The sequence below is a fragment of the Thamnophis elegans genome, chromosome 5, assembly GCF_009769535.1.
Source record: "Thamnophis elegans isolate rThaEle1 chromosome 5, rThaEle1.pri, whole genome shotgun sequence".
NCBI lineage: Eukaryota > Metazoa > Chordata > Lepidosauria > Squamata > Colubridae > Thamnophis > Thamnophis elegans.
The window spans coordinates 62,570,473-62,692,630 of record NC_045545.1 but is presented as its reverse complement, the minus strand read 5'-3'; the positions used below and the strand labels follow the sequence as shown (position 1 = coordinate 62,692,630).

Below are 122,158 nucleotides of genomic sequence, written 5' to 3'. Positions count from 1 at the left end.
ATTTACAATTGTTGTAATCAGTTCATTTCACCGGTTATCTTTTTCTTTTAACTTTTCCAAACACTGTGGACTTCTTAAGGGAACTGGGTCTTCACATGATGCCCAAGATATAACTGATCATTAATCTTGATCATTAGAGATTTGAATGAGAGTTCCAGATTAATTTGTTCTATGATGCATTTTCCTGGGTGCCTAGGAAAATAATTTTATGTAGATGGTATTATTTAGAGAACATTTTTGAATTGGTGAGATCAAGCTGCTGAGAAAGTGGATGCTATCTTAAAGGTAAGGGGCAAGGGCCCACAAAGCTTGAGGTGTTCTAGTGGACCACCATTTAAGTATGAGCCAGCAGTGTGTTGCAGCTGTCAAAAAAGTCAATGCAGTCCTAGGATGCATCAACAAAAGGATAGCGTCAAGATCAAAAAATGATTATACTGCTCTATACTGCATTAGTGAGGCCATGCTTGGAATATTGCATCTAGTTCTGCTCACTATGATACAAAAAAGATGCTGAGACTGTAGAAAGAATGCCAAGAAGAGCAACAAAAATAATTTGGGGATTGGAGGCTAAATCATGGAATGAACTGTTAAGGGAACTAGGTATGTCTAGCCTAACAAAGAGAAAGATTATGACAACTGTCTTCCAGTACTTGAGGAGTGGTCACGGAGAAGAGGGCATAGGTTATTCTCTTTGGTTATTGTCCAAGGCTCATGAGGGCAGAACAAGAAGCAATGGGTGGAAGCTCATTAAAGAGCAATTTAAAGAGAAACTTTGTGACAGTGAGAATAATTAAACAATGGAACAGCTTGCCTACTGGAGCTGTGGGTGCTCAATCACTGGAAGTTTTCAAAACAAGGACTGGACATAATATGTCCAGAATGGTATAAGATCTCCTGCCTTGAGGATGGGGTTTGATTAGGAGAATTCCATGGTCTCTTTGGTCGCATTGACTGATGATCTCTGGAGAGCTAGGGATGGAGGCCATGCTTCCATCCTAGTTCTCCTGGACCTCTCAGCGGCTTTCGATACCATCGACCATGGTATCCTTCTGCGACGACTGCGGGAGATAGGGGTGGGCGGCACTGTCTTGCAGTGGTTCTCCTCCTATCTCTCGGACAGGTCGCAGTCGGTGTTAGTGGGGGGGCAGAGATCGTCCCTGAGGCCCCTAACCTATGGGGTGCCGCAGGGGTCGGTCCTATCCCCCCTACTATTTAACATTTACATGAAACCGCTGGGCGAGATCATCCGAAGGCACGGGATAAAATACCACCAATATGCGGACGATACACAGTTGTATCTGTCCGCCCCGTGCCAACTCAATGAAGCGGTGGACGTGATGAACCGGGGACTGGAAGCCGTTAAAGACTGGATGAGAGCAAACAAGCTGATACTCAACCCAGACAAGACCGAGTGGCTGTTGTGTTTCCCTCCCAAAAATTTGACCAACATACCATCACTCAGGCTGGGGGGGCAAAATTTATACCCCTCAGAAAGGGCCCGCAACTTGGGAGTCCTCCTGGATTCACAGCTAACTTTTGACCACCATCTCTCAGCTGTGACCAGGGGGGCATTTGCCCAGGTTCGCCTGGTGCGCCAGTTGCGGCCCTACCTGAATCGGGAGGCCTTCACAACAGTCACTCGAGCCCTTGTGATCTCTAGGCTGGAATACTGTAATGTGCTCTACATGGGGCTGCCCTTGAAGAGCATCCGAAGACTTCAGCTAGTCCAGAATGCGGCCGCGCGAGTGATCGTGGGCGCACCACGGTTCGCCCACATAACACCGATCCTCCGTGAGCTGCACTGGCTACCTGTTGGTCTCCGGGTGCACTTCAAGGTCTTACTCACCACCTATAAAGCGCTCCATGGTAGTGGATCTGGCTATTTGAGAGACCGCCTTCTGCCAATTACCTCCCTGCGTCCCATCAGATCGCATAGAGTTGGCCTCCTCCGTATCCCATCCGCCAGTCAGTGCCGACTGGCGACTACTCGGAGGAGAGCCTTCTCTGTTGCAGCTCCGACACTATGGAACAATCTCCCCGTGGAGATTCGTACCCTCACCACCGTCCAGGCCTTCCGCACAGCCCTCAAGAACTGGCTAGCCCGTCAGGCCTGGGGATAATCTTATTTTCGCCCCTCCCGAATGCTGAGTGAATGTTGAGTTTTACTGTCTAATTTACTTTGTGCACATCTCTTTTTGGTATTGTCCTACACTCCCCTTCCCTTTTTTGATTGTAAGCCGCCCTGAGTCCCCTCAGGGAAAAGGGCGGCCTATAAATAAACAAATCAAATCAAATCAAATTAAATCAAATCTTCTAGCCCTATGATTCTACATTTCTGTTTCAGTGAGAACCATCTTATTGGCTTTGTTGTGACTTGTGTTTAGAAGCATTGGTACATCCTGATTATTAACTATTTTGAAACTTCTGCTTTTGAAGGACTAGTATAATATATGATTCTCAGAATCAGTTATTGCCTTATTAACACCCCTTATTCCCTTGCCCCATAACAAATCAGAAAAAAGTAACTCACTTAACTAATGCCAAGTGCCATGTAAAGGAAAGGCTGCATTGAAACCATTTAAAGTCAAAAGATTAGTTTTTGAGTCATGTACTTTCATGTTGCCTCTTGCCTCTGTTTTATGAAACTCTACAAAATGCAAGAAGTGCAGTTTTTGTGCCTAGCTCAGGCATCTCTGAAAAAGACAGCTCAAGGTTTATTACCTATATGAAAACTCCCCATTTATCCATATGTAGGCTTTAGATGCAGCAACAGTAATTTTATTATTATTATTATTTTATTTTTCTGCATAACAATGTATAAAAACTGTGAGAGTGGGAATGAAATACTATTTTTCTAGGCCTTACAAGATGATATTATTGAATACATTTGATATGTTCAAACACATTGGTTTCTCTTACAATTTATGGTCAAACATACATGTACCCTCTGATGCTGAGGTCTTCCATATTTTCAGTTGGTATATATTTGGACTGTAAATAGTCCTTACTTAACAACAATAATTGGCACTGTTTACAAGACCCATTTGTGATTTAAAAACCTAAACACTATTTAAAATTCCTTTCCTTCTTCTTAAAGATATACACATATCAATACAAGGAGGAACAAAACTGCTTTCAGAAATAATAAAACCAATTAAGGAGTGGAAACCTGTATATTGAATGACAATTTCCTGAAGTTCTAGCTAATAAGGAAATGAGTTGGTCAGCAACATCGAGAGGGTCAAAATATCCTTTATTCAGGTTATATATAACTCACATTTCCTCCTAGAATTCATGAAAACTATTAGGTCATTGCCTGCTTTAGGATCAAGCCTGAACATGAAGTGCTGGGTGTGTGAGTTTTGATTGGCACAATCTGGAAAGAGCTGAAAATTCCTACAGAAGGAGGTGATATCTTGATTCCACTTGTACGCAATAGAGGATTGAAAATATAGCTGTCATAAAATTGTTGAGAAGGACTTCCTAGTCAAAAGGCTTTTTCTTGATTAGTGACAAATATAAGTAAAGCTCACAATTCTCTCAGTATCTAGGAGAGATTATTACACATTAAAAAGCATAAGCCAAAATCATAAAAGATTCTCTACCCTAAATCATTGTCAAGGAACATAAATGTCCAAGGGGGGGGGGGTGGCAAAAGGTGGAATACATCAAATGACATTATTGTGTCAGTGTTGTGACATGTACTTGTACTAGATGGCAATAAACAAGGGCATAATTATGGATTTTACATAAAGTCATTCCTGCATTTGGTATTATTTTGACATAGTTGTAGTTTGCTTGAACACCATTGCTATGTGTATGTTTATATGTATTCACTCACGGAGAAAAATAATCTTTCATTGGCAAAATCAGGACACATTTGTTGTTAGCAGAGGAGAAAAGATTATAGACTCACTGGTTGTGGAATCCATCCATGTCAAATAGTTATGATCAGATCCAGAATTAATGCCAGTACATGGCATATTTGTTGATGGTATACTTACACATTGGAAATAGATAACTCTGCCATAAACAACTTGCAAAAACTTCAGCCCAAACTAAAATCCAAACAATATAGTCAAATAATAAAAGTATTCTAAAAAGAAAAGAAAACACATGAAAAATACTATTGCAATAGATTCATATTACTATTACAATACATATAACAGAGAAAAACTATTCTACATTAATGCTAATATAAATGGTCTGAGGATTATGCTTAGAACTGAGCATGTGTCAGTACACTGCATATATCTCTCAGTTACAGGGATGCAAGCAATAGTGCAAAATATTCTCTTGGGATTGGACTTGGATTGCTATTTATCGACTCCAGGCTGATTCCTCTCTTGACTCTGCCCCAGGCTCTGCCTCTTCTTCTCCTACACTACCTTGAATAAATTAGCAGAATGGTGGGATAAAATTGGGTTTTGGTTCTGCCTTTGCCATTTTAGCCAAACTGTGCTCATCAGACCAGTACACTCTTTACTATTAACAAGAAATGCATAGGTATGATTAAGACTGCTAATGTAGTGTACATTTTCTTTATTTTACCGGTAGTAAAAACTGCCATTTGAAGGCCTCAGTCATGGATCATGGAATGGTTGCGTGATCTGTTTACCATCTGTGTAAAGGCAGAATCTGTCTGATAGAATGGAAGAATATAAATTATAGTTATTCCTTTCAAGAGTAAATGTAGAACTATAGTGGGACTAATTTATTAAATGTGTTTATTATGCTGTTTAGCAGAATTTTCATTGTAAACCTATGAGGACTGTCCAGAAGCAAAATGTGGAACATAGGGGTTACACAGCTAAGTGTTCTGATTGTGAGAACTATAGTAAGGTTTATTATACTGCATGGTTAGTAGTTTTAGAGCAAACATAATAAAGTAAATAGACCCAACGTCTGATTTATTTTTCACAGATATGAAGATTGGTTACTAGATGAAATAAATGTGTTAGAAAAAGGAAGTAAAGCATTTGCTGAGAATGGAATTCTCAACCCTGAGCAGGGAGTAAGTAAAGAATGTGTGATGTCCTATTGCTTGTTTTATATGTACAAATAGATAAGGAATGCTCTAGGTGATATTGTGGGATTGTGAATGTATACAAATAGAATCATGCCTGAGTCATTGGCTGAGTATCTGAATGAATTTCAGTGAATATTAGATAAACCATATAAGGAATATGAGTCTGAAAATTAATGTGACAAAGATCAAGGCAATTGTATTGAATAAGAAAATGAGGTGAATGAAAATGGTAATAACTGAGCAAATAAACGAATTAGTAGAACTTGATAGAAAATTTACAAAAGATAGAGAAATTAATGGATGACTTTTTAACATGGGCAAGTATTAATAATATTATATGGTTCTGCAGTTCTGTGCGCTTTATGGAAATTAGTTTGTATGAAGAGTACAAAGGCACTGGAGTGAAAATAGGTGTGGATGATAAAACAAACAGAGGTTGGATCCATGTTGCTGAAAAATAATAACTTTTGGTACACATATTGGCAGGCATTGACTTGGGTAACAAGCTTCTATTTGGAATTTGGAAAAGAAACAATGGAACCAAATGAATGAAACAATGAAACCAAAGAGAGAATCAACCTAGAACTAAGGACAAAATTCCTAACAGTGAGATCAATCAAGCAGTAGAACAGCTTGCCTTCCAAAGTTGTGGGTGAGCCATCCCTGGAAGCTTTCAAAAAGAGACTGGACAATCATTTGTCTGAAATTCTCCTGCTTGAGCAGAGGGTTGGACTAGAAGATCTCCAAGGTCCTTTCCATCTTTATTATTCTATGTTCTATAAATATATGGTCTTAAAAATAACCAGGACCACCAAACTGCAGAGACTTTAAAGATTACAACTATTGACTGAAACTGCATCAGTTATAGAGAATGTTGTTTCTGCAAGCCAGATTTAATTTCATTATGTTAATATCTTTTCTTTTTCATCTCATGTCTTTATTTGGCTTAATGTTTGTTACTCCCTTGCTTTCCTCAAAGGAAATAGTGTAGAGCAGGGGTGTCAAACTCGATTTCATTAAGGGCCACATCAGGGTTGTGTTTGACCTTGGGGGGTTGGATGGGTTTGACCAGGGTGGACGTGGCCAGTTCAATATCATTCGTGTCGAGGGCACTTTTGGTGACCTGGATGGGGCGGGAGGGGATCAATTATCTCCAGCTCCATTTTTGGCTGCAACAACCTCCTGCAGCCCTCTGCCAGTAAAAATGGAGCTCCATTTTTGCTGGCAGAAACACCGCGGGCCAGTCCTTTGCTGTTTCCAGGGCGGCCCTGCAAGCTAGATCTAAGTACCCTGTCAGCCGGATCTGGCCCATAGGCCTTGAGTTTGATACCCCTACTGTAGACTGATGGATCTATATGGTTGCTTGACATAACAGGACTTATGCAGGGAATCAGCCACAAAAACATCTCCTACAAGACAGTATAAGAGACAAGTAAGAACCTGTGTGAAATCAGTGAAATTGGTGGTTTCTTTATTATGAATGCAAGCCAAGTTTTGCTTGTTCCTGAGCTGCATGAAACAAAACTTTCTTATATAATGATTTCTTCTTCTTCTAGGGTGTTTCTGAATCATCTCTGCCTTCCCATAAGGAGCTGTTGCTGATGACAAAAATGGCCAGGGATTTTCTAGGAGAAGGTGTGGCATGAACTCATAGACAGACTTAAGGAGAAATCTCAGAGTAAGTGGCTGGGCCAAATTACTGCCAAACTTTTCCTAAAACTCACTAGTTTTCTACTGTAATTCTTTAATATCACCAGTAAGACCCTGAATCTAACCTTAATTCAGGAAAAGCTCTACAGACAAATGCTGTTTTATTGTTGGAACGGAAATTTGATGTGTGTGAATATAGGCATCAAAGTAAACCAAGCAAGTTCCCACAAATCAGGAACAGAAAAAAAACAGCAGTATTATTTCATTTTATACATATACAGGCTCAAAGAATGGCAATATACATTTAAAATAAGAGGCATAACAAAGGAATAAACAGCACATAAAAAAACAACTTTACCCACTTTTTTTTCCTTTCAGCAAATGATGGGTTGGCTGGTTTTTTATCCACTCATCAGTGGCATCATTACATTTTTCACAATGTACTACTAACACCTATGTAACATTGTACATATGGCAGCAAGAAAGTGCTGAAGAATTGCATTTGACTGCAGACTGCAGTAACAGTAGAACACTTCTCTAATTATTAACTTCACAAGTGAAAGCCACGCTTATCAATGCTGAAATTCAGCCAGCCTGAAGGTATTTCTATATTACAGCCATACAGCCATACAAATCAAGTATTGTTCTTGTTTATCTTATAATAATGCATTTAAGTACAGTAATATCTTAGGCAAAATGTAACACAGGCTTAATTACAGGCATCAAGGTCTATAAGTTGTCCATTTTAACTATTCATTTCTTCTCTTTTGTACATATAGAATTCTCAGTAGATATGTTTGTGATGCTTCCTGAAATTATTATTTTTCACATCCATATCAATCAGGAAAGAATAATGGTGTAATAATTATCTTCATTTTAGGAATGGTGTTAAAACTAATAGATGTTCTTCCTGAAGAAGCAGTAAGCACTACATTAAGTAATTTCTTGGAATTTATTTCTGGAGTTGGAACACAGGGGGCACACGCATTGCATTATAGATGTGGGCGTGCCATGCATGCATGTTTTTGGCACACAATGACAAAAAGGTTAGCCATCACTGGTATAGGAAATGACTAACACAGTGTTTCTCAACCTTGGCAACTTGAAGATGTCCGGACTTCAACTCCCAGAATTCCCCAGCCAGCATTCGCTGGCTGGGGAATTCTGGGAGTTGAAGTCCAAACATCTTCAAGTTGCCAAGGTTGAGAAACACTGGACTAACATAAGACGTTTTGGGTCAAAATTGGTGCTATATAATATTTAAAATGCATAGCAAATGATTTGTCTATCATGGTTTTCAATTGGTAAAAGTTGTGGTTTTTTTTCTAGGACAACCTCATATAAAATATGCTATAGTAGTTTAGGCAAGATATTACTAAGTCATGCATTATAACAGCTCCGTTGACTTTTCCCAGGAAGGTGCAGTAGCCAAAGCAGATAAGGACACCTCCTACTTGTTTCCTTCTGGATTGAAGCCACAAACCTAATATTTCAATGTAAGAGCCCTCAGGAATAGTTGCGCTGCTTATCTCTTAATTAAAATGAATGTTAATTCAAGTTACCCCACACTTCCAAGATCAAGCTTGCATTTCAAACATTCTCAGTATATTAGTGCAAATAAGCATAGGGTATGCATGCAATTTTTTCCATAATGAGGAAAAAATAAAAGTTATGTCACTTGTGATACTGCTGAATATTGAAGTCTCTTGGTATGTTTGGGAGAGCTGAAGGACATATCCTGTTTCCCTGAAAATAACACCTCCCTGGATAATAAGCCCTATTGGGCTTTTGAGCACATGCACTAAAATAAGCCCTCCCCTGAAAAGAAGCCCTCCCCTAAAATATTTAAAAACATGCTCAGCCGGTCCCTGCCATTTCCTGGGGGGGGGGGAATTGTCCCATGTGCCCTACATGCACCTGCCATCCATGCAGAACAACTTTGGGGAGGCTGCTCCTGCAAATTCTAGCTACCATGCCCTTTCTCTTAGTGGTGGCCGCATAAAGAGCAGCAGGCCCAGAATGCTAGGGCTGGCAAGAGTGTGCCAGAAACAGGGACAGAACTTCCAGCCCTCTTGATCAATTATTCCGTGGGCCATGGGCCGAGGTTAAGGGGCCTCCTGCACATAAAAATAATAAGACCTCCCTGAAAATAAGGGCAAGCACTTATTTGGGAGTTCAAAAGAAAGTCTTATTTTCAGGGACACACTGTAGTTTGATCATATCTTCTGATGTACTGTATTTTTCAGAGTATAAGATGCACCAGAGTATAAGATGCACCAAGATTTTGAAGAGGCAAATTAAAAAAAAGTGTTTGCACTCTGCAGACCTCCCCCAAATGACCAGTTTTTAATGAATACAGGCCCATTTTTTGTAAAAAAAAAAAAAAAGGGTGGGGAGCATGAAGAGCCTTTAGTAGACATATAGAGTACTCTTGGGGGCTGTGGGGAGCAAAATTGAGCAAAAAATGGCCCATTTTTCTACCCTTCCCAACCCCCAGGAGCACTGTATAAGCTTCCTAAAGGCTCTGCATGGCCATTTTGGTGAAGGGGGTGGGGAGACAAAAATGCTGTATTCAGTGTATAAGACGCACACAGATTTTCAGCCTCTTTTTTGAGGGAAAAAAGTGCATTTTATATTCCAAAAAATACGGTGTTTCCTATGATACTCTTTCATCAGGGTACAGGATTAAATTTCTTATGGTTTAATCCTGTATAAACAAGCACACATCTACGGAAATGAATAAATGCTGACTTAACTATTGCTAAAGCCCTCCATCTTTCACTCGCCTTGCTTTCCCACATTTTGTGTGATTGAAGCCTAGTTTATGAGTCACTCCAGATCTATATCTGTGCCAAGACCTAAGCAAATCCCTGGTTTTTTTTCTCTTTCTCTCCTTTTCCCATGCCAGGTAACCACAATAAGATCATTAAACCTTCTGTAGGGTTCTACAGAATAGTTTCAGGGACATTTTAAAAAAACCACAGGTGTGTCTTTTGTTTGACAATATCCCGCCCCATGATGTCATCACTTTGGGGAGCGTAGTAGCAATTATCTGTCCCACCCATATAATTCTTTAACCCCTTTCCCCCTTTTGGTTTCCACTGTGCTTAGAAATTATTTGAAGCATTTTGCTGTCACACAAATTTAGATCATATTTTCTACTTTGAAAAACCCAAACATATTCATAATTGTGCAAACGATGCAGCATTAATTCAGAGCAAAAGCAAGGTAGTGTTTTGGGACTTGAGGTTAAAAAATATTTTTCCATATAAGAAAGACAATAAATAGCTGTAGTCACAGTGACCTAGATTTCATTGAAGAAGGGGGCTTAACATGAGATATGTCAGCAATCACACAAAGTTTTTCTAAAATTTGGTATTTTGGAGAAATTATACAGAAGAGGTACAGAACTCTCACTGTTGTTGGCATAATATACAGAAATAAAGCATTTCTATGCAGCTCTTTTGATGTCTGTTTATGATCTCCAGAAAATTCCCTTCCATTGTTAGAGCATGCCTTATCTTAGTTAAGCTTATAAATGTGTATTAAAATCTTGTTATAGCTTGTTAATAATTCAGATCAAAATGGAAAGCCCACAGAGTAATTTCTAATTCTTGTCCCTTGTAAAAACATAGTTGTATTGATTTTTGGTCAGCATCTCTAAAGAATACTCATAGACTTACCTTTTCTTATTGTTTACATTGTCAGAAATATACTAAGCATATATTTTTGTGTTGCTGTAATTAACACTGTTTTGCAAATACTGAGCCATATGATGTCACTGATGTGCAGTTTTGTCACTTTTTAATTACAGACTTCACCATACCTACATTCTTACAACTAATTCTTCTCAAGGTCTTAGACAACCACCAACATCGAACCCAAAACCCAAAATGTTGCATTTCATACATGTTTTCTCCCTGAATAAGACATCACTTCAGTGTAAATATGGATGTTATAAATCTATTTATTGGAATTTATTCCCAATATATTTGAAGTTTAAAAACTATCGTGATGGATAGTCACTAACGCTAACACATTACATATTAGAGACCTTTAACATTTTCCAGGATTGCTGGCAATAATTTTTTTATACATTTCCTGGTTTGTGACTGACAGTTGTAGCTTGTATGTCATACCCTCAAATCACCACACCTTTGCTTTCATAGCTGACCCTTTATATATAATAAAGGATGCCATGTAATTCAGCAGTTCCTAACCTTTCCAGCTATGCAGACCAGTAGTTGCAGTGGAGATGGATGGGATGATTTTGTGCACACATGCACAAGTGGAACTTTGTGTGCTTGCCTGCCGCTTGCACATCCCAACAGACTGTGGCCCTGTACTGAACCACAGACCAGGGATTAGGGGATCCTGATATAGGTGCCCAGTTAGATATTGCAATATGTCAACTAAGATGTATGACTTTATTCCTAGTACTATATTATCAGTGTACTATTTCAATCTTACTGAATTTCCTTGAACTGCATAGCTGAATGAACAGATCAAAGTTTAGAGAACTCTTTACAGACTGTGTGTAACAATATCTCTAAGTAATGAGATAGATGTTGAGGGAAGTTGAAACTAAAATGAAATTAATCCCATTGAGATATTAAAAAATCATGGCTGAGAAAAATATAAATCAAACATATCCATTATTTTCCTTACATTCACTTAAATAAAATGTGGTTTAAACTGCAGTTTAAAAAGCTTTAAAATGTTATTACATTATTATTATATTATTATTAAGGGACACGGTGACTCAGTGGCTAAGACGCTGAGCTTGTTGATCAGAAGCTTGGCAGTTTGGTGGTTTGAATTCCTAGTGCCGTAATGGAGTGAGTTCCCATTACTTGTCCCAGCTTCTGCCAACCTACCAGTTCAAAAGCATGTAAAAATGCAAGTAGAAAAATAGGAATCACCTTTGGTGGGAAGGTAACAATATTCTGTACACTTTCAGCGTTTAGTCATGCTGGCCACATGACCATGGCAAGTTGTCCCATTTTGCTCTCTCTCACACATACACAATGAAGTGAGCAAACAAATCTCACTGCTAAATTATAGGGCTAACTTACCTTGTAATGTCTTCTTAAAAACAATAGCTATAGTTGTATATGAAGTGTGTGGGGGGGGTGGGGGTGGATGATATAATCTGTGACAGCAAAGAGGATGAAAATAAATTCTGTTTTACTTTATTTCCCGCAGGGCAATGAACTAATTTGCTAAGACGTCTATTGTATTCTATTAGTACAGGACTCTCATATGAAATCGTATATATATATATATATGTGTGTGTGTGTGTGTATGTGTATGTTGTATTTGTGCTGATAAATAAATAAAGGGAGACAAATACAACACAAATGTAACAAAGACAACAGTAAAAATATTTGGTTTCTGTCTGGATGGCCTCTTATGACGAGCCGATGGACAGAGAATGGAAGCAGTGAACTTCCTACCATATTTGGGCATACCAGGGGTTATGACTTTATATATATATATATGTTTGATTTGTATAGATGCCCATCTCAACAAGTGACTCTGTGCCGTGTCCCTCATAGAGTATAAAAACAAATTAAAAACAATTAATATGGAACTAAGTACAATTGTAACCATGGATGTTTATAGGGCCAGGAAACAGGCCTCTTAACACATACAAAAATGCCTGACACTCTTTCTTACATTCCCATACACTAAAATTCTGACTATCTCCTGGGATTTGCATTGTCACAAAATGCATGCAGCTACAGGTTCCAAGCTTTGGTGTAGCATCAATCCAATTATCCCCTCCTGTTCTTGGAGTGAAACCAGATGCAATTTAGAGCAAATGCAGGGCAACTGATAAGAATGGTAAACTCTTCATGTCATGCAATAATGTATATTTACATATATATCTATGTTCCTTGTCATGTCTCCACAAGTAACTGGTGTCTGTAAGCCAGTTTGGTAAGAAAAATAAAAAAGTGCTAACACAGCACTTTCTTATCACTGTATATCTGAAGTCCTGATACCACTCCCTATCCAAATGTATGTGCACAATTAATATTTACAATTCTCTCAACCCAGGGCATTCTCCTTTTCCAAGTTGTACTGAGTCAAACAAGAAACTGCTTCGGATAATATTTGAATATATCTAAAAGAACAGACAAAGTTGGATTTAAGCCTTTAGTCCATGGAAAATGAATACCTTCTGGTGAGAAGTAGATCCAACATACAATCAGAATTAGATTCTTGAAACAAAAAGCAGTGGTAAGGAGCTCACACAGGAACTCATTAAATTTGCAGATGACAGCATATGGGTGGAATTGCTAACCCTTTGGAAGATAGGCTCAATATTCAGAAGGATCTTAACATTGGGCCCCAACCAATAAGATGCACTTCAGTGTTGAGAGAAGTAAGTTCCTATACTTAACGCAGGAAAAAATCAAATGCATAGGTATAGAGTAGGAGGTACCTGGCTCAACAGTACTAACTGTGAGAGGGATCTAGGTGTCCTAGTGGATCACCATTTAAATTTGAGTCAGCAGTGTGTTGCACTTGCCAAAAAAGAAATCACAGTTCTAGGGTTAACCCTAACCCTAACATCAACATCATGTGAGTGATAGTACTGCTCTATGCTGCACTAGTAAGTCCATATTTGGAATAGTGTATCCATTTCTGATTACCATGATGTAAAATGATGGTGAGGCCCTAGAAAGAATGTAGAGAAGAACAATAATGATGATAAGAAGTCTGGAGACTAAATCATACAAAGAACAGCTAAAGCAAATAGCCCAATAAAAAGAAGGCTCGGGAGACATGATTGTGATCTTGAGGGCTGTCACAGGGAAGAGGGCATCAATTTATTCTCCATAGCACTTGACAGTAAGATAAGAAGCAATGGGTGGGAGATCCTTGGAAGGGGGAGAGATTCAACCTGGAAAGGGGAAATTTCCTGACAGTGAGAACAATGGAACAGTTTGCCTTCCAGTGTTGTGGATGCTCCATCACTGGATGTTTCAAGAACAGTTTGGACAATGCTTTTTCTGAGATGGTATAACAATGCCTGCCTTGGGCAGGGATTTGAACTAGAAGACCATCCTCCTTCCAGTTCTATGATGATTCTATGATTCTAGGCCCATTTCTTAACTCGGATATTTTGGGGTAATGCATTGTGCTAAGCCATGATTGGTTTAGCCATACTTTAAAACATAGATGGGCATATGAATCCTTTCCTAGGATTCAACCCCAAAGTATCTGCAAAAGTTACTGTACAATTTATCTGTAATATTTAAATTAATTAAAGGGGAAAACATGCTATTCTAAAGCCAAAAGTGGACCTTGGTTTGAAAAGTGCTGTGAACCAGCATTATTGGATAAACATTTAACTGGCTGTATTTGCAGAACATGCTCATCCATAAACCATGGTTTGCAGTCCATATGGTTAGTTGCATGTAATGTGCTAAGTCAAAAACAAATGATATGCTATATTATAGCAAGAAATATAAGCAATTAAACCAGCAATTAAATCATATATTTCAAGGTGAACTCTCATTTTCTGGGCAGGAACTTGACAATCGTTAATAAAAGTCCTCCATAAACTAAAATAATGAGTCAGGATGCAATGTGTCATCTATCTTCTTCATACCATCCTTTAAACTTTTAACAGAATCAACAGTATGAACATCACTGATTTAGTCCAGGTCAAGTCCACAACCTTTAGAGAATGGATTATATGTTTTTGAAACACTTTGACATGGTTACTAATGAGAAATTTCTATTAAAAAAAAATAAAACTCTAGCAAGTGGAAAAGTGGCAACTTCTATAACATGGGTACAAAAAGATTTAGGTGTCACAAACGGTCATAGAAAATTACTAAGGGGAGATGACAGTAGCCCAGCATTTTGCTTGGGAGATAACTCACTTAGGTTAGATAGTCAGGAGCATCCTGGCTAGGACAGAAAAAAAGATGTGGATAGAAGGATTTTGCTGTTAATTAATGTTTTATGACTATGTAGGCATTTGGTAACTATAGAAACCTCCCTACAATACTACAGAATTTCATGAAAAAGCTTAGGATTTATTTCCAAATTCAAAATATGGAAGTATCCTGCTGTAGAGATTTAGTTAAAATTTTACAGAATATTAGTTAAGGCAAACCTGCTGAACAAATTACTTTGATAAACCTGAACTAGATTGATTTAATATAATAAATTAGGGTAATGGGTAATGATAGAAGAAAATTATGTGGAGATTTCTTGTAAAATGCTCTTCTGATGAAAGGACCAATATTTGTTTCTCATTTTCTCATTGACTTTGCAGACATATATTTTTGGAGATTACATTGGATTTTAATAAATATTGGACGCTGTTCATGTTAAAATGAATTTTTAACAAAATATTACATACTCAAAGTGTTTTATTTATCTATATATTTCATAGCAGAAGTAAGAAACAGTCAGAGACTTTCAGTACTTTATTAACTTTAGATGTTCCAATGAAGCAAATACACATATAGTACAGGAAAAACAACAACGGTAGTATGGGATTGTTGCACATATATTTTACAGCTTTGCACAGATGTTAGAAAAATGACTTCTAATATTACAACTAAAAATAATGCTAGCAAAATTTTTGCCTTCTGAAATGATGCACTGGACATTCAATGCATCATTTTATTGGCTTTCTACAAGGCTTAAAACAAAGGAAAATAGGTGCCTTTTCTATGTTGAAACTATAACAGCAAGTAATTTATTTACAATTAGTCAAATCCTATGCCATTACTGTTTCTTACATTTGGCTTTTATGCAGCCAGGCCAAAGGTTATGCTTGGTCTGTCTCCATAAACAATTTTGGCCAGTCACAAATTACATATACAGCAGATTTACGTTTTTAACTGCATACAGAAGTGGGAAAAAGACTCAGTGGTATTAACAAAATAAATCTGATATAATTGTTTCCATGTATGAAGCCCCTTCCTCATACTCTTCAAATTCTTTTCATTATAAGTTACAGAATTAATTAAGTCATCATAGAAGGTTGCCCAAAATATTGCAGTTAGTGATGTAACACGCCTTATCATATGAATTAAACAACTATAACATTTGTTCTAAACGTAGCAATGGATACTTGATAGTTTTTTTGCTAATTTCATTATTTGACTAAAAGAATCAAATGCTGCTATTAATTCAAAGTTGCAATTTTAGATCCCTATATTATTCTTAATATGGTTAGGGTTTCTGAATAATGTTATTTATAACCTTGTTGAGCAATCTGATGTGTGGATATCTAATTGTATGTTCATATATAAGAAAGTGACAGGTGGCCTATTATCAGTTCATTGGCATGAAGTGCTGTCATTCCTTACCAAAACCAGCATTGCCACAAACATGCTCCAGGACTCCTCACTGTGCTTTGAGACAACCTTCAGCACCACTATTTAAATTTCCTAGGATGTGCTAAAACAACATTATACGTGACATTTGGGTAGTTCTTATTTCAAGAATTGTTGTTGTAATCATAGTTACTCCATGGCCCTAAGGAACAATTTTGTTCTGGGTCTCTAAATTTGGCGCTGGTTATTTATATCAATGTAACTAATTACTGTTGATTGAGCTCAATAAAACTGAATACAGTCAACACAGATATCTGCTATCAAAAGATTTAATTGGTTATTTCAAACCGACATGTAAATTTCCTCATCCTTCACCTTTGTAGTTCCAAGACACCATTATTTCTCCAGTTTTATACCTATCTCAGTCTCCTTCCTCTCAATTTAGCAGCCTTCTCCTCACCTGATCTTCCTTTCCCAAATGTCTTCACTGTGTGCTTTGCTCCAGCTTTCTATTCAGGATACATTTCTGAATGTATTCAGAACATTCAGGACAAAGTTCGCTTTTCTAATAACTCTCGGGTCCATCCTGTATTGCTCAGAACTGCTTTTCTAGAAGTGACTTAGCAAAAGGTGCTCTGATTATATTTAACTCATTTTCCTCAGATGAAGTTCACTGAATTCCAATATCCTTTTCAGTTTTTTTAAGTTGCTTTGATAAGGAAAATTATTGTATGCTGAATTGTAGAAATTCCCAAGAAATAAAAGAAAGCAGAATGCAGAGAAAATACAGAATCTACTATCTTTAAGACCCAGTGTTGATGACTCTGAGTTCAATAGTTTTGAAAAGAAATAAATCAGTTCATGGATATAACATATAAAAGGCTATGAACAACAGCTAGTCATAAAGCTTATGTGTTATTTTAAGTATCACAATACTTTTATATATCAACTGTTGAAGAAGATTTATAAAATGACAATCTTGGGTTTATGTTCCGATTGTAGGGTTCCAATCAATATCTGAAAGGCCAGTATGAAAATATCAAACTAAGCTAGGGCTCTAGTAATGTTCCCACATTCATTTCTAAATAAAGATTTTCAACAACAAGGCATAGAACAATAACATCATATCACTGGATTATGCATTATCTCTTTATCTCTTATGGAATGTCTTCATGAGGACGAAAGTCTGAAATATTATTTGGAAAACATAGAACATTCTTAATGGTTGGGTTATTAAAAACTAAAACAAATGCAACCATTTTCCTTCCAAATCCACTGTTCATTGGTCAAGATGAACTAATGGAAATATTGCAATTTAACAAAATCTTGTCCATTTGTCTAATAACTTATAAAATGTAATTTCATTAGGCTTCCATTTAAGACACTGAAGGGATAAGATTACCTATTTTATCTTCTTTCTGAGTTTATAATCTTGGCAGGAACATTCAGCTGATAAATTTATTTTGCAAAAAGCGAAGATACATTTTTGTGAGACACACTACCTGAGAGTCATACAGAAGTCTGTAGTTATGGATAAATGTAGTAAAGTATGATCTTGAGAGTTCCAGGTTTTTTCCTTCCAAAACGGTAGAAGGAACTCTTGTTCATATATACACAAAAACAAAGATTAAGTAGCACTTCAGGAAAAACTTCGCTTATGTGAATTTGCTTCTTGACATCTAAATGATCTACAGGGGAAAAAGCCTAGCAATAATCGGGAAATACGAAAGCAAAGCAGAAAAATGAATGAATGCAGAAGGGAACCCATAAAAAAACATTTTGGACAGGCTTCCTCGATATGGTATTCTCTAGTTTGGGGATCATACTTCTTGGAATTATGAGGGTTGTAATGACAATACTAGTGGAGGGTTCCCTTATTGAGGCCTTGGGGGAATGTAAATTCAGCAATAAAAAGAAATACCATCTCACTAAATATATGTATAATGGCTATTGAAAATGAAATAAACATGTTAGGTGTTATTAATTTTACAGAAATTAGTTGAAATGGGAATGAATAAAAATGCTATCTGATGTTCACCAGTAAGATATACTGCCAAACTTATGGCTGTACAAAAATGGCCTTAGGATGCCATTCTATAGGCATTTATATTGCAGTAAATCCCACTGAACTCTGGAAAATATTCCCAAATAGCCCAAAGGCCCCCATCATTCAAAGTAGCCTTAATAGCTAGAGATCCAAAATTAGGAGTAGTCTGTCTACATAAACGGTATCTAAAAATATACATACTTATTTTTAAAAAAATCCATGCTTTTTTAATGAATTAAGCTGCAGTTAGGCACTATTTCCCTAGCATTTCCTAATATATTGACTTGACATTGGTTAGGGAAGTAGATGTCTCAGTTGTTATGCATATCATTCAAAATGACACATCCCAATTTTTGGCAAATTGGCCTCCCAATTTAACAAAAGAGAAAAAAATATATTTAAAATATTCATTAAAACATTTTAAGATACTTATATCAGACAATGCAATTTTCATCCCTAATTTTACAACTTAGTTGAACTTTCAAAATACTGTAAGTCTTTTAACATCCTAACTAATTCCTTGAGGATTGAAGACTCCAGACAGGAACCAGTTACATGCTCTGGAAAAAAAAAGGAAAATCTTTTCAAATATAACCATTTTAAAGCTCCTCCCACTCCAACACTGATTGCTTATGATCTATTATCTCCTTTTAATACATCCCAGAACACCTTGGAGGTAAGGATCAATGGAACAGTTTCCATTTTATCCTCTAGCTCTTGCCTTAGACATTGGGGCTGTAAATAAGCATTGATTATTTTATGTTATTATGTTATTTTCATCATTCTTTTGCCCATTAGGGCAATGGGTGGCATCTTGATTAGGTAGGATTTTTGGCTTCCTCCTCCCCTTCTTTTGATGTTGGGATGGATGGGAAATTATTTAAGCATTTTAATAAAGGGGATGATTACTGGATGCTTAAATCACATATTCTGCTCCATTTTCCATTGCAGGAAATTTCATTCAGTATAATTTTGGGGGTGCTAATGACTAAAAAGGAAATTGGAACTTATCCAGTTGAAGGCCTTATCTGATATCTACCACCCTTTCAAGCTGCTCATGCCAAATTATCTCCAGCCAATTATCCAGTTATTCTCCTCCTTTTATGCTTTCAATCAGCTTCTTACCACTACTTCCATCCCATTAAGAATAGATTTGTATTCAATACTGATCTTCTATATAATCAATTCATTTTTTTCTGGGCAGATCAAGCCCTGTATTGTTAAGATGTGCTACTTGCACTTTTACAATCTTTGACACCATATGCTAGTAATGGTGTTTTATTATCTATCTCCTGTTTGAAACTGAGTTTTGTATAGAGTTGCTTCTTATGATATGTTTTATAGTTAGAGATTGGAATTATGAAAACTCTGCCAATAGAAACTGAAGTAGTTTTTGTCTGCTAACAAGGCTGTATCCTATTCTGCTTATTCCTTATAGTTTGAGAAGATCTAAAACCATCCATTTATACACCTTTTGTACATATGCAGTATATAAATATTGGATATATATATATATATATATATATATATATATATATATATATATATATATATATATATATATATATATATATATATATATATATATATACTTTAAAGTCACAACCCCTGGTATGCCCAAGTATGGGAGGAAGGTCACACTTCCACTCTCTGTCATTAGGCTCGTCACAAGAGACCATCCAGACAGAAACCCAATATTTTTTACTGTTGCCTTTTTTGTTACATTTGTTATATTTATGCTGATAAATAAATAAAGGGAGACTAGTATAGATCTATTTCAAGCTATTTAGCTCTCATCAGCTAGCCATAAAAATTCCCCCCAAAAAAACCTTGGGTATGGCTAGCTGATGAGAGCTAAATAGCTTGAAATAGATCTATACTAGTCTCCCTTTATTTATTTATCAGCATAAATATAACATATATATATATATATATATATATATATATATATATATATATATATATATATATATATATATATATATATATGGTTTTAAATTGAACATGTATGTAAAGTATTGACACAATTTTTCTGAAAGATGCTATATCACTGTTAATAAACAATAATGAAATATTATAGCCTATGTCTTATTACAAGGTTTGAGAAAAAAGTAATGTGGAAATCACTCAAACAAGAGAAACAAAAAGTCCTTTTGGAGGCTTTAGAAAGAAAGTGTCAGACTTTTAGTGTTACTCTCCCATGAGAGAGTCCTCGTCCTACATTGCCACCAATTCTTAAGACCAAGAAGATCGCCTTAAAAGCGGTTACAGAGACAGGAGTGTGTGGGCTCAGGTAGCCATTAAATTATTCCAGAAGAAAATCATATTGGGTTTTATAGGGAAAATATGTTAATTAGATTTAGAAACAATGTGGGAGTTAATGCACTTGATACAAAATTAGTCTACAGTAGGGGTGTGCAACTTCTAATGGCTTAAGGGCTGCATCAGGTTTTGCCTGGCATGCCAGGAGTTGTCAGGGAGAATTTGAGAAAGCAGTGTCAGAATTTTTTAGGGATTATATGGGCGCCTTAAGCAATTGAAAGGCTTAAAGTATCTATTTTGCCCTTTAAATCTTTCTACTTTGGGCCTACTCACTAGAAGAATTCTGAGAGTTACAAAAAAAATGCAACTAAGTACAGGTAGTTCTCAAGTTATGACCATAATGGAGTCTTCCCATCATGGTCGTAACTCATGACATTGTACATCAACTCACAGACAAGATTGATCAATTTTATGCCTTTTTTGTGACAGTCATAATGTAACTTCAGTAATTATTAAGTGAACACCATAGTCGTTAAGCAAACCAATGATTTGTTAAGGGGTGTGGTTTCTACAACTCTGGTATACATAGTCCATTTCTTCTGTACTATTGTAGTGACCAAATTTAAAATCAGTTGCTTTTCAGAGAAAGCCTAGCCCCATGTCTAACACTTGAAATTGTTCGTAAGTTAATGGTTCTCCTGCACATGCATGCCAGTTGTTCCCAACTCTAGGGGGCAGTTCTCATCTCTGTTTCTAAGCCAAAGAGCCAGCATTGTCTGAAGACGTCTCCATGTTCTTGTCTTCAGCATGACTGAACGCCAAAGGCACATGGAACGCTGTTACCTTCTCACCAAAGTAGTCTTTATTTTTGTATTGCATTTTAAATGCTTTTGAACTGATAGGTTGGCATAAGCTGGGACAAGTAACAGGATCTCATCCTGTTGGGTGAGCTAATGATTCAATCCGCTGAACTGCTGACCTGATCGGCAAGCTCAGCGTCTTAGCCTCTGAGCCACCACGGTCTTGAAACTGTTCTATAATTATGATTTGAACTGAAGGAAATGTGATTTTTTTCTAACTTTGAAAAAGAAGACATCATCATTTACCTGCAATCCAAACATGCAAAGTCTCTTAGAATCTGGAAGACAAAGTCCTGAGAGTGCTTCCTGTTAAAGATCCCATCATGTTCTTATCATATCCTTGCTGCAGATTGAGCCATGGAAGGGAAAGAACAGATAAAATCAAGAGAATAAGACTTTTTAAAAACATAATTAAAATAAGAGAAATACTTAGATGTATCTGGTGTGGTACATTGAAAAGGATTCTCTACAAACGCTTTTTCCAAGTCACTTGTTACATTCAAAGGAAACTTGAGGTTGAACATAAAACTTTACAGGCACTGTGCTATAAAGAATCATACATAAATATTCAAGCAGCTTGTGAAATTTCAAAATACATCAAAGAACTGTACCTCTTCAATTATTTTTTTTAATTTATTATATTATACTTTTGTATCTATAGTTTTTTTAAAAAAAATGTTTATTTTATTTTTTCCCATGGAGATAAGACTACTTGTGTTTCTGAAGCAGTCATTTATCCATGGACCCATAAATAAAACCTACTGTCAGCCCTGGGGGGGGGGGCACCTTTTTCTTTGGGTCTTCAGGGCTCCCACATTTAGTACTGTGGGAAAGTGGGAGGGGTTTATTTTACTTGGAACCCTGACACTACTACTTACTTACCTTTCTTCTTCTGCTCCCTCCCTCCCATTACATCTCCAGAGAAACTCTTCGCTCTCTAGAAAATTACACTTACTACAATCCAACATATTGTACATATGAATGGTGAATTTTGGGTTCCATCACAAAACCGCGTTCGACTAAAGCGCGCCCAACGAAACCGCGTAGCTGACGTCATCACAGCGCGACAACAGCACGGAGAAAAAAGCACGCTGTAAACGCTAAAGCTAAAATTAACCCCTAAACCTAAACCTAACCCCCCTAAACCTAATCCTAAACCTAACCCTTAACCTAACCCTTAACCTAACGCTAAACCTAATCCTAACCCTTAACCTAACCCTAAACCTAACCCTAACCCTTAACCTAACCCTAAACCTAACCCTAACCCTAACCCTAAACCTAACCCTAAACCTAACCCTAAACCTAACCCTTACCTTAACTTGAATTGGCTTGCTTTCAAAGCGCTATTTAAAGCGCCCTTTTTTCTCCGCAGTCGCTGTTGTCGCCCTGCTGATGACATCAGCGACACGGTTTAATCAGGCGCGCTTTAGTGAAGCGCGGTTTTGTCGTGGCATGGAATTTTGAGGCTGCATTAAATCTTGACATGCTGAATTTTAAAAATCCCAGTTCCCCTGCCTTATAATTTATCTTTTACTATTTCTCACAGTGCACACCCACATAGTAACTTTACTTATTGAAGTGCATGGTATGCTGGATTCTTTTATAAGAAGTGGGAAAAGACGCCATCTTGATACTTTACCTGTTTTAGTACAGATTGGAGTTCCCTGTTTGACCAAATATCAGATAGCAGCATTCGAGCTGCTTCAGCTGCTTTGGGGTAAGATCTGTAATTTAAAAAAATTAATACACACCTATAATACACACCCACAAACAGACACCTGTCTCCCCCTCTCCCTCCCTCTCTTCCATCTAAAAGATACCATGCATTTTCGGGATTTAATGTTTTTAGAATCATTTAGGTATGTGTAATTAGCTGACATATGAATTCCCCTACACAAAGACCTGAACGGAGTAGGTATGAGAAGGGGATATTTTTAAAATGTTGATGGAATCATCTTCTGTCAATGAAGCCTAGATTATGAGAGATTGGTGCTTTGTTTCATGCAGTTTTTGAGAAAAATTCTCTTAATCATACATATCAATTCTCTTTATAACTATATCTCAAACCTATGGACAGTGCATTGTCCATGCAGTCATGTAATTGTAAGTCAGGTGCTTAGCAACTCTCATACATTTACAACTGTTGCAGCATCCTGGGGTTGCATGATTGCCATTTGCAACCTCCTCTCCCCCCCCCCCCCCGGCTTTTGACAAGCAAAGTCAAGAGGAAGCTGGCAAGGAAGATTGTTAAATTGTGTTATTCCACTGAATGACCACAACAATTTTCTGTGACAGCCACAGCAATATAGGTCATGGTTCAGTGATGTGAGGCCTCACTTAACAAATGCACCACTGATACATTTTCTGGTCTATCTTGTGGTTGGAGGTTGCGTAGCTATAGTCAACCTCATTATTCAATCCTAGAGGAATATTGTGGGAAGACGGTACAGATAAGGCTATTCAATCAGTCCTGTAGTATGTAGAATATATAGTATTTATTGATTAAAATGGCCTTAAAATGGATATGTTATCTAGACAAAAATCATACAGTAAGTGTAAAATACTTCTAAGTCACACCACATGTCAACATTGCATAGTATCATTGTCATGTGCCCCCAGTTGCATATTATTACTCACCCATTTCGGCACAGGCCTACTACATTATTTATCAAACTGCCAGTCAAGTAAGGTTTGGCCATCTGTGGGTTGTACATGATTAAGTTCCTCAGGGCATAGCAAGCTGATGTCATTATGTCTCCATAGTTGCTAGAACCTGGAGCCTGGAGGGCTAGAAGGCGAGTCACATCTGGAAGCACCTGGTGAGCTAAAGCGGTAGAAAGAGACCATCTTTAAATAAAGAATGGAATAAAACTCCTTCAAAATATCTACTCAGGCTAAGATTAGGAGAAAAATCAACTACTCAGATATTGATTAAGAGAGTCTAGTTTTTATGAATGTAAAATTATAATGTAAAAAGGACTGCAGCATATCAGCATCGGGTAGTGATGAAATTTGTGTAGATTTCCTGATAAATATATATTTGGCCCATAAAAATGAAGCAACATCATTTCAGGTGAAAAGTAGCACAGCCCAGAAATATCAGTCAGTCAGTCTTCCCTCATTTGTATTTCCATTTCACACCTCATTTAATCTTGAACCCCATAATACTGATGAATAAATGATTTGTTGTTGTTGTTACTAGTTACGAAGTCATGTCCGACCCATTGCAACCCCATGGACAATGTTCTTCCAGGCCATCCTGTTCTCTACCATCTTCTGGAGTCTATTTAAGCTCATGCCTACAGCTTCAGTGACTCCATCCAGACATCTCATTCTCTCTCATCGCCTTCTTAGAGCAAGTATTAATATGGACAACTAGGAAAGCTACCAGAGGAGTCAATCCTTTTATGTTGCTCACCATATGTGTCAAATTTGCAACACCCAACATTCCCAGCCAGTGTGATTGAGGAACTCTGGGAATTGTAACCCAATAACAAGATTACAGGTTGAGGAAAGTTAACAGGTTGAGGAAAGTTAACAGGTTGAGGGAAATTTCAACTATTAAAGCATTATTATAAAACAGGAAATGTGATACCTATTTAATTAGAGTTGATAATTTTTTAAAAATAAAAAACTCCACAGAAAGATATATTTATAAAAGTTCAACATCTTAATTATCTGTAACATGAGGGTTTTTGCATTGTGGAAGGAAAAGGTGATGGGGATGATATATCAAGAGTCCCATGGAGTACAAAATAATGCCTACCCATGGTTTTGTGGAGAATAGAATGTCGAGACATGTTGCTCAGTAAAGATGTTCCAGATCGGACAACTTCTGCATTGTTGGATTGCAGGAGCCGTGCTATGCGGGGCAGCCCTTTCTCCTTTAAGGCAATTATTTGGCTCATTGCATTCGACATCTAGAGGACAAAACAAAAATACATCTGAAACAAGGAGCCTTCAGGATTCCTTATTGCCAGAAAATCATATTAAAAAACAACAACTCATTAGCCATTTTATTTTTGCTGATTTCTAGGAAAAGCTAAGCTAGACCAGGTCTGTTTCTGCATATCACTCACAAGTATCTAAGTTTGGGTGTTGCCGTTTATAGTTTGTTACCAAAGAAGAAACAAATGTGTTCTTTGATAACAAACTGTAAATGACAAACTTAGATATGATATACAAAAGGGAATCCTCCTTAAGAAAAAGTTAAAGCATAAATCCTTAAAAATATGGCTTTGCTTAGTCCTGGAGTTCCAAGGGCTGGAATACACACCCTGGGCAAGTCCTCTTTTTTGTACTGTGCCCCAAACAGGGGTGGGATTTACTTACCTTCCCTACCAATTCACAAATGTGAGCGCACATCTCATCTACGCATGCGCACCACTTTCTGTGTATGCGCAATGCTTGTGCATTATGTGGGGATGGGTGGGCGGAGCCCAAGAGAACCAGCTGAATACCACTTCAACCCCAAAAATAGTTTTGAGGGCACTTTTGTACAAATGCCCTCTAATAGTTGTCCACAGTTTTCTCTGCAAACAGATCTTATGAGGAGTTATTTTTCAGTAAACACATATGAGCCACTTATTCACACACAGCCACCAAACAGGGAGAATAGAATAGGCCCACACAGAGAGCACATGGCATCTTTGTCAGTTTATTCCTTCAACCCGCAGTTGGGTTTAAAGTAGGTAAGATTACAGGTATTGCACAATTAATGATCACTCGCTCAATGACTTTTAAAATTATAATGCCACTGAATGAAGGTGGTATTACCAATCCTCCCACGTCCTGGCCATGCCTATGCCCCTAGGGTCACATGATAGCAATCTGGGGCCTTAGCAACCATTTTGCACTTACAAGAACTGAAGCATCCAATGACCATAATCACAATTTAAAGCCTTCTCTGCCAGTTTCTCACAAGCAAAGTAAATGGGAAACTGTCAGGGAAAGTCACAAGTTACTCAGGCAAGATTGCCTCCCCTCCAATGGATTTTCTCCCAGCCCTCTATACTCAAACCATGCCTCATCAGCCCATGTACATTCTCATGCATCCTTCCCCACAGAGCATTAGAAGCCACCTAAAATACTTGCTTAATGACTCACAATCCTCCCTTAACAATGGCCCATGGCGATTGTTCAGATTGTCATTGTTAAACTAAGTTTGCAACTGCATTGCTTAATGACAGAAATTCTGGTCCCGGAAAGACGTTGGTACGATACGACATGCAATCTTGGGGCTCCAGGATTGCTGTCAATATCTCTGTTGCTGGACGATCCTTTTTGGATCTAAACTGTTCTGAAGGAACGGTGATAGAGAAGGCATGTCCTGCTGATCTCAGGGGCATTGCAAAGCCTCTGATTGATCCAGGGAAAGCTCTTTTTGCTGGCTACAAGAGAAGCAGCCATGGCTGCAGAAGGTTGGGATAGGCTCCTGAAACGATAGCAGAACAGGAGAGACAGTGTGTCGAAATGGTGAGAAAAATCTTTATTATTAGAGAAGAGAAAACCCAAAAGACTTAGAGTTAAAATAAAATTGAAGATAGAAGAAAGTAAGCAGTGAATTAACCCTGGTTTAAAACTATCGTGTTATGTTTTCCACTTTAATTTTGTTTGTTTTCTATGGATGGACTTTCTACAAATGCCTCTTACTTTTAAACTGGACTGGTCTTTTTTTCCCCTTCTTCCTCTATACTTTCCCCCCTTTTTTTTGTATTCGTGGATTAAAAGTCTCTTTCTTCACAAGGCTCGGCCGGATCATAATCTTTAAACATTTTTTTTTCTCTTCCAGAGTTCGGAGCTTAGAAAGAGGGGCAAAAACAGAGGAAAAAGATGTAACACTGCCATCTAGAAGCTAGAGGCTTGGCAACATCTGATATTACAAAGCTATTGGCTTTGTTTACTGAAAGGGTCAGTGGAAAACATTTTGTTTATACAGGTGTTCCTTTGAAGGAAAGAGTAAGCTTTGACCTGAAAAACTTCACTGAATTTGTTTGAAACCTAGCAAAAGCCTTGGATGTTTTAGTGGCAATGTTTATAACCTGGAAAAATGGTGCAATATGAATAAGAAAAGGAACTAACATTGCAAAGAATTATTCTAGAAATTTAAAAAGTCTTAATAATCACATAGAGAATTGAAAAGAGACTTGAAATTATAGATCAAAATACAGAAAGTACGGAGGGAAGAGTTGAGAATACTTATAAAACAATGATGAAATTTGAGGACAGAGTTCAAAAAACCACAGAGACATATGAAAGTGATAACAAAATTGTTGACACTGACAGCAAATCGAGTGTGGAGGGAAATTATAAGTGCGAAATATGGAAAGGAGAGATTAATGAACTGGAACGCTACATCAGATGTCAAAACATAGATGAAGAAAGAGGAGAAAATTTGACAGAAACAATGAGAGTAATCTCTGCAGAAGCACCAGTGATAACAAAAGTGAAGCTGATGAAAGGAACAGATGGAGGGTTTCGAATCTTTATAAGATATGCAATGAACAACAAGTTGTCAAGAGAAGTCCACATAAGACTTATCAAGAAAACACTTAGAATACAGATTCTACAAATGGCAAGAGATATTGGACTGCACTATTTCTGGAAGGATATAGGATGATGAAATGAAATGTTACAATAAAATGTAGTTAAATATAGTTAAACTTTGAGTACTATGTATAAGACAAAGTAATAATAGCTATAGTCAAATAAATGATCAATAATGATAATAAAGCATTTATATATACTAGATTGATAATATGAAATTTTATACAAACTGTAAGTGAGGATGATGGAGATAATGTTGAAAAACCTTTTTAAAAAAGATAAATAATTCCCTATAGAAGAGAATATAAAGATGTAATATCATTGGATGATTTCAGGATGATGTAATGAAACGCCATAATACAAATTTACTTCAAATTTAATATGCCATATAAAAAGGATGTAATAATAGTTATGCTTAATGGATGTTTAACAATTATAACAATTTGTATACATGTATATTAGATTGATGATACTAATAATGGAAAAAACATGGAATTGAAAATTATTAGAGAATGTTATCAATGCTAAAATAATAGAATGATTTAGAATAGGATATTAAAAAATTCTTTATTATTGGATATATTGAAGATGATATAATGAATCATTATAATATAAATGGATACATCTTTAGAATCCCTTGTTTAAAATGGAGAAACAATAGTGATAATAAAAAAATGAAGTATAATAATAATGGATACAAAGATTGACAATATGTGATTTTTGATAAAGCTCAAGTGATGACTATGGAAAGGATGCAGAAAGACTTTGTGACCAATCAACACACTGTATTCAGTTGAAGAGGTTTTTATGTTGTATGTTTTGTGTGTTTGTGTTTGTTTCAAAATAAAAATTTTATTAAAAAAAAATTCTAGTCCAAATTGGCATTGTAACTTGAGTACTACTTGCATGCATACATTGGTGTAGAATTTAAGGCTTAGAATTTAAAAATTAGTATGTATCATGAACGCTTCTAATTTCTATATAAGTCATTATTTCCTTATTTTACTCTCTTAGAGTACTTATTCTTTTAAAGATTTTGTTAATAGAAGAGAAAAGAAGTTGTTTTTGTTTTGTGGTGAACTTTGTTTTATAACTTCTTTGCGTGCACATTAACTATTCCATACATTGAAGCAAGTAAAACTCATTAAGTCCAAGTAACATATCACAAGTGGACGACTATATCACAAAATTAATTGAAGAAAAGGTGAATTTGACCACTTTGGTCTGAGAAAAAATGCAGTCTTTTTTTAAAGACTGGAATCCTTAAATGGAATTTTTGCTGAAGGAAGAAAACACTGACATAATTTTGGGATTAAACGAGATTAAGAGGTTAGGGAAAAATATAAGTGGATAATTATTCATTAGAAAGAAGACCAGATGATATGTGTATATTTTTTACCAGATGATATGTGTATATTTTTTCTTTTTTTCTTTTTTCAATTTATTTGTTTCTCTATTTTTTTTATTTTCTATCGTTGGTCTTGTTTGTTTGGTATATTTTATTACACTGAAATTTTTTAAAGGATTTATCTTCCTAATTAATATTTGGCTAATACCAAATGTTTTCTCTGATGGAAGAAGTTTGATCATATCTGAAGTGTTAATTTTTATCAGTAGAATAGAGTAGAATTCTTTATTGGCCAAATTCACCAAATTCACCAAAGCCAAAGTCTTTCGTGCATATGCTCTCAGTGTACATAAAGAAAAATAAAATAGAATACATTCATCAAGAATCACAAGGTACAACACTTAATGATAGTCATAGGTTACTAATAAGCAATCAAATTATACTAGGAAACAAATAAAAATATAATTGTAAAGATACAAGCAACATGGTTATAGACATAAGTGGGAAGAGATAGGTACTAGGAAGAAAGAGAAGAATAATAGTAATACTGTTTTAGTAGATAATTGACAGTGTAGATTGACTAAACAGAAAAATGGGCACATCCTTCAGATTCCAGTGGATTTGGATTATCCTCTAAATAAATGTATTTTTCAATAGAAGATAATATTGTAGTTCAGGGTAGAACTGAATGCCACAGATGCTCTCTAAGGTTGAATGTTTGCTTCAGTGGTGGGATTCAAATAATTTAACAACTGGTTCTCTGCCCTAATGATTTCTTCCGACAATCAGTTCACCAAACTGCTCAGAAAGTTAACAACCGCTTCTCCCGAACTGGTGCGAACTGGCTCAATCCCACCACTGGTTTGCTTGTAGGTATTTCATTACCTGACTAGGTAACATCATCAGTGCAAGGGCTAATGAATAGTAATAAAGAATAACCAAATGTCTTCAAGCAAACACCTAAGCTCAGAGAGCACTAAGGACTCACAATTTCATTTTTCTGACAGTTTTATTTTCTTCACAAGAAGGAAATAGAGTGTTTTCTCTAAAACCCAACTAAGCATGTAGGGGAAAAGTATAATAGTTACCATTCCTCTGCTTGCAGTCAGATTTTGCAGAGCTCCAGCGCATGCTTCCAGGGTGGCATCCTTTTTGCTCTTTTCCATTAAAGACAGGTAGGTACGGATGGCATCAGAATGGTACAGCCAGCTGGAACCTTTAGGTTTATAGTCCTCTTCAGGAAGTGGTAGATTATATTCATCATACTAAGGATAAATCAAAAGGAAAATCTAAAACATTCAGATTGTGAAAAAGGGCCACATTTTATCACCCTAATTTATCATTTTACCTTGCTAATTAAATAAGGTACAAATCAATAGATTTGTGCCATCATGGCACAAGCTTACAGAATCTTATACAATTGGCACACTTGGATAAAATACTGAAAACATATAGAGATATTGTTTGACAGATATCTGTTTTTCTAAAACACCATTTATACTCTTTTACAATCATCAGAACTGAATTTGTTCAGTGGGTCAGGTTCAAATTTAAAAATAAACATTCAGTAATTTTGAAAATTGCCCAAATTAATGCATTTGACAATCTTGCCGCAGGAATTGATGGAATCTAGTTGAGATAATCAATCTTTCATCAGGTTTCAGTGACTTCTTTAAGGTTTTGACATTTTTATATGAATTTTCATGAAATTGAGGACATCTTGGGTGAGATTTCATAAAGAATGCCAAAGGTGCATGGCATGTGGTAATATCATTAAGCTTCAACAATTCATTAAAAATATTTTGAGGGGAAAACAAAGATATGAGAATTGAACAATTGCTCTGACACCTGCAACTGCTAGTGAAGGTGGTTTTCCCATTCTAGAGAAGGGATGTAGGATACCTATCTTTATTTCAAAGAAAAGGGCATTCACTTGAATGGCACCCTCTGTAAATGAATGCCTCACATCTTACCTCTAGCTTTCCTCTGTTGTTGAAGCAGCCTGTCAAACTTTTGTCCGTGTGAGTGTTCCTGGCCAAGTGGTTAAGATGAGTGTATTTATTCGGCACTTCAGCATCCAGGCGGTAGGACAAATTATGAAGAATACAGATACAGTTCTCCACAGACTATAAGAATAAAAATAATTAATTATTTATTAGGGCAACACATTTGTAATTACATTACAATACAATATAATTGCATTACATTTGCCATCATTGTTTTGAATATAGACAGGGTTACATATTATTGTGCTATCTCGCTTTAGTAAGATAGCACTAATTTGTAATTGCATTACAATACAATATAATTGCATTACAATACAATGTAATTGCATTACATTTGCCATCATTGTTTTGAATATAGACAGGGTTACATATTATTGTGCTATCTTGCTTTAGAAATTAAACTTTTTCCTCAGTTTTAAATTCTATTATCCCTACAAAAGGTCTCCCAGTGAATTGCCATAAAGATTCTTCCAGAAAGATGATGAGAAAAATTTTACAGAAACCATGTGTTTCTGGAAATGCTTAACACAAAAGGAATTTGTAACAGTTGTCTGAATTGTTTATATAAGGACAGAAATGGGAAGGTAATGAAAGCAAAATGATTCTAAGATTATGAAGAAATTAAGTTTTGGAAATAATAAATCAACAAAGGCTTAAAAAGTAATGAGACTAGTACTGAATGTGTTTTTAGAGCAAAACCTAATGGTACAGATAGTCCTTGACTTGTGACTGTAATTGAGCCTGGCAATTACAGTAAAATGGATAATCTCATGACCAACCTGATTTTATGACCTTTTTTGCAACCATGTTTAAGAGAACACCAAAGCAAGCACTACAATCATTAAGCAACACTGTATTAATTAAGCCAAGTCATTGCTTGCCATGGGCAGTTTTTGGGAGAAACTGAAGTAAATGCTAACATCTGGCAAAAACATTGTAAATTGCAATCACATGGCCGCAGAACTCTGCAAATAGTTGCTGAGTACTCAAAAGACAGTCATGTGACAACGGGGACAGCCATCAGAACTACGGGATGTGTCAAAAATACCATATCGGGGATCCATCACAACTTCAAACAGTCAATAGATGATTAATCATAGGTTGACAACTACCTGTATTCCAAATGTATAATATATAGAATTTGGAATTTGGTAAAAATGAACATTTCTTTTTTTTCCTATTTACATTGTTACCCAACAGGGTTTTGTGCTTTCAATGATTAAGCTACCATCTTACAAGAAATTTGGAAAATGAAGAAAGCCCTCTGAAATTGAACAAGGATCTTGCTAAAGTGCAACTCCAAAAGTGAAAGACACCTTGACTAGATCCAAAGTAATTTTCCCTTTACACTGTGATTATGAGCATTATAGCTCACAATATTTTGATGTAGTTTTTACAGGAAGGGGCACTAAGTGAGGAAAAATAAAAAAAGCTATTCTATATTTATATATTTACTGGAATTCAGTCCAAGGCTAATTTTTCATGGAACCAAGAACTCTATCAATTCATAAAGCATACAAAAAGATCTTATTGCCTTATCATCTGGCTGGTTAGCTGCCACACAATTCTGGGTATATGTCATCACAGAGTCAATCAATCCTGGGTAGTTTCTCATGGTTTGACGTCCAGCATCTGCAGAACTCAAGTTCCTACAAAATTGATTTTATAAAGACTTCAGTTGACATATGACATAGAGAAAATCATTAAACATCTAAGAAAATCTTTTTTTTTAAGGGGGAGAAGATTTAGATCAGTGTTTCTCAACCTTGGCGACTTTAAGTCCACGGGACTTAAAGTCACCAAGGTTGAGAAACACTGATTTAGATAATGAATTTTTAGAGGTGCTTTCAAAATGTAAGCTGATTAAACCTCAGTTGTATTCTACAGATTTGAAAGAATAATCACAAAACAATCACATATCAGCTAACCCAGTGGTGTTAAACTCACCACTCGCAGGCCGGTTGCATCATGTGCTGGCTGCGCCACACCCGGCTTAATGAAGGGGAAAAAATTCCATAGAGCACTCGCCTAGCACATTACTTTATGTGCAAAAGGACTGCATCTGTTGTACAGATGTGTTGTAGGTAGAGCTAGGAAAATCTCTACTAAAAAGTATCAGACAGCTGTTTCTTTTCCATATACAAACCTTTCTTGACCTGTAACTTTCCAGGTGTGTTGTCTATTATACCCAGCCAGTATTGAAAACTTGTATGAATCATGGAAATCATGGACATTGAAGTCCAACACATCTGGGAAGCATCAGGGAAAGGAATGGTATAGATAATGAGTGAGCAAGTTTATCACAGCCAGGGAAGGAACAACTAGAAATCATGGAAGAATTATAAAAAATAGGTTATAGTTCATCAAACATGTCAACAGGAGCAGGTTTTGCTAAGATTTCCCTATCTTCCCCTCTACCTTGATTTTTGTAAGTACAGACTAAAGATTTGCATTTGGTTTAAAAGGAGTTAAGCAAGTTTATATTTTCTGTTTTCCAAATCATGATCGTTGGAAACCAAACCTCCAATATTGGGCAATTGAGGGCACAGAACAACACTCAAATGCATTCCTTTCTACTCAGCTACTTTATAGTTAAATCTATGTTTCATAACAGAATAAATAACTTCAATGAAAATCTCTGCGGGCAAATGGTAATAAATTATTTGATTAGACATTTGGATAAAATAGACAACTGTTTAGACAGGATTACACTACATCTTAATAAAGCTGCCCATGGTTGGGTTTTAGAAAGCATTTAAAAAAGGAGTAGCAGCAACACATAGGTGTAGAAATCAGTTGCACATACAATAGCAATAGCAATAGCAGTAGACTTATATACCGCTTCATAGGGCTTTCAGCCCTCTCTAAGCGGTTTACAGAGAGTCAGCATATTGCCCCCAACAATCTGGGTCCTCATTTTACCCACCTCGGAAGGATGGAAGGCTGAGTCAACCCTGAGCCGGTGAGATTTGAACCGCTGAACTGCTGATCTAGCAGTAGCCTGCAGTGCTGCATTTAACCACTGCGCCACCTTGGCTCATACAGTATGGTCTTAACTATTGTAGAGGTAAATTTACTCCAGAAAGGAGCAAAAAGGGAAGATACAAGTAACTGAAGACAGAGTATGTCATACCATATCTTCAATGGGTACGGATGTGATATGTTCGAGTTATTTATAACAATTTACTTAATATGAACACATGGTATGAATGTTACATTGAAACCAAACCACAAAATATGGAAGAAATCTCACTTTTGCAAGATCCCTGGTTTTTCCCAAACACTGTTTTTCAGCAGTTTAGTTTAAGGAAGAAATATATTCAATACTTGCTATTGTTATTCAATTAAGAGTCAAACATTCTTCTTAATCTTCTGCAGATTTCCCAAAATTGTACCAGTAGCTTCTGATCTATCGACTGCCTATCCCTGTCCTAAGGCATTGCTTCAGTTGATTAAATTTTCTAATTGCAAATATGTTTCATCTGCCCATCCAATAGTTTCTAGTTGCTGGCAGCTAGGAGACTGGTAGTTGAAAGCTACAAGTCAGAGCTCATATCTGCATGCCAAGGTTGGTTTGATTTTCGCAAGCATGAACAAAACTTTCTCAGCCCACAAACTGCCTCGTATAATGTAAATTGGAGTGACTGAGAAGAGCTCAAGGTATTTTAGATAGGAAAGTCAATACAATAGGACTTTTTATGGGAAATCAGTAGCCAGAGGCTATTGTTTAAATTCTCAAAAAAGTAAGCAGGAAGGATTGCATTTTAACAATATAGTTGGACATTTGTCTGTGACATAACATAGATCTTGCACCTACTTATCATTTAATTAAGCAACAGCAACATCCAAATATATTTATTTACATGGATGATTGCATTATGTAATTCAGAAGTTTGATTACAGCAATTGAAGAGTTTAGATGGACATTCTTTCCTTGACCAGGTTTGTTAAAGAAGCTTAGTGACTACCTATTTCCTTCCAAGCCATTTCAAGGTATTGCTGCTTTTCTTCAAAGACGTAAATGGCTTGGAAATAAACACTGAAGAAATGCCTCCTTACACCAGTCTGCTAGCATGCAAGATCCAATTCTCTAAGGTCCCAGAAACCATTCTTCATATCACCAACTCCACTGAAGGTAAGGCTTAAATAGCAACCTTTTAAAACAACAGAATTCCAGTTATATGCAAAAGGATGCAGATTTCTTCCATCTTTTTAGTGTTTGATTGTTTATTTTTATATTATTGACCTCACTGTCTTTGTAAATATTTGAAAAATAAAACAAAATGACATATAGCTCTTTTGGAGGATAGTTCCAGATAACTTTAATCTCATTCTGTTATTTTTAACAATGTGATTAAAATATTAATTTTATGTCCAATGATGTACCTTAAACAGCCAGTGGCATTGAAGAAAACTTCTGGGTCAATAATTTCTCTTGTTCTATTGCCAATACCATCACACCATCCAGAAAAAGGTACAATAACACGATCGGTGAGTACTGGAAGAGCATCGTGTATCAGATCTTCTTTCAGTTCATCAGTGGAGGAAAGGTTCCAGAGCAATCCTAGAAATTAAGTTAAGGAGGTTCGTTGCTGGAGTTTGCAGTGTGACTCTTTCCATATAAACAGGCAAGACAGGTGATGTGAAAATCTATCTCTAAATATTCACTGAAGTCAAGCAGGTCTTCCAAGTAAATTATCACTGAAGGATGATATTAGAAGCCTATTTTCTGATCACATTTAGCCTTATCTTAATGTTACTGAAATATGGAATCAAAAAGAAAATATGTGATCGTTCTTTTCCTGTTAAGTGGTAAGATATATTTGCAAAATTCTCCAATTCACAAAAAGAGAGAGGCTGTGTTAAATTTTCCTAATACAAATCAGTGGAAGCATAGTGAATTTCTTGACTGAATTAAAGGGCTACATTCAGGCATTTACTTAATCTGTCAGCCATCCTAATATCTTTTGGTGTCCAAAGTATCCTTTTAGTTGCATTCTGTAACTCATTGCCACTGATGTTTCACCTTGCTGCAAAACAAAAGAATACCTGTCAACTGCTTCTGTATTTCGGTGTTCCCAGTCCTCCTCAGGAGATTCACACACTCTCGAATTCCATTCTGCCTGCGGGTTTCTAATTTGTTAGTTGGATTTCTGAAGACTAAGTTTCGAAGGGCCCCAGCTGAAGCCTGCTGCACGTTCTCATCTGAACTGCGCAGAAGTTCAATCAGCTTGGCAATGCCTCCAAGTCGGTAAACCTAAAAAAGAGATAATTGAAATATTCATGGAACAAAACTGCTCATAAAGCTCTGCTGATCTTTCAGTCAATACAAAACTTTTATGTTAAAAGTTGATGGTAAGTTGAAATATATGCGTTAAGGAGGCTCTACTGCAAAAAGCATGCATATATAATCCTCCTTGGCACATATACCAGGGAGGTGGAGGTAATGACCGCTGTCTCCATTTCAGGCCTTCAGAATTATATGAGAGTTTCTTGAGACCACAATGGTTTTCTGTGGAATGGGATGGAGTGGAGTGAAACAGAACAGAACGGAATGGAACGGAACAGAACAGAACAGAGTAGAATTATTTCTGATTGATAAACAAGTGCCTAATACCAGGGGTTAAAAAGGATCTTAAAAATTGAGTCATGTCTTGGTCTTCCCATTATTCAGTTCTCAAATCAAAGATAAATGTACCATTGAATATAAATTATTTCAGTAGTTTAATAAATACAGGATTTACACAATTTAAGCAGTGGCTGTAAAATCAATCTATTTGTGTTTTGAGAATGGTGTTATGATTTATATGAACCAGAACTGTGATGTTGACTTGATAAAAATTGTTCCTTAGTTCTACTATTACTAAGGACTGATGCTGAACTGCACTTATACTGAAGTGACTCAAGGATGGACTCAACGTATTCAGGAAATGAATTTATTACATTGTATGAATAATAGCCACTGCTTGCATTTAAGTGAAATATTTTGAGTATCTATGTTTTTAATGTTCAATAAAATGGTATTGAGCTAGGGAGGGAATATAGAAAATTTCCATCTCCTGGCCTGAACTGCAGCCCCCAAGCCCCAAGCAATCAATGTGCTATCAGTTACCTTGAGTAATACATGGAGAATATAGAAAATACATTTTACCTCTTTCTTCAATGGGATAGGGAAGACATTTAGAAAGCAGGTATAACTCTTTTGAACCCATCTCCAACATTAATTCGACTTCCCTCTAAGAATATTTTATTGCTAAGGGCTCTGATTACTTATAGTTTAGCTTTAATCTGTATCTTTTCATGCTTCTTATCTTTTTAGCTCAAAGTGGCCAGGTCCCTTAAAGCGGGGGTGTCCCCAACCTTGGCAACTTTAAGACTTGTGAACTTCAACTCCCAGAGTTCCTCAACCAGCTTTGCTGGCTGTTGAAATACACAAGTCTTAAAGTTGCCAAGGCTGGAGACCCCTGCCTTAAAGGATCCTATCCAGGAAACAAATTTGAAGTGATGGTCCTGGACTTGCATACCTAACTATAATTCCCACTTCTTTTCTGCCAACTAAAGTTATCAAGAGCTTAAACTACTATATTTACCTAAAAGAAAGTCTAGTTTAATTAATACTTAAAACAGTCAATGTAACTTTTTTCTCTCTGTCCAATTGCTGGTTCTACAGTGACAACATTCCCCAATTCTCATGCCATGCAAAAGGGAAATTAAATACCATAAATTATTTTAACTCAATATTGTTTTTACTTCCCATTGTATTTATCTGGTCATATACAGAATAAATTTATTTATATATCTGAAAAGAAGTAGGGGGAAAAAACCCTTCAAAGGCCTAAAGCTCAGGAATCAGGGTGAGAAAGGAATATTTGTAAACAGGAAAATGGACCTCACAGTGAGCAGCATCTTTGGTTTTACTGGAATTTCAAATATATCATAGCTGTCCAGAAATGTATTGTGTCCATTGTCAAACACAATCAGTGTCATGGAATAAGCTAGAATGCTAAAGTACTATCATATTTCACTCAACTATTTATTGTGTGAGTGAAGTGAGGTTACAATAGTGTAAGAAGAAGATTTATTTTGCAAACTGGCTACAGAGTTCCAAACACTCATAGTGCTTTTCCGTAAACAACTCAATTTTATTGTCCAGCACATAGGTGTCATAACAGATAGATTGTACTAAATATTTATATTGCCCCCACTTCCAAAATCTGCTAAATAGTACCACAATTAATCGCCCTATCGCTATTCTAGTAGGTTCTAGAAAAGATAAATATTCATACAATCAGAAGGTTTAGACTAATTCTTAAATACTGTGTACATTTATAACATACTATAGATCATTACTAAACTGTTTGATGAACTTTTTGACTCATATTCCAAACGGCAGTATTTATTTTTGTTTCTGAGAGCTTAATTATATTCTCATTGATCAGTAATGACATTTTTAGTATAGGAGGATATTAACCTAAATATTCTAAAGTAGCGGTTCTCAGCCTGTGGGTCGCGACCCCTTTGGGGGTCGAATGGCCCTTTCACAGAGATCATCGGAAACCATCAGAAAATTGCAAAATTACAGTTATGAAGTAGCAATGAAAATAATTTTATGATTGGGGGTTGCCACAACATTAGGAACTGTATTAAAGGGTCGTGGCACTGGGAAGGTTGAGAACCACTGTTCTAAGGGAACATTTTAATGATAAAATTGAATACAGTTGGAATTTCACAGGTAGCTTGTTGGCTACTTAGGAGGTAATGGCTAAGTATTCCAAACTCGATTGTTTTCATGGATACAGTTCTTGAATTCATAATGAATATAATAAAAATAACCATATCTTTAGAATCGTTAACTGAATATACTAAATCTTATATAAATATTTTGTCTTTATTCCAATAAGGGTACTTAAGTATATTACAGTCAGGGATACTTCTAATAACTGTACATTTAGGTTCTCAAATAAAAATTATTTGTGGACAAATTATGAATATTAAGTAAATATGAATGTAAAACCACATTTATTTATCCATGCAATATCTTTAGTAACTTATTTGGTATTGAATGATAAGTTTTTGGGTCCTAATTTGAGCTTCCTGTTGGAGCTCTAGAAAAAAAATGTCCTGACATAGTTCTGCATTTTTAAGCTTCCACCATAAAGCTGAAATAACATATTTACCTCTTGCTTGGCAGATTCATCTTGAAAACAGGTATGCTGGAGGAAGTAGGCACCCATGGCCTGATTTTTCTCATCTGAGGAACACAGGAATTGAATGGCTTTCTGGATGGTCATTGCTCCATAATCCACTTCATCATTACATATTCTGAATATAAAAAGAAGAAACATTCAAAACTGCCTTTGTCATTATGCAGGGTGGTTTATTTTAAAAGAAATATGAGTTGTGTAATTCTTTTGACTTTTTAGCAGGCATCAGCTAAGTTTTCATGATTTGAAAATGGTCAGGATTTAATTAAATAAATGAAAAACATTTTTTGGAGAGGTTTGTTAAGTTGGGGACATTGGTATGTTATAGTTTCATCCCAGTGGTGGGTTGGAGGTGGTATGCCCCGGTACGTGCGTATCGGTGCCTGCTGGGAGCACCGGGTACCGTTCCAGTACAGTGCTCCAGAGGGCTCACTCACCTGCCCGGGTTCCTTGCCTGTATTTGAGCTCTTCGGCTCTTCTGCACATGTGCATTGAGCATACAGTGCTGCACGATACTCCACTGAGCACCTTGAATGTCCCAGAGGCGTCACGTAGGTAAGAACGCATGCGCATGTGTGTGTGTGCTGCATGCATTCATGTGGTGAACGCTGGGCCCCGTTGCACTGTACCGGTTGCAACCAGATCCGGAATCCACCACTGTTTCATCCCTACTTGATACTGATGTATTAAGTATCCAGATCATCATTATGTTAAAAGTTATTCTTTTGCTACAGAAGTATTCTTAAATTAAAGCTTTGCTTCCCAGATTTCTTCTTTCATATGTCAGCCTTTTTATATGCTGATCATGATACTCTTTTGATTTCTGCTCTTTATTGATATATGTTCTAACTTCATACAATTAAATTATAATTGTATCATGATTACATAAAATCATCCTAAGGATAAAATATTTAACAGTATAACAAGTTGGAAAGAACCTTGGAAGTCTTCTAGTACAATACCCTGCTCAAACATGAAGCTTTGTATCATTTCAGAAAATGGTTGTCCAATCTTGTCTTAAAAACCTGGTGAATCCACCGTGACCCGTCAAAACCGCGTTCCACAAAAGCTCGGTCGACAAAATCGCGTATGTGACGTCATCACAACGCGACGAAAAAGATCGAAAAATTGAAATAAAAATTAAATTACAGCAAGCCGATTCACATAAAGGTAAGCGTTAGGTTAAGGGTCAGGGTTAGGGTTAGGTTAAGGGTTAGGGTTAGGTTTAGAGCGTTAGCGTTACATTTAGCGTTAGGTTAAGGGTTAGTGTTAGGTTTTTCCTTAGGTTAAGGGTTAGGGTTAGGGTTAGGGTTAGGGTTAGGGTTAGGTTAAGGGTTAGGTTTAGGGTTAGGTTTAGGGTTAGGTTTAGGGTTAGGTTTAGGGTTAGGTTTGGGGGGGTTAGGGTAAGGTTTTCGCTTTATTTTTACATTTTTCGATCTTTTTCGTCGCACTGTGATGACGTCACATACGCGCTTTCGTCGACCGCGATTTTGTCGTCCGCGGTTTTGTGGTGGAACCGAATCCACAACGTCTGAAGGCAAATCATTCCACTCATTAAATGTTCTAACAGTCGGGTCATTTCTCCTTTGTTCTAAATTGCTTCTCTCCTTGATTAGTTTCTATCCATTGCTTGTTCTGCCTTTAAATGCTTTGAAGAATAGGTTGGCTTGCTCTTCTCTCAGCTAGCCCCTTGGATATTCGAACATTGTTATCATATCACCCCTTGTCCTTCTTTTCATTAAAGTAGACATATCCAATTCATACAACTTTACTTCATATGTTTTAGCCTTCAACCCCCTCATCATCTCCTTTGCAAAAGCACTTTTTCTAGAATCTCAACATCTTTTTTATATTGTGATGACCAAAACTGGATGCTATATTTCAAGTATGGTCTTATGAAGACATTATAAAGTGATTAAAAAAATTACATAGATTGCACCTTTTGCAACATTCTAATTCTCTTTTTATAGCAACAACAAGTCAAGACTACTATGCCAACTTTTGCATTTGTAAAGCGTAGAACTTAAAAGTTAAAGAATTGAATTATTTGAATTCTTCATATTTATCACTTAAACACTGATATTATTTTGACTATCCAGTCAGAATGAATATTTGGTCAGTGTTCCCATAAAGACAGGTTCTTATGTTCTTTACAGACAGAAATAAATTATGCTGCTATAAATGTGGCATTCAATCATATTGAATTAAAAAGCATATAATTGAGGAATCTGTAAATCCCAGAATTTGGTATTGGTTTCTATGATTCTCTTTGTCTGTGAAAAGAGATTTTGGAGGAAATAACAATTGTAGAGTTTCATAGGATTTCCAATATTTGGGATAGTCTGATGTGATATATAATGCTTCTTCATATTAATAATTGCCAATAGGGAATGACTGAAACAATGCCTGAGAGTATGAAAGTGGCTCTGAACTCTTTTTTACTGTTGTTGTTGTTGTTGTTGTTAGAATTATTGAGCACTATTTGACACAACTCATAACAGTAATCAGAATGCGTTAGCACATTCAAAGGCATGACTGATGAATAGGATGATTCCACAGAGGAAGAAGGCAAGACTAAAGTACAAGAGGCAGGGTAATCACAGTTCAGTAATAGAATCATATGTTTCATGCAGAAACTGCTAGACTCATTATCTGGATTCTGTACTCAGAGTTAGGCAAGGCTTTGAGTTGAGTAAATTTCAATTTTGATCAGTTTCTCATTACTCCAGCCTTAAGCTGTTGTGCCCTGCTCCATCTATTAAGCAAATCTCTGTAATAGAACCTCCAAATTTCAACTGACCTGGAAAATAATACATATATAAAAAATCCTCCCGCTTCTCTTGGCTGTCAAGAATTAAACTGTCAATCCCTGGGGTGGGTGCACATCTCTAAGTATTTATTTATTTATTTCAACAGAAAGTAATATATAAAATGAACTTTCCATTCTGGCTGATTTCAAAAGTGACTCACTCACGATGCCCTTTTAAAAAAAATCACATTAATTCCATCCCATTCCCACTATGGTACAGGACCAAGCAGTCTCAGTTCTAGAAGTGAAACAGCTCCCAAAGAGGAACCGGTTCTACTGGATGGAAGAGTCACCAGCCAGGCCTGTGCTTCAAGGCAAACAACTCCCCAATCTGGACCAGTTTCACAAGATGAACCACACCCAATTGGAAAGGGTGCTCCAAAGGGGCCACTCCTGAAAGATGTTTGGCAGAGGAAAGTGTTTCCCACACAGTAGTTTAAGAGACGAAAGCAACTCTGTTCTAATAGGAACCTGGATCTGTAATCATCATTTCTTAAGGAGAGGTTTTGGAAGGCTGCTCGATTTTAAATTCTAGCATGCCACTTGCACTACTGCACATAGAATAGTCCTAATACACTTTATTACAACAGAACAGTTTGCCTACTATCATCCACCTCTTTTTCAGGAAGGTTTCCAATGCTGGCTCATATATGCATGTCTCTACATCTTCTAATTTAAAATAGTTAGATGAAACTAAATCTAGCATGCAATTACTTCACAGAACTGCTGCAGAACATATATGGGTGTATTAAAGTCATCTCTTTCCAAATAGTTAAAGCAACCATTTTCAAGTATGCACTGTTTCTTCAGAAACTATTTCCAGCTGTCTCTAGAAATATGTTCAAACCCAATCATACAGTCCTCTAGATGCTGTCATGTGAACCTGGAGAAAGACATAGCTGCTTTAATGATTCCATTTGTACATAAAACTATAGTAAACTCTATGTTCTGTTTAGGTGGGCATTCCACAAGAGAAGCTGAACCATATAGTTCACTATCCAATGTTCATGAGTAGTTAGTGTTCAGAATTGGTTAAACATTCTAAGAGTATACAAATTATTATTGAGTTTCTTTTTATTCTAATGGTTGAGGTCTTTTAAATATGTTAAGTAAAAATAAAATAAAAATCCTGTTGGAATTTTTAGATCTTTATAAGTAGTTTTTCTTTGGAAGAACTCAATCCTTGATTAGACATTGAATCATGGTGCTAAACATTCAGCTATCAGTGGTGTAGCAGGGTAATATATTAATAAACAACAACAGTATTGATCTACTCTTAAATATGAATACCACTTGTTTTCTTACTCAAGGATTCTTTATACATAACTGACACCAACACCATGTAATTCTGATAGAACTACTTCCTAATTAGTGTGCTTAGGATTGTAGCCCAAATGTCTTCCTATCTCAGACAAATTCTATTAAAGTCATATGAAGGTTCTGGAGTGATTATTATTATTAATTATTATTATTTTCAAGGTGATGGAAACCAAAATGCTCCAACTGAATTTTCCTTATGCTGTTTATCTGTCTTTACTTGCACATAATTTCCTACATCTTGGGCCGCACAGACAAAACATGCACAGAGACTTACTTGGAGCGACCTGGTCCGTAGATTGCATCAGGCTTGCTGGCTACAGGCTGGGCATAGACTGCATCTTGCTTGTTAGATGTGCAAGAGGGGGTGCGGATTGGAATTCTCTTATTTGACCTTGTTAGGGTTGTAATTCCTTCCTGGGTGTTGCATGTATTGCTGTAGAGGCTGTTACGATGTAGACTGGCCTTGTGATTCATCCGGCTTCCACTCTGATTTCTCCTTAGTGTGCTTCGTTGAGGGTCATTGTAGAGGTCTGGCTCACTCCGACTACTCTTCATGTTCTGCACAAAGCAGTAGTCGCTGCCAGCATGTGTAGGACTACAGATCTTGTTATAATGCTTGCTACCCCAACCGTCCATTTGGCTGTAGGAACTGTAGCGTTTGTTCTCAGCTGCATTTCTTTTGAGTGTTCCATTGTACATCTGATGGACATAGAAAGAAGGCAGAAGGGAAGGAAAACCAGCAAATGTCTTTGATTAATGTTATTCTTCATCTGATTGACAAAGGAAAAAAACTGGGAGAAATTGGATGCTGGACTCAACGAAATTAACATTTACTTTGATATGAACAATAATGAATCATGCTGAATAAGGGGTACCAGTCAAAAACAGGCTGCTCCTAGAAATGGTATCTGAGAGTCAATATTTTCAAAATACAATTCCATGATGGATAGTCACCGCACTCAATAGAGCAGGGGTCCCCAACCCCCAGTCTAGTGACCGGCACCAGTCCATGGCATGCCAGAAAATGGGCTGCGCAAACAAGCAAAGCCCCATCTGTGGGATGCAGGCAGCACGCAAACCCCATCCCCTCCAGTCCACAGAAAAAAATCCCCTCTCCATGGATTTGATCCCTGGTGACCAAAGGTTGGGGGTTGTTGCAATAGAAGCATAAATTGGCAAAGTTTTGTTGCATCTTTCAAACACTAGTTCTTGTCATAATCTAGTCTTCTTGCTGTCTTCACACCTCCCCCCCCCAAAAAAAACAAAATATGGCTTTCCATGTTGGCAGAGACAGTCCTGCATAAGAATATATATTATTTCTTACCACCTCTAAGGATTGCCAATATTGTTGTTGATATTGCATTGTATTATCCTTAGATCCCCCTCACTCCTCTATTTTTATGTCAGTGTAATAGGAATGGGGATACATTTACTTGCTCAAAGCAGTTTTCACCTTATTTTCCTATCACTGAAATCTAATGCAAACTTCCCAAAAACTTCAAATGAAATTTTACATTTACTTTTATAGATATTTATCACAGGTTTTAGAGAACCTCAAAGAAACATGAAATGTGTCTTTTCATATGTTCTATTGCCATTAAAGACTCATCAGCCCTAACTTGTGAGCAATTGTTATGGGATATACTTCAGCAATATCCACAAGTATGCAAGATCCTCTGCATATGATAATAATCAATAACTTTGTTTTTGAGGGCAGGAAATTGTAAATAATCTTTTATGGATCCATTTTAGTCTTAACTTTGTTCATTTATTTTACTATAATGTGATGCCCATTTTCACACTGGTGGGCCACCACCATTTTGGTTTTTAGTGACTGTGCATGTGCAGAACAATTTACATTGAACAGCGCATGCATGTTGCATGTGGGTTGCAAGCTGGTAGTAAAACTAACAGCAACCCACCCCTGCTGACAATGAAATGTGAATGCTAGTACAATAACTGTTGCCATACGGGCACAGGAATTCTACAAGTATTTAATAGCATCTGAGGGGGTTTCATAGGATTCTTTATATCTTAGCTGTATCTGTATCTGTACACATTTCATGCTGCTTGGCTAGCAGTTCTGACAGATGTTTTCTAACACATCTGGAAGGTATCTGGTAAGGAAGATCTGATTTAAATCTACCCCTTGAAGAATGTTTTTGTTAATAAATGCCTAATTTGCTCATTCAAATTTGCCTACATTTTGTAGGCAAAAATGTAGCCTTGTTGAAATTTTGATACCTGCCAGTTACTGGAAAATATATCCATCCATACTCCCCATCCCACCCCCATTCAATGAGAAGTTCAGTTGTAATCTAACCTAACATATCCATTGAAAGAAGAGCTATGTGAACTTCAGAGTTTATGCTTAACTTTCAGAGTAGTGGTTTCAGGATACACTTCACGTTTCTACATACCGTATATACTCGAGTATAAGCCGACCCGAATATAAGCCGAGGCACCTAATTTTACCCCAAAAAGCTGGAAAAGTTATTGACTCGAGTATAAGCCTAGGGTGGGAAATGCAGCAGCTACCGGTAAATTTCAAAAATAAAAATAGATACCAATAATGTTTTTGAATAAATAAATAAATATTATTTATTTATAAATAAATAACTAGCTCTGTAAGTGGAAAATAGGGTCAATAAAAACAATATGGTATCAACAATAACTTTAAATGTACAAAAACCTTAGCTCATTCAGCAACCAAGCTAAAACATAAGAGTTAAAATCCTTCAAAACTGGATTCCTCCCCATCATCTGTATGTCCAAACAGAGCTTCAGCATTAGCTAGTGTGAGGTTATCAGCATAGACATTGTCATCATCACTGAGTTCACAGTCATCACCATCAGAGCTGTCGTTTCTCTCTTCCCTCCTCTGGATTCAATGGGATTTTTAGAAAATCCACACTCCTGTGCACACACTTCTTCTTTCTTTCTTTCTTTCTTCCCTCCTCTGGATTCAATGGGGTTTTTAGAAAATCCACACTCCTGTGCACACACTCCCTCTTTCTTTCTCTCTTCTTTATAGCTAAATTTGATACCATTAAAAATTAAATAGGATTAAAATCTGTGGTTTATAATTTACCAGTTGTGTCCACCCCACTCCTTTCACCAGCGTTAGCCCGCTGCACCAAGGAGGGCACGTAAGAGGAAGGGGAAAATACAAGAGTGCAAGCAGCACTGAGACAGGGCATAAAAAGGGGGGAAAAGGCTGATTGGACCCAGCTCTGTTTGGGGCGCAGGCGTGGCGCGGCAGCAGTTTTTCAGGCTGCTCCCAGATGGGAAGGGAGGGGGATTGTAAACCCCTTCTACACCCTGGCTCCTCCTCTTCCAGAGTTCAGGCTCTCTTTCTTTCTTTCTTTTTTTCTTTCTTTGAAAGAGAAGCCCAAATTAGCCAAAGGGGGGAAAGCGAGCGAGCAAGGGACCCCAGGAAACTAGACTCACTTGGCTGGACTACGTACGCTCCTTGGCTTAGTTGCTTTCCACGCGCCTGTTAATATATTCAAGGAAACAAACCGCGGCAGTTTTCCCCAAGGGCAATGCCGAAGAGCAGAGCCCGGAGAAAAACCAAGGAAGTCACGGAGGGCATTTGCCACTTTCTCTAGAAGGTGATACGAGCTTCCCTTTCGAATGGGAAGGGACGGGGGGTTGGCTGGGCTCTTCCCAGCAGGAAAGGGGGTTGTTTGAAACATTGGGACCGGGGGAGGGGTTGGTTTTGTTTTGTTTTGAAAGGAAATCTCAACCTGTTACAATCGTCCTTCCCAAATGAGCTGAGGAGGACAGCGGTGAAAAGTTTTCTCCAACATTTAGGGGAAAGTCGCGAGCAGCATTGCCCTCACAACTGAGGGGAAAAAACCCGCCCTCTTCCCCTTCCAGGTTTTCTTTAAAAGCAGGCAGCGCTCCTTGGCCGCAGGGCTTCACAGGGACCTTTCCCCCTCCCACTGCTTCGCTCGCTCGCTCGCTTTCCCCCCTTTGGCTAATTTGGGCTTCTCTTTCAAAGAAAGAAAGAAAGAGAGCCCGAACTCTGGAGGAAAGAAAAGGAGCCAGAGTGTGGAAGGGGTTTACAATCCCCCTCCCTTCCCATCTGGGAGCAGCCTGAAAAAACTGCTGGTATGCGGTTCCTAGGTCAGCGGCCCCAAGGAAAGGAGAGGCTGAGCCACGGGAACGAAAAGAAAAAGGGAGGGGGGAAAAAACCCGCCCTCTTCCCCTTCCAGGTTTTCTTTAAAAGCAGGCAGCGCTCCTTGGCCGCAGGGCTTCACAGGGATCCTTTCCCCCTCCCACTGCTTCGCTCGCTCGCTCGCTCCAAGGCTGAATTCGGCAGTGTTTATGGATCAGGGTCAGCCCCACCAGCTGGCGACAGGAGAGCAGAGAGGAGCGGACGGAGCAGAAGCAGCCCCAGGGCTCCGCTGCCGCTCCCCGCATTTTCTGGACAGGGATCCCTTGGAGAGGGGATTCCTTCCTGCGAGACCCCGTCCACAAAATGCAGGGAGCGGCAGCGGAGCCCCGGGGCTGCTTCTGCTGCGTCCGCTGGACTGTGGGGCTTGGAAGGGGGCGGGAAGAGCGGCGGGGTGGCGGTGGCCGGCGGTGGCAGGCTGGTTCGCCTCCTCCTCCTCCAACAGGCAACAGCACTGCCGGATCCAGTTGTAGACTCGAGTATAAGCCGAGGCGGCTTTTTTCAGCCCAAAAAGTGGGCTGAAAAACTCGGCTTATACTCGAGTATATACGGTAAAAGGAAATTTAACACTGAATTGGAAGCACACAAAAATGTTATTGTCCCCTGTACTTTGGAAAATCTTAGAAAGAAAAGTGGTCTCCCTTAATACACTCAAAAATCTTAAGTAACCCATTTTAAAGATCAAATATTGAAAAAAAACCAACCAATAATGACATATTACAATACAAAATACCAAAAAGCCACTTTGATTCTTGAAAAAGAATGAGACACAGAACTCTAAAAGGGTTTTGATAATGAGCTTCTTTTCACACAAACCAAGCTGTTTTTCCATCTCTCTACAAACTATGTTTTCAGTGTTGCACCCCACCCAGTCTGTACTAGCACTGACTTGCCTCTTTTTTGTTGAACAAAAAAAATGACTTTCCAAAACTCAAAACATGGCATCCACAATTCCCAAGACTTACTGGGAAAAAGAATATATTAATATCTCATTTGTAATGAAAACTAGTTTCTCATTCCAAAATGCAATCTCTTCCCACAAACACAAAATAAGCTATGTAGATGCATACATATCTGTGCACACCTTTTTTTGTTTGTTCTCTTTCCAGATGCATGATGTGGATACTTGCAAAAGAAAACAGAAGTTGCACACAAATAATATGTTTAGCCTTTAATGTGAACATAATAGCTAGCTTTTGTTTGCAGTTAATGCCCCAGGGACTAGACATCTCTGCCAAATTGCTGTTTCTGACATCCCTCGTTACTGGAATAAAAACACATGTTAACTTATAAAATAAACCTAGCTGCCACTGCTTTTTAATCTCTTTCAACCAATATATAGGGCTTTTCTTCATGGCTTTATTCATCTGTGTTCTTCTTCTTGAGTCAGCAGAAAAGGATTCCAAGGTTAATTGGACTGTGCTGACAACCCAATTCTAATTTGGCTCTGTAACAATGTTGCTGCCTTTACAGGTTTCATACAGGATAAATTGAAGAAAGTCATTGGTGGATTCCCTGGATTTTTTTTCTTCCCACTAAGCATCGCCTGCTGATGGGAAACCCAACACTAGTTGGTCACCTTAACGCGTTCTAGAGAGAAATTGGCTGATTGTGGCAGGTTCCCTTGAGAGAGCCTATAGCCACCACTCAAGTCCCCTGAATAACAGCTCAGCTACAATATTCCATGGCAGCAATCTATCACACTGGATGTTTCTGACATCAGCACCGGAGGAATATAAAACCCATGTTTTTTTTAAAAAAAAGACCAGCCAATCAATCGTATGCATGGGGAAGTAAATAAAAGAGAGTTCTCGAGGTACATTGTCAGAGTCCCTCTCTCATTCCTTCTCTTTTTTATGCATCCAAATTTATAGCTGAACAAAGGGGAACAGAATGACAATTAGTGGCAATTAGTGATTGTGGCCAACATCACTCAAAAGTCACTAGTGAGTATGAAAATGTCAGCAGAAGATAAAATGCCACAAATATTATTATCCACCAAATAATGCTAGAAATGAGTATGGCCACACATAAAACTTTGCTGGTAAAAGGAAAATCTGTAATGAAAGTATCTAGAACATCCACAATACAAGTGTTACAATATGATTCTCTTGTAGTCTCAACTAATCTGTATAGCACAGCATTAGTCCTCTTTTTTAATCATATGTAAATATATCTTTAAAAGAAAACATGTTGAATATTATTTAGAAGAGCTCTACACCTGCATCATGTCTGACCAGCACCAGAGAAGCACTGTATAAGCAAAAACCTTGGCACACAGAATCTCTCTCCAGTTAAAGCCAAAATGACCATGGAGGGCAGTGCATAATGACCAGAAGGGAGAGGGTGCACCTGCAGCAATCGGAACTGGTTTATAGGATTTTGGCAAGACCCAGTCCTCATTAATACCAAACATCAGCATGAAGGAAATGCTGCAGTTCATGTCCATGACAAGACTTACAGTGGAGGGGGGTGGCGATAGAAAAATTCTGGATTATAAACTGGAACAACAAAATAGTTGGTTGCTGGCCCATGAAGACCACGAAGACCACGGAGACCTAATAAGACTTAATAAAAACATGATTAAATGTGGTCAGGAACTGCTGTCCTAGTGCTTCTTGACCTCTCAGCGGCCTTCGATACCATCAACCATGGTATCCTTCTGCGACAGTTACGAGAGGTGGGGGTGGGAGGCACCGTCCTTCGGTGGTTCTCCTCCTACCTCTTGGACAGGTCGCAGTCGGTGTTGGTCGGGGAGCAGAGGTTGACCCCTAGGCCCCTGAAATATGGGGTCCCACAGGGTTCGGTCCTGTCCCCCCTCCTGTTTAACATCTACATGAAGCCGTTGGGTGAGATCATTCGGCGGCACAGGATAAAATACCATCAGTATGCGGACGATACACAGTTGTATCTGTCCACCCTGTGCCAACTCAGTGAAGCGGTTGACATGATGTGCCAGTGCCTGGAGGCTGTCAGGGTCTGGATGGGGGTTAACAAGCTTGCGCTCAATCCAGACAAGACCAAGTGGCTGTTGTGTTTCCCTCCCAAAAATTTGGCTAGTATTCCATCACTCAGGCTAGGGGGTGAAATTTTACACCCCTCAGACAGGGTTTGCAATTTGGGAGTCCTCTTGGACCCACAGCTGACCTTAGAACATCATTTGTTGGCTGTGACAAGGGGGGCATTTGCCCAGGTTCGCCTGGTGCACCAATTGCGTCCCTACCTGAACCGGGAGGCACTCGCAACAGTCACTCATGCCCTCGTGACCTCAAGACTGGACTACTGCAATGCGCTCTACATGGAGCCCTTGAAGAGCATTCAGAGACTCCAGCTCATCCAGAATGCAGCCGCGTGAGCGATTGTGGGTGCACCTCAGTACACCCACGTTACACCTATCCTCCGCGAGCTGCACTGGTTACCGATTGGTCTCCGGATACACTTCAAGGTGCTAGTCGTCACTTATAAAGCCCTTCATGGTATTGGACCTGGGTACTTGAGAGACCGCCTGCTGCCAATTACCTCCCAAAGACCCATTAGATCACACAGATTAGGCCTCCTCCGGATTCCGTCTACTAGCCAATGCCATCTGGCTACTACCCGGGGGAGGGCCTTCTCTGTGGCGGCTCTGGCCCTTTGGAACAAGCTCCCCACAGAGATTCTGACCCTCACCTCTCTCCAGGCCTTCCGAAAAGCCGTTAAAACCTGGCTGTGTCAGCAGGCCTGGGGTCGATGAGTTCCCTTCCCCTCTCAAATCGTGTGGCTGTTGGTTGTTTTAAATTCCCTGTACTTTTTGTTGTAGTTCTTGTGTTTCCCTTCCCCTCCTTGGGTTTGTGCACTGCCCTGAGTCCCGCCGGAAATAGGGCGGCATATAAATAAAATGAACCTCGAACCAATTGGAAAAGTATAGGCACATTTTTCAAGGTAATAGGAAGTTTAAGAAGTAGACTGCAGTGCTCCATTTCTCCAGACAATGAGCCCCTCTGTATGGGAGATGGGCAGTTTTAAAATTAGAAGATAGAAGATGATAGATAGATAGATAGATAGATAGATAGATAGATAGATAGATAGATAGATAGATAGATGATAGATGATAGATGATAGATGATAGATGATAGATGATAGATGATAGATGATAGATGATAGATGATAGATGATAGATGATAGATGATAGATGATAGATGATAGATGATAGATGATAGATGATAGATGATAGATGATAGATGATAGATGATAGATGATAGATAGAAAGGAAGGAAGAAAGGAAGGGGGCTGCTATCAAAAGTTCTCCAATTGCAGCCCAGTTTATGAAAAAAAGGCTCAACAATGAAATTAATGGAAGGGACACATCTGTTACTCGTATCTGATATTCAACATATCTGATATTGAAGAAACTACATCAAGAAGCAATCTGGAGTGGTGAATCCAACATACTTTGTCTTCAAGGGCATTTTGAGGAGGTAGGGAAAGGGTGCAGAGGAGCATCAGAATCTGCTTCCTTTTCTGAAGTTGAATTCAATTGTCAATTTGTAAAACGATCAGTTGATATGGATGCTATGATATATCTACCTACTTTTTAAAACTTAGAATACAAGTATCTTCTTATTATAAAATGTAATAACTTCTAGGCCAACTGGATTGTGCTTGTCAGTTGAAAGGTGTGCTGGAAACATAATTCTGAAAAATAGGCATCTTTCAGCATTGTTGAATGGATGCCATTGATTTCATTGTTATTAAAAAAAATCAGAAAAATACTCTTTACTGCTCATTTTTAAATTAAAACCTAAAATATAAAATCTAATACATAAATGCAACTTTTTATCACAAGGTACACTTATCATAAGCAGGGAAATCCAGCAATGTTGAGATATTATTAGTTTAGTTATTTATTTGTTTTATTTATATAACTATAAATATATTTATATATCCAAATATGAGTCTATTTGGAGACTGCCCCTCTCATTCCCAGAATGATTCTGGGAAGTGTATAATTAAAATGTAAACAACCCGCTCCTATAAATATTGTATAAAGGAGACAATTAAAACAGAAATAAAATGATTAAAGTTAAAAAGTAATGGCACTAACTGACCCCATGGTTGCATGCTTCTCTATGAGCAGCAAGTGAGTTGGGTCTTCCAAACGTCCAGCCAAGTGAGGCCCCACCTCATTTCTTGAGGTGGGATATTCCAAACGGCAAAGAGAGTTAAATCAGTATAACATTAGTGTGTATTCTTGGCAATCCTCTGATTTCATTGGAACATTGAGTTTAGTAATATATTAATCAGTGGTGGGTTCCTGCCAGTTCTAACCTGTTCCACAAATCTACAGTACCGTTTAGAACTGGTTCCAGCTCCCTTCCCCCACCCATCCACGCATCATCAAGATGAAGAGCGAGAGGAGAAATTCTGGGAGTTGAAGTCCGCAAGTCTTAAAGCTGTCAAGTTTGAACACCCCTGGTTTTTTTTTCTAAAGGGTTAGGGGTGCAAGGGTCTTGTAACTTGACAGCTTTAAGACTTGCATGCTTCAAATGCCAGAGTTTCTGAGCCAACATTTTGGTTGCTAAGCAAGAGCGTTGTTAAATGAGTTTCACCACATTTTACAAGTTGGCCACGCCCACCCAGTCACATGACTGCCAAGCCACTCCCACCCAGTCACATGGCTGGCAAGCCACTCCCACAAAGCAGGCCACATCTACAGAAGAAGTTCTAAAAAAATTTGAAACCCACCACTGATATTAACAATAATGATATAGTGCGTAGGGCTGAAATTGCTTTATCTACTACATCTAAATAATCCAGGTCACTTTCCCAACCAAATAGAGTCCAGCATTTTTTTACCTCATGAATTAAGCTTCACTTAACACCTCAGTAGATAATGCCTACAGTGATTTTTCACAAGGCTAATATGATTCCCAAAGCAGTTACGAAACATAATAATATGCTGTATGCAGCATTTTAATGTTGTTTTAATACGGTCACTATGTATTTTTGGAAGCAATTTGCTCTCATTCTCTACCCTGTATAACTGAGAAAGTGAAGTGCCACACCACTTGGGTAACTCAGCAGATCATCAAATAAGATGTCAACTGAAAACTGTGCTGAGTGTTTCTAATTCCCTTAGGTAGGCCAGCAGCCTTTTCTCAGAAACATTTGATTAAAAAAACTTCCTGGTTTGTTTCTCCAGCAGCAGATGGTATGAAGGTTAAAACATTTGCACGAACACGTTGAGAAGGAGTGTCTAGTAGGCCTGAGGGAAAAACCAAGGTAATAAAATAAGATGGCTTACCACCAGAGTACAACACACACCCTTGACTTTGCTTGCCAAAAGAATTCATCCCAGTCTATAGCACACCAATGGAACACATAAACTTGAAAAACCAACAAAAATAAGACTAAATACCATGGTTCTGCTAGATACATACCTATCTTTTACATTTTTCACTGAACTGATAACTTTTCTACTTCAGTTCTGGAAGACATGGGGACAATTTAGCATATACTCATTTATTTGTTATGTGTTCTTTTCTTCCAGAATTGATTAAAAAGATGGTGGCTTGAAGGGACATTAAGTTAATATTGTTTCCTCCTTTCTCTCTTTCTCTCTCTTTCACGCACACACAGACTTACACCACACTTACCCTAATATTCCAATTATTTTAGCACATTCTATTTCTAACTTTGATTGCCATACATCCTAGTTTTGCAACTTCCTACCAAACCCAAAAAGCTATTTTTGTTCAACTATTTGCAATCAGAGCATATCCTGGACATCAAGTTCCACATACATTTCACTAGGAGACTAATACATAATGTTTCATATTACAGTAAAGGCATCTCCTATTGTATTTAGTCTACCAAATAGTTTTCACAGGCTCATATCCTGACAGCTTAATTTTCTCTGACAGCTTAATTCTAGACAGACAGAATTGTTTCCTTTTTCATACCTGGAAGCTGTTCAGTTGCCTTTGACTCAAAGTTTTCCAGCCCCTTGGGGGTGATGGGTAGTGTCCATATGTATAAGCATGAAAACTCTTTCTGAATCTAAATGAATCTTGAGTTGATCGGCCTTATATTTTAATCAACTGTGCATGAGGTTTTCATCCTCTTTTTATTTTAGTATAAAGTTCAAGCCAATACATCAAAGTCTTAAAAGCTTCAGATGGCTTGTTGACTTTTCAAAGCAGCCATCCTGTATTCCTGATTAGAATATCCATTGGGGAAAAATCCTAGATTACAATGCAGAGCACAGGTGTCAAACTCGCTGCGCCAGGTTGCTGTCATGTGATGTTTCATGATGTTTTCCCCATTTGTGGGATGCATCTGGCCTGTGGGCTGCCAGTTTGACACCCCTGATGTAGACTATTTCCCAGAACCATTCTAAAGAGAAGGAGAAAAAGAAAGAGGAGGAGGAGGAAGAGGAGGAGGAGGAGGAGAAGAAGAAGAAGAAGAAGAAGAAGAAGAAGAAGAAGAAGAAGAAGAAGAAGAGGAGGAGGAGGAAGAGGAAGAGGAAGAGGAAGAGGAAGAAGGAGGAGGAGGAGGAGGAGGAGGAGGAGGAGGAGGAGGAGGAGGAGGAGGAGGAGGAGGAGGCTGGTCTAATTGAATAAAGCTGTTGACTTCAAACCTACTGATACAATTTTCCATTGCACCAAAGAAAGAACATTAGCAACAGGTTTGCACTGGCCTCATCCGAGCATCTGCTATCTAAGCTGCCTATCTAAGACAGCTACTATGCTCAATTCAATGGTTTTTTAGATTACAAACGTCATCTATATGTTTATATATTTTATGTTATATGTTTAACATAAGCTATAGCTTATGCTAGAAGTCTGGTCAATTTTGATGTAGCCTTTAGTCATTTAATATTTTAACTGACTAACTATGATTAATCAGGAAATAAAATCTTATGCATTCTAATTTCTTTGAAACAATATACCTGCATTGATATCAATTTCTATCTCTTTTCCCTAAAATATCTTTAAATCTAGTCATTTGGCTTGCTTAGAGAAACAAAGAATTCAATGTCTATTATGTCTAAAAATCCCCAGTTCCACCTTATTCCAAGATCCAGTTAGAAATGAATTATTAAGAAACACAAAGGGATTATCGTTGGTCTTTGAATTGGTTTTCAAATTTCCCCAATTTACCACTCTACAGATGCATTAGAACTATAATCACTAAGATTTTCAGCCAGCAAGATAATTATAGATTTCCATAGTTAACACCTTGCTTATACATGCTGACTGCATTTAAAGAAAAGTATAGAATTGCAATGCTTTTAAGAGAAACTTATCTGAAAACCTTCTATTTTCTATAAAGTAATGCCTTAATTTAATCTACATTAGGGCCTTACAACTAGAAAATGCAACATATAATACACAGAGAATTGTAAAGATTCTCTACAGAGAAAAATAAGACTCTGGTTACTGGAATAGTATACAAAATCAAATTTTCAATCATCAGAAAACTGTTGATTATGTCTTTAAACAAACTAACCATTCCATCTTCCAGTCCTTCTCAACATGGCTTTAAATAAGCCTAAAAAGGATTTGAGTTTCCTATTCCTGACCATATGACCAAAATAAACAAACAAACAAACATAAAACTTTACCGTATTGCCCCAGTTATTTGTTCCTGTGTGGGCTTTGGCATAGTAGGTACCACGAGCTGTTCCATAGTTATAGCCATCAGACAAACCATCATACATCGAACCTGCAAACACAGCAAGAATATTATGAATGGGAAAAAAATATTTTTATCTCTGATTTTGATTTAGTATTTGACCCAGTTGCCCACTTTGTGCTAAAAAAAATCAGTGAACAAATGACGTAAATGAAATGTTACCATGTTGTACATGTGGCTATGATATAAAAAAAAACCTACATAAGAAGCTATTGGCAAAGTTCATGGGACACATGTTATATGAAGCATAAATTTAAAGATATACATATTTCAAGGAGATGAACTGAATTCTGAAATTTTACCACATTTTAGTAGATAATGTAATGAAATGATCCTATCTGTTGTAGACAAATGATTCAGTTTACCACTCAACATAGCCAACTTACTTATATTAAACTGATTATGCTTATGTTACTGAATTCTGAATATACTGTCAAGTGGGATTTTCCATTATTTATTTAAGTAGCATTCTGCCAGTCTGACCAATATGTTAACCATGGGTTAACCAGCCCCTCAAAAGAAAGTAATACATTGGGAATAGCCATGCCTTGAAGGTCAGTATGGCCTAATTCTGCAGTCTTTCAGGGTATCTTGAAAACCTGGCTCTACCCACAGAAACGGGGGAAGTATGATGTGCAAACCTATGCTATGTCTTTTGAGCCTGTCATCCCTCAAGGGAGTGTGCCTTCATTTGTTTTCATTGCTATAATTCTTTTTTATTCCTGCTAGATGTTTTTAATCCTTTTATAATTGCCCATTAGTTGGCAAGTGGGCAGCCTTAGCAATAGGAGAAACAATGAACAAACAAAAACCAAAGACATTTATTACATTTAACTGTTTTATTATATTCCTGTTAGCTATTGATCTTATACGAAGAAGCCGGTACAAAGACATCCAAAGACATGTCTTTTTATTGAAACAATTTTGAATCTTGGTGAATTGTCTTCATCTGCTCACCACTACTCCTCACTATGAAAAAACAGTGTCTGTGGAATGGTCCCTAAATCAATGGAAAGACATATTTTTCAAATAATGGACATCAGGATTAATGTTGGACAATGCCAGAGGTCTCGACAATTTTCAGCATTTTAAAAGCAGAAAAATCATATCAGATTTTGATAATCTTACTCATTAAATGTCATATTGAGTTTGCTAAAATTTCACAATATTCAATATGCAAGCTATTTTAATTTATAGTTAGTGTGCTTTTCTCATGTGGATGTTTCATAGATACCATTAAGATGTGCTGTTATAGGCCCATGAATAACATATTGACCACTTTTATCCTAAATAGGTTTTTCTGATCCTATGTGCAGCACAATATTATCATTATTAATAATTATTAATAATCTTCATTATCATCCACTACAAGATGAAGGGCTTTTTATTGATTGTTATGGATCATTAGCTATGATTCTGCAGGTCAGGTAGATAGATAGATAGATAGATAGATAGATAGATAGATAGATAGATAGATAGATAGATGATAGATAGATAGATAGATAGATAGATAGATAGATAGATAGATTGATAGATAGATAGATAGATAGATAGATAGATGATAGATAGATAGATAGATAGATAGATAGATAGATAGATAGATAGATAGATAGATAGATAGATGATAGATAGATAGATATAGATAGAGATAGAGATATAGATATAGATATAGATAGAGATAGAGATAGAGATAGAGATAGAGATAGAGATAGAGATAGACACACACACACACACATACACACACACACACACACAAATATATATATATATATATATATACACACACACACACACACACACACATATATATACATATATATATATATATATCTTTTCTCCCAGCCTAGGCTGAGTCAGAGTAAATGGCCTAAAATCACCTATCTGGCTTCACTGCCTAAGTGAAGTCCAGCAGCTTAACCACTATACCACCTTGACTGCCATGGAATATTATAATATAGAAATATTGAATCAAAGTCTTCATCACTTCAGCAATAAAGAGTAGACTTCCAAAAGTTTCACTGACAATGTGCCTCAGTGGGAGACACTCAAAATCTGATTAAAGGAAATGAATAGCATTTAAGGTTAAAGGTTAAAGCAATGAACTTTCTAAGCAATGAACTTCCATCAAAGGTTACAAGAATTGCAAACTGAAGTAATTTACAATATCTGGCTGTTTTATAGGTGTGTTGTATAGATATTGTGTTTATGCTATATTTATTATATTATGATACCACCGCAATATTAACAACTCTTGAAAATTCATTATCAGAAAAATAGCAACTGTGCCTACACACTGTAAAGCAATAGCAATAGCATTTAGGCTTATATACAATACTCTCTGAATGTTTTATAATGTAAGCATTATTTGCATATTGCCCCAACAATCTGGGCCCTCATTTTACCAACTTCACAAGGATGGAAGGCTGAGTGTCAAGTGTGGAAATCAGGAAACTGAGGCAGTTCAAATGTATATAAGGCAGTGGTGCAATTCAGATGGTTATATCTGGTACAGGTGAACCGGTAGCGGTGGTGGTGTGATGCCCGCCCACCACCTGGACGTCATCATGTCCCATTTTTGACGCTCTGCACATGTGCAAAAAGTTCCGTGCATGTGCAAAGGTGGCGCGCGCATGCGCTCACATTTGCAAACCGGTAGCGAAGGTAAGTTGATTTCACCCCTGATATAAGATTTTATTACAAGTTTAAACTCTCTACAAGAATCTGAACTACTAATGGTCAAAGCAAATTGGCAGTAGATAAGAGTCAGTGGAATTCAAGTTGGGCTAAATTTAGATCTTGTGTGTGCACGAAGAGACTCAAGGCTGAAAACGTGTTTGACTCCTTTCTCGGGCTCTCGTCATCTCCTCAACTGATCAAACTCCAGACTGTGTGAAGGGTTTGCCTGCACTACTGCACTTTAACCACTGCAACACTAGGGCTCCTTATCAATCAGTAAAAGCAGAATAAAAATAAGTAAATACAAACAGGCTCAATGGAACAATTTTCATCCACCAAAAGTCTGCTGTCACATTTGGTCTTCAACAGTTTTCAGAAGGCCACCTGTGTAAGTGCTAACCTAATCTTATGAAAGAAACCTTTCAAAATATGGGGACTGAAATGGCAAAACTTTAGTTGCATCTCCCCATCGAGTTTTAAATAACTAAAGTAGTTTTGCAGGGCATTATAGGTTAAAATGAATATTTCACTTGAATATTTCACTTGAAAAGCTGTTAGTAAGAAAAACAATGACCACAAAACAGGTCTTATGTGGTTGGCACATCAGATTTACCAATAAGCAGGCCACTGCACTTTGAACCATTTGCAGTGTTCAAATAATCTTCAAAGCTAGCTCATGTATTATTCCATTGGGTAGTGATAAGCAGGAGACTCACAATTTTCACACCATCTTAATCTGGGTAACTGGTATAGACATAGACTTTATCTGCCTATCTGATAGTAACTTGAGGCCAGGAGTTGTCCCATGTTGTGGATCTGCTCTTTCAGGGGTTGTTGATGCTTGATATACAGAAAAAGGAGGAGGAGGGGGAGGAGGAGAGAAGAAGAAGACACTAATTTACTCTGTAGTTACTTTTTAATTATGTTTATTCTAACTTCTCCCTTCTTCCCTCTTCAACTCAACCAAGTGACTCTATAAGACTTACAATTCTAGAACTAAAATTATGAAACAATTGAAACAATTTAAAAACATTAAAGCAATAAAGACATCCATCAAAGAACTGAATGACCTAACCCTGAGGTTATTATAGGCTGACAACTTTACCTGTGCTGTAAGCACTATTGTACCTGGTTTTTCTCCTGTATTTGTATAATTTACATCTGTAGATGCACAGCTAACTACCACCATTCCTTCAAACCATACCCTTGGAGAAATATGTTTCTAGAACATAGTTATGTTAAACCTGTTTACTACAAATAAGAAAGTTATATCTCCAAACACACAGGGGTCAGAACACTTTTGCAAAACTTTGGCACAGGTCCCCAAAATGTTTGACAGGATCAATTGGGCATGTAAATGCTAATATAGTATGTGCCAGATACATGATAAATACTGCTTAACAGCTCTAAAGAAAAAAAATCAGACTATGAGCCATCACTATCTCATTTTCTGGCATCTCAGAGCATGGGCATATGGAGAATAAGTTTAAAAAGTCAACAATATACTAACTTGATTCAGAAGCCCTAATATGGTATAGAAATAGATAAGCATCTACTTCTACTTTCTGAAAAGGTATGTTTCTCCATGCTGTTTCCCAAAGTCCTTCCCTTTGACTCATTGCTTAGATTTTCTGTATTTGCTCAATGCCTATTCCAACTACTTATCTATCCACCTTTCCTCTTCGTCAGCATTAGACCCTTCCCCAGAGAGATAAATCTTTGCGTAATGTGTCCAAAGTAGGAAAACTTAAGCATGTTCATTTGTGCCTTGAATGATAACCCGAGTTGATTTTTCCATTATCTATTTGTTTGACTTCTTGGCTGTCTATGGTTCTGCAGTTTTTTTCTTGGTTGCTGGTTCCTTTATTGTTGATGGTTGATCCTCAAAAGCAGAAACTACTCACTTTGATAACTTCATTGTCATTTCTCAGGCTGGTTATTATACTGATGTCATTAGTTTGGAATTCTTTATGTTTAATTTTAGTTCCATTTTTTCCATTGCATCCATTGACTTTTATAACTAGCAGATCATTTGCAAGCAGACTCTGCATTTTTGGCTATCAGGATAGTGTTATCAGTTTTTATTTACTTTTAAAAGCCCTATATGAACACATGACATTGGCTGATTTTTGGAGCACCCAACAGTTCTAACAGTTTAGGACTGGATCATTGATCACAATTTTTAATGTATAAAAGAAATCAAATATTTTTTAAATATCTAATTTAAGCTGAAAGTGTATGTTATAAATATTTTATGTAATTTCTATTTTATTCTAGGCTTGTATGTCTAGACTCAACCCATGCTGAGTCTCATACATTTACGAATGAAGATGAATTTACTTGCCCCAGGATAATGTTGCAGGATCCAATCTGGGGCAGTCACTGGGACCAGAGGTTTTGTCTGATCCCAGTGACTGATCCAGATTGGCCCCTCATACATATTTTAACTTTATCTTGTCCTGGACTTATATTACTTACTCAGGTGTTCTATACAAACCAAGCTCCCAATAAAGCCCTCTACAATGTGCCATTTTACAAAGCACTGTGAGATCATTATGCCAGATTGTTTCCAAATACACAAAGAAATTCAGTTTATACATTGCATCCAGAGATGCACCTTAGCAGCTGAAGTCATAAGCAGCATTCATAAAGTTCAAAAAATGTAAAAAGTTTCAACATTTCCTCTTCTTCTTGAGCTAGGAATTTGGGCTTTTTTAAACCTATACTTCTTGTCTGCTTGTTCACAGAAAAGCTATTTATAATTTACTTTCTATAGATATTTAAAAGGCTACTAATAGTACTATTAGCCAAAACAAAATAGTAGCCTTAGGTGATTCTTCCTGGGAAAAACATTCATGGAGAAAAGAACTCGATTATACCTCCAAGTGTTGTCAAGATTCTTCATCAACAGTGTTGAAAACCAGTTGAAATTAGTAGTCTACTTATATTTTCTCTTCTGAATGGGACCAAAAGTTCTATAGTTTTGTTTTTTCTTTTTTTATTGCTTTGGGCTGAAAAATGTATTATAGCAATATTACTATATCATCAACATTATTATATCATTAATATTTCTATATTACCAGTAATGTTATTAATTAGCATCTATAATAGAGGTAGGCATGAATATTATTTTTAAATATTCCATTAAATTTTGGGCAGACTCCAATAATTTCTTAAGAGTAAGACTCCTCCCAAATGTTCAAGCACTACTACTGAAAACACTCAAACAGAGGAGTTCCTTCGTCGCCTCATCCCTAGGATTTAATTGAAGCGTGGGAAGTCAGGGACATCATACATTGCTAGAGGGATGATTGAACAAATAGAGACAGAACATTCTCATGCACCTGTTAGCCATCTTGTAACTACATATAGTACATGCAAAGATACCACAATCCATTCTTGAGGACTTTTTCAGAATTCTTTTCTTCTTTGAAAGAATGTAAAAATTCTTTCAATTCAAACCAAATGAGAAATGAAAGAAAATAAAGAAAAATGGGAAGAAAAATGTCTGTCCAGCACTAAAATCATGCAAATCTGTACAATAAAAAAAGACAATGACAAGAGAAATGCTGATTTCATATACCAATCTATACCTAATTTTGATCTCTTTTATGACTCTGTGTCTTATAATGCATGACTAAATATTACATTGCAATTTATACACAGAAACAAGAAGGTTTTGGTCAAAGAAACAAGAGATCTTGCTTCTTATCAACAAGTTCTAACAAAAATTAATGGCATTTAACCTCCCTTTATTTCAATAGTTGAGATTCAAGCATGAGTTTAGCTCATTCTGTAAAATCAAAGAAGCACAATAACCACTTATTTGGGGCTATGTATATGCATGTCAACAATATACTTAAACTCATGTGTGTTATTGGTATGTGCCAGTAAAGGAAGATTGCTGCATCTCGGTTACATTTTGACATTAAAAAAATAAATATGCTGAACACAAAATTGCCAGAGTGTAATATAGAAAGTGACTTCAATATGTTCTAATTATGGATTGGTAATCTTTAACAAAAGTTAGCAATATTATAAAAACATGTGACTAGCTAAAAAGGAGAAAAAATAAAAACCCTTTAAAACCATATGGCTTATACTATTTAGCATTATTCCACATTATTTAGCTTGATATTGTTTTATAACTATATAAAGTGTTTTATTTTATGGCTCTATAATTGACACATTTTATTTTATTTCTATATCTTATTTAACTATAAAAAATGTAAAATCCTAATTTATTCTCAATACCTTTCTTTCACTACCTAAAATATGCTAATTTCCACCACAAATCTACCCATTTTCAGTCCTTTTTACAATTCTGCGTTCCATACTGATTTAGATTAATGTAAAGCCAATTATGAAGATATGTTTTATGTTTTATCTTAAAGCTGGTCTACATATTACATTGTTCTTTTATGTGGAAAGAGAGAACTGCTATTTTTTAATGTATTGAGTATATATTTTTGTGCATTAGTTAATATTTGTCATTTGTTCTTGTTTTTAATAAATTACTGTTGAGTACAAAATTAGTGCTCAGTAATGCTTACTAATATGAAATAATTGCAAAATGGAAGTATGATGAAAAAACGTGCTTAACCCATTAATGTACCTGCTGACAAGAAACATATATAGACTACATTCTGCATAAAAATACCTGATAACAGGTCTATTCGGCTTCTTCCTTATAATTTTGGCCATTGTTTACCATTTCAACTTAATTCTACTTTCTTGTATTACATTTACAATTTATCAGGCAGAGAAGCTGTTTAAAGTTATTTTCTGTAGTTACTTATCATTAGTTTCATCAGAATTCTACTGAAATGACTATCCAGTTTTCGTAATTTATTGCTCCTCAGATGTAAGTTCACTTGATAAGAGCCTTTTAAATTGTACAACATATTTTGTAATGTGGAAAATGCTAGCCTGTCATAAATAACACATCTCAAATATTCAGTTCAGTTGAAATTCTTCTTCCTCTGTCTTTTGGTTTTGGTACTTTTTAAGCAAATTAGAAACTTACAGAAAGATTTAATTTTGTTTCTTGCCAATGGAAAACCTATAGAGGTATTTTACAAGCTCACAAGTAGCTGTAATATGAAATACAAAGTAGATGGCTGCCTTTTAAAAAGACTTATTCTATCCTGATTTTGATTGTGACTACGATAGTTTTAAATGAGGCAAATCTCTCATTTCATTATTTTATTATTTAAATAAAAATGAGTTATGCAGGAAGATTCTGCTGAGTTTTAATTTTTTTATGCAAAACAGCCAATCATATTTTTAAGACTAATATCAAGATCGAAATACATTTTTAATATAGAGTCAGAGCATTTTAGCATTTTAGGGAAAAATATGTGCAATAGAAATTGTTCATAGAATTTAAATGCAAATATTTGTAAGATTTAACAACTAGGGAAAAAGCTGGAAGGAATATATATTTATATTCAAAATGACTATATATTTATATTCAAAATGACTATAGACTAGATATCGATAAATTATTTCATTCTGTGACAGAAATAAATAGTTTGGGATACTGTTCTTTTTGAGATAAGTCTACATTTCAAAATGATGTGCTTAATAATAGCTTGAAAATGTAAGCTAATCAGTCTTAGAAAGTCTTTAGTCTTCAAGATCAGAGCATATATTCAGAGCTCTTTCTGATATATAAATGCTTTTTTGTATTATTGTATAGAAAAAAGATGATTAAAAACAAGAAAAATATTACAGACATTTTTAAGCATTGTATTAAACCTTAACCACACAGCAGTGTATTAAACCTTAACCACACAGACTTTTAATACCCATATGACTTTTCATTATGCTAATCGATAGACTATGAGCACAATGTGAACCCAATTGTATATTGGGGCAGCAGTATTTATCCATCATAAAAAATGTTTGTTTTTTATTTTTTTGCTCAGGAACCACAATTCTTCTTAAACTGACAAATTCCAAATCTTTGGTATATAATTCATAGTTTTGCATCTTTAAATCGTATTTTCATTTCCCCAAATCACATTGACTATCTAAAGGAATATTAAACCTAAATAGATAATTCTGGGGCAACCCCGTATTATATTGTGGTGGTACACCCACAATCATTTTGTACTTCTGTCATAACAAAGTTGAAGCCAGCCCTTTAGAAATATTTTCTGAGGTTGCCAATAGACATGAAACAAATCTTTTTTCTGAATTAACCTTATTTTAAGATCATATATGTTCCATATATTGAATATTTAAAAAAGTGATTGAATGGTTTCCAGTATCTGGAATCTAGAGAATTCCAGATACTGCTCGTGCTTCTAAAACAAATTAAGAAATCAAACATTTTTTATATCAGTGTGCGTGTGTGTGAATACATAAACACACACACACACACACACACACACACACACCGTGTTTCTCCAAAAATAAGACAGGGTCTTATTTTCTTTTGAACCCTGAAATAAGCACTTGGCCTTATTTTTGGGGAGGTTTTATTATTTTTGAGGTACAGGAGGTGGCAAGTGTGGTCACCTCATGAGTGCTGCTTCATTGTAATATTTTTGGGGAGGCTTACTTTCAGGGAAGGGTTTATATATACAGTATATATATATATATATATATATATATATATATATATATATATATATATATGTGTGTGTGTGTGTGTGTGTGTGTGTGTGTGTGTGTGTATGTATGTATGTATGTATGTGTATATATATATATATATATATATATATATATATATATATATATACACATACATACATACATACATACATACACATATATATATATATATATATATATATATATATATATATATATATATATATATATATATATATATATATATATATATCCAGTATTTCACAGCTTTTGACAATCTAAATTCCTCTTGCAATAAGTCAAATAATTAAAGATGTGATTGGCAATTAATTGTTCTGAAGTCTAAATACTCTTTAGCTCACAACATTCTATTTCCACATACATACACCACAAAAATATCTGCAATTTTCCAACTGAGATAAAAATTGTAAGTTTATTATATGATTAAGCATTAGAATTAAACTTCTCTACCAACATCTTCCAAATGTGCCTTATAAATGCAGTGGAAACTTTACTAAAAAAAACACTTGTGATATCAAATTATTTTCTGATAATTTTCTAATTGTGTCCCAAATGGCTTTTAACTTGGTGACTAGGGTTCTATAGAGAAGAAGACATCAAAATGTCCTCTAACAAAGCTGAAAATAAGAACTGTACTATAGAGTAGACACACTCTCCCTCCTCCCTCCCTCCCTCTCTCTCTCTCCCCTTTCAGTCCTTTTTTTAGAAACCTGAGTTAGGTCAATATTTATCTATGCAGGTTGAGAAGCAACAGGAATCACACAATGGCAATAGGTTGAAGGATGCACACCCAAAAACAAAAGGCTTCCAGGATCAATAAGGAATCAATGTGTGGGCTTGACAAACATTCAATGCCAGTGATTCATGACACTGGTATATGGTAGTTGTAGGTTGACTAGTGGTGAAAATGGAGCTGTTTAAATCCTTTCCCACAACCCCAGTGATTCATGACACTGGTATATGGTAGTTGTAAGTTGACTAGTGATGAAAATGAGGCTGTTTAAATCCTTTCCCACCCTATCCCACAACCCCTGCTCAGGTCCCCATGGGGAAACATGCATGGATCCCCTCTTTTAACTTATCAGGCCAGGGAGAAAAGACACTGGGGAAGTGATTTTCACAATTTCAGTGGAGTAACCAAAGGATTGTTTTAGGTTAAGGAGCCTTCCCTCTGATTTTAGCTTTCAAAACCTATTACTCATTTGCAAGAGAGTGAGGAGGGGGAGAAGAAGAAAGAATCTGTGTTGTGTGTAATTTTGCTATCTGACACCATATTACATCAAGAGGTAAACTCAGAGATAATCCGGCCACCCAAAGCCAAGGCTGACAACACCTGATATTTGATGGTGTCTGCAATCCTTCCCTGTTGCTCATCCAGAATAAGCAAATAATAAAAGTTTGATATTCATAACCAGAATGAATCACATTTTTCTTCAGTTTGGGATTAATATGTTTTTGGATGAATGGTGATATGAAACTGTCACATTCCCAATAAAAAGTTCTGGGAAGTTTCGCTGAATGTAGAACAACTACTAAGAGCAGAATGATATTTCTACTGGATTTTTTTTTAGCCAAAATAAAGAGTTCACAGGCAAAAGTAGCATCTATGAAATGAAAAACCAAATCAATTCAAGAAACTCCATTCCTCATCCATGTCTTGCTGACTTGCTACTTCCCCATATTTTTATGCTATTTAGCAACTAAATTTTCTTCAGAAGTTATTTCTGCTTCAGCAAAGATATTGAAATTGAAAAAAGGTCTGTTCTCTAAATCAACAGAATTGGCTCTAGAACAACAAAAAATATCTTCTAAATACTATGATCCAGTTTATTAAAACAACCACACATAACTCAAGGCCCACCATAGACTTTCTTTAGTCAGAAATTCCTTGTTTTATATTTCAGGGAATTCACTATTGAGTGGAATATACTATTCTGAGGTAGCATTATTTGAAGCTATAGTTGCAGAAGATCCAGCACACCTTGTACCAAATTCAGAGTAGTGGTATTGAGAGATTGGATACAAATAAGATTTAAAATCAGAGCTCTCCATTTGGAAAATGACTTGAATAAAGGTTAAATTGTCTTTCAAAGAGAATGGCTAAAGTGTTTTGGAAAATCCTGAAAATTATGTAACAAGATGACCAATCATCTTCAAGCCTTTAAAGGCATAGATTCTTAGTTTTCCTTCCTTCCAAAAAAATAAATAAATTCCCAAGGTGACTACTCTGACAGGCAAAAAACTTTCAAGTCTGAGAAGGTAGCCAATCCCACATTGAGACAAATGTTACCAATCCTTATTTTATTCAGTTAACAGTCCTGTGTTGTAGAAAATAGTATCTTATTGGCTTTCCCTGAGGATCACTAGCAATCTTTTATGCTAACATTAAGCAGGCTGCCTTTTGCTAGGATTTCAATTAACTCTATTGCTTATTATAATTTTGTGTTTGTAATCAGCAGCGTGAAAAGACTTAAGCATAAGCTCTTCACAACTTGAGTGATGAAAATCTATATTACCTTATAAATATATATTTGAACCAGGACAATGAACTGCCATAAATACATATTTTAAACATTATTTTAAAATTTATATTTTAAATGCATTTTTTTAAAAAAAAAGCCTGAAACCATGAAACTTCACAGCTTCAAATTACAGAGACAATGTTTTAATGTGCACCAGAATTAGACTTTACATTTCCAAGTCTAAGCATAACTGTCAGGAGTCTGGGAAGCAAAGACCAGGTTTTCAGGTTTGGGCTATAATTAGAAAGAGGCACACATACACATAAAACAGTGCAGACTATTATTAATTGTGTGTTTTCTGGGCAATAAAGCTTTCCCCCTGTGGTTTTACAGATTGTGTTTCATGATAATAGACACAAAACATAAGATATAAAATTCCTACATCAATGGAATGTTAAAATGTATTTAGAGGGTGGTCCAAAGAATTAACAACATCAAAATCATTTAATCTGACTCTCAGCAATACATCCATAGATGTGCAACTTATACAACTTTTCTGTATACACATACTTTTTCCCCATGTAAACATAAACAAAGTCCAATTGAAATCACAATCAGTCTCAAAACCTAATATTGAAATAAAATTATGCATTACATTTTTAGTAACTTTAATGGAGAATGTTAAACTTGGAAATGCTTTATTCTTTTGTTGAAGTTGGTGAGATCTAGAAAAGCTTAATCAGTCCAACTGTCCCTGTAATTACTCCGTTGGTTTCATTCCAGCCAAAGAACAATAGTATCACAGAAGCTTGATATTGATAAAGTTAAGCAGATTTTGGTACTCCCAACTTTCTATTTCAAACAGAAGCATCTGCACTCAGAATCACCTTGTGCAGTCCAGATTGAAATCTTCAGCCTTAATAAATTTAACTGGAACTGCTTTGGAGCTTCTGCAACATCACAAACATTAAATTGCAAAGCAGAAAGTCAAGGACTCAAAACTCTTATGTGTACGCTCATCCTACCAAACAGTGCAAGACATTCCTCCAATTTCATCACACAATTCTGCAGGCAGAACCAAAAGCAACTACATAAAGTGTTTGAATGAATTCCAATTATCCTAAAATATGCAGTGGCATTCTACGGAGAGTGACAATGTTAGCCAAAGTTATCACACCCCAGCCAGCATCCCTTGTAATTCACAGTAGCGGTAGATATTTACCTCGGTTGGAGTGACCTGCCGCATTTGATGCTGATGAAAGGGAGGACTTTTGCTTCTGCCGCTTGACGGTCATCAACACCTGTTCCTGGACCCTTTGTTTTCCTGTCCCTCTTGTTTTTAACTTGTGATCTGAAGGCAAAGCTAAAGTTGAATTGGCCTGATCTTGGAAGCACTCATATGCCAGAGCGGTTTTCAGTGGAGAGTGAAGCATGGTTGCAGATGGTGGTGCCAAGATGAATGTCACCTATCCTTTGAAACTTTAAAAAACAAAGCAAGGCAAAAACAGCAATCAGCAGCAAAACAGTCTCAGTGGAGTGTAGAATCTCAGGGAGCCCTCCTTGCCATACGGTCCTCTGCTGACAGCTGCTCTTTCTCCACACTCTGCTCTCCTGTGAATCATTGAGCAGGCACGCCCTCTGCTAGACTGGATATACAGCCTTCTGTCTATGTCTGCACACACCCATTGCTGTATTCTACTTCCAGAGCCCAAAACAGCAGAACAAACTTGCCAAGCTACTGCCCTTTGGCTCCTCGGGATAGGGCTGTGTTTTAGCTAAAATACCATCTGTGGTGGCAGGTAGGTAGGAGGCAAAGGTCACCACTAAAGTCAAATTCATACCCTCTGTCATTTTATCTTTCCCTTGATATTGGTACCCAGAGTTAGTAGTTTAAAATGAATTTTTGGCTCTCTAACCAGGGTTTCTACCCTGCATTTTTCCTACTTTATATGCTCTCAAATGGGCTCCTAAGTAGAAATCGGCTGCTTGAACATTAATGCATAAAATCATTTCAGACATATTGTTAGCAGAAGGAAAGCAAAGCAAAGGAGGAATGATATGAAGCCCAACATAAGTTGCCTATTAATTCTGTGATAGAGATGGTTTCTCTGTCTTTCAAAACAAGTTTTTTCTCCCCTCATGTAGCTCAATATTCCTTTTATAACATGGACCACTGTCGAATGTTAGGAGAGCAGGCTTGGAAAATCTACCCTTGCCAGTTCTCCATAGCTACCACAAGCAAAAACTTCGTACAGGTTAGAGTCCCAGAACATTATTAAGAAGGTTGGAATAGCCAGAATTCCAGCACAGCAAGATTTGTAAGAGAACTAGGCACTTTTGAAAACTCATCTTTCAGGAAAAGCAAAATCTAGTGATAGCAGCTTTTACTAGAAGGCTCTTAAGCCTTATTTGAAATAATGAGAGGTGGGGAGGCAGAGTGGGAGAGATGGACAGTTAAGAGCTGTAGCTGAACCTGCCCATTAGCTACTAAAATGTGTATGTTTAAAACATCTGGGTATGAAGAACTTTATGGAGAAGTTAAAAATCTCAAATATTAGAGAAGAATGTGAGACAAGAAGCCACCCACTTCTTTTATTCCATATCAAAAAAGCTCTACAAAATACTCCTAATTTCAGAATGCTGCAATCCCACAACAGGCTTTAAAATTCATGATCTCAGAAGCTATATACAGAGTTCAACTCTGTGTATATTGGCACTTGATATCTCTGTAAGCATTTTTCAAAAACAAAAATAACTGTCTCATTAGTTTCAGTATTTTACCTCATTCTTTTTAACGAACAAAAATAGTGGCTTAGGAGTGGTTTGTTTATTCTCTAAATAGATTTGGAAAAAAATAAGGATGTGTATTTGGGGGGATCAGATCATAAAACTGGAGATTATAAACCATTAGAGAGATGGTGTTGATATCTGAACATCTGCCTTCTGTCACAGTCTTTAAATAATCTGCTCTTAAACACTTTCCCTTTATGTGTTATTGTTTGCTGGTGTATGTATAAGGAAATATAATTATATATAAATAATTAAAATATAAAAAATATAATTCATTATATTTAAACCAAATTAATAAAACCATATTTGGAAAAGAAGAAATAAATGATTCTGAAAAGTTGCTTCTTGACATTAGTAGTATAAACAAAGTTGGAAAAGGAAGAACTCTTGCAAAGATTGATTTGATTATGAGGAGCATTTTGTATTTTTCCCAATAATGTGATAATGGGAAATAGACAACTTTCTAATCATCCAAGCCATAAATCATGTTTATCTTTTCCCCCTTTTCAGCAAAAAGTCTATAAGAGATTTACAGACACTGATAAAATAGTTGGTTTTTCTCTAAGCAAACAAGTTAAGTTTGCCTCTTTATTAGTTCCATCATTGTTGCCAAGCATTCTTCCATTGTGAATATGATATATCAAAGTCTTTCCATTTTTGTGCATATGGCAGTCTTATAGCAGACATAATATATAAAAATAGTCTTCCATGGCTCTTTTCTAATTGTCTGTTCATTAATCCCAACAAGAAAAGTTCTGGTTTCAGTTAAATCTTAATCTTTAAAAAAAAAAAAACAGTGTGTGTATTTAAGCTCAAAATTATCTGGCTTTTTAACAAGTGTATTAGGCATGATAAAATAACCCATATTTCCAATATAAATTTGAAATACCCTTATATAGTCTGGCTAATTTTTATGGAGTCATATATCAATAGTACATCATTTTATAGAAATATTCTTTTTCATTATTACATGTTCATCATCTACATATAATTCATGTGCGATTACATGTTCATCATCTACATATAATTCAACTTGAAATTTTGTCTTTTGTTGTTCCTTTCCAAAATTCCTGTAATTTACCTTGAATTTTTGTCATAGAACAAAAATCTCTGAAAAATAAGTTGCTCCTCAGTGAATTGTTGTTTTGACTTCATCTTATATTCTCCATGATCTAACATTGTCAATAGTTAATAAATTCTCTTTACCTGCTGTTATTTTCCTATAAAATGTTTCTTGTGCTGAAACCCTTAAAAGTAATTTTTGGGTACAGTCTAGATTTATATCTATTCCATATTATCAATATGGCATGTCTAACAGAGTGATTTTTAAAATATAATTAGCCATAGCTTAATTATACCATTAAAAACATGCCATCCAAACCTCAGATTGTACACTTCTAAAATTGTACACTTCTAAAATTCTATTATTTTTCAGCAATACCTACTCTTTTATCCAACCCAAATATCTGGGTACAAATTACAGTTTTAAAGCAGGTAATCCTAATCCCCCTTGTCCCTTTGCATCTTGAAGACTTTATATCTTGCCTTCTTTTCCTGCCATACAAACTAGATATATATTTCTGCCATCACATAAATGGTTCATCAGTTGTTAAAATAGGTATTGTTTGAAACAAAAACATCAATTTATGCAGGACATTCATTTTTATAACAGAGATTCTTCCCAGCAATAATAATTTGGTTTTTCTCTCATCTTAACATGTCTTTTCTAATTTCATCCCCTGTTTTAATTTAATTCTTCTGAAATAGCATACCATTTATATTAGTCATAGTAATACCTAGATATTTTACTTCTTTCTCTTAAAACCAATTTATTTCTAACAGTTTCATTTAGTTTTCCATTTTTATATTTTTTATTTACATATTTATCTTTTTTGTTAATTTTAAATCAGCTAAGGCACCCAAATCCTTTACTTTTCCCATTAATATTTCCATCCATTTGCATTTCTTCCAACTCTCCATTATTTTTTTCTAGAAATTTGCTTGCTTTTTTGAACAGAATTCAACTTAACCTCTATTATTTAAAAGTGAAGATCACTCCTTCTAATTTATTCCATTGAAATGATAGCTTTTTTTTTCTGTTTCAGTTTGTTAGTTTAAAAAAAACTATTTTCATTTGTGCAGTATTCAAATTAGGATTTCTTTAAGTACAATAGGCATTATTAGTCTTCAATCTGGTAGTAAAATGCTGCTGCAACACTTGGCCTCAAGTCTTCATCCTGCTAAAAGTGCTCAGCATTATCCCTGGATCAGGGGTGTGTTCCGGATTCTGCTACTACCAATTTCTTCAGGGATGCACTTTGGGTGCGCGTATACTTTGTGCTTGATGCACGCTATGCGTGCATGCACAGTAGTAAAAAAATGTTTCTGCGCATGCACAGAAGCAAAAAAACAAGATGGTGGCACCTACAGCGCCACCTATAGAACCAGTTCGTGGGCATGGTAGACCAAGTTACTGGTAGGAACCCACCTCTACCCTGGGTACATTTCTTTATTTCAAAAATTGTATGTTAATTCTATACACTTTGTCAATTTTTACCTCCATATCATCTTCAGTCCATAAAGTTTTTTAAAGATTGAACCACTTTTTCTCTGTATCTTCTCCAGGATACTTGGAATTGCTCTAAGCCTCAAGCAAAATTCTCTTCCTCTCAATTCTAGTAATGCCAGATTGTCTAAGTCCTTTTTCAGCTCTCTATTTATTATTTCCATTATACCTTCTAAAAATGTCCACTTTCATCATTAATTTATTTAACCTATTCTGCAACTTGCAGAAGAAGTTAAATAAATACATTCTTCAACTTTTGGTAACTTCCTTTATTTCCTCTTTCATCTTTACAAACCTTTCTTCCATTCTCATTTCAAAAGCAACCAGCTCACTTTTTAATAGAGTTTGCAGATACAGATACCTTCTCTCCTTCTCTTTAAGCATATATTGCAATACCTCTGGAGTATCCCTTTTTGTTTTTTGTTTTCTTTTGATTGTTCCAATGAACCTTTCCTTCCCACACCAAACCTTGAAGCTTTTCTGGTGAGCAACATGCTTTTATTTATAATCAAAAAAGAAAAATTAATCAATTATGTAGATGAAAGTAAAAGGCAGGCTTCTCCATTTGTTTTCCTCTTTTCCCCTTTGCATTCCCTTAAGACATTAGTACAAACTGTGTTTCCATAGTTTTAAAGACTATCAATTTTATATTCAACTTATCTCATTGTTTTGTAAATTCCAGCAATTGCCTTTTCCTGTTGATGTCTGGTCTATTTCTTTAATTAATTCCAAATAGCACTAAAACACCTCATTTTTATTTTTCTTAGAATCATAAAATGGAAAAGGAAGAGTTAGGTCATCAGGTCTGCTCAGTGTAGGGATTTAAATTAAAGTATCAAAAATAAATGGTTGTCCAATCATTTACTAAATATGTGCAATGAAGGAAAACTTAATGCTACCCTCAAATCATAGCAAACTATAACTTCCCATTATTTGGAAATTACTTTACTTGGCAAAGTCTAAGCTTTTCCTTTTTAGCTGCCATATCACATTGGTGACTCATATTCACCTTGTGATCAATTACAATTCAAATTTCAAATAAGATATCTTATTTTATTTCTTTTTCCTAAGTGCAGAATTTACAGTTCTCTTATTTTACGCCCTTTTTCTAAGCTATCAAGATAATTAGTAATCCTGTTTCTATTATCCATTCCATCTTGCAATCTGATCACTATTTTATCCATCTCTTTACCTATGTAATAGATTAAATGAAAATGTTGACCAATACCAGGCCCAAAACTGGACTCAATTTGATAAGGAACCATTGATAAGCATACTTTGAATAGAATTTTGAGTATAATTTGGATCCAGCTATGCATTGACGTAATTATGCCCAAGGTTACCTATCTTGTTAATCACAATATCATGAACTACTTTGTCAATAAATTAAATCAAGATACATCACATTTACACATTCTTCACAATCTACTAAGTGAATTAATCAAAAAGATGAAAGGAACTTACTTTAGCAAGACTTCTCATTAATAAATCTATGCTAGTATACATTAACTATCACATTGTTTTCAGAGTGATAATTATTATTTTCAAGGTATAGACTGATTAGATATTAATCCTAGGTATTAACATCAGCCTTTGCTTATAGTTCCCTGGATCCTCCTTTTTCCCCTTTCAAAACATTCACACACCTCCACTTCATAATTTTCAGAAACGATCAGATATAAGCCCTAGTGGCTGTTTGTTTGCCATATTTTGCCATCTTGCTTCAGGAGTTGATCTCTGATTCTTTTTTTCAGTTTAATTGGAACCTATACAAAAAAAAAGATCATTGCTTTTTTAAACATCATTTGCCAACCTGAGCTTTATTCCTTTTGATATCATCTTTACAATTCCAGACTATACAATTCTTTGGTGATCAGTCCCTCTTTTTGAGGGTCTCATTTTAAATCATCACTAATCTTTGTTCAATCACGCTGATTTATTTCATTTTCATTCACTGGAATTATTTTTTCAGTAGAAAAAACAATCTGAACTCCTTTTCAAATTAGTTTCTCTTAGAATCCTGCTCACTTCTTTGAAGTTCAAGATTTGTGTTCAACTACAACTCAAGTAAAATCAAGAATTTGAGTACTATTTTTTCATTTGCTTCTAGAGTTTCTGTTATTTCTGTAGCTTACCACAGATGTTGTGGAAATTAAAGTCCAATGTTGTTATTATTTTCTACTTTTTGGAAGATGTGCAATTTGCTTTTGGGGAGTAAGTTATCTTTTACTTGGTTGAATAGATGAAAGTAATACAAATAATCAATACGGTTTTTATTCATTTGTCCATTTAAGAGAGAGGGGAGAGAGAAGAGGGAGAGAGTGGGGGGAGAAATGTGTGTTTATTTTCATAAACCCTCCACAAAGTTAAAAGATAAACAGAAAGAAATATTTGAAAGAAGAAATATCTGCAGGCACTTATATTTAAGTATATGAGTCTTTATTTATGAGTCTGAAGTTTATTTATGAATCTGAAGTTTATTTATGAGTCTGGGTCTATAGTATCTGAAGTTTGTACTTTGGAAACGTCATGTTCAATTCATACAGGATACAACTTAAAAATCCTAGCATATTTCAGGCCAATGTTCTTTTGGATAGGTGCAAACCATTTTCTCATCCATAATGATTCCAAAAATAACCCCATCTATCTCCAGCATTTATGTTCTGCAATTTATCTGTAGAATTCTTCTTTCAGCTCTCATATTCTTCCATGGAACTTGACCTGAGTGCTTAAATTTTGAACTTACTTCCTGCCCTTTCAAGATCTACAATGAGATAGTTATAGCTGCTTGTCAGACTTCATACCACATTTTGCAATACTTCTCTCTCAGAAGCAGAACCATAGTATATAGTAACTAACTGCTGAAACGTCAGGAATATGGCTAAGTAAGCAGCTTCTATTATAGGTCTAAAATAAGTAATATACCTGCATGGCATAGAGTTTTGTAACTTGAGGGACCACCTATCTCTCATAGTATCTGCTGGACCAATTTGATCTGGAATGATTGACATGATCTGGGTGCCTTCAGTTAAACAATGGCATCTACCTGTAACACCATCCCAAAGAAAGTTTCAGAGAAGTGAAAATTCTCTCTAAGTAGCACTAAACAAGATTCTCCCATTCCCCAGATACAAATGGCCTTCATTCTGATGGTACTTGCAAGGCCCTTGAAGGTGTGGCTCTTTGCCCATGAAAATAAATGATGAATGATTTTTAAATTAGTGGTTTTCCTTTATTTCCATCTCCATATCTCTCTTTCTAAATTATTCTAAATTATTATTGATTCATTACACAGTTAGCCGGATGTTTAGACTGGATTTGGCATTTTTATTATGTTCTTCCCAAGGACCTGAGATAGGCAAATGTTGCTGCTTTTTGCAATTGACTGATGGTGATTTATTCAGTGCTGATAATATTCAAGTGGTGTTTCAGATGTTTTTGGGGTTGATTTTAGGTCTGATTTTAGCATGCTGATCTTATTTTCCAGCCTAATCTTCCCTTTTGGTGGTGCACTCTTTGGCTTTACTTTCATCTTTTTTGATTTTGCACCCAAGTATCCACTTATAACTGCATCCATAATGTGCATTGGTTGATTTGTTTCTTGCAGTGAATCACTCCCTATATTTGATATTACAGTTCTGGCATCTTTTAATACTTGTACTCTTTGTTTCTTTGGAACCAGCTCCAATGTAAGCAACTTTATTCTGTTGGTTTTGTGCTGTTTTAGATGCTCATTTATTTTTTCCCCAATTGTCCTTTTTTGGGTTGGAGGGCTTTGTTCTTTTTGAGAAAACAAAGGAAAAGGTGTCTGGTTTGGGAATGAAAATGATTCAATAGCTATGCTGTGAGGAAAATCCATAAAATTCTCATATCAGTAAGATAACCAATAAAGCTAAGAGATTTACTAATAGTTGCACTGAAGGGAAAGGCTTAACAGGTACATCATATTATCTCTAGCTCCAAACTTCAAGAAAGGAAATTCTCCTTTAGGCTGAAGAAAACTGTTGACTCCATGAATGCATCCGTATACTGTAAGATTCTTTTGGTAACGATACAAACATATTTGTAACAATACAGACAGTTTTCTTCTAAATATTTTACTTACACACAGAGAGAGATATGTATATGTACATGTGTGTGTATATGGTGTGTCTTCCATCCAAATTTCAAATGGATCTTAGTTTTTCAAGTTCAGTCCAGGTCAGCCACACCATGATCAATTTAAATAGTAGGTTTTCACAACAACTAGTTTTACTGTTTTTTCTGAGCAGTGATCCAGCATATCTATTTCAAAGCAAGATCTTTCTCCATTAACAGAAAAACATCAAATTTTGAGGTAAAGAGTTTTTGCACTCAAAATTTTTAATTAAATGGTTGCTTTGATGTTAGAAAAGAATGATCAAATAGTTCAGCCCTCTCCAGTTTGTGGTATTTTGATGCATTGGACAGTAAACATTATCATTTTTCAACAACACTTATTCATCTATATAAGGGGGTGTCAAACTCACATCATCACGGTAGCATCACATGACTTATCAGGACTTTTCTCCCCTATGCTAAACTGGTCGTGGGTGTGACCAGTGTGTAATGCATCTGGCCCGTGGGCCTGGAGTTTGACAACACTGATCTATATCTTTTCCTAGTACTTTATGGGAGGCAGCTGTCATTCTTTCAACATACATACTTATAAAGTAAAGATAAAGGTTCCCCACTCACATATGTGCTAGTCGTTCCTGACTCTAGGAGGCGGTGCTCATCTCTGTTTCAAAACTGAAGAGCCAGTGCTGCCTGAAGACGTTTTTGGGGTCATGTGGTCAGCATGACTAAATGCCAAAGGTACACAGAACACTGTTACCTTCCCACCAAAGATGGTTCCTATTTTCTACTTGCATTTTTACATGCTTTCAAACTGCGAGGTTGGCAGAAGCTGGGACAAGTAACGGGAGCTCACTCCATTATGCAGCATTAGGAATTAGTACTGCCAAACTGCCGACCTTTCTGATTGACAAGCATCTTAGCCACTGAGCCACCATGTCCCCAACTTATACAACCATGCAAATCTGCACATATATATAAAAAAAGGAACTGGAAAATTAGAAGTGCCTAGCCGTTTAAAATGTTGAGGTAGTTTGCAGGAGCTTTAAATATTAGCTTATTTAAAATCTATCATATTTTTCATTTTGGGAAGGATACTAATCTATTACAATGAAAACTCAGATTCAAGACATAATCAAAAAGGACAATTTGATGTTATCCCAGGCTCATGGAAAGCTGGGATCTAAATAGGCGGTGCTTAAAGTGGGAATGAAGGGTTGGTTTCCAGATATTTTGCAAAACAACATTATACTATTAAAACATTTAACTATAGTGATAGGAAACTGCAACTGGAGGAATTTGGAAGCCACAGCTCAGGTGCTCAGTTTTACACACACAGCATGTTGTGCACTCAGTACAACATGATAATGCAATGAGTCACAGTGCACACCTTGAAAACTGGGGACACACCCTGAGCTCTGAGCTTGTTCAAAGCATTTTTGTTCTATGTTTCTTGGGGCTCAGCCAAAGCATTGATGGCAATCACTGGTCCTCTTTTGTTGCCAAGATGCTTGGGATCTTTAGTTGGAACTTGTCAAAACTTTTCCAGTTGCGGGAATTGAAACATTCTTATTCACAGTCTCTTCTGGGATTTATGTTTGGGCAAAAAATAGGATATTTTAAGAGAGTTGGCTAACAGTTGGATACTAAAGTATCCCAATGTAAGTGCAGTTCTACTTATTGAAGAGAATAGACTGCGATGGGATAGATACTGTGCATATGCTCTGACTGTGAAAAGATATTTTAAAACACTGCTAATTTTTTTTAAAGAAGACAAAAGAAAAAAAAACTTTAACAATTGACTAAACTCAGAGCAAACAGAGAACCTGGAAATTCTCAGTGAACATGAGTGTGTTCTTACTTGACAAAGCTATTTGTGAGCTATTCTCCCTTATTTTTTCAGAGTAATATATTGGGAAACAGCTGAGGGGGGGAAGAAAACTAAGGTGGACCAAGAAATATTTTAACAGAAATTTTCCTCAAGGAGGATTTAAAAAAAAAAAGAGTCTCTAAAACAACAAAAGGGTGTGTGTTAAAGAATTTAAATAAATTGAAAGAAATTTCAGGCCTTTTTAGATATTTTTTTAAAGCTGAATTTAATTGGAGAACCATAATTTTGCTAAGTTTGATCAATAAAGATAGATTTACTTTAAGTAAACATATTTAATGTTGTATGTACTTTGGTAAAAGTACTAGATCAATAGCTATCTCAGTGGATATTAGTGCGGGCATAAAAGGATAATCAATGGTATCAAAGGATGAGAAGAGTTCCTATATAACTAAATCAATAAATATTAAGGGTTTTTAGCATATTATATAAGGTGTAAATGCAAGAACACTGAATACTAAAATCCTTTTGAGAATTTTCAAAATTATCAATTGCTGAATTGAAGTCACACATTGCACTAATGTGGTTTATTGGGTTTTGTTTTTGTGTTGCATGAACACATATATGGCTTTAAGCTTATTTATGATCACAGATTAACAATAGAAACTATCAAATAAAATGCATTTTTTATTTATAAACTTCCCTCCCAGCTTCCCACAAGTAAAATGTGGGAGACACAGGGAAGGTCACAAGATGTCCTACTTTTTCTCCTGTTTGCAGCATCACACCACATATACACAACCAGTACTGGTCCTCCTAGGGAAGGAGATTACATAAAGGAAAGCACAGGTGTGTGTGAGCACAGTGAGACTAAAGAAAGAAGGACCTGGGTTGGTTGAAGTACAGAGAAACCAAGGGAAGTAGGGTGTGATGCAGTGTGCAGGAAGCCAGGTGGCTAGGTAGAGCTTACCAAAGTGACTTTCAACTTTCCCTGCCAGCTTCCCCATTGATTTGCTTATGGGAAGCTGGCAGGGAAGGTTGCAAATGGTGATCACGTGACCATGGGACACTGCCACAGCATCGTAAATGTATGCTGGTTTCCAAGTGCTAAATTACAATCATGTGACTGCAGGGGCACTATAACAGCTGGGACTTCAAGGCAGGTCATAAGTACTGCTCATTCAGCACCATCATTGCAACAGTCACTGAAAGAGTGGTCTGAAGTGGGTATGGATAACTTCACAGATAAATTATAGAGCTCAAAGTTTAGTGTAATGTGTGAAACTAACTGTTGTGGTTTAGCCAATGAACCACAATTAAAGAAACAAGGTTTTGTGCAATGTGTCAACTCTTTTTTATACGCTCTTCTCAGTTTTTTATGGCACTGTACAACCTATAGATTCAAAGGGAATAAGCATCTGTAATAAGACTTAACTATTCAAGCTGGAATGCAATCGATATCTTGCTTCCATCAAGCTGATGAAAGATTAATCTCTGCCTTGTTCTACTGCCCCTACATCAGTGGTGGGATTCAAATAATGTAACCACCGGTTCTCTGCCCTAATTATGTGGCTCAGTGGTTATATGACCATGTGGGCATGGCCAACTCAACGTCACTCAGGTTGATGGGCGCTTCGCCTTAGCTGTTACCATGTAATAAGGGTTAACCAGAGAGGCAATTTCTGTAAGCAGAGCAATAAAGATTAGGCTAGAAAGAACACCAGAATGTTTCCTTCCTGCCTTCCTTACAGGATTAGCCCTGTAAAGTAGAAAAAACAAAATAAGATTTCTTCTAACAACTGCTTAGAAAGTTAACAACAAGTTCTCCTGAATAGGTGCAAACTGGCTGAATCCCACCACTGCCCTACAAGGAAGTCACTCTGCTCTGCAGGGTTGGGAGGCCACTTAAAGTAGATCTGAATTGGATTGGAAACTGTAAAGCAAGATTAAATTGGATAAAGTTCTGTCAAAGGAACAGAAGTCCACAGCAACGGATTGTGTCCTAATGCATTTATTGTGGTCCAGAACTCATTCTGTCAGAGGCCCCAAGTATTATCATCAAGGCTTCAAAAATTGTAGTAATGGGTTTGCTGCCCCGTTGCTGGGTGGGCCTGGCCATGATGGGACTGGCCTAGTCAGCCTCCTACATGATGGGGGGGGGCATTTGTCACCCTCTCCAGGTTCCAGGGGCTTTCCTCGAGCCACAGGGAGGGTGCAAACTGCTTCCCCTGGGATCTGGAAGGCCTCTGGAGGCTGGAAAGAGACCCATTTCTGGACTTCCTGAACTTCTGGTAGGCCCATTTTTCACCCTCCCCAAGCCTCCACGCAGGCCCTGCACTTACCTGGCATAATGAACAGGCTGTGTGGAGACTCCTGGGATGGGGTGGGATGGGAGGGGTGGGGTGGGCATGGGCGTGGCCAGCCATTTGGAGTTTCACCAACTGGGCAGAATCCTAGCTAGAGAATTGCCCAAACCTCCAGCAGCCCACCCCTGATTATCATACACGTTTAGATTGTATCTACAGCCACTAGGAACCCAAGACAAGCATTATTACAAAGTAAGGCCAGAGGCCTAGGAATGCAAGAAGTAGGTGTGTCACATTACTATGCAGAGCAATATACTCACAAACGCTCTTCATAGTAATGTGACATTCCTATCTCTTGCATTGCTGCCTTGGTTTTGAGTAATACCCCTCCCTTCATAATTACCTTTACCAATTCCAATGTGTACATCTATATTGCAGTCAAATGACAATAACACCTCATGCATCAGACAAAGTTTCTTGTTTAAAGGATCCACAGGATGTTTATATGATGGTAATGATGGCATATGAGGTTCTCCATTACAAGGATTAATTTAAACAAGAAGGGCAAGAGGCCGATTAGATACAGTCTGGCCTATTTCACTCTGGCCCTATGTCTTTTGATTTCAGAAGTTAAGCAAGCTTAGTGTGGTTAGTTGCTTGCCTGGGAGAGGTGACGGCTTTGGAATTCCAGGGTTGTTTACTAGCATTAAAACTCCTGCCCAGAGCAGGAGTCAAGTCCACTATCACTGTGCCCCTGACAGATGGTTGGTTCAGCCTCTGTCTAACACCATCAATAAGAAAAGTCCACTATCTCCCATGATAGCTCTAATTAGTTAGATTCCCCACCCCCAATTTCCAACTGAAATCTTCTTCCATGTAATTGTTGTTTGTCCTGGCTTTTTCTGAAACTATTCTTTCTTCTACATGATATTTTTTTTCACTATATGCCATCATGTTACTGTCAACTCTTTTTTTCTATGATGATCTGTCCTATCAACATGCTAATCCTTCAGAGAGTACTAGTCTATTTCCCCACAGTGACCTCTTCTTCAGATTAAATTTACTCAGTATGTCCAAATGATCCTACTATACTACTTCACTGTAGTGAGATTTGGTCTTGGAAGTGATGATGAATGAAAATGAAGAATGCCAGAAATGTAAACCAAGAATATATACTCCCAGCAGGTCACCCAAGGGTTGAAGATCATATTTGCTGTCCAGTTCATGCAAACAAATACTGCACAAAATACACAATTATGGGAAGAAGTGGAGATGGATGATCTCTTCAAAAACATCAAAGCATAATTTCTTACTGTGTGGGAGAAGGTAATGATAAACCACTCCTATGTATTGCCAGGAAAATCACATGGATAGCAAAGGTAAGTTGATTGATGGATGATGGACTCCTCAGGTTGAATGGCACATGAAACACTCTGAGCTCTTTCCTTATTGGAACACCTTTCTCTGTGCCTTCCCTCTTTGTCCTGTATTTCCACTCCCCCCCCCCCCAATCATTGCTTCTTTTTTTCATTTTCTTTGGTCCTTCTCCTCTGCCTGGATCCAGTTACTGTGCTCCTTACAAACCCTGTCAACAGCTGCCAGTTCTTTAGTTTTCACACACATTAAATTCTTCTCAAGAAACTAATATCATAATGTAGTATATGTATGGAGCCAAGCAGTGTGGCCTTTTGCAATCAACAGGAAAAAGAAGAAGAAGAAGAAGAAGAAGAAGAAGAAGAAGAAGAAGAAGAAGAAGAAGGAGAAGGAGAAGGAGAAGGAGAAGGAGAAGGAGAAGGAGAAGGAGAAGGAGAAGGAGAAGGAGAAGGAGAAGGAGAAGGAGAAGGAGAAGGAGAAGGAGAAGGAGAAGGAGAAGAGGAGGAGGAGGAGGATATTAATACAGGGGGATGGGAAGGAAGAAAGGAGAATGTTCATGATGAGCACCATGGAAAATAGGAATGGGATGGGTGAATTGTATAACTTAAGTACTGTGTATGGAAAACTGTGAATTTAGGACAGCGTGCATGTGTTGGGCTTTTACCAGAAAGAACTAGACTAAGTCCCCACTTAACAAGAGGAATTACTCAGTGACTTTGGCCATCCTTTGGTCATCCTTCTCAGCTCAACCTACAGGGTTCTTGTTTTAGAGATATGTTGGACATAACTTTCATATAAACCACTTTGAACTCTCCAAGAAAGGGCAGGTTATGAATAGAAAAGTAAAAACATTTCTTGTGTTCTGCTCTCAACAATATATAAAATAAAAATTACTTTTCCAAAGGGTTTTCTTTTTTGAAAGTTACAGGATGGTAAACAAAAGGCAAACAAAATATATACAATACATGCATGTACATGTCAGCAGCTCTGCAAACATATAAATAAGCCAAAACAATGTTTTGTACTAGCTGCAGGCATTTGTGTCATACCTGTTGGCACTGTGTCTTTTTTCTGGGTTGTCACAGTAGTTATGGAAGTTAGGAAGGTCCCAATAGGGTGTGACAAAGTGCCCTGGGATGGGTGTGTAGACGTGCTATTGGCACCTTCTTAAATGAAGGCATATTTTCCTAGAACCATAAAGCTACTGTGTGAGCTCAAGAAAAGACACCAGTAAGGAAGCACTGACAGATGCAGGATGTGCATCTAGTGTCCTCCATACAACCAAATATATTTCCCATACCTGCCTATGCTAGCTACTGATAATACGAGTTGAAATCCAAAAACAATTGCAGTGTATCCAAATATATACTGCAATATAATCCAATAACAATAATATTTATCTTCCTCTTGATTTTTGCATACATTTGATTCATTCATTCATTCACTTACTCATTCATTCACTCTTAGAGACGAGACAAGTGACTGAAGTTTTCTTGACAAGGTTTTTCAGAAATGGTTTGCCTGCTTGCTAAAGTTGGGGAAAAGTGACTGGTTCAGGGCCAGGTGTTTCTAGCTTGATGCCTTAGCTACTACATAAAACTGGCTGTAAGAAACAAATCTTACAATCATCATGATGTGAATATGATTTTCCCACATTCACCTGGCAAACCAGTGTTGGCGTGTGTGTACAGTTATAGTGTGTTTGTGTATTTGTGTGTCTCTCTGTGTGCCTGTGTGCCTCTGTGTATACAGAGATGAGTCCAGGATATCTGGATAATTTATATGCCTTTTCCCCAGCTTTTCATTTCATGTTGCTTTGATGTAGCATTGGATGTAGCTTGGACTCTAAAAAACTGAGTGAAATGCAGGTATGTAGCTCCAATTGAAGCCCATATAGAATTGCCCCCATCCAATTCCCTGGGTTGATTTGGCTTCATGAGACCTTCCTTCCAGTTGTAAGGAAGCATCTCAGGGGAGGTGAATGTGGCAATAACTAGCTATTAAGCCTTTGCAACACACAAATAGGTAGAAGATTGCAGGAGGACTTGCAATGTAAGAACCTCTGCAATAGGGAGGTGGTGCATTGATCTTGTGAGGAAATGTAAAGGCTGAAGTGTAAGTTGTGCTTAGGTAAGCAACAATGTAAAATAAGAAGGTAGGTGTTTAGGCGGTACCACAATTGATGGACTCATGGTGACTGTGGCTCAGTAAATATGGGAGAGGACATTGCTTGCTTTCTCTTATCTTAACAACAATAGTGACTCCTACTGATAGTTGTGCATCAGCTATTTCTTTAATAAGGTTAAATCTGTAGCTTGGCTAGGCAGAAGCCTCCCAAATGGAGTCAGGATAACCTGAGGCTTCATGAATGATTTGGACTTTCTGAGTGCAGCTACCTTTCTTCCCACAATCTCCATTCAACCTGGATTGCTCCAGGATGAGAAGTTAAGTGTAGAATTTATTGGGAATGTAATCTAATTTTGTCCAAGTATAAAAGATGTACATGTGATCTTAAACAAACACACATACAAATAAGCATAATCTGAAAGAGCCTAGCTCTAAAATCCTTATCTTTATTCTGCTATAGTTTGTCAGATGAGACAGTGACCAGCATAGCATTATGCAGCGTAAATGCTGCATAATATAGATTTCATTTATCTTTTTCCCTTTTTTCTCTTCCAATAAATTTGTAATGACATCTCTTATATACACATACTCACATCTAAAGGCTGGAACTACCCAGAATGAAGTTCAACAATCTTCACAGAGGAAGCATGCAAAATGCAATCTATTCTATTGCAGAAATGTTATTATCTTTTTTTTTTTTAAATGTAAATAGTTCTTACTACAAACTCCTGTCTTATTTCTCTATATTTTCTGGAACCTACTTTTTTGAGGTCATAAGATGTAGGAAATAATGAAAGATGTAGGAGATATTCAGACTGAGTCTGAGGGCAGGGTCAAATGTATCATCAGTTTGGAGTCTCTACATCTCTGTAAGTCCAGCCTCCCTTGAAGTCCATTGACGCCTTTCTGGTGTCAATTTTCCTTGGCCATAGTGAATCAGATTATGGTATATAGCAGTATTTGCGAATCTTTTCGGCACCAAGTGCTGAAACAGGAGCTCAAGAAACTGAAAGAACAACTGAGCTTCCAGTTTCTGGCATGCACATGCGAACTGGTCATCTGGTCTTTTGGTACACATGCACATGAGAAGACCAACTGGACAGCATGCATGTCTGCACTGAAACCTGGAAGAGCAATGGGCAACAGCTGGCATACCTGGAGGGATGGCTCTGTGTTCCACTTCTGGAATGTGTGCCATAGGTTCACCATCACAGGTATATAGGTATCATGAAATAAACTTGTATTGCTTTTGAACTCTATCCTAGCTCATGATTTATTGCACTTGACAAAAATTGTACAAAGGTTAAAATACACTTTAGGTAGGTAGATAGTCAGAAGGAAGGAAGGTCTCTAAAACTTTCTGAAAAACAATTAAAATATTTCCTTCATTTCCACATGGTCTCATTCCCACAGTTGATCCCTGTGGGTCTAAGAATCAAAGAAAAAGGATTCCAATCAGAATTTTTTTTTAAATGCAATAGAATGCTTGTTTGATTCAGTGATTATGATCTTTCACACCAATATATTGGAAAATTTACTCTGCGCAAGTTTTCTCCTGATGTAGTCAACGATTGCTTCTTGGGAACTACAGCTTACAGTGCCAGGAATGTCAGAGTTTCCCAGATCACTAACCTATTAATTATCACATGAATAATGCATGTGATTGAACCTGGAATATTTCCCTGTTCCCTTTGACTTTATCAGATGTAGGATGTTATAATAACAATATAATCAAATCTTGCCTATGTTTTTGTGAGCTTCACAGAACTTCAAGCATTCCTTTTAATTCACTACACATTCTTCTCCCTAGTTGCAAATCTAGAAAAAGAAATACAGAGGTGTATTGCATTTGTGTATGTTTGTCTGGAGGTTTTATACACACACACACACACACACACACACACACACACACACACACAGCATCAATTTCTACAGATTTCTCTAATGAGCATTATTGATGAGGCACAATAGAGTATACAAATTGTAAACATGTCCTAGGATGCAGCAGTAGTAGAGCAGCAAATGTCAATCCAGAGTCCTTTCACTGTGTCATGGCAACCTCCTGAGAACCCTTCATCTGATCTTTTGGTGATATGATGTTCAGACTGCAGAAGCAGTAATAATGGAGTAAGTAGTAGTGGAAGGAGGCTAAGAATGTTGAAGAAAAATGATGAACCAGGAACCAGGAACAAGCTAGTAGGCCATTGAGTGGATGATGGGTGAGAAGAAGCGACATCTATTGTGGTTTAAGCTGAGCAAAGGAACTGAGAGACAAAAGGCCTAGAATGAATTTCGTCTAATGAAAAGTCTTCTAATGAGTGTTTGTTCTCAGAATCTGGGTATGACAATCATGCAGATGATAACATTTTCATTGAGAATAAATAGTATTATGAAATACTTTTTATGTAAACCTAAGTGATATTTCTGATACATAAAATTTCATTGTATTCATAGCTATGGAAGTTTTGAAGAACACTATTCTTCTTTTCACATAAACAGAGAAGTTAGAACTAGATGTATTCATATTTCAGAGAAGAAAACAGGAATTAGGGTGACACAACTAATTGAGAACTAGATGTTAGCAGTAACTGACCATAGGGTAAGTAGATTTTTGCCATTTTAAGTTTCCTGGATTTCTGACTGAATAATAACCGGGATTGATGGATCAGTCAATTTCTGCTTCTCTCTGTCATTTTTATAAATCTGGCAATGATAGTTTCTCTCAGTATCTTGTTTTTCCCATTGTAATTTTGCCTCACTCTTCTACTTGCTTGAAGTAGATAGATAGATAGATAGATAGATAGATAGATAGATAGATGATAGATAGATAGATAGATAGATAGATAGATAGATAGATAGATAGATAGATAGATAGATACTTTTCTATTTTCCCTAAGGTAATGGTATTTGGCATAATATATACTTTATTCTAAAATTTCTTCTTTGGTGTACTGTAGTTTGCAAAATACAGTCTACTCATTAAATGACCATTCAAAGTTACAATGGTATTGAAAAAAGTTATTTACAACTGGTCCTCACACTTATGACAATTGCAGTATTCTTACAGTCACATGATCAAAAGTTGGGCATTTGGTAACCAGTATGTATTTATGATAGTTTCAGTGTCTCAGGCTCAGGTGATTTTCAATCTTCCCAGCCAGTTTTTAACAAGCAAAGTCAATGGAGAAATCTAGATTCACTCAACGATTGCATGATCCACTTAACAACTTCAGTGATTCACCTAACAAACTATGGCCATAAAGGTGGTTAAAAAGATGCAATTCGCTTAACAATTGCCTTGCTTAGCCACAGAAGTCCGAGTTGTAAGGGACTACCTTTGCTAGCTTCCCACTTGGTCTCACACTCAACTGGAATAAATCACAAGTGAGCTCACATGTATAAATTAACTAATTGATAACCAGGCATTGCCCGGGAATTTATTTATAGGGGGAAATGTCCATATCAAACGTAATTTCTAATGTTGGATTTTTCCCCCTTACCAGAGGAAGCCCACTTGTGGAGTACAGTGAAGCCGTTACCATGGCAACTCACTGCGCTACAGTAGAAGTCACTAATTTTGTAGAGCACTTCAAACAATTGCTGCCTCTTCTTATCTCTTTCCATTTTATGGCACAACAGGCTGTATCTTAACAGAACACACACCCAGAGGGGTGTTGGGGATGTCGTAACCCCACAGTATTTTTTTCCAGAGAGTAAGTCATCTGTGTACCAAGTTTGGTTGAAATAGCTCAAGGCTTTCCAGAGTTATACTAGAACATACACCCACACAGCCATTTATATATTATATCTGTGTGCGTATATGTGTGTGTGTATCAGAGGTGCGTTGCTGTACCGGTAGTGGCCCGGAGCAGCTGAGAACATACCAGTATGGTGGCTCTTTTGATCCACCTGCTCTATTCCTGTTTTTATGGCAAACGGCAAAGTGCGCATGCGTGCACAGTGTGCAGTGCCTGTATGAGCTCCAACAATCAGCTGGTTGTCGCAGGGGCGGTGGATTGCGCATACACGCATGCACAAGTCAGGCGCATGTGCGAACAGAACATGTGAGCACATGATCAGCGTACTGGTAGTGACTGTAAGAGCAACCCACCATTGGTGTGTGTGTATATATGTATGTATACACACACAAACACACACACACACATGGTAGATTTCTTCAATGGTTTAAAATAATTGTACTGTGCTTGTCATATTCAGTATCTCCTTGTTTGTGTGTGTGTATATGCATGTGTGCATGCGTGTGTGCATGTGTGTGAATTTCACACAATGTGTTAACACATGTAATTTGGGATATAAAGAAAGATGCTAAGAATCACAAAAACAATCTCAATACCTTAGGTAATGAAACTAAACAGACTGCTTGTGCTTGAACTAGGCCTCCTGGTTGATGATTACATCATCGTTTATGTTAATGAAAATTAAGACATAGGAGCATAGTGACGCTGTGCCATTGGTGGTGCAATTTTGGCATTAGATGAAAAATTGCCAGAATGTAGGTGGCAGAAAAAGGAGAAAAGATTTCAGTGTTTGGCTTATTGCTTTAATAAGATTTTACCTGAAACAACAATGTTACACATTAAACATTCACTAATTTTGTAGAGCACTTCAAACAATTGCTGCCTCTTCTTATCTCTTTCCATTCACCCTGCAGCCAAAAATGAAAGGTTATGCAACCAAGCACTCTACTGCACAAAGAAATGTGGTTAACCTTATGCTGTCTGACCCTTGGGATGGGAAATTTGGTGAAAGGATATTTCCAAAGGAGTATTGACAAAGTAGGAACTAATATACTGCTACAGTATGTAGTATCCACTAGCAAATAATGGGATCGTATTGCCATAAGTTATCTGTTAGAATGTTGTCCCTTTTAATTGAAAAGCTCCTACTTGTCTCTGATTGTTTGCCTGTCAGAAATGCAATGATTATTAAACAGGAACTGTCTGTAAGCTGGGGCTGCCTAGTATTCAAATTTCTGTCTGGTAGGAAGGTCAGGAGCTTGAAATTGCAATAATATATTGTTGATGCCTTTTTCTCCACTGTGTCAGATCATCTCAATCATCACTGTTCCTGAGGAAATCATGATCTTGATAACTCTGCAACCGAATCACCTTTCAAACTCTGAAGCAACAGTTCAAGTTTAATATTTAGGGCTGGGTATAGGGACGCGGTGGCTCAGTGGCTAAGACGCTGAGCTTATCGGTCAGAAAGATTTGAAGTTTGGCAGTTTGAATCCCTAGTGCTGCATAACGGAGTGAGCTCCCGTTACTTCTCCCAGCTTCTGCCACCAGCAGTTTGAAAGCATGTAAAAATGCAAGTAGAAAAATAGGAGCCACCTTTGGTGGGATGGTAACAGCATTCTGTGCACCTTCGGTGTTTAGTCACGCCAGCCACATGATCACGGAGACCTCTTTGGACAGATCTGGCTCTTCAGCTTTTGAAACAGAGATGAGCACTGCCCCCTAGCATCAGGAACGACTAGCACATATGTGCGAGGGGAACCTTTACCATTACCTTATTGGCCCAAAGTTAGCCATGAGCTTCCATGACAGAGGTTTGACTTGAGCAGGAGCATCTCCACTCCTAATCCAAAAATTAACTGCTACACTACATTGCCTCAGCTATCTATTCTTATGCCATGCAGAAAAATCATCTGAACAGCCTCTTACTCAGTTTGATGACATTTTGTTTTCATAAATCCCTTCAAGGAAGAGATATTGAATGGGATCAAAACTTCCATTTATTTTCAATTTATTCAAATTTGAGGTGGCTTTCGTTGCATCACCTTCTGCTCAGCAATCTGCAGTCAACGTGGCATTTCACATTTCAATTAAATCCTACAGGAAAATTTTATAAGGACATTTTTCCCATAGCCAGGGATGAATTAAGATTGAAGAAAGATTTTTTTTTTAAAAAAAACTACCCTAATTTGGCAAAAGAATACTCTGCTATCCCTAACAACAATGTTCGGGGGGACAATTAAGAAAGACATTCTCAAAAATTCTGATAAAGGTAAAGTTCCCCTCAAATACATGTGCTAGTCGTTCCTGATGCTAGGGGGGCAGTGCTCATCTCTGTTTCAAAGTCAAAGAGCCAATGCTATCCGAAGATGTCTCCATGGTCATGAGGTCAGTGCCAAAGGTGCACGGAATATCTTCCCACCAAAGGTGGTTTCTATTTTTCTACTTGCATTTTTACATGCTTTCGAACTGCTAAATTGACAGAAGCTGGAACAAGTAACAGGAGTTCACTCCGTTATGCGCGGTAGGGATTCGAACTGCTGAACTGCCAACCTTTCTGATCAACAAGCTCAGTGTCTATGCACTGAGCCACTGCATCCCTTAAAATTCTGATAATAGGATACAAAAGCAGGTGCTTCTTTTACAGATAAAGAAAATCTGCAAGCCATGTTTTCACGTAATTCCTCTTTCTAAAGCTCAAGCTCCAGATATTCTCCCTCCCTGATGTTAGTATTGCTGCTTAGCACAGCTCTTTGCTTTTATTTTTTATCTTTAGAACATGGACAAAATTTGTAAAGTGTTTTCATCCAAATAAAACAACATTGCAAGGGACAGAAAGAAAGAAAAATAACTGCTTGTACTGTTAATCTGCCCTGCCTTTCTAAAACAAAGCAGAACCCTGTTGTACACATTGGGAAACACATTGTTTTCAAAGATAGGAATAGTTAAAATAATAATGTGCCGGCCCTTCCTTGTCTCTAAAAGATATACCATCAATTGCCCCATGCACATTTATCTATACATTTACTTTACTATCTGTCTCTTAATATTTCATCACCATCACAACCCTGTGACTTTCCACATGCAGTGAATAGTATATCAGAATGATTGTCTTGCTTTTTTGCGTAAATGGTGCATCCCACACTTCAACTCTTACTGACCAGCACTTAAAGTTCTTCAATGATAACATACAAGTATTGTTCCACTCTAGCCTATTTCTATTTCTCACATATGACATGCTTCTTTGAAGATGTCCAATTAGCATTGACTAATCAGAGAGTGAGATAGGATTATTGATTAATATGATCTCCAGATATTAAAAATTAGCCAATGTTATTGTTGTTGTTAATTGTGAAGTCGGGTCCAGCCCATTGTGACCCCATGTTCCTCCAGGCCTTCCTGTCCTCTATTATCCCTTGGAGTCCATTTAAGCTCACATCTACTGCTTTGGTGACTCCATCCACCCATCTCATTCTCTGTCATCCCCTTCTTCTTTTGCCCTCAATCCTTCCCAGGATTGAGCAGTCAGAGTTGATCTCCTCTAGGACTGACCGGTTTGATCATCTTGCAGTCCAAGAGGCTCACAGGAGTGTTCTCCAGCACCATAGTTCAAAGGCCTAAATTCTTTGCCGCTCAACCTTTCTAATGGTCCAACTTTCACAGCCGTACATTGCAACTGGGAAAACCATAGCCTTTACTACATGCGCTTTTATTGGCAGGGTGATGTTTCTGCTTTTTAGTATGCTATCTATATTTGCCATAGCTTTCCTCCCCAGGAGCAATCGTCTTTTAATTTCTTGGCTGCAGTCCCCATCTTGGAGCCCAGGAAAATAAAATCTATTTGCCAGGAATTGAGGGAGCCGGATGCCATGATTTTAGTAAAAATGAGCCAATACAATATTAAAAAACTATTATAAATAATAAAGCACAGATGGGCATCAAAACACTCCAGGACTCTACGGTCTGTTAAAATAAATTGAGAGGGGAGGGTTTTGCATCTGAGGATAATCACGTGTCCAGGGAGTGTGTTCCATACTTCCAGGGCTAACATCAAGTCCAATGGTGAGGAAAACCTGGAGCTCCCTCTCCCTCAGTAAACGTACCAAATGGATCATATGACTGTGCTGTGCTGTCAATGCCACACCATAACATATTGAAAACTCTAATTTTGGTGGCATCAACAATTTCAAACCACTTACAATCATCTCTGTTGTATCTTTTTCTTAGGATAAAGGATTACCTCTCAGAAATCATTTGATTCCGTATGTTTTAGATGAGAATTCCCAGTTATAATACCCAGGAACCTCAGCTGCAGGCTAAGCTGGGACAACAAATGACTGCAAACTACCATGCAAATTCCAAAAATTAATAAGCAACAACTGTCTGTTAATATCCACTTCTGAAGCCTACTGCATGGTCATCTAAAATCTGTAAACGGCAGTACTAAACTATATAACTAGTCATTGATCTTTTCAGTGACTTTAAACATTTGAACAAGGTAGGATGAAGAATGGAGTCAATGAACAATTTGAAGGAGTGCATGGATGGCAGAAATATTAAAATGGTTCTCTCTATGCAGCTGAATGTTGTTACAGATCTCATTGGCATATTAAACAAATAGTGATTTAAATTGTCTTTGTGTTATGGACAAAGCAGTAGCAAACAGACACAAAAAGGAAGGAAATTCAGGAGAAAAAATCCTGAGATTTTCAGACATTCAAAAATCTTTAGCTGAGAGCCAATCAGTAGGACAAAAACAGTATTAGGAAGGTTCTAGGGGCACCAAATGCTGATAGGATGCTTTAACAATGGTGATCCAGTCAGAAGGCAGAATGGGACATGAGTATTATAAACAGCAAGGCTCCCTATTACAATGTTTTCTTGCATTGCAGTCAGAGTGTTGATAAATTGTTTTAAATAAATATCACTTCATGTTAACAACACCTAATTTAGTTTATTGGGGTTATATGTCAGTTTGGACAGTTGGTAACAATACAATCAAATGACCAAATTAAACTGGCTTTATCAATAGTATTGTATGCATTAAACTTGCGGGCAATTGAGATACAATTCAATTCAATTCAATTTATTGAGTTTGTATGCCGCCCTATTCCCAAGAGACTCAGGGCGGCTCACAATAAAAAAGGGAGGCGATACAAAAGATAAAATAAAAACAACAATTTAAAATTCTACAACAGCCATACTTTCACACTTGTGTAAAAAGTGTTTAATGTTATTAGAAGCCTGCATTGTTCCACTTAATTTCAGTGATTTGGATCAAGTTGATTTTCTATTCTGAACTGGAGGTCAGAATTAAATCGCAAATCGGAACCAAATTACCAATCTGAACAAGAATTTATTTGCTTACCTCTATTATTCCTTTTAAAATGTAATATGAATACCTGTCACACTTTAAAAAAAGAAAAAGAAAATTTACAAGGAAAGCCCCCCATTTCTCTGTTGATTTAAATATATACAAATATATTTCATTAAGACTACTGTATGCCATAATAAATTTAACTTGTAATTTGAAAATGGGATTAATTAGCAAATCATAAATAAAATATCATGGTAGTTATCAATTATTAGATCTTGGCTATTTGTCTTTTATTCTGCTTCATCCATCATCTATTTATATAAAATACTGGTTTTAATAAGAATAAATCTATATTAAGTAAATTAAATGTCAGATCATTAAAGATACATAATCTTTAAATCCTGTCACAGTGCAGTTTGTTTCTGGATTCAGGCTCAGTACAATAAAGTTGTCAAGCTTATACTAATTGCAAGCATAGCCCAATTTCAGTACAGAATAGTATTTTTTTAATAAACTCTGAAGCAATCTGCTGTGATGAATCTTGCAAATTTTCCAACATCTCAGAGTGCAGGCAATCATACTATTGGCTTTGCAGGCCTGTTTGTAACTTCATGCAATCACTTTTTGTGTGTGTTAGAATGTGGTTTCTCTGCTTCTCTACAATGCCTGCATGTCTTGTTGAGTCTTGTCTTTCCAAACTCCAGCAAAACTATGAAGATCAGTTTGATGAGATATATTTCATCCTACAATTCTTAAGAGAGTACTATATTGTGCTGCCTCCTGGGAATGGGATCTTACTGTTACTCGTTCACTTTCCCTATTCTGTAGAATCAGAGCACTCAAATCTCCTTACTTCCCAGCCCAAAGCACTTCACTCTTGAATAAAGAGAACTTGTCCTCTGATTGAGCAATTCAGCTTTGCTATGAAATCTTAGTGGCTTTCTGGAATTATTAGATAAATTACACAGAATCAGCTCAATAGATATTGCTACATCTGTGCTGGCTTGTCGTATTCTGCCCTTCTGAGCACATATCTTTGGAGCTCTCTGCTTGTATGGGCTTGGTTCACCTTGCCATAAATCCAACAACATCAAAAATTGTCACACTGAACAGGAAGAGGAATTAACTTTAACACATTCTATGAGCTTTCTCTTGCAATTATACCTTTTTTATATCATGGTGTCATTGCCTTTGCTTCCTCCTCAGCCCATGAACTGAGACAGGCTTTAGCAGTATCTCAATTTCCCCCCTTTCTCTTCCTGTTTCTTCCTGGTGCAAGGGTAGCCCCAAGGGTGTATAAAATCTGACATTTGGGAGGAAATTAAGTGATTGCAGTGACTGGAAACAGAAGCAGGCCAGGCAGGAGAGCAAATCTCATAGTTCTCTGCTCACTCCATGACAGGTGGAGAATAATGACCCACTCATCATTATGCAGCTCATCCAGGGAACTTGAAAGCACCTGAGGATAGAAAAATGAAACACAGAAACAAGTGTGGAATTTTTATCGCAAGTTAGTTAGGTAAAAGCTTTCTGGCTTACTTTATTCTGAATAAATTCAAGTTTAATTGTGCATAAACATACAATATTGGGTAACCCAGGAAGGTCATATACAAAATATCTAAGGCATGGTTATTTATTTGTAAAATTTATAGGCCCCCAATCTTATCTCAAGGTAGTTCTGGGCAGCCTAAAATCACTGTATAAAACTGTATAAATTAAATGTTGATACTAATTGATAAATTGATGATTAGCTGCTTATATGCCTTCTGAAATCTGCTATGCTATTAACAAATGACAGGATCTCATTCACAAAGGTTGACTGAAAGGAGGGATTGTCATTTTATATATTTAAATGCAATCTAACCATTCATTAGATTTTCTTGGAATTTTATAATTATATAATATATAATTATCATTATATATTACTGGATGGTGTTATCAGTAGTTTAGACTATATAATAAATCAACAAAATGGGATATGTATGCATGCATGCATGCATGCATGCATGTATGTAGAGGGCTATTTGTGAAATGGAGAGCCAGTTTGGCGTAGTGGCTAAGGCATCAGGCTAGGAACTGGGAGACTATGAGTTCTAGTCCTGCTTTAAGCATAAAGCCACCTGGAGGGGTCACTCCCTCCCTCTCAGCCCTAGGAAGAAGATAATAACAAACCACTTATGAAAAATCTTCTCAAGAAAACTACAGGTAATTGTCTGGGTAGTTTTAAGGAACTTGGCAGAATAAAAAAATGAATACATGAATTATTATTAACCCTTTTTCACTATATTAATTATATTGTTGTGATCCCTCTGACAGTATTACATCAGAATCAATGGACATATATAATCACTTAATTAGATCAGTACACTAATCAGGGAGGGAAAGAAAACAATATTAGCATTGCTGCCAGTAGAATCAATGATGTCAAAATAAGCCCAGGTGTTTCCCGATATTGTGACATTGTAATGCAAATGATGCCCTTACATCCTGATGCAAGTGCCGAATTGGCATCATGATAGATGAGATGTCAATTGACCCCACCTTCTGGATAGCCATAAATATTAGGAAATGATGAGATAGATATTAGGAGAGGATGAAAAAGTTAGCTATGTAAACAAAAGATAACAGAAGGATCTGGTTCCCTTCATGGCATGGGACCAGGTTATTTGAAGGACCTTCTCTCTCTAATTTCATCTGCTCAACGTACCAGATGCAACAGAGAGGGCATGCTGTGTGTTCCGTTGCTTAGGGAGCTAATTTGTTGAGCTGTAGGAGGTGGGCATTTTGGCATTTTCTGCTTTGGTGCCTGCACTGTGAAATATCGTCCCCCCCCCCCCACTCTCCACAAAGGTGAGGTTGGCCTCATCACTATTGAATTTCTGGAGGTCCCTCAAGATATGGTTATGCCAGCATGCCTGGGGATTCCAGGGAATAGGAGAAATTGTGTGGTGATTCTGCTGTTTTTAACATCTCTCTGTCTATTATTCTTGGTTTTAATTGGTTTTTGTATTTCTTAACTTTATTTTTATATGTATTTGTTCTTTTATTTATTATTATCGCATTTAACTGTTTTTAACTTTGTTCCATGCCATCTAGAAATGCTTGTTAGTGAGAATGGGCAACTACATAAATTAGTCTGAATTATTATCTAAAATTAGAAGCATGGAATGGCTTCTATAAGCTAATATATTTTGGTTTTATAATTAGAAAAGTACAAGGCTCTCAAGTGCTCCATATATTAGACTTGAGAAAGAACAAGTAGCTGATCCAAGCCTTGCTCTTGATTAGGGTACCACCCTTCCCATGATATTGACATGTTCACATTCTTCTTTAAGTAGAAGCTGCAATATGTATCGTTAATGAGACTCTTGCGCCATTCTTGGAATGCAGTAACTTGGAACTCACATCCCTCTGTCATAAACCAAACAGCAGGATCTGTGATTTCTCTGGGAGTGGAAAATCTTTTGGCCAATCAGTAATTAAGAATTGCTCTTCTTTTTATACGCTGGTATAAGGGTGAGACCAAAATGCTTAAGTAATGGTTTCTGAAATAAAGAAAAGATAGCATCAGCCTGAATTTTTTGATTAATAGTGGACATACAAAAATTAGAAGTGATTCTAGGAAGTACAAAAAACCCCAACAACAACCAACCTTCTAATTGCTATAACATGGAATTATATGAAAGGTATATTGAGATCCATCTAGAACAGGAGTGTCAAACTTCTGTAACCATGATGTCGTCACATGACGTATTGTGACTTTTTCCTCCTTCGCTAAACTGGGCGTGGGTGTGACCCGCACATGATGCATCCAGCCCGTAGGCCACGAGTTTGACAGCTCTGATCTAGACCAACAGGATGCCCAAAGCAAGAACGTATTCATAGAGCATCTCCAATAGAAAAGGTTATAAAAACTTCAAAGTTATAACATAATTAAAGAATATGCCCAAATAAGAAGACTCTAGGAAAAATTTTGCACGGCATTTTTCATGTGAAGCCTTAAATTAATTTCATTTCTGATTTTTTTAAAAAATTGATCCACCACATATTTAGAAGTGGTATTCAGCCAGTTCTGGAGAACCAGTAGCAGAAATTTTGAGTAGTTCAGAGAACCGGCAGATAGGTTGGCCCTGCCCCCACTGCCTTTTAGCCTCCCAGCTGATCTTCTTTTGTTGCCCTGAACAGGAAAGCAGGTTAGTAGGGGTGGGGAGGGAATGGGGATTTTGCAGTATCCTTCCCCTGCCATGCCCACAAAGCCACCCCCACAGAGCCGGTCGTAAAAAAAAAAGAATCTCACTGCTGCACATATTGTATAATTATTTACCATTAGCTACAAGATGCCAAGCATGCCAAAGATTGCACTCAACAGAAGCTGAGGAAAGGAGTTCCACCTTACTAAGATGAGGAAAGGGAACTTTAAGTGGCTTGGATGACCCACCCTGCCCTGTCTGGTCCTTGCTGAATGAGGCATCTTAGCAAGCTCCCTGCAGAAGCAGGCAACAAATACAAAGAAAAGTATAACGTGTCAGCAATCTGCCTTGGTTACTTAATTGCTGTTCCACAATTAAGTAGATCCAGATGAAATGAAGAACTTGCTAAAGAACAGACTAGGGTTACCATAATGTTAAACAAAACAAACAAACAGTTCATTCAATTAAATAATTTGACGTTTGTGGTGTCTATCAAAATTTCACACAAAACTTTGTTCATTTTCCTTACATTCAGGGAATGAATACTAATAGCACTTTTAGATATTTAAGAGCAGGTATGGCATGGCACTGATAAAATTCCAGAATAAATCTAAGCGATAGTGGGAAGGGAAGTGTAATTCCTTTTGGACCAATCCTTCATAAGTTTTCCTTTGAAACAGCTATCTGAAGTTCAAACAAAGTTCCCTTTGATAACACTAGAATTTTCCCTTGAAAAAGATATCAGAACTTTAAACAGGTGATTTTTTTTTATTTTTTGGCAGGGAGAGAGGGTGCTTATCCCCACCCCTACTTTCTTTAGGCTATGGTTAATATAAAAAGCCATCAACTGTTTTAATATACTTAATTAATGTATCACTTGGGTGTTGCTACTTTAGCAGCAGCCAGTGAAACTCAGTTTGCAGTTGTCTGTTCCAGGGAAACCAAGGAGGGAGATTATGGGAAAAGTAGCACTACCAATCAGATATGGTGATGTGTGACGGGGCATTCAGGATAGAACTTGGCACATGGCAGAAAAACATACAGAGCAGTGTTTCTCAACCTTGGCAGCTTGAAGACAGGTGAAGCTCAGTTCCCATAGTGGCTAGAGAATTCTGGGAGAAGAAATCTACACACCTTCAAGCTCCCATGGTTGAGAAACACTGAATTGGAGAGGCAGGCCACTGACATATTAACTAGCCAGTAAAGAATAAGCCCAGAATTATATAGAGGGGTTTAACAATTTATTTCAATAAATAAGCCCATAGGGTGGGGCAGAGGAGAAATACATTTTGCAACTGTGTGTAAGGGATATGCTCAAATTGTGTCACTAATTCTAGACAAAGGTCTTTACATTCCATTTCCACCACTGGCCAATCTCAGCTACTTGAGACATGGTGCTTAATTCTCAGGCCTTTCTTTGTACTACTCTCCCAAGCCAACATAGCAATAGCCTGAGAGAGGTGAGGAGGAGGAGGAGAACAAGGCAGGGTCTGAAATAATGAGAGCCAACACCCAACGTCTGAGCTGGAACACTGGCATGAATGGCAGGAACTGAACCTGAGTCTAGCTATGGGCTGTGCTACTTGAAAGCAGCTGGGGAAACTCCCTACATTCATTTAGTCTCTGGAGAACTAGAGATACACCAGCACTCAATTTTTGCTGGGCGGCAGCTGCCATTGTTCTCAGAAGTCTGGTGAGGATTCATCCACCCATCATGAAGTTTCTATCAGTAAAAGCTGCTTTGCTTCTTCTCCCATGGCCTCTTTGAGCATGTCCTGATTTAAGGTGAATGATCTCACGTGGCTGCCATGGGAGTCTTATGACGCAACCTCTTGCCTCTTTCACAGGATTGGCATTGGGTGTAATTAGCTGCTTGAAGTATTGAGGAATGGCCAGATGAAAGGGTGGAGCAGAGAGACCCATTTGGGTCTGTGAGATCAAAGACTGGAAGCAGAGCGGAGTCAGAAGGGAGTTGCACTTGAGCAGGCTTTCTCTAGTCCAACAGTAGCATCGCATAGACGGAAGAAGCCACAGCATTGATTGACATTCTTTGGGTGGAGAATTAATTAGAGCAAATAGGAAGGTTAATTTCAGCAGTGGGATGGGGCTGCTCCCTGAATTTATAGATACACAATTGAGTCTCAAAAGAGAATTACTTACCAATTCTACATTAAACTACTTAACATTTTCATTTCCATTGCTGGAAAATCTCATTCACTTGAAAGATAAAAATAGGTTTACTAGGCTACTACTTCATATCACCAATTAACCAATTATCTGGCAATGTACAATAATAAAAGTCATAAAATAGGTGTGTTAATTCAAAAAGATTTAAAATGTTCAACAATTCAAAGACTTGAAAAATCTAACAAAGTAGTCAGTCTGCCCACTCAGGCAGGGAATGCATTCTAGAGATTTATAGCAGCAACCATGAAGCATCCGTCCCAAGATGCCCCATAAAAACCGCAAAGCATTTTAATGGGTTTCATGAAGCCAAACCACACAGGGCTTTCAAGGTCATAATCAGCACTATATCTGATATGAAAATATATTGTCAATAATTTGAATCATGGAATGTGAGAGTTGGATTATATCTTGCAATGATCTAGTCCAATCCCCTGATGAGTATCCATTACTACGTCATCTCTAACAGATGGTCAACTAGTCTCTGTATAAATGTCTCTAATGAAGGAAAATCTATTCTCTTCCATGGCAGATTGTTTCATTGTTCAACAGCCATTATTATTATTAGGAAATTCTTCCTGATGCCCAACTGAAATCCACTTCCTTGTAACTTCAACCATTGTGTTTAGTCTCGCCTTCTGTAGCAGTACTGTACAATCTACCACATATTGTACATGACAGATGTTTAGCCACTTGAAGATAGCTATTATGTCTTCCCTTAGTCTTTTATTATTGGATTAAAATTATCCAAGTTCAATAATTCCTCATGAATTTTCTGAAACCTTGCCATGTTAATTGCTTTCCTTTGCACATACTTCAGATTGTCAGTGTGCTTTGACACATTTCACATAATATGCTAGGTGACACATAATATGCTAGGTGTGGACTAAATAATTCAGAATGGAGAAGAACACTGAGTTCTCTTGAACCTGGCACTATTCTTGTATTTTTTCAGTCTATCATTGCTTTTCTGTTGTTACTAATGCTCAGCTTGTGATTCACCAAGACACCCAGATCCTCTTCCCATGATTACTGCCTGGTACAATTCTTTTATATATCTATGATTTTTTTTATTACCCAAATAAAGAATCTTGCATTTGTCCTTGATGATTAATCTGGTTCATTTTTGCCCTTTGACAAGATCCCCCTTATTCTTGATATAGTTCTTCAAGACATTTGCTGATCTCTCCATATTTGCATTATCTGAAAACTCATATTAACAATCATATTTTTCATCCTTCATACAATTTGATAATTATCTTAAAATATAACAAGGCCCCATATGTAGGCCTATAATCTGTTGCTTTCTTTCAGCTTGAGGCAGAGACGTGGATATACACTGAATGGATATAATTATTCAAACAGTTCTATCTTCATTTAATGATATAGTAACTTAGTTCAGCCCATAATTCGCTGTCTTCTCTATTGCAGTTACATAGGAGATACTGTCAAAGGTTTTTCTGAAGTCAAGGTGTTATATGTCCTCTGCATTATCATGATGACGTAAACTGGACATTCTGTCAAAAGAGGAGATAAAGCTGTTTTAGCATGACTTGTTCCTGGTAAATTCATGCTTGGTTTGTGCTAAGCAATGCAGTGTTTCAACAAATGCTCACAAAGTGCTAGTTAATTAATGAGTTCCAAAGTTTTGCTAGTATGGACACCAAGGTAATTTAGCCATAGTTACCCATATCCTTCTTTTTCTCTTACCCCCCAGCTTGTCTTTCATGATTTCTCTATGATCATGGAAAAGGATTTTGAGAAGATATTTGCATACTCCTTTAAGACTTTCAGACAGAACTGATCAGACCTTGGAAACTTAAATGGGAGAGAATTGATCCAAAGTTGATTAGTTCTGTCCTCTCCCTGTGACCTATTACTATCATCTTCTTCAAACAGTTGTCCCACACCCTCCTTCCTTTTTTGCTACTTAGTCCCAAAAGCTTTTTTTGTTGCTTTTATTTTACTTTGTGAGTTTAAGTTGCTTTTGTGCTTTGTGTTCAGCCTTCTGACTTTCCTTCTGCAGATCAGCTATTAAGTATTTGCTGGAAAACCTCCTTGGCAGTTATATCCATCTTCCAATTCCTATGCAGGTCCCTTTCAACTCTAATCTCAGTAGACAGCTCCCTATTTGGATGAACAATCTTTTGCTTAGAACAAAAAATACACTGAGTGATTCATTTATGGGAGAGGTTGTGGTGTGGTATGTCCTTTCCCAGAGGGTTAATACTTTAAATATCCTGTAATGGCTATGTGAAAAGGCTATGAATCATTATATGGCACTTTCATTTATAAAAAAAACAGGGAGAGACAGACAGACAGACAGACAGACAGAGAGGGCGGGAGAGAGAGAGAGAGAGAGAGAGAGAGAGAGAGAGAGTTCAAAAAATTTACAGGTGGACCCTTTTTTAATAAAAGCAGAATAGAATTTAAAATTAAAGTCTGGTGACAAAGTATTTATTCCATAAATGTTCACTTGTTGGGGGACTATAGCCAATTCTAACTGCATGTTAAGATGCTTACATGTTTGCAAAATATTGCTGGTTTTTTCCTAGCATATTTCCATAAATCTCTTTAACAAATAAAGGTGGCTACAAGCCAAAACAGTAACAAAGTGTGATGGATTTTATACTAATCTAAATCTAATACTTTACCAGTTTACAACAAATCTGCACATAATTATTATAGCTTGGGACCCTATTTAAAAAGTATCATTTTGAAGAAAGTTGAATGCATCTGCTGAATTAAACCAACTCATTTTTCTGTAAGTGCTGCAGAAAAATAGTGTAGGGAAAGCGGAAAAGTGCTTTATTACAGTTAATTAGGCAATAGATGCTCTTCACTAGAAAGACGAGTTCCTTTATTAGTATAGTTTTCTCTTTGCTTCTTTATTATTCACGTTGTTTTAAGTAAAAAAAAATGTGTTAGAATAAACCTGGGGTAGATTCTAATACCTTATTGTACTCAATAGATGCATTATATTCAGTTCCTTTATTATTCTTCAAATTATAATTTTCATTTCCAGATTGGTTGGTCACACTGCGGGCAAATTCTGTGAAGCCTGCTAAATAGATGTTTTCAGCAAAAATGGCAGTACATATTGGTTTGGCATTTGATTAATGCACACTCCTGTATTAGATTTCATTCCATTCATATATGAACTGTTAATACAAGTATGAACTTAAAAGAAGAAATTTTGATAGGATACATGTATCAATATCACACTAAGCAGGTTATATGCAGCTGTTTCTGTAGCATGATATTAATATGCTGGCAATCTAAAATGTCTCCCAGTGTAATTATGTTCTTGTGTTATATTGAGACAGGATCATTATTAGACTTTGATACAATACCTTCTTCAACCCTGGTGTCTTCCCAGGATTCACTAGGCACTGTAGTCATTCCTGGGAATCCTGACTGTTGAAGCCACATATCTGAATGGCACTAAGTTTAGGGAAGGCTACAGAACAAGTGCACATATAGCTAACCTCTCTGTTTCTAGTAACTGTACAATTTCTACTATTAAACGTTTCTTGTCCATATTACATTTATTTTTTACACACACACACACACACACACACACACACACTATTTGTATATACATTTATTTATTCTGCATCATTCAGAAACAAGAAAGGAATAAAATTAAGATAAAAAATATTTGGCAAAATTTGAATCTAGGCTTTTTTATTTTTTTATTTTCTCCTCTTTTCCTTCTTTTCTTTTTTCCTTTCCTTTTGTTGGTCTATGCTATACATTCATTCAGTTTAGCTATGGTAGTTAAAGTAATACCAGTGTTTCTGTTTTGTTTTGTTTTAAAAGCTAGATAAAGTACAAGGGAACTTTTTCATATCCATTACTTATAATTTTTGCTTGTCAATGCAAAATTCACAGCCAAATAGCCATATGAAAAGGCTTTCCTTTCTCATTTAACAAAAATCAAAAGAAGAGAAGTAAATTATTCTCCAGTTTTCACTTTTTCCCAAAATATCCATGCAGCTTTTGAAATTGTGGACATTTAGAAAGAGTCCCTCTAGTGGTAGAATTGGGTATACTTTCCCCACTTTCTGAGGATTTTCTTTTTGCCTTGACAGTCTTATAACGTTTTGAGGCAGCAGGTTCGATCACTGAACCTTACTCTTTCTAAATATCAATTCTGGATACATCAATTCTGTATGTCATTGTCCTGGAATAAATAATTTGAGGATAAAATGATGCGTTAACAGCTGCAATGCACATACTTCAATAATATATTTTATTGAAGTATGTGCATTGCAGCTGTTTAATGCTGCAATCTTATATATATATTTGTATCATAGAGTTGTGCTTGGATAGGATTCCAGAAAGATGCCTCAGAGAACATTAGCAGTAATTATTTTCTAAGTTTGCTGCTGCACAGTCCTATTCTATGCAGTTATGGTTATTTGAGAGAGACAATAACTGAGTAGCAAAGCACATTTGCAACCCTTGGCATTCTAGTTAAAGAGACTCAAATGTTAATCCTACTGTGAATTAGTGGTTTGAATTAATGATACAGATCTAGGCTTTGCTGATATTTTGTTTAGAACCAAAGATCACTGATTCTGCTTTGGTACTGAATTTACTTTGATCCACTGTTCAATATATCAAGAAGAAAAATACTGAAACCAAACCATACAAACCCTAATAACTGCTAATAACAGTTATTGACAAGTAAGTGAACATCAATCTAAAGCCAATGAAGTTCATCATCTTCTTACCCTTTCCTTGAAATGATATATTTGCTTAGGAAATAAATGAATGAATATAGTACTAAGGTTCTAAATACTGTATGATGTGTCTGACCACCTCTTAGGTTACTTTCCCCTCAATTTCAATATGATAAAGCTTGCTAAAATCACCAGAGGCACATTTTGAAGATTGGCAAGGATTCAGGAGCAGGAACACCACTATGCAATTTTGAAAGTCCAAAAGTTTGTATTATTGCCTGAAGATGTGTCTTCTAATTGTTCAGTGACACAGCCTAGAACCTATATAAATAATAGAAATTGATGGATGAATGAGTGAAGAATGAATGAATGAAAATTGAATGTATATATACTGCTTTTGGCTTTCTGTAATTATTGTTATTCTGATTTAAGATATTAAATGTAAAGATAGTTAACTGCATAACTTAGTAAAGAATACACAACACCTCCTTGGAATGGGATGTTATTTTATTGAGACATTTGGGAAATAATCAGAATACAACCGCCTCTCCAGAAACATCTAAACTTAGTCTTACCTTGATTATTTTAATGAAACTAACATTGTTACCTCAAAATAAATTAAGAAATAAAATACTGATGAAAATATTCAGCTGTCCTTTATACTCGTCTTTTATTGCTTTTTAATCCTTCTACATAAGTAATGCAATGATTGAAACTAATGAAATATATCCTAAAAAGCTTTGCTATTCTTCTAAATGAAAGTCTTCCAAACATTTAAAATTCCAAAGGATACATAAATCACAGCTTTCAGCAGAACTATTGTCAGTGGAAGCAAAGTATTTGAATATCATAACACGTTTCAGCTAGGTGAATTACAGAAGTCACTGATACATTTGGATGTTGTCTCTTCTGCTTGAAACAAGTGTGTGCATATTTTCAAAAGCCTTCATACTGTAAAAGATAGAAGAAAACAAAAGCTGCTGCTTTTCTTTTACACTTGTGACATCAAGTAGCCAAATCCTTCAGAATAGTGATGTAAGAATAAATGTATTGTTCACAGTGCTACTTCTACAGGAAGCCATTATTATACTGCAGGCTGTGTGAAGCTGGTTCAGTGCAGATTGTAATAATATGCAGGTGCTTCCAAGGAGGAAAAAAACAGAGACAAATATAGTTGAAAATGTCAGATTTTATATATATTAAAAATGAACAAAAATGTGTGTGTGTGTGTGTGTGTGTGTGTGTGTGTGTATATATATATATATATATATGTGTGTGTGTGTGTGTGTGTGTGTGTGTTTTGTGCTGATAAATAAATAAAGGGAGACTAGTATAGATAGTATAGACTAGTATTTATTTATCAGCACAAAAAAAACACAAATATAACAAAGGCAACAGTAAAAATATTGGGTTTCTGTCATGATGGACTCTTGTGACGAGCCGAAGGACAGATGATGGAAGCAGTTAGCTTCCTCCCATAATTGGGGCTTACCAGGGGTTGTAAAAATCTAATATATATATATATATATATATAATTATATATATATATAATATATATAATATATATATATATATATATATATATATATATATATATATATATATATATATATATATATATATAATTCATTGTTAGAAAATGGGATAAAATCTATGAATCACCTAAGTGATTAAAATGCTAAGCATTCTAAGGCTCTTAAACTAGCAGATTTTCTGTAATATTGCACAAAGTATTGAGTTGGCTTCTTAAACTAGGGCTAATGGGATTAAATGTAATGAGGTTACTACAATAACTTTTCCAATCTGGATTTACTTCAAAGGTGCAATCAAGCAAAGTTAAACATTTTATTATTTTTGGAGGATGATTGCCACTGAGAATGCAGTCATCATTGATGGTAGTGTCAAAGTCCATCATCAAAAAAATTTTTTAGGATTGGTGCAGAAAAAAATGACTCTGGAGGAAACTGAACAAACTAATTACTGGACTGAATTTATTCTAGATATTGAGCCATGAGTCTTACCCTTTTTCTATCAGTATTTTTCAAAATTGCCATCTTAAATTAACAGAATTCATTTTTAAAAAGTCTAATTTGGTGCAAAATACATGATTTTATATGGAAGTGAACTTCAGCTACCTTTTAATTTCCATCTTTCACAGTTAGTTCAGCTTTGCTGATTGCTTGGCCTAGTTCATTGACAGCCAGCACCTTGTATTGGCCAGCATCTGATGGTGTGATTCCAGGGATCACAAGGGAGCAAACCCCAAAATCATTTTTGCAGAAAAAGGCAGGATCCTGAGAGAGATTCTTGTTCCCCTTGTACCAAGTGACCTGAGGAGCTGGATGTCCAGTCACAGCACAACTCATATGACAATTAAATCCTAAATTCACCACATGTGGTTTCAGTTGGACAAGGAATCTTGGAGGTTGCTCTCGGTTGATCCCCTTATATCTTGGAAGTTTCATTTCAGGTTTATCTGGAAGAAGTGCAAAAATAAAACCAGGAGAACAAAGGATTATGTTAACAATGAAGGATTTTTTTATTGTTATTTCTATTTGCAAATTTATCTGGCAATATTGGCTTGATAATGATGAATTACAATCAATTATCTACCATTTCTGATCTCATTTAGGAAAAATACTAAACCATGTTAGTTCATTCCGGTATTATTCTGTGTTCCTGATTGGCAATCATTGATATGGGAAGTACTAACTGGTCACTTTGTAATGATGTTCAATTCAATTCAAATCAATTCAAAGTTGTCCAATATTATGAAGATATCAGATACCCTAAACATGCCTCAGGAATACTCCAGTCCATACTGTACATGATTCCATTTGTTATAATGTGAATCCAAATGAACCCAAGGCTGAAAAAAGATGCTATTTTTGGAGTCATGTTATAGATTCCTGATGGCAAACCTATGGAACACTTGCCACAGATGGCACACAGAGCCCTCTCTGTGGGCATATGCACCATCGTCAGCTGCTCTTCTGGTTTCTGGCCAGCTGGTCTTCGCAAAGGCCAAAGCACCAGAAAATGGCCTGAAAGCAGCTTTAAAATGACCAAAAAACAGACCATTTTCAGGTCCTTTTCAGGCCTTTTTTCAGGCCTTTTTCAGGCTGGTTTTCATAGCCTGAAAACGGCTCAAAAAACGGCCAACAAAACAGGCATGCACAGCCCAGAAACCTGAAGACCAGCTGACTGGCACACACATGCACACTAGCATGTGGTCTTTAGGTTTGTGGCGCTTTAGGTTTCTGGCGCTCTGGTGCGGGCACATGAATATGGATGCACTCATGTTCCAGTTTGGGCACTTGGTGCCGTAAAGGTTTGCCATCACTGTTATAGATAAATTGCTTTAACAATCTGATTCATTAAAGCAACAGCCCCACATCATGTAAAAATGCACTTTGGTGAATAGAGAGGCTGTTTTTTGAAGTGTGCACAGCTCCCCAAACAATAGTTGTCTATGTTTACCTTTTTCTTTCTGAATAATCCAAGGGTTCACTGTTTCAGATGGCTTGCTGATCCCTACACAATTTTCTGCCAGAATTCTGAAGAAATATTCCCGGCCTGGGATAATATTTATAACTGTATATTTGTTGGTGTAAATGTGGTCAGCCACCATTTGCCACGGTCCTTTTCTGGAATCACATCTCATAACCATGTAGGTTATGTTACTGTCTCTCTTTTCTGTGGGCGAGGGCTCCCATATCAGAGTCACGGTCCCAGGGACCTTCTCAATGAGTTCTATAGGGCCAGGAGGCTCAGGAATATCTGCAAAATAAAACCAAAATCAGAAAGAATTTCTAAGTGTTTCTAAAGTGGAGCAATTTGATTATTTATTTAAAATCAAATTTAGAAACCCTACAGAAACTATATTTAAATATCATAGATTTAGAAACTATATTGAATACTGTGTTTCCCCGAAAATACGACATGTCCTGATAATAAGGCCATGTCACATTTTTTGGGTGGACAAAAATGTAAACACCTCCAAAGCATGGATATCGAGTCTTCCGGCAGTTGGCGCTCTGGGAGTATGCTCTATGGTTGTATGCTCTGGGAGTACGCTCTGCCGGCAGCAAGCCCACAACCATAGAGCGTCCTCTCAGAGCGGCAACTGCTGGAAGACTCGACCTCCGTGCTTTGGAAGCCGCATAAAAAGCGACGACAGCAGCAGAGATGCCCTGGCTCTGTAGGGACAGTTAGGCAAAGGCATTGTTTAGTTTAGTTTAGTTTTATTTCATTTGTATGCCGCCCTTTTCCCTGAAGGGACTCAGGGCGGCTCACAACTCAAACAAGGGAAGGGAGATACAGACAGTTAACAACAACACAAAAACAATACATAATTAAAAAACGCAACAATCATACCATTCGAGATAGGGGCAACGATTCTTTAGCCCCAGGCCTGTCGGAACAGCCAGGTTTTAAGGGCTATGCGGAAGGCCTGGAGGGTGGTGAGGGTGCGCATCTCCACGGGGAGTTCGTTCCAGAGGGTCGGAGCAGCCACAGAGAAGGCTCTCCTCCGGGTAGTCGCCAGTCGACACTGGCCGGTGGATGGAATTTGGAGGAGGCCTGCTCTGTGCGATCTAATCGGTCTGGTGGAGGTAATTGGCAGCAGGCGGTCTCTCAAGTACCCAGGTCCAATACCATGAAGGGCTTTATAAGTGACGACTAGCACCTTGAAGCATATCTGGAGACCAATAGGCAGCCAGTGCAGCTCGTGGAGGATAGGTGTTATGTGGGTGAACCGAGGTGCACCCACAATCGCTCGCACGGCTGCATTCTGGACAAGCTGAAGTCGCCGAATACTCTTCAAGGGCTGCCCCATGTAGAGCACGTTGCAGTAGTCCAGTTGTGAGCCTGGGAGTCGCGCGAGCGGGGAGCAGAATAGCCACTCGTGCAATCCCACTCTCCAACCATGCAGAGCCCCATTCACTGACCTTGGGGCATTCCAAAGGCATCAAGCTGCGGGAGCTGGAGGGCTGCAAACGGGCACTCTTGTGGCTTGACGATACCCCTAGGTTAGTGAATGGTGTTGTGCCCAGCTGGAAAGGGAGGTTTCCGGGTGGCTGCTTGTGAACGTGGTCACCTCATGGCTGCTATGTAGTGCTGCTGCGACAGCACAACACAGCTGTTCCACCCTGAGACTATGCCTGGCTCTTCGGGAGCCCACTCGCAAGAGAGCAGCCGCCTGGCAAACCCAAAACAATAAGCTCTCCCCTGATAATAAGGCCCAAGCCATATTTTGTGGGTCAAAAGAAAATAAGACCCTGTCTTATTTTCAGGGAAACATGGTAAAAAGAATGTAAATATATTGAAGAAAGAAGAATAGCTCCATGGACTTCAGTCTCTCATCCTGAAAGTTTTTCTTAATGGATTAAAAAAATAGTTCTGTTCAGCTGTTATGTCTTCTTTTTCAATATTTTAAATTTCCTGAGATACTTTTATAAGTGTAAATGGGATCACACGTTTTCCATCTAATGAAGCCAGAGGCATGGCATAGTAAAGGAGTGTGATTAACTGGTTCTTATCTATTCTTCTCAAGCAAAAGTAATTTACAGCAGGAATCTTTATTAATAGGATTAACATATACAGTAAAGATGATATTAAAAGATGATATCTGCTATGATTAAAAGAGAAAATAATGTCAAGAGATACTGTACTAAACTACCACTTCTCTTGAAGTAGTAACGCAGGCCTTTTTAACTTTGTATCTCGCAGTTGGGTTGTTTACAAATCCAAAAATGCCCGGATCATGTAGACAGGAATTTCTGAGAGCTGTCATCCATATTGTCCACTGCCAAATCAGTGAAGGGTGAATTAAAACTTCATTCCTATTAAAACGTATGTTTCTGTACTACTTCTGCCTATAATGTCTATATGACGGACCATTTTCAAATGGCTTCAAACTACTGCTTATAACACGCTAACATACTCTTGGTTTTAATTAGTTACTCAATCACTTCATAAAAGGTGAGTTGACTAACAGTCTTAAAGTCTTCATTGGAACACTAGTATATTGCAGGTCCACCCTTCAAATTTAATTTGAAAGGGCAAAAGCTCTCTATAGGTTAGGCAATTTTAGCTTGAAGCTTCATATGGAAAGAAGCACTTGTGGGTAATTCACAACTGATATTCTTCTTGCTTGAACAACTTGAAGTGTTGTTACTTAAAGAGTAGTTATGATATTTCATTTTCTTTTTTTCTTTTTCAAGCATACAGAGTTTGCATACAGAGTTTCTAACAGACAAGGGTGTCTGCAGGATAAGGTCAAGAGAGTCAAGATGGTGACTACAGACATGCAATTAACAGTCCACCCCTTTTTATGCAAATGCACATTATATTTAATAATAAATTAAGAATGCACATTAAAAATAGGCAGAGCTTCAATAAGGGCCTCCTGCTTCAGAAAAGGGTTGGGGTAGAAGACTTCCATGATCCTTTCCAACCCTACTATTGTAGGTTCTATATGACTAGTTTTCCAGGTAAGGTGATAGGATCAAATGTAGAACATGCGTAATTGCAGATTTTCTTGTATGATCTTTACCTTGAACTTGAACTTGAAAACTGAATGTTTCCTTTCTCCCATGCTCGGTTTGAAGGCTGATAGCATAATGTCCACTGTCAGAAAGCTCAGCTTCTGGTATGATGAGTTGGCTCAGTCTGTCTCTGGTGGCAGTTGTGGCCTTTAGTGGCAGAGAACGTCCATCTTTCAGCCAAATCACTTCAGAAGATGGGGATGCCTGATAAACATGAAGAAGACACTTATTTTAAATTACTTAAATTACTTTTAAAATAAGTCGTATAAACCAGCTTCCATGTAACAGTTGTACTATAAAATATCCAAATAAGACAACCAAATGGTTCTAAGTATTCTAGCTTTTCTTTCATTTCAATGATTATTATAAAGTAACATATAAAATTATTTTTAAAACAATTCCAATTCTCTATATAGCTTCATTTACAGGCATATAAAAAAGCATAGAAACAGATTTATTATATATTGCTTGCAAAGGCTATACTTACTTCAAAAGGAATACGCACATGGATGGCATCTCCTGCTTTCACTTTCATGAAACTTTCAACAGTATCCTTCACTAAGAACTTGGGCTTAACTGGAAATACAGATGTACATATATACATACATAAATTCGTAACTCAGTAAGTTTTGGCATCATATTGTTTAGTTCAGTTCTGTAATTGCAATATATAAAATGCTCAAAACAACTCCTCACTCCCCACTGCATATTCTATAGAACCGAGATGTTTCAACATCTAAGAAGTATGCATGCAGAACAGCTGAGTATCACCTTCTCAAATAGTCTAATATACCATTTGATTTAAAAATTACTGTGAAAAATAATCAGTTAAATATATATTCCCTTGTACGCTTGCCAAATATTAATAAAGATAGCAATGCTGTCTTTTCTTCAGAGTTAGGCATTTGCAATAATCTCCATTAAAATACTTCCCACAGCTATGAATGATGATAATCCAATATATCTTGAAGGTTTCAAGTTTGGAAATACCCTGGATATGACAGTTGAGCTAAATAAGTCCCAAGTATTCTTCTTTAGTTTCTTTTTCAATATAACTATGAGGTGTCTTTTCCAGTTCTCTCTGGATACAATGTCTTCTAGTTTTGGCTTTCTTTCAAAAGTCTCCTTCTGTGTTCTTTCAGTAGTTAGCCTTTTCTAGAACCATCTAGAGTAACGTCCATGATTTATCAGATTGTTTCTTTTTCTCTTTCAAGTTCTCCCAGAAAACTCAATTTTTTAATATTTAATTTACAGGACTATCCTCAACTTACCCGGGCCTTCATAAGATTTGACCTTTCTGTCCTTATCCTCAGTACATTGAATCATATCATTTCGTTCTCCAGCCTCTTGCCCACCTGTTAAATAACAGCTATATCATAGATTTCACATGCTTTGCTTTTTCCTTTCACTATTTTTGAACAGAATTTCATATAAATAGGAGGAACAGTCATATAATTTCATATTAATAAGGTAGTCCAGAATTATCTCTGTAAATATTTAATTTTCAAAGCAAAAATTACATAGTTTGACTTACCAGAAGAAGGTACTGCCTGAACACAAGTATCAACTTCAACTGGGTCACCCAAACCACCATCACTAATTGCTCTCACACGTAGGAAATATGGCTCCCTGGCTTTTAATCCTCTAAATGTATATGCAGTTGTTTTTATTGGGATAGTATTACACCGAGTCCATTTCAGAGTATCGGAGTGTCGAATCTCAACAATATAACCTTTGACAGAACTTTCTTCTGCTGATTCTGGTTTCATCCATGATAAGGAGATGCTACAGTAATCAGTATTAACCACTTTTAGATCTCTCACTGGATCTGGAGGTTCTGGAAAAAGGAAGGTTAAAATTTTTGATATCATTTCAGGGTTATTTTTTTACATTTTGTTTCCCATTGTTTCCTTTGCTTTATTATCTCTTTATGGTACATTGATCTTTATGGTACATTGGTACATTGGTCTACTGAAAACCAGTAGGAACCCCCATTCTTCATTCTTTCTTTCCCTCACCACAGAACATTTTCTAATAGTAACTTACAGTATTTTTGGAGTATAAGAAGCACCAGACTAGAAGATGCAGCAAGGTTTCGAAGAGGAAAATTTTAAAAAAAGTTTTCGCACTCTGCAAACCTCCCAAAAACGGCCCGTTTTCACGAAAACGAAGCCAATTTCCCTTCCAAAAAGACATAAAGGCCTTTAGGGAGCTTGCAGAGTGCTCCTGGGGGGGGGGAGCAAAAACACGCAAAAAATGGAGCTTTTTTGTGAAAACGGCCCCTTTTTTGTTTTTAAAAAAGGGCATGGATAATCTTTAGGAAGCTTATAGAGAGCTCCTGTGGGCTGGGGAGGTAAAATTGGGCAAAAAAACAGGCCATTTTTGCTCTTTCTGCCCTCCCCAGCGCCCAGGAGCTCTCTAAAAGCCTCATACAGACTTTGCACGACCATTTTGATAAGGAGGACGGGGTGTCGGGAGGCAAAAAAATGCTGTATTCAGTGTATAAGATGCACCCAGATTTTTAGCCTCTTTTTTGAGGGAAAAAGGTCTGTCTTATACTCTGAAAAATATGGTTCTTTGTCCTACTGTCAATGGAATAGCTACTGAATTACACTTTCCTGAAAATTGAGTATCATCCATTCAATAGAAGCCAAACAAATTCCATTTTATGTAAAAATAAAGGTAAAGGTTCCCTCGCACCTATGTGCTAGTCATTCCAGACTCTAGGGGGTGGTGTTCATCTCCATTTCAAAGCCAGCGCTGTCCGAAGATGTCTCTGTGGTAGTGTGGCCAGCATGACTAAACACTGAAGGCACACAGAAGCTGTTACTTTCCTATTTTTCCACTTGCATTTTTACATGCTTTCGAACTGCTAGGCTGGCAGAAGCTGGGGCAAATAATGTTACGTGGAGCTAGCGATTCGAACCACTGAACTGCCAACCTTTCTGATCCACAAGCTCAGCATCTTATCCACTGAGCTACCGCATCCCACTAATGCCATCCATTTTATGTATAGATTGCCAAATACTTTACCTCATTATTTGGTATATGGTATATTTGTTCACTCACTAGATAATCTTATTAGGTTTTTTAAAACATTAATAGAAATTAATACTTAAAGAAATAAGTTTTTAAAAAGGAATTTGTGAATGTGGTTAATGATTATCTTGTCCTTTGAGAGAATCAAAATACACAAAATGGAGAGGATGTTTTTTAGAGCATTGTGTTTTGGGACGTAAATGCATCCAGAATACTGAGAACTGTTTCAGAAAGAACCATTCTATAAATATATAACTATCACTATTTTGGAATACTTAAACCAGCAAAGAGTGAGTGAAGAGAACTTTCTGGAGAAACGCACAATGCTTTGGGAAGGGACATTTCATTTTACTACATGATTGTGAGAGAAGTAATCACATGCCATTACTTTTTATGAAATAACTTTTTCTATCCACATACTACCTTTGCAGTTTTTCAGTGCCACTACTAATACACTATTTATTGCAAGCAGCTTAAAGACACAGTTATAAGGGAAGTAGCATACATATACATTGAATAATAAGCAAATAAATATAAGAGAGGAAGTAAACTTCTTACTCATAGGATCTTGAGCATAAATAGCTTCTGAAGGTGCACTGGCCTCACCCACTCCTGCGTTATTGATGGCAGCCACTCGGAATTCATACTGCAGTCCCTCCTTCAAATCATTCACTGTATATTTCCTGTCTATGGCATAAATGAGCTAGTTTTATCTCATAAACAGGGATGTATGCACATTATTGCTTTTGCAATTATTATCCTGATAATTTTCTAATATTTGAAAATAATTTATGCATATATTTCATATTTATTTTGTTGTGAGTTTTTTGAATTTCATAAAGAAGAAAAAACTGAGCTAGAAAGAAATATCTATATACATTGGCTTATGTATGAGATTGGGTTCCCAGCTGTTGTCCTAAAGATGTCATTCTTTGGGTTCTGAGGTCACAGAACCCAAAGTGCTCTTTTGCCATACAGAATTACAATTGTTCTGACCCAGAGGTGGGTTCTACATATTCAGTCCGGTTGGGCTGAAAAGATAGTAACTCTGGTGGACACGTCACTATACTGGTTCTATCCTCGGTGTTACCATCTTGATTTTCTGTTCTGCACAAGCTTCAATGAAAAAATGTAATTTTTATTCCTTTTTTTTTATGTTGTGCACATGCGCAGATCATTTTAAGTGAAAAACATTTTGAGCGCTAAGCCCACCCTTGTTCTGACCAGATAACAACAATATTCTATAGTCTTTGCATTTGATTGTTATGATCCATTCTGATCAAATTTCAATGAATTTCAACCTGGCGAATAATACATAAGATTCTGTAGCATTCATGAAACATATATAGAAATAGAAGAATAACAGCAATCCAATTCTGTGAATACTGAAATAGAAATACAAAATGAGACTCCATGATTTGGGGGAGGTAGGGGAGGGAAGGTGCAGTCACAGAAATAGGAAATTTCTATTATGACTTAACATGTTATTTTCTATCTGGTAACCAATGATCTGATTTTCAGGTGAAATAGACACAGCAATATAAAAGGTATTTGGGGAATATGACAAAAATGACAGAGAGAAAGTATATCTTGGGACTAGTGCTAGCATATGATTGCAGAAATTGAAGAAAGTCATAAACCTCAAGTTGTAAAATACCACACATACATCTCTATCTCTATCATCCATCTCTGACTGTCTGTCTCTGCCTGGCACAAAGAATCCCCCCAAAAATCTGGATATTTTTTTTAGACCAGGGTGGGTGAGAAATATATATTCACAGAGCCAATATAATCATGCATGTGGTGCCATTGTTTTCTATATAATCCCAACTAATCTTAATATCATTCAATAAATATGATTGTGTTTGGCCACACACATTTCAACAACATCTCAATGCTACATCCACTGAGAGAAGGATAATGAATTGTTTTGCAACCTATACTTTATTCTGATAAAACTTTACAGAGGAAGCCCTTACAAGGAAAGGACAATGTATTTATGGATACTGAGAAAAGAGCAATTATTTGGGCAACTCTAGCCAGATCAAACTTTCTCTCATAAAAATGCTTCTGATATCTAATAACTTACTATCTATTTCAGCATTTAATTATTGTAATTCAATAATATTAGTTCCCAAAACGATACAGGTAGTCCTCGATATACAACCACAACTGAGCCCAAACTTTCTGCTGCTAAGCAAGATAGTTGTTAAGTGAGGTTTGCCCCATTTTATGGCCTTTCTTGCCACACTTGCAATTGTTATATTAGTAACATAGTTGTTGAGTGAATCTGGCTTCTCCATTGACTTTGCTGACAGAAAGTTGCAAATGGTGATCACGTGATCCTCATGATGATTGCAGTACAGGCAGGGGTGGGTTTCTGCCAGTTCTAACCTCTTCTATAGAACAGGTTCCACAAATCTACAGTGCCGTTTAGAATTGATTCCAGCTCCCTCCCCCTGCCCACCCCCACATCATCAAGATGAAGAACGAGAGGAGGAATTCTGGGAGTTGAAGTCCACAAGTCTTAAAGCTGTCAAGCTGGGGCTTTTTTCTAAAGAGTTAGGGGGGCAAAGGTCTTATAACTTGACAGCTTTAAGACTTGCGTGCTTCAAATGCCAGTGTTTCTGAGCCAACATTTTGGTTGCTAAGCAGGAGCATTGTTAAGTGAGTTTCACCACATTTTACAAGTTGGCCATGCCCACCCAGTCACATGACTGCCAAGACACTCCCACTTGGTCACATGGCTGGCAAGCCACTCCCACTTGGTCACATGGCCTGCAAGCCATTCCCACAAAGCAGGCCGCACCTACAGAAGAGGTTCTAAAATTTTTTGAAACCCACCACTGAGTACAGGGATCCTGCAACCATCATAAATATGAGCTAGTTGCTAAGTGTTTGGATTTTGGCTATGTGACCATGGGAATGCTGCAACAGTCATGTGAAAAAACATCATAAGTCACTTTTTTCAGTGCCATTGTAACTTTGATCACTAAGCAAATGGTTGTAAGTTAACCTGCATAGTTAACTATAAAATACAAATGACTCTTACAATTCTTTTTAATTAAATCTTTTAGCCTCCTCCTCTTATAGAAACATAAATTACTTACCTGTTATGGGCAAATCAGTGACAGATGTCCAGAAGTTACTGCCCTTCTTGCGTTTCTCAACTCTGTAGCCCAAAATTCGTGAATTCCCTATTTTATGTGGTGCAGACCATGAAATTGTGCTGCCATCTTTGTTGGCACTGTTAACTTTAGGTGGAGCAGGAGGGCCTGGAGAAGCTGAGGAATTGTTTCCAAGATTTTAAAGTTAAGTTGTTTCATTGTCAACTAAGATAATAAAATAACAGCAAAGAGACGGTCTGATTTAAAAAGTAAAGTAAGTCAAATCTGATTTTAACTGACCGGTGCCTCAATTACCCTCATAAAGCTATGCAAGAGGTACTGGTGAAGACAATGAAGATAGCTGCCAACTAATGATCTGCAGATGTGATCATGGTTAACATAATTAGGTTGTGTTGATTTTATTACCATAAGATCATATTTCACCCTAAACCCTATCAGGTTTGTCCTGAATTTCCCTCCATCAGTGCTCTAGGACTTCTGCTGTTTTATCTCTGGACTCCTAAAAATCAGGGAACTCCCTAGGGCACATTTACAGGGGACCCCATATCATTGATACAACTCCCTAGGAGCCATTTACAGGGGGAACCCACTTCATTGCCTTCTCATTCCAAGTAGTACATAAGGTCTCAGTTGCACCATGCATCAGAGTCTCAGGAACCACCCTCAAGTCCCATCTGAAACCCAATAGGTTCCCTCAGATGCCTGGGGGTCTCTGATCAAATAAATCTTTTCTCCCTGTAATGAGAATCAGCTAGAGTATATTGAATTCCAATACCTTCAGAGAGAGATCTGGTCATAATGAGATGTAGAGGTTTTCCTTACAACTGTGAATGTGGCTTTGTTTTACCCTATCCCAAGAAGTAGCAGCAGTTCAAAATTTATTCTTGAATATCTTGGATCCATATTAGCAAAGAGAATAAATCTTCTATTACTATTTATTGTATTTATTTATTGTATTAATGAAGTTTAATAAAGATAATATATTAGTATTATGTTAGAGCTTTCTGTAAGAACTGCAAAAATAATGCATTTGATGAATTGCCTGAAATGCTCAAAAAATAATATTTGTGCAAAATATTCATGAGATTGAATGGCAATGTTCATGTTCAGTAGAATGCAGTCTACATTGAAGACAAATTATTTAGGTTTTGCTACAGCATTAGACATTGTCATAACCCTTTGACAAACATACATAAAGAAAATGACAAATCACCTTTTGCAGCAGCCATGACTTCATCAGATTCCAGGGCCTCACTGTTGCCCAAGGAATTAACTGCTTTCACCCTGAAGTAATAGCTTGCGTCGTTTTCCACTTTGTTGGTGGTGAAAATAGTAGAGCTTCCAGTGGTTTTTCCCAGTGTCACCCAGGTCTTTCTACCAACCTGTTGCCTCTCAATAATATAATTCTGGATTGGTTTACCACCATCATCTCTTGGGGGCTTCCACTGAATAGTTATGCCATTGGCGGAACTGTCTACAACCGCTATAGGGCCTGTTGGTGATTGTGGCTTATCTGAATGAAAGACCAAAACATACTCACATGAGAGAAGCTAGCAGACTAAGGCTAGATACAAATAAATTCTAAAAAAGGAAGCTAACAATACTATAAAGGCACTATTTACTCCTTTGATTATATTGAATTAGAGAATCAGACGCTAATTGATTAAATACTAGCAACACATTCTTATCCATCTCCTCCTGCTCATCTGTCTACTACTGCAATTGTCTTCTATCTGAGAAACAAGTATTCTGCCCAAATGGAAGAAATGTCCATCTCTGGTTCCAAATATGAGGTCCCCTTTTCCTCAGAAAGAACAGTACACAACAATGACCAAACAAAACATTTGGTCAAAGGAACAGTTCAGAAAAAAATATTGGTATAATTATAGCAATATATACATTATATATATTGCATACCAGTGTTTCTCAACTTTTGTGTTTGCACATGGCCTCGTCTGACCTTTTTTTTTTTCACTGTAGCTCCTCTCTGTCCCGATTCCATTACTAGATATAGACATGAGACAGTGAGTGATACATTTTCTGATACAAGTCAATATTTGCAATATAGTACACTTTGTTTTTCTGTGGCTACCTCACCATATGCTGAGACATCTCTTAGCTGTGGTCCCCTTTAAATGTCCTAGGGACCACAGAGGGCCATGTGGTCCTGGTTGAGCACCACTGCTGCACATTATAGTGCTACAAGCAAACTTCTTGTATCTGTCTTTGATTATATTGAAAAGGATTGTCTATTTTATTTCACATCAACTTATTTTTATCCAGCTTCCCATGAAGAAGCAATAAAAATTCTTCCATGTACAAATGTTTAACAGTACTTCATTTTCTATATACATTACATACATTATAAAAAATAGTTGCCTGAATACTACAGTTCCCTCACCTATCACTTCCAGTTTGAAAGGAACTTCAAAACTTCCACACTCGTTCTTTAATCTCACTTTGTAATTTCCAGTATCCTTCCGGCTGGTGCTGGGTATGGAGAGTCGAGTAAAGTTCTCTGAAGAATCTATGTTTATCCTGTCATCATCCAGAAGTTCCTGATTATCCTTTAGCCACATTGCTCTGATTGGCTTCCGACCTTCAAATGGAATCTTAACCATGGCATTTTTTCCTGCCTTTACCACGATAGGTTCCTTCTTTAGTTTTTCCAGAAGTGTGGAGTCAACATTTGGAGGATCTGAAAAAGGCTGCACTAAATAAGCCACTGAATGTAAAGAAAGTTGAAAGCTTGCTACTTTTGACTTTTAAAAAAAATCTTCTGACAAAACATGAGTGACTGCATAACTTTACTACTTGTTGAATGCTTAAATTATCTCACAACAAACCTTATAAAAATCTGAACGAAAGCTAGAAGTGAGCTAGGAGTGAGTGACATGCCCCTCCCTCAGTTTTAATTCCACCATTTTTCTAATGAGTCCAGTCTTGCTAATCTCCACTTATTCTTCCAAGTTCACAAATTTTAAGATTATTTGACAATAATCATTCTTTTTCTCCCAATGATGAAGCTTTAAGGACCTGTTTATATATCACCTGTTTATATAAGGATCTGTTTATAAACAGGTCCTTATTGGATTGTTGGAAGAAAAGTTCATTTGTAGTATTTTAAGAGAAGATGATAAGTTAGTAAAATTATTTATACTTGTGATTAAGGGGGGAAGTCATTTATATATATTTTCTCTTTTTCTTTGCTATATTCTTATTCTTTTCTTTCTTTTCTCCATTTTTCCTATTTTGCTTACTTTTCTTCATCTTCTATTTATCTTTTTTTTAAATTACTATTAAAAAGGAATTCAATCTTTTAAAAAAAAACCACTATGATTCCTACCAACCCAAACATAAAATCCCCTAGCACATGTACAAATCCTTAAAAGTTTTGTTAGAACCCAAAGAAAAGCGTTCCCAAGATGAAGCTAAAAAAAATTGATACAATATTATAACCAAGGGAAGATGCTGTTCTTGACATTTAGAGCAACATAAAATATGTCTTGGTCAGGTCTCAAATGGAATATTGTGTCCAATTCTGAGCACCACAGTCTCAAAGGGCCACTGACAAACTGGAGTGAATTCAGAACATGTGAACTCCAAGACGGTGAAGGGGCTGGAAGCCCAGTGCTATTGGGAACAGTTAAAAGAACAGGGAACAATTCTGCAAAAGAGAAGACAGGGGTGAGGAGAGGAGGAGAGATAAGTTAAAACGTAAATATCTGTAGCTGCTATTATATAGAAGAGGGAATAGATGTGTCAACCTAAAGGGTAGGATCAGAACTAATAAGCTAGATATTATGAAATAGTTCTACTTGATAAGAGCTGTTAACCAGGGAAATAAATTGATTCATTAGATGGTGTTATCTGATCACTGGAAATGTCTAAGCAGAAGTTGAAATGCTTTATTAGATACTGAATAGGAAAGTCTATCAAGTCTATGATTCTAAAGTTAAATGGAAGGAGACTGAGAAGCAGTCTAAGTGCTAAGAACAATAATGGAAAGTTATTGCAAAAAGAATAAGCATTAAGAGCAGGAAGTAGAGGCTTGACATTACATTCAGGTGTGATATACGCTGTAATGACATGGAGAAAGTGATGATACATGATCCAAACAACAAGAGGAGACAGGGAATTTTGCGAGACAGTTTATTGTAGTGGATAAGGCATTGACTAGAAAACAAGAAGACCGAGTTCTAGATCCACCCAA

The 122,158-nt window shown here is 37.0% G+C and overlaps 1 protein-coding gene across 1 annotated transcript; it reads right to left on the bottom strand.

Annotated features, from left to right (window-relative positions):
* Positions 1 to 21,430: 21,430 nt before the first annotated feature.
* Positions 21,431 to 69,440, bottom strand: PKP1 (plakophilin 1). Its single transcript, XM_032219034.1, has 13 exons — positions 69,230 to 69,440; positions 56,178 to 56,278; positions 43,667 to 44,091; positions 39,237 to 39,381; positions 36,109 to 36,316; positions 35,446 to 35,623; positions 32,594 to 32,708; positions 31,027 to 31,179; positions 30,142 to 30,318; positions 24,926 to 25,079; positions 23,797 to 23,983; positions 22,799 to 22,883; positions 21,431 to 21,502 (listed from the first exon to the last, which is right to left on the bottom strand). The coding sequence occupies exons 1-13, from the start codon at positions 69,438 to 69,440 to the stop codon at positions 21,431 to 21,433; spliced, it is 2,211 nt and encodes a 736-aa protein (XP_032074925.1).
* Positions 69,441 to 122,158: the final 52,718 nt, after the last annotated feature.

What these genes read in the sequence shown, in the direction of transcription:
- PKP1 (XM_032219034.1), bottom strand. Translation starts at nt 69,440, where the DNA reads ATGCTTCACTCTCCACTGAAAACCGCTCTGGCATATGAGTGCTTCCAA. An exon ending in GGCAGGTCACTCCAACCGAG is followed by an intron (nt 56,279 to 69,229) that starts GTAAATATCTAC and finishes CTGTGTTTGCAG; the next exon opens with GTTCGATGTATGATGGTTTG. An exon ending in TATTCTCCACAAAACCATGG is followed by an intron (nt 23,984 to 24,925) that starts GTAGGCATTATT and finishes CTACCGCTTTAG; the next exon opens with CTCACCAGGTGCTTCCAGAT.